This window comes from Castor canadensis, chromosome 1, assembly GCF_047511655.1.
Source record: "Castor canadensis chromosome 1, mCasCan1.hap1v2, whole genome shotgun sequence".
NCBI classification, from domain to species: Eukaryota; Metazoa; Chordata; class Mammalia; order Rodentia; family Castoridae; genus Castor; species Castor canadensis.
In genome coordinates, this window is record NC_133386.1 from 147,969,381 (window position 1) to 148,113,559 (window position 144,179).

At 39.4% G+C, this 144,179-nt stretch overlaps 2 protein-coding genes, 1 non-coding gene and 2 pseudogenes across 6 annotated transcripts; all 5 read right to left on the reverse strand.

Annotated features, from left to right (window-relative positions):
- Positions 1–229: 229 nt before the first annotated feature.
- Dennd5a (DENN domain containing 5A) lies at positions 230–96,301 on the reverse strand. 3 transcript variants are annotated; one of them, XM_074041107.1, is made up of 23 exons: positions 96,150–96,301; positions 56,266–56,337; positions 55,392–55,501; positions 52,858–53,515; positions 42,135–42,322; positions 35,052–35,369; positions 33,800–34,015; positions 33,021–33,255; positions 28,618–28,768; positions 27,863–27,956; positions 26,050–26,181; positions 20,819–20,971; positions 14,618–14,702; positions 12,967–13,051; positions 12,045–12,173; positions 7,226–7,347; positions 6,029–6,174; positions 5,389–5,507; positions 4,833–5,014; positions 4,191–4,273; positions 3,520–3,643; positions 2,772–2,906; positions 230–1,273 (listed from the first exon to the last, which is right to left on the reverse strand). In XM_074041107.1, the coding sequence occupies exons 1-23, from the start codon at positions 96,259–96,261 to the stop codon at positions 1,194–1,196; spliced, it is 3,729 nt and encodes a 1,242-aa protein (XP_073897208.1). In that variant the 5' UTR covers positions 96,262–96,301; the 3' UTR covers positions 230–1,193. The 3 variants fall into 3 exon arrangements, with proteins under 3 accessions (XP_073897208.1, XP_073897204.1, XP_073897206.1); XM_074041103.1 differs by having other exon boundaries at positions 2,738–2,906; XM_074041105.1 differs by lacking the exon at positions 56,266–56,337 and having other exon boundaries at positions 2,738–2,906; positions 96,150–96,291.
- On the reverse strand, positions 85,735–85,806 carry LOC141415830 (small nucleolar RNA U3; annotated as a pseudogene).
- A 5,742-nt stretch (positions 96,302–102,043) lies between the features above and the next one.
- On the reverse strand, positions 102,044–111,494 carry LOC109701410 (programmed cell death protein 10 pseudogene; annotated as a pseudogene).
- Positions 111,495–113,729: 2,235 nt separating this feature from the next.
- Positions 113,730–113,892, reverse strand: LOC141415746 (U1 spliceosomal RNA). The gene has a single exon (XR_012440701.1). It is a non-coding gene; the product is annotated as a U1 spliceosomal RNA (small nuclear RNA).
- Positions 113,893–115,439: 1,547 nt separating this feature from the next.
- Positions 115,440–139,451, reverse strand: Tmem41b (transmembrane protein 41B). Of its 2 annotated transcripts, none has more exons than XM_074041112.1 (7): positions 139,396–139,451; positions 130,986–131,103; positions 127,089–127,217; positions 122,934–123,027; positions 122,235–122,339; positions 120,198–120,336; positions 115,440–118,577 (listed from the first exon to the last, which is right to left on the reverse strand). In XM_074041112.1, exons 1-7 carry the CDS (start codon positions 139,430–139,432, stop codon positions 118,408–118,410), a joined length of 792 nt encoding a protein of 263 aa, XP_073897213.1. In that variant the 5' UTR covers positions 139,433–139,451; the 3' UTR covers positions 115,440–118,407. The 2 variants fall into 2 exon arrangements, with proteins under 2 accessions (XP_073897213.1, XP_020042528.1); XM_020186939.2 differs by lacking the exon at positions 139,396–139,451 and adding an exon at positions 139,148–139,389.
- Between the last annotated feature and the right edge of the window lie 4,728 nt (positions 139,452–144,179).

Below are 144,179 nucleotides of genomic sequence, written 5' to 3' on the forward strand. Positions count from 1 at the left end.
GGAAAAATAACCCTTGTCCACATCCCTCTCCATTAGCCACTTGAATTCACTATGAAAGCTCTTGGCACTGCAGAGGGAATATCCCTGGAGACGCCAGGCTTTCTGGGGCATCCTGAGCACTGGGGCAGTCTGCAACCCCAAGCATAGTGGGGAAAGGCAATGCACAGTCTGGTCCTCTCAGGCATGCCAACTGTTCACAAACCCCCACAAAAGTCAGTGACTCGTGCAGTTTTGTTTCAGTTGTTTTATTAAGTGGGCCATACTGTAGCTGGTTTCTAAGTTGCAAAACAACATAAATTTAACAGTAATAACATAGCCAGTTAGATTGTGACAAGCTTTTCCTTTTCTTAAAAAGAGAAAAAAGAAAAAGAAATACTTAAAACATACAATGTAGGGTTAAATAAATATAAGAAAAAAAAAAAAGAAAAACCTATTAAAACATGCTTATGTTTACTTCTGTGCAATGGTGTGCCAACAGGAAATGTGATTTTTCACACGATGACAATACAATGACACATCCCAGAATGACTCCTTCCCAAATAATACTGACCAAAAAAAAAAAAAAAAAAAGATGTTGGGCTGACTCCTCAGTGCTTGCTTAGATGCACTACTAAAAAATCCCCTTGACTGGAGCATGGGGCTTCCCTCTCAGCACACCTATGTGTGGCCTGTGAAAGCCAAATATCCATAATAATGTTAACGTAGAAAACATTAGTTAAAAACCATGTGGAATGGCCTTATTAACGCGACGCAGCAGGACAAGGAACAGCCCTGCATATGCACGCAGGCTCAGTCCGGGAGGCCGCAGGCTCCCAGTGCATGGCCACACGAGGGAGGGCACCAGCTTCAAAATAAGCGGCACCAACCTCGCTCCCTCTCCCTATCACTCTTTCACATGAAAGTGTGTAAAAAGCAAATCAGCAAATAAACTCTAAAATAGATTATTTTTTCCAAAAATCCTCTAGTTTTCTTTTTACAGTGTGTGTACATCTCTGCATTCCCTGTACAACTCGCATAGGTCCCTTTGGGAAGAAGGGGCAGAGCTGCAGGGAGTCTTTCTGGGTGCTGCTGCTGGCTGATGCTGGGAGGTCAAATGTCGATGCCCTTGACGAGGGATGTCTCCAGAGTGATGTTGAACTCCTGCAGTGTCTGCAGCACTCGGATCAAAGAATTGACAAGTGTGTGGTCTTTGATCAGCGCCACATCCTCATACATGTGTGCAGTGATGGGACAGTCGGCCAGCAGGGCAATCCAGTGGTGCAGGAGGTGATCTCTGGCAGGGCAGGAGTAGGAGTGGGTCCAGGCAGGTCAGAGACAAGGGAAAAGGAAGAGAGACAGGGCAAGGCCAAGAGGGAAACAGTTCTTGAACTAAGTCTAAAGTTGGAGAAGTTGGCAGCTTCCCATAGCCCTCTTTCCCTTCCTAACAAGGCTTACCTCCCTTTGGGAGCTGCCCAGCCCTAGAGACATCAAGTCAACCTGACCCAAATTAGCCCTGTCATTTGCCCCTCCTCTTCCATCTTCCCCCTTCTCCTAGACAGCTCCACCACCACCATAACCAGGTTGCAATTGGCACTATCCTTCCATCTAACAGCAATTGCTCCAGAGCATCTTTCCTCCCCATGGCTATCACCAGTGATAATAAGCACTAACTGCATGTTTTAAGAGATTTAGCCTCATAACAACCCTACAATATCACCGTCCCCACTTCATAGAGGAAGAAACTGAGACAGCTGTCCAAGGTTACACAGCTAGAATGACCTGGGAAGTGAACCTGGCAACTCTGATTCTAGAGTCTCTTTTTTGCTTTTTTACTGTTGTTTTTAAGACAGGGTCTCACTATGTTGCCTAGTTTAGCCTTACATTCCTGGGCTCAAGCAATCTTCCTGCCTCAGCCTCCCACATAGCTGGGTCTATAGGCATGTACTACCATGCCCAGTTTATAGACTATTTTTAACCATTATGCCAACTCACTCATTTATGTGGCCCAAATAAACTACTGCCTTAGGTTTAATGTGGGATTCATACTCTCTCACCTGACCTACTGGAACAGCCCCATCACAATCCTGTTCACTATGACCACCCATGATATAGGTTTATGTTATTTCTGTTCCCTGATTAAACAATGTTGTCCTACTATGTGGGGAATCTTTCTCTGTTCCAGGTCCTCAAAGGCCTAGCCTCCTTTTTAACTGTATTTCCTATTATTGCCCTTCCCACAATCTACCTGTTATTTCCTCTACTAAAAGCTCACCTCAAATACCTACTCCCTGAAACCTTCTTTGATCTCTTTCCTGTACATTTTCGGCACACCTTATGAGTGGGTACTTCTTTTTTGGATTCTCATAACTTTCTGCTTTTTAAAATTAGGACAAGTGAATTTCAAAATGGAAGGAACCACGTTTTATTCAGCTCTCTTCCCACCACTTTCACAAGACCTAGCACATTCAAATGTTTAGTGCAGGAATGACTACGTATACTCTGCTTCAAATTTCCTTAGTGGGGTGGTATGAACCTTCCCACCAAAATGTGGTCCCCACCTCTGCAGTTTCACACACCATCTCCCACACAGATCCCCACATACACAGGCTACACAAAGGAAATTAATGGCCTGTAGAAAGCCCTCCAAGGTGTCCCTTTCAAGGGCACCTGGGCACTCATCTATGCCCACCCTGTAACACACTAAGCCTCCATCCCCACCTCCAAGGCTGGCTGCTACTGGGCCATGGGGCTCGTGTACCTGGCTCCCAAGCACACCAGCATCTGAAACTTGCCGTCCTTGCCGATGTTCCGGGGAGTATTGTTGATCGCAGTGACAAATCGACAGAAGTTCTGGGCCCTTGTATGCCAGTTTTCCTCAGGGACTACTTCACTCTGCTCCAGTGTCTCATAATAGGTTTGTGCTTTTTCTGTGAAAAGTAGAAAAGCTTGCCATTAACAACTGCTCTCAAAGCCTACCTGTCTGACTGCTCTGTAGGCCACTTGCTGTGGGCCTCTAAAAGTCCACGAAGGTAATTAATGAGAATAACATGGGTGTTAAGTCATTCATCAAATTTAAAAATGATCTTTATTTTAAAATTTTATTCATGTGGCCTCAATATAAAGATGATCTTTTCCCTTGTCTGAAGATATAAAAAATCTCTGAAGATTCAAGAAAACTCTGAGAATCGTTTTTTGCATGAAAATTCTCCAAGTGTGCACCACATAGACTTGGGCTCCAATACCCTTGAATTGGCCATTTGGATCTACAAGGAAAAGCTGTGAGGACTCAGGACTAAGCCCACAGTAGAGAAAAAATATCTAGAAGAATGTTCTCTGTCCAGTTCTCAGAAGGAGAGGGTTCATGGGGGGCGGGAAGGGGGAGGTGGGCGGGAACCAGGGCAAACAAACAAAAGATCTAATTTGAGAGTTGCTCGACTGGATTCTACACTCAGACCCCAGGGATCAGCACTCATGCTATGGTGGTGAGTGCCCCATGACTCTGCATGCCTTTTCCCACTCTCATACCCTAGCCCAACTTACCCAGGAAATCCCAAATGAAGACATTTTTGAAGAGCCGGGGTGATTTAAATCCATGCTGGAAAGCCTGTTCAAGGGCTGAAACAAGGCCACACTCTCCACAAAGCAACAGCGTCAGACTGCCTCTCTAGGTGAGAAAACAGAGACAAATGATAGGCTGGCCACAGCTGAACTGCCCTCCCACCACTGCACTCCCAAACCCACAATCAGAACCAAGAGGGAGCAAAACACTTCAAGGACCCTGACTGTTCCCCCAGCATCTGGCATAGTGCCTAGCTCAAAGCAGCTCTCAGTGAAGAGTGCTGAAGGAATGGATGAAGGAATACATGACGGATCTGCATCACATACAAGGAGATTTCCCACCAGCAAAAAAGCCAGTACAGAAATTTTTTTTAAGGAGACCCAGACAAATTCAGAAATGGACAGGAATAAGCACCATTTACTAGGGAATCCCAGAAAACACTGAGTCATTAATGTAGAGGGAAAAGAGAGAAACCAAGTCAAAGGCCCCCAGAGACAGGAGTCTGCTCCATCCCAAACTAGCTGAGGCATACACTACACAAGACTCTGGGCTGGCCACAGCACATGGACCTAGAAGAGCACAATGAGGTAATTGTAAAATCACGATGACTCCCTTAACTTAAAGCCCTAGGTTGGAGGGCGGGAAGGCTCACCTCTTTCTCAGGCTTATGGAAGTGCTTCACAATGCCATTGACTGCCTCCCCAATGGACTCCTGGATCTGCCCAGTGTTCAGCTCTGACAAAAATCAAGCAGACATCCATAACCAATCTCAGAGGCTAATAGTGCTTAGCTAGCTGAGCAGGAGAGTGAGGTCATAGGGAGGAGGGCCCATGGGAGAGACTGGGCAGCTGGACCCTGGGAAGCAGTGACTCTTGCCCACCCAACTTTGCTGACCTAGGGGAAAAGTCAAAGTTAATTTGTCTCTAAGGGTCCTGTCTCTAAGAGAAGCTGGTAACATTCACTTTTCATTTTACCCTGGAATTTTTCATTACCAAAAGAGGGCAAAGACATGGCTATAAGGCTGAGGCACCAGGAAGGACAGAAAGTACAGCACTCTCCTCTATAGGATCATGTATAAACAGTGCAGCACACCAGACTGCCCTGACTCTTCTCTCCTTCCGGGCCTCCAAGGAGAGGGCCACCTACCTCACTGATCATGAGAGGAGGTGTCAACTCTCATCTCTGAGGTAGATTTGCCAGCCAAAGTAGCTCCTGAGAGCTGTCCAGGCTGGGCTCAGGGTTCTAGAGAGACCTCCCTTCCTGGGTGGCATGAAGGTGGGCCTCCTCCACTTACTGGGCTTGTTGTTAGGTGAGATGGTTACAAGCCTCCGGATGACACTGGGGGACTGCTGCAATGGCGGGGTCCGGCATGGCCTCTCGTCCACCTCAGGCAGGGATGTGAGCAGCTCCCCAACGAGGACCCGCTCCAGGCTTCCATCGTCCATGCCCTTCCCCAACCACCGGCCACATGGGAACCTGGAGGTCAGCCAATGACCTGTCAGAGCTGCCACCTACTCCAATGTCCTCTTTTTGCTACTCAGCAAAAGCTACCAACAAAGCTGATCCCTGCGATAGGCTATAAAACCAGGCTGGGGACTCTCCTGAGGCCCTGTTCATCCCACCATATGTCATCAGAGAACTACCTGAGTGGCATGGTAGCCTAGGACCTGTGTACAGCAATACCATACATCTTTACTTGGAAACCCTTCTGCTGTTTCTTTTCAAGTGCATGAGGCAGAGCCAACAGGAAGTTGTCTTGGCCTATCAAACTTCAAGAGGCTCCTTGAAGACATACATATCCAAGCATCAAAGACAGCCCCTGGGGGGTACACAGCTGAGGGATCACTCACTTGTAGGTATGTCCTGTGATTTCATTCCTGACCATAACATACTCCACCAGCCACTTAGCATACAGTCCTGAGTTATCATGGCCTATCTGGACAGTAGTGAGCTTCCCCAAGTTCTGGTACTGTGAGAAAAGAGAAAAGATAGACCAGGTCAGGAGAATATGAGAACAAAGTGGCATTCCTTGGAAGCACAAACCTGAGTGTCTGCCTGTTACCTGGCTCTTCAGCATATGCAAGAGCAGAGCTCATGGCTATACTTACTGCTAAACCTGGCAGTACAGCACTATCTCCCATATGGCCCATGGCTGAAAAAAAAGATGCTACTACTTAGAAGAATAGGATCTTGGTGCAAAAGGCTGTGAAAGTGTGGGTCCTGAGGTCTCTGGGAACACTTGGGCTCAAACACCCCCGACACTGAGAGGTATACAATTTCCCACAAGTAAATGCCTTCCAGCCAGCAGATGTGTGGGCGGGACAGGCTCTCCTACCTCAGAGTCAACCCTTGGCTCTAGCCTCAGATCATTTCAGGACAGACACATTTAACACGGTACAGGGCAAGGCTTCTATAAAATCCTGGAGAAAACTCCCAAAGCAGCTGTTGCAAACTCAGAGCCTTGGGTTGTGGCCCCCAGACAACACGTACCTCGAAGGTCATCTCTAGCATATTCCTGGGAATCTGCAGGATATGGGTCTCACCCAGTTCTCCTGATATACAGATCCATGGGTTGGCGGTGAACATGGAGCCCCCCAGCTTCTTGCTTGGTACGATCAGAATATGGTATGGAATCACTGTTTAGGGGAAGCCATAAAGACATTGAGGGGGTGGTCAGGAATTCCTCCCAGGCATAGTGCCATGACTGTAGCCCTGGCTTTACCAGCTCCAGTGGAGTCCTAGAGCAGCTACCCTTCAATTTCACTCCTCCCAGGATTACCACCCAAATATTAAAAATCCAAGCTCATCTGCAGGTTTGGCTAAGTGAACCTGTTCTTTAAATAGTATGACCAACTCCTGACATTGCACTGAACTGCATTTCAGAGCACTTTTCAATCTCTCATCTCATTAACTCTATTAAAAACCATAACTATTTTACCAGAGTCCACACAAATAGCACATCTCTTTTCCAAGGCACATAAAGTCTGCCTCAGGTATTCTAAATTCTAATCCAAAGTTACTTCTACTAAGCCCATAGCCCTAGTCTCTGAGAAAGAAGATTTGGTGTCAGATAGAAACAAGAGTGTATACTGCTGAGGCAGTAGAATGACTGGAAAAAGAACTAGCCATGGAGCAAATTCTGAGACTTCCCAATAAAGAATCCTGGTATCAGAGAAAGAAGAGGCTCAAAGGGCCTTAGAACATACTGGCCCCTCTTCCTCACTCTGAAAATAGGAAGAGTGAGGCCCACAGCAAGGGTGGACTGCTCACAGACATATTATGAGTTAGGGAGCAAAGCCAGCCAGGACTCAAACCTCCTACTACCTCTGGAGTTTTTTCTGCTTCTGCAGGAAGAGATCTTTCTCCTCTGGGCCTGCTCTAATTCTGTAATGCTGAGTAACCTCTCTGGCCAAGATAAAAGAGGAACTCTTTACAGGTATGCAGAGTGGGAAGAAAACTTCTCACCTCCCCTCCCCGCCCCACTCCACTTTCATTGCCTTAGGCTCCTGGAACAGTACCTAGACAATACCAACATGGCCATCAAAAGGTCTATAGTCCTTGGTTCAGAATAGAACAAGAAGCTTAACAAGGGAAAATCTCTCCTTAAAAAGGTGACAGTAAGTGAGCCTGGGATAGGTTCACAAAGACTGCCTTTAGCAAGTGAGTGGGAGACACAGGACTACTCACAGATTGTTGTGAAGACATTGGTGAAACAGAAGTAATCAACGGCATTGAAAGAGAGCAGGTGATAGAGGAACTGCTCCTTTTCATCATCACAACGTAGGAAGGCATAGCGCTTGTACAACTTTCTGTTGGAGAGAAAGCAACACATCAGTCCCCAAACAAAAGGAGGGGAAAGAAGCTAGAATTATTCAGTTCCAAAAGCAGACAGTTAAGGGAAGCATAAAACGTCAAGCCTCAAGTTCCTCAGGGTCACAATATAAAGGAATAAAGCTGGCTACTCTGTGTAACTGAGGCTAGAGGGAAAGCAGCTTAAGCCATAGCAAAACCAACAAAAATCCAATACTATCCCGTCTAAGGGCTGGTGTTACCATACTGTTAAGTGTTGACAGGTCACGGAATCTCCTTTCCTAAACTAAGGGCTGGACTTTCAGTCCCCCATGAGAGATGATATTGGTCCTCTCAGGCTTCTAGTTCAGCTATCACCACAGTGTATGATTTGTGAGAAACAATGACAAGAGGTCTGTGGTAACCATTCATTACCCGGCCAAGTCTCAACCCCTCAGCAGACCTGAGATCATGAATCAGAACACTGCTTCAGTGGTGACACAGGGTTCTGGTCCTGCTTCTCTCTCACCCAGCTCACAGGCAAGAAAGAGTTGTGCAGATTCTGTCCCCTCCCCCCACCCCTTTATGAACTTTCTCTCTTCAGCCGTGCTGCCAACTTATCAAAGGCCAACTCCTTTGACATTCCAGGCCCTGGGTGGCTACCCAACAATAGTATCTTTCCCAAATAAAGGGAACACTGACAGTAGGCTCTGTCAAAGAGAAATTCAGAGAACAAAAGAAGACAACTGTCCTAGTTTTCTAGAATGCAATTGCCATGGCCAGATAGGTCCGAGGTTCAATTTATCTGTGTGGGTCTACCCTCACAGGTTGATAAGGCACCTTCAACAGGTAATTCATTACATATAGGTGGTAGACAGGGAAGAACCTGCCCTCAAATATAGTCTAAGTGAATAAATTCGGTAAAAGCCATGGTATAAGACTACCCATAATGAGTTGTCAAATGAAATGTTCTTTCTGGGAATTTAAAGAATCATGAGCTTAAATAGTCCTGGAAGGCCTTCTAGAACAAGAGAGGCCTGAAGGGCAAGCACGAATTTAGACAGGTTCTATTCAGGACAACGGATAGTGTGGAAACCAGTTTGGCTTGAGTTGAGAGTTCAGGGAAATGATCACCTAGCAACAGGGCTGAAAAGTTACGTAGAGTCAAATAAAGGAAGGCCTTAAATTTTCAGGCTAAAGATATTTCAATTTGCTCTGTTAGGTAATAGGTTTCTGCAATTTTCCCTAGAAGTAAAGGGAGAGCCATGGTGAATTTCAGGAAATTTAAAGTTAGGCAAGTAAGGGGTGAAAGGAGAATGGAGATTCAAATAAGGCAGTGCAGTAAAAAAAAGTCAGGAGCCAGGTGAGGCAGAGGTTAAGGACTGGAAATCTGTACATGGGAGGTAAAAGAAAACAAGGGGTCAAAGCTGATTCCAAATTTGGAAAACAGGTAGGGTGGAGTGGAGGAAGGATGCTCAGTGATGACATTACGAAAACTGGAGAGTTATGCCGAAGACACTGTGAAGCTTGGTTTTGTTTTCTCTGAGCTATAACTAGGATATCTGAATGAAAATAAGTGCAAGACTGAAGTTCAGAAGAATCATCAGAGCTAGAAGCTTCTGAGGTGGGAGTCACCTGCTTAGAGGTGATAGAAGTTATGAGAACAGGTGAGATCATCAAGTGAGAGAGACAGTAAGTGAGACAGTAACAAACATGGGGTATGCACACAAAGGCTGGAGAACTGGGAAGCCAACATCCTGGAAGGAGCAGGGAAAAAAGGAACAAAAGGGTATAGGGTCGGGGCAGCCATATAATGCTTATAAAGTAAAGGGAACACTACACAGTATTCGTCACTACAGAGAGGTCAAGGAGAAAGAGTTTGTGCTGCTGAGGGCTGAGGAAGTGGCTCAAGTGGTAGAATGCCTGCCCAGCAAGCATAAGGCCCTGAGTTCAAGCCACAGTACCACCAAAAAACAAAAACAAAACAAAAAAATAGTTTGTGCTCTCTATGAAGAATTAACTAATTTGTTTCATTATAATTTATAGTTCACTTATCTCCCTTACCCTGCCTCCACCTTACCCTAATCTCCAAGCTGCACACAGTCATTTGAGCTAGCTAGAAATCCCAGGGACTTGGGAACACTTTAAAAAGATAACGCTCTTCCAAGGCTGGTCTCCTCCTCCTGCTTGGGCAGCTATGAATACTTACTAAATGCTAGGCAGCATGCTCAGCACATGGTTGGTGCCCTCAATATAAATGAATTTCAGTAAGCAACAGCAAATGGGCAATACTAGTACAGCTTATCGGTGGTAAAGCAGGGATGACCAAATAATGTAACAAAATGTCACCCATGACTGGAGGAGGAATGGACTGGGTTCTCCAGGCAGTCTAGGAAAACTCTGGCAATAAAGTCTCACCAGGCCCTGGGAGTTGACCAGGTGGAGAAGACAGGGACTAGAGTCAAACAGAAGTACAGAAAAGACATGGGTGAAGATATCCTAAAAAGGATGAACAGCATGATATGGCTGGAGCTTTAAGCAAACTGGGGAGAAAGATGAGAGAATACAGGACAGAGCATGCTATGGTTTGGATATGGTTTGAGTGTGTTCCCTAATGGTTCATGTATTACAAGTTTGGTCCCCACTGTGGTGATGCTGAGGTGGTGGACTCTTTTAAGAGGTAGGGCCTGATGGAATGTAATCAGGTCATGGGCTATTACCCTCAGAAGAGATTAATGCCAGTTTCATGGAGTTAGTTCTCATGAAAAAAGGTTGTTATAAAGCAAGGTCACCTCATGTGCTGTGTTCCTTCTGCAGGGGGATATTTTCTTTTCTGATTCTCCACCACATTGTACTATAGCCAGAGAGGCCCTCACGAGAGGCTGAACAGATAGACTCACCTGATTTTCGGCTTTCAGCTCCTCAAACTGTGAGCTAAATAAAACTCTTTTCTTTATAAAGTAGCCAGCATCAGGCATTCTGTTATAACAACACAAAATGTACTAAGACAGACAGACTAATACTTTATGAGGCACCCCTTTCTCTCTCCTTATTCCTCATTCACAGTGCAATCTGCAGACATGAAACTCTCTTAATTTTCCACTCACTATAGTAACACAGGAGTCAGAACACCAGGTGAGAAGGTACTATGTACTGAGTAAATTCTGAGCTTATCTCCCCCAAATAGCTACAGTTTAAAAAAACAACAAAACAAAACAAAACAAAAAATAAGATGAGCTTCCTTCCTAAGATCTGTGCCCCATTTGCTGTGTGGAGGCCCTCGGTTTCAAACATCCTAGACTCATCATGTTCTGGCTTTCATAAAGCTCACACTTAATCCCCTCCTGCTACTGCAGCCTCTCCTGCTCTGTCAGGCCCTGATGCCCACACAGCTCTAGTGGTAGATTTTCCCAGGACAATCTCACAAGTGTCCTCAGAATCTGGTGTACAAATGCTTTCCCCTTCCAAACTCAGGGCTTACATGTTCAAGCATTTTCTTTTGGCTGTCCTCCCAATCTCCAAATTTTGTTTCTCAACTTCTTTTGTTTCTTTAGGGAATCAAATTTCAACACTTTAAGAAGTGCTATTTCAGCCAGGCACCATTGGCTCACACCTGTAATCCTAGCTACTCGGGAAGTAACAATCAGGAGGATCGCAGTTTGAAGCAAGCTCAGGCAAACAGTTTATGAGACACCATCTCAAAAATACCCAACACAAAACAATGCAAGTGGAGTGGCTCAAGTAGTACAGCACCTGCCTAGCAAATGTGAGGCCCTGAGATCAAACCCCAGTACCTAACTTCTCAGTTAGCTCTGGTTAGGTGAGCTCTCTAACCAATTAAGGTTTTACACCTGGTTTCTTGCTGTTTTTCACAGACACAATAAACAGTATTTTAAAAAAATCACATTTCACCTTGAGTAAAATCAGATACTCAGATTTAATCAATTGGCTTACACAAAAATTTCCCAAAGTCCACTCCTTTGTTTTATCAACCACAGGAAAGTCACATAATAAAGGATTCCTTGAAAGGATGCCTAAGAAAATCTTTTTTAAAAATGCCCAACAGGCTTGCCAAAGATGTTATATCTGAAAAGACACTGAGGTGGGTTAGCTGAGAGGTAGAAAACAGGGACAACCCCCCCACCCCCTCACCACCACTACTAATAGCCAGGGTACAGAAAGAATGTCAGGAGAGAAATAACTGTAAGTTTTTCATATGCCTGGGAGTGTGAAACCCTCTCTCTCTCTGTCTGGGTGTGGAGGGAGAGGCCCCAGAGGTGCTATCTGAAAACTTTTCTATATTGCAGGGAGGCTCACACCTGGGCCAGTGGAGAAGAGCCAGAAAGTGGTTACTTAGAGTTGGTCTTGAGTTTAGGAGAGAAGAAAAAGAGATAAAGGGATAATTCCGAAGTTTTCTCTTAATTCAACAATTCTCTGCTTCTCAGGACAGGAATGGACTAGAGAAAATGCCGTATGCCCAGGAGGTATACATGTTACCTGAGTGAAGAAAGCACCTCTCTAAGAAAGTTAGTTTTAGGGATATACATTAAGAAAGGGAAAACAGAGCAGAAGTACTGTCCAGATAAAGAAGAAGGAGAAATACTGCAAAACTTTCCTATGCAATCTGAGTTTAGCTCATGCCATACTGAATGCTCCCCTTCCCAATGTCCTCCACCAACCCTGGAGCCTAGTTCTACTCCAGGGGGAGTGGTCTTACTTGGTGAGCTCGTGGTCTGAGAGAAGCTGCTTCAGATGTCTAGAGAGTAACTTTTTTTCCATGGACAGTCGCACCCAGGCTCTGGCCTTTCCCACATCAGTCTTGATTTCCCCGATGTTCTGGATGTGCCTGAAGGGGAAACGAAAAAGGAGAGTGGAGGGAGGAGTGGGAGACAAACTTACTGCCACCACCTCACCTATATAGCCAAAAGAGCCTGGTGAGGAAGCTACCCTACCCTTCAAGAGTCCATCTCTCTTGTTCTTCAAATTCTGGGTTTCTGCATGGTAATGACACAATTTTGGGAGGAAAAAGACATATATAAACATCAAAAAAAAAACAAAGCTAACATTGAGCTCTGACTTAAGATACTCTCCTATGCTCCTTCACCTGGTATGGTTTTCCAAAACCACCAGGAAACGCAACCATCTGCACAACTTTATGACTTTACGGGTGTCACAAAGCACAAGACCAAGAAGGAGGGTTTCCTGGTTAGCGGCATACTGTGACAGCCACTGATATCCTGTCATCTAACCTGGACACAGAGGTCAGGTGTGGTGTCACACCTGCAATCCCAGCTACATGAGAGGCAGAGATAAGAGGACTGTGGTTTTGAGACCACTCAGGCAGAAAGTTATTGAGACTCTATCTCAAAAAACAAGCTGGGCATGATAATTGACAGCTATAATCCCAGCCACCTGAGAAGTGAATGTAGGAGAATTGCATGGGTAAAAGTGCAAGATCCTATCTGAAAAATAAATCAAAACAGGGCTAGGACCGTAGCTCAAGAGGCAGAGCACTTGCTAGTAGTGCAAGGCCCTGAGTTCAATCTCCAGCCCCACCAAAAATAAAAAATAAAGTGGACACCTAAGCAACTACTGCAGACAGGATTTTAGTGGTTTCTTACATGTAAGCCCAGACTGACCTCATATCCTGAATGAGAGAGACCCTCAGGGGAGACATGACTGCAGTGGCATCAGACTTCCTCCGTTCTGAATCAAGAAGTATTCCTGTAATAGCAAGGTTGGTCATGTCCAAAGAGACTGGAATATCCAACTAGCTAACTACTCCTTAATCTCAAATTATGAATGTCTACAGGAAACAGTGAAGACACTGGTAACATCTAAAGCAATCATTTCATAAGTATTTATAAGTTCCCACTAGAGATCAGATTTTTAAATATTTTATGCATAATATTTCATTTAATTCTCTAAGGATTTATAAGACAGCCATGGATGGTTATCATCATTTGCCCACTTAGCAGAGGAGGACACTGAAGCTCTGAAGGTTAAGATGCTTTGGGTAGGTCACCAAGTGGCAAGTCAGGACTGGAACACAGATCTCATGGCTCCTAATTCATATGATGAATTCCATGGAAGCAGTGTTTCCACTTGAAGTTGCTCATGTCCTGTTCTGACTTTAAAATGAGCTACAAAAGAGTCAGGAGAATGTATAAAGAACCTACTCCAGAATGCTTAGGCTGTCTACGAGAAGAGAAGCTACAACACCTCTATATCCTCATGTCTTGTTCAACGTTTGAAACTTTTCTCATAGCCAACCTGTTGTGAATTTCTGGCTACAGGTTATACCTTAGCAGCAACTTCTACAACCTTCCTAAGAAGATTCTCTCTCACACCCAGAGAGTAGACAAAAAAAAAATGCTCATAAAGCTCCTAGAGAATTCCTATCCCTGGTTTTCAGCTAATGTTCTGCCCATGTTCAGTGCTGGTTCAAGGGCAAAGAGTTCATGCCCATCTTTTTATCCCATTTGACTTACCTTTACCATTAGGATAAGAACACCCAAGAAAGTTAAACTCATTCTATGGCAAAGAGAAGGAAACAAAGGATAGGATAAAGGGGAGACACAGTCAAGAAGTAAAAGAGGGAAGGGACACTGTAAGATGGTATAAAGAACACTGAACCAGAAGATAAGAGCCCTGGTTCCTAATCTAGATTCTTCTACTAATTTACTACATAATCTTAAGTAAATTCAGTTCATATCTGGACCCCAGATTCTTCTCATAAGATGAAACTAGATGACCCAGAGTTCCTACAAATGTTGATATTTTTTATTTGTGGCTTGTTGTTGTTGTTGTTGTCATTGTTTTGCAGTGCTGGAGAATGAACCAGCTGAGCTACATCCTCAGCAGATATTTTTATTAAATTAGAAGCAAAAAAGAAAGAATAAAGGGTCATTCACACTGGGCACTTGACTTCAAAGTTGTAAGGAAGGACACTGACTTACTAGGAAAATAATCTCCATGCCATGTCAGAGAAATAAAGGTTCTAAAAACAGCTTCCTCCAAATACAGGACATCAGCACCATAGTAAAACACAAATTCATTCTCAGACTGAACTCTTGCAGCATATTTTTTCTATCGCACTGATAAAAAGGGTATAGAAACACATAATGAAAGCAAACCCCATGGCTTTGCTGTGCTCTGTGTTTGAGAGTCTGGTGGCTCCACATTTTAAACAAAACATCCCAGAGCAAAGGCTTCACTGGCCTGGAATAGTTTGCTATAGATGAGAGATGATAAATGGAGCTCTGTGCAGTGGTGCAGAGACCATCTTACCTGAGGTATTGAGGCTCCCTGATGTGAGTTTTCTCTGTCGGTTTTCCTGATAATGTAACAGGTGAGACCACAAGGCTGATTTCCCCTAGAACCAATGTTGAGGGAGAAATATCTATCAGCTTAGATCTTGAAGATCACTGCTTTCAACATATAGATATATGTTTTAGCCTTGTGTGGTAGCCCACACCTATAATCCCAACACTTGGGAGGCTAAGGCAGGAGGATCACAAGTTTGAGGCCACTATGGGTTACATAATAATAAATAAATAAAAATGTAAATACATATTTAAATAAAAATAAAACACTTAGGCTTTTGCTAAAAAGTAATTGTATTGTTTCTTATTTCAATTCTCCCCCTACCTACAAATATACTCCCTACTAAAATCCAGAAAAAAACATAAAGAGTGGCAGGGAGGGAAAAAAAACCTGGGACTATCAAGAGGTCCTAGATAAGGATAAGAAAAAGGCAACCTCTAAATGGTGTGGTGGTTGAAAGTAGTCTGGACAAAGCACGATGGCTTTTGCACAGAGACGCATCTATCCATCCAAGCCTATGAGATTCCATGACAGCTTCCAAATTTCCTAAAATATTTAAAGGTATCCTCACCCTTAGCCATAGGCTGGTGAGAATAAATCATTATTAGAATGAGGATTTACTATTGAAGGTATAGCTGAAGAAACCCGCACAAAGTTAAACTGGTACTTTAACTGAAAAAGATAAGGTACAAGCAATATAAAAGAATCTTGGCATGTGGAAATGTAAGAGTTGCAGTTTAAACCATTTGAGACATGTAGTCATTTGTCATTTTACCAAGGCTCAAATCTGAACAGCATTTATAGGCGTGATGTAAGGAAGCAATTAGCCCCTTAGTAACTGCTTTGGCTCTTTCTTATCATCCTTCCAGTACACCATGACTCTTGTTAAATGATAAAAATTTTATTTCAGATTCATGATGAATGCTACTATGTGGTTGATATATGGTGTGTTTCTTTAGTAGAATTTATAATAATCTTATAAATTATTTTAGTTCCACATTTAATAAAAATGATAGATGCTACCATGTTTCAAGACTTGCTAAAAATGAAGCCCTAAGTTAAATGTTAAAAAATATAGTCTTTTAATTAATGCTCCCAACAATCCTACAAGGTTCATTTCCTTTAAGGAAGAGCAAATTGAGGATAAGAAAGGTTAAATACCTTATAAAAGATCACACCACTAATAAGTAGAATGTTGTTATTCAAACTTAAATCCAACTAGTTGTCAGACCATCTTAATAACTATGCTGTATCGACTGCTTCTGAAAAGATCACGTAACTTTTGTTGTTTATTTTTCATTTTTATTAGCATATATTCACTGTACAGGGGGGATTCATTGTGCCAATTTCGAATAGCCTTTCACTGTACATTGGTTAGATTTCCCCATTACCTCCCGCCTACCACTTTTAAAGTTAATTTTCTGAAGAAAAATTTGTGCTCTGAAATGAATGTGTAGATTTAAGGTCTTAAGAATTATCCCATGAGGGCCAGGTGCCGGGGGCTCACACCAGAAATCCTAGCTACTCAGGAGGAAGAGATCAGAAGGATCGCAGTTCAGAGCCAGCCTGGGAAAACAGTTTACGAAGCCCTATCTCGAAAATACCCAACACACAAAGAAAAGGGCTGATGGAGTGGCTCAAGGTGCAGGCCCTGAGTTCAAGTCCCAGCACCACACACAAAAAAAATTATCCCATAAGACTATCAAAAGGATCTACTTTGTTTCTATTCACCAACATAATCTATTTTGGAAAAAGAAAATCAAACACTTGACTTGAAACCTTCATGTATAGATCAGTAAGCTGTCAAAATAAACTTGCTGCTGGGCATCAGTGGCTTACACCTAACTACTTGGGAGGCTGATGGACTGGAGGCATAGCTCAAGCTGTAGAGTGCCTGCTTTGTAAGCATGAAGTCCTGAGTTCAAACCCCAGTCCCCAAAAAATAAAAAATAAACTTGATATATGTTTGATTTTCCTACAAGATTTATGCAACTTAAAACCTAAAAACCTCAATGGCAAAATAAACACAAATTAAAATTAGAAAATACAGTTTTTTACTCATCAGTATTACCCAATATTTGAAAAAACAAATGTTCAATAGCATTAATGAGGCTTGCAATTCCCATAAAATTCTCATATAGTAATATATGGAGAAGACAATTCAAGAGCTTAAAATATTCACGCTTTTGGACTTAGTAGTTAAAATTGTAAAAACCCATCCATCCATGCCTTTCCTGGAACCATCAGAAAGTAGGCTCCTGAAAGGGAAGGGACTTTGTTTTACTCACCACTGTATCCCCAGCATCTAGGCAGCCCAGGAAGGGAACCTGCTATAACTATCTGGATATGACACATGCTAACACAGGGATCACCAGAGAGCCCTCATGTGTGAAGATGCTAAAGAGCAAAACTAAGCCAGCATGCCAGAAGGAAGCCCCTGGCTCACAGTGATCACAGTGGGAAGAAGAAAGCAAGAACAAGGGAGAGCAGCAGCTGGGCTACTGCCCAGGCTTCATCTTTTGCAAAGGAGCTGCTGGGGATGGTAAAGGTTCAATACAGCCTGACTAAACATTTAGGAGAATGATGCCACACAATATATAGCACCAAATTCTCCAAGAATGTCATATGAAAAGATGAGAAGCAACCCCTTTTCACATGCCAGTCCCCAAGTGACAGCAGCTATAAAACCAGTATGAAAACCCTAACCTCACCTCTAATTGCCAGAAAAACATACTAGAGATGAAAGTTCACCTTCTTCATTGAAAGCCAGAGGGCAGTGAGGACAACAAAGGTTCTTGTGAAGACCTGTTGCAGGCAGGCCTACATACAAGCAGTCAAGGCCAGAAACAAAATTTAGGAGGTTAACAGCAAAAATAGTTATTTGGGTTCTCTACTTTCTAAGCAGATAGTATGGGTAGTTGCTCAGGAGGTGCCCCCAGACAGGGTCAGTAAGAGCATCCTTTGAAAGTGGATTTCATCACAACTTAGAGGAGGTAAGCAGGTGTGACTTCTGGACTGGAACATAACAGAAAAATGCTTGAGAAGGAGAAAGGTGGTCTGCATACAGGCTAGCACAATGAAAGCCTAAAGAGACCTTGCTAGTGGGAACCCAACATAGTCAGGGTCAACCTCTAGGTGAACATGTATCCACTTTCCTCTGGCACAGTGTCACTGCTTCACATTTGGAGTGCCAAAAGTTAGGACTCAGAAAAAAATGGAACCTCAACTAAAAAGCCCCATTATTTTGCACTATTGTCTGACCACATAAGCTGCCTATCTGTCCAAAATGAGAGAGGGATAAGATGGGCTCCCAAAGAAGTCCCCAGAATATTGTTGCAAAGCCTAAGAGAACAGGTTTAGAAAGGTAATTACATGATACTATTTTTCAAAGTGCAGGAAAAAGTTTCATGAACTCCCTAGAGTTAATGGTAAATATTAGTGGTAACTATTTAAAAGCTTTTGGATTATGTTTTAATCAAAAACCTGGAAGAGTTCAGGCTGACAGAGTGACTCATGTGGTAGAGCACCTGCCTAGCAAGCATGAAGCCCTGAGTTCAAACCCCAGTACTGCAAAAAACAAAACAAAACAAAAAAAAAAAACCTGAAAGACTTCAACTACAGTGCCAAGCTTGCCAAATTTCAGGGAAAATGGTAAAAAGATTATGGACATTCTACTTACTTGTTACAGAGAAAAGAAACTCTTCATATAGCACAGACAGAGCTGCCATATGTTGTATACTCATCACATGCCAGGTTATTTTTATTACATCTAATTGCCACGACAACCCTGAAAGGTAGATTTTATTAACTACCCACCTTTTACAGATTTGGAAGATGAGGCTCAGAAATGCAAGTCACTTATTTAAAGTCATCCAGTTGAGCAAGGATTTAAACAAATTCTTTCTGGCTCATTGCTCAAAGCACCACTACTATACTACAGGACTCAAAATTTCAGGGATTCAATATACAATTTTTAACATTTTTAAAACTCCACAATCATAATATTGATTATAATACTGAAAAATCAGAAATAACTTAAATGAACAAGATAAGGAACTGACTAAAGTATGGCACATTGGAACAATGAATATAGTAATTAAGAGTGAGATTTTAAGCAAGGTGTGGTGGTATATGCCTATAACCCCAGTACATGGGAGGCTGAGGCAGGAGGATTTCAAGTTTGAGGCCAACATGGGTTACATAGTGAGTCTGAGGTCAGACTGGGCTACACAGTAAGATCCTATCTGAAAAAGGTTTTTTTTTAATAAAATAAAAAAGACTGAGATTTTAGAATAACCACAAACATTTACAGAGAACCATCTAGATATTAGACTCTGAGCTTACTGCTTTATGTCAATTACCACGTCCTCATCAGAACACCCTATACAGGTGGGTATTTTTTTTTTAATTCTATTCTGCACATGAGGAAATGGGCTTAGAGAAGCTAGGTACCTTGCTCAGTTTCATAAAATTATTAAGTGGGAACAAATACTTCAAACATAGGTCTATGAGATTTATAGTCTGGGCTCTTAAACAAGTATATATTATCACTTAAAATTTGGTTAGAATGTGGAAGCATGGGAAAGATGCGAGGTGAAAAGTTACAAAACAATAAGTATACTATGAACCCATTTGGATTTTGTTTTGAAAGGCAGTTTTACTGAGGCATAATTTGTATTACCCTAAAACTCATAATTTAAAAATGTATTATTTTCTATACCTCCTTCCTCCCCAAATGTGGCTGTTAGTATATTTACAGTTGTGCAACCATTATCACTAACTTTAGGATGTTTTCATCACCCCCAAAAGAAACCCATACACATTAGGAATCACTCTCCAATTCTTCCCTTCTTCTAAGCCTCTCACAACACTTAATCTATTTTCTATCATGGATTTGCCTGTTCTGAACAATGAGAAAATAAAATAGTAAGAAGATAAAATATGTGGTCTTTTGTGTCTAACTTATCACTTAACATGTTTTCAAAGTTTATCCATGTTGTACCATTTATCTGTACTCAATTCTCTTTACAACCCAATTGTAGGGATATATCTCATTTAGTTTATTCACTTATCAGCTAATAAACTTAGGCTTATTTCTACTTTTTGGCTATGATGAATAATTCTGCTATTAGCATTCATAATTAAGTATGTGCCATTAATATATGAGTATAAGTATACATTTGTATATAAGGTATGTTTCTACTTCTCTTGAGTACCTATTTGGAAGTGGACTTGCTGGGTCAGACGATAACTATATAACATTTTGAGGTGCTACCAGACTATTTTGCAAAGTGGCCACACCATTTTACATTCCCATCAGCAATGTATGAAGGTTCCAATTTCACATCTTTGATAATACTTGTTACGGTCTTTTTTATTTTAGTTATCACAGTAGGTGTGAAACTATGGACCACTGGATAAAAATACAGCTGTGTATGGGTGGGCATATGTGTACAGGAAAATATTCTGAAAAAGCAGATGGAACAGATTGTTGCCATACTGATTAGAATGGAAACTCCAGGAAGGCAGAGAGCTTGGTCTGTTTTGTTCACTGAGGTATTGCAAGTGCTACAACAGTGCCTAGCATATTGTAGGTCCTCTATAAATATCTGCTGGATACTACAGGTGTTTTCTAATTTTCCCATGATAAAAGTGCTTTTCAAAAATTTTCAAGTTCCTTTCAAACTTAAAAATACATAAAAATAAAAGATGTCTTTTGGGCTGGAGGCATGATCAGGTGGTAGAGCATCTGCCTAACAAGCATGAAGTCCTGAGTTCAAACCCCAGTACTGCCAGAACTAGTGGGAATCTATAATTGGTGAAGGATCCTTACACTATATTTAATGCTTCCTGAGCTCAAATTCTCTTTCTCTTTTTGTTCTATCTCCAGACAAAGGCTAACTGACAAATATTATCTATCAGGTCAACCTTCAACTTGCCCCCAAGAATAAGGATATTGTTTTTAAAAGTCTAACAAACACACAAAGCTTATTTTAAGAAAATAAGTAGTTTGAACAACATTTGTTTGTTTAGCCTTTCTACATTTCATTCTAAAAGCACTGTGCACCACTTTTCAAAGTGAGCCAGCTGGATAGAGTGTAGGGAGGCTAAGTAAGTGAAACCTGGAAGACAGTTTGCTCAACAGAGAGGCTAGACATCCATTACCTGTTTTACTTGTAGCCCATGACTCCAGATCCTTTCCAGTAGATCACAGAGGCTCGCAATCAATGTGTTCTCTTCCACCCCGGTGATGTTCACCTCCCCATGTCCTAATTCCACAGCCTCACGACCCATCTTCTCCACCAGCATTCTCTTGGTCTAGGAATCAGTAAGGAGGACAGAAAACCACATGTGAGCAGGACCATATACAAATGGAGAGGGCTGTCCCAACCCAGTACAACACAAGTGCTGAGCTGGGAAGGACAAGACGCATAAGACCCAAGGTCACAAAATATTTATAGTCATATAGGTCAGGTTATGGGGAGTACATGCTTTGAAAGTTTAGTGGCTCACGCCTATAATTCCAGCTATTCGGGAGGCAGAAATCAGGAGGATTGTAATCAAAGACCAGCCCTGCAAAAAAGTTAGTGAGATCCTCATCTCAACAAAACAAGCCAGTCATGGTAGTGCACGTGTGTCATCCCAGCTACTCAGGAGGCCATAGAGACAAGCATAGCCTTGGACAAAAAAACAAGACCCTATCTGAAAAATAGCTTAGTGTGAAAAGGGCTGGAGGTGCGGCTCAAGTGGCATAGCACTTGTGCAAGGCCCTGAGCTCAAACCTTAGTACTGGGGAAAAGAATTAGTTAATGTCAAAATATCCCTATTTGCAGACGATATGATCCTATATCTTAAAGACCCAAAAAACTCTACTCAAAAGCTCCTAGACACCATCAATAGCTACAGCAAGGCAGTAGGATATAAAATCAACATAGAAAAATCATTAGCGTTTCTATACACTAATAATGAATAAACTGAGAAAGAATATATGAAAACAATTCCATTTACAATAGCCTCAAAAAAAAATCAAATACCCAGGTGTAAACTTAACAAAGGATGTGAACGACTTCTACAAGGAAAACTATAAACCTCTGAAGAAAGAGACTGAAGAAGACTATAGAAAGTGGAGAGATCTCCCATGCTCATGGATTGGTAGAATAAACATAGTAAAAATGTCTATACTCCCAAAAGTAATCTACATGTTTAATGCAATTCCCATCGAAATCCCAATGACACTCATCAAAGAGGCTGAAAAATCTACCGTTAAATTTATTTGGAAACACAAGAGACCACGAATAGCCAAGGCAATACTCAGTCAAAAGAACAATGCTGGAGGTATCACAATACCCTACTTCAAACTATATTACAAAGCAATAGCAATAAAAACATCATGGTACTGGCACAAAAACAGACATGAAGACCAGTGGAACAGAATACAGGACCCAGATAAGAAGCCACACAACTATAACCAACTTATCTTTGACAAAGGCGCTAAAAATATACGATGGAGAAAAGACAGCCTCTTCAACAAAAACTGCTGGGAAAACTGGTTAGCAGTCTGCAAAAAACTGAAACTAGATCCATGTTTATCACCCTATACCAATATTAACTCAAAATGGATCAAGGACCTTAATATCAGACCATAAACTCTAAAGCTGGTACAGGAAAGAGTAGGAAATACCTTGGAATTAATAGGTATAGGCAAGAACTTTCTCAATGGAATCCCAGCAGCTCAGCAACTAAGAGATAGCATAGACAAATGGGACTTCATAAAACTAAAAAGCTTCTGCTCATTAAAAGAAATGGTCTCTAAACTGAAGAGAACACTCACAGAGTGGGAGAAAATATTTTCCAGCTACACATCAGACAAAGGACTGAGAACCAGAATATATAGGGAACTCAAGAAATTAAATTCTCCCAAAATTAATGAACCAATAAAGAAATGCGCAAGTGAACTAAACAGAACTTTCTCAAAAGAAGAAACTCAAATGGCCAAAAAACACATGAAAAAATGTTCACCATCTCTAGCCATAAAGGAAATGCTAGTTAAAACCACACTAAGATTCCACCTCACCCCTGTTAGAATAGCCATCATTAGCAACACCACTAACAACAGGTGTTGGCGAGGATGTGGGGAAAAAGGAACCCTCTTACACTGCTGGTAGGAATGTAAACTAGTACAACCACTCTGGAAAAAAATTTGGAGCCTTCTTCAAAATCTAAACATTGATCTACCATATGATCCAGCAATACCACTCTTGGGGATATACCCAAAAGAATGTTACTCAGGTTACTCCAGAGGCACCTGCATACCCATGTTTATTGCAGTACTATTCACAATAGCCAAGTCATGGAAACAGCCAAGATGCCCCACTACTGACGAATGGATTAAGAAAATGTGGTATTTATACACAATGGAATTTTATGTAGCCATGAAGAAGAATGAAATGTTATCATCCCCAGGTAAATGGATGGAACTGGAGAACATCATTCTGAGTGGGGTTAGCCTGGCCCAAAAGACCAAAAATCATATGTTCTCCCTCATATGCGGACATTAGATCAAGGGCAAACACAAGGAAAATGGACTTTAACCACATGATAAAGCGAGAACACACAAGGAAGGTATGAGGATAGGTAAAACACCCAAAAAACTAGATAGCATTTGTTGCCCTCAACGCAGAGAAACTAAAGCAGATACTTTAAAGTAACAGAGACCAGTAGGAGAAGGGGACCAGGAACTAGAGAAAAGCTTAGTTCGAGAAGAATTAACTTAGAAGGTAACATACATGTACAGGAAAGCAATGCGAGTCAACTCCCTGTATAGCTATCCTTACCTCAACTAGCAAAAACCCTTGGTCCTTCCTATTATTGCTTATACTTTCTCTTCAACAAAACTAGAGATAAGGGCAAAATACTTTCTGCCTGGTAGCCAGGGGTTGGGAGGGGAAGGGGGGGGAAGGGAGGGGAAGGGGGGAGAAATGACCCAAACATTGTATGCACATATGAATATAATAAAAAGTAAAAAAAAGAATTAGTTAAAAAGGAGACGTGAACACAGCAATCATCATGTGACACTCAGCAAGTGATTGCATCACTCTCAATTCAATTTTTGAATTTTTGATGAAAAGAGTTGAATAGAATCCTTCAGTCATATTTACCACTGACATCTTCTAAGTCTCACTGCTTAAATAACCTTACTAAACAAACCCTCAAGCATACACATAACCTAGAAATACATCTGAAATAACTCTCGGGGGGATAAAAAGCTGAGGAGGATAACTTAAGGTAAAAACCTTGAAATGCTTATTGTAAAACTGTACCCAAAAAGACACAAGCTATATAATGACAATATGTGTCAGACAGTGTACTAAATGTTGTATTACTTCATCTAAACCTCCTATCATCTTCAACTTACTGATGAGAAAATTGAAAACATGCCCAAAATCACCCAGCAAAAGAGTAGCAGACCTGGCTCTGAACCCAAATCTGCCTCAATCTTGAGTCCAGGTTCTCAAGTAATATTCAATTATGCTACAAATTTGTGACTATAAAAATCACTCCTGATATCATTACTTGAAGAAGCCACTCTTAATATTTGGACATATTTCTTTCTAGAGTTACCATTTTTTTTATTATAAAACATACTACATATATGTATACAGCATCCAGGTTAAGAAATAAGACTGTGTCCATCTATAAACCATGAAGCACCCCATGTGCCCTCTTCCAATTACTTCCCCACTAGAAGTAATTTACACAATGAAATTACAGAAAAGCAAAGAAATGATTACCACCTATATTTGTATTCCTAAATAATATCACTTTTCCTGTATATTTGCTTTTGTGGCTTTGTTTTTTCATTCAATTTTGTGTTTGTGAAATATACCCAAATTGACAGGATAACCACTGTCTAGTTCCACTGCTGTATAGCATTCTACTGGATGAATAAACCACAACTTATTAATTCTACTGATTGTCCCTTGGCTTTTTTCCAGTTTGGGACTATTACAACAAATGTAACTCTAAACTTCTTGTATAAATCTCCTGGGATATATTGCAGAAGTTTCTCCCGGGAATACACATAGAAGAATTACTAGATAATGCTATGCTATTTCCAAAGTGATCATACCAATTTCTACTTCTAACACATGATAACTCTTGTTGTTCTACATGTGAGCCAATACTTTGTGGGGTTAGACTACTTATAGTATTTCTTCAATCCTGAAGATGCACATTTCCCCACACAAGAGCATGTTGCAAATGGTGTGTCTTTCACAGTCATCATTTAGCCAGGCACTAAACATAGGAAGCTGGGAATACATTTTGAGACTTAAGAATGCATATCAAAGACAATAGAGGAGTACTCTTCCAAATAATTAGCATCAAGAATATTCTTGATGGCAGGAAAGACAACATTGTTTGGAAAATCACAGCTATTAATGATTTAGAGCGGACCGACAAGTTTAAAAAAACCTGAATTTAAAATATCAGTTCTGATATAATAATCTAACTTTTTAAAACAGCAATTTCTGGACTGTCGGAGTGGCTCAAGTGGTAAAGTGCTTGCTTAGCTAGCGTGAGGCTCTGAGTTCAAACCCCAATACCACCACCAAAAAAAAAAAAGGCAGTAATTTCTTCTACAAGAAAAAGCGTATTTTATTTCCTACTAGAAATAAGTACCATTTAGAAACTGAAAATACAGGCACGTTTTTATTTCATCAAGAAAAGGATACAATAGAGACCAAGTTAGCTGAACTGCCCTAAAAATTACAATATGCTGACTTCTTTGAAAGACTCTTTATTAAAAAAGAAATTAAATTTATAACTAAAACATGACAAATGAATCTGTCTTTTTAAAATAGAGAAAGACACCCAAACAATCTAAGCTTAAACTATATGTAAACTAATCTGTGGAAGTCAGTGGACACTACTCTATTGAAGTAAGTTAAAGTGAACCCTACTCTGATTTTAATACAATATGTCTAATATTAAAAATTATATCTATCTGTTTTAAAGAATATATATTGCTTATATCAGGCAAAGCATACTTGCTTTCAATTAATGGTATTTTCTATTTAAAACAAACACAAAAGTTGAGTATGATGGTACACAATTGTAATCCCAGAATTTGGGAAGCTAAGGCAAAAAGGATGCTGAGTTTGAGTCCAACCAGAGCTATGCAGTGATTTCCAGGCCAGCCTGGAATATACAAGCATGACCCTGTTTCAAAAAAGAAAACAAAACCAAAAAATAACCCAAATGCAAATATAAGTAATTCCAAGTAAACAGGAACTTAAAATTAGTACTATCCCATTATATCAGCAGTATTTTTTAAATCAAGAAGGAGTGGTCAGAGTCAAGAACATAGCATACACACAGAGGCGTCCATAGCTTACCTTGTTGCGGCATTCCTTCAGCAGGCCTTCTACAAACTTCCAATTGGTTTGGGCAATGACTGAGGGAGAAAGGTTGGACAGTTTGGGCTGGCGAATGGTGCTGCCCATATTTCTGGCTTCCTGGATGTATTTCTACAACAAACAGAAAATCAAAGACCCTTTGTGTCCACTCATACAAACCACAGGCGCCCAGTACTGATGGGTACCTGAAGAGGGCACTATCACCTCACACTGTTTTGCCTGCCTCTCCCTTGGCTCAGATAAAATTGGAAGCAGGAAATTTAAAATGTAGTTCTTGTATCAAAGGGAAAAACTGAGATAATATGATTTCTGGTTCTGCTAATGTAGAGCACTTCATGAGTACAATAATTACCTTTGATTTAAAAAGATACAAGAGTTTAAAAAAAACAAAACAAAACATGGCAACATCATGCATAGCTGTGTATAAACCCCATCAAATCTCAGCGTACCATTGAGAAAATCATTTTCTCCAAGTTGAGAGGAATTTAATTTGTCTGTACATATCAAAGATATTTTTTTTCTTTCTAACCTTGGTAATTTAGGGACTGAGAAACTAAGACTGCACACTCAAAACTACATTTTCTGCTTTTCTACAATATGCTAGTGATTTTCCATATTGTTTGTCTGTTTTTACATAAAGCCCACATCAGTGCAGTAAACTGCACCTGGACATCTTAGAATCTCATGTTCATGACCTACATTATTACGCTATACTTTTCCTTTCCCATATTTACTCTGGAAGCACAACTCTGTCCATTCTATTTTGCCCCCTTAATCTGCCCCTCCTATGAACTTGCAAAGTCAGGGTTCAATTCCTATCATTTGGACCACTGCTACCTACGTCCTAACTTGCTAGCTATCTCTATACCTCTCTCCTTCAAAATATTCTGCCTATAACCTATTTACACAACATATACAACTATTCATTTCCTCTACTTGAAAAGCTCTTCATTCTCTCTATAAATCCTATCATCCTCCAAGGCTTAAACAGATGCTAACTTCTCCTTCAATTACTTTTTCTTTGTTGATTACCCCAAGTAAAATTGATCTCTGCTTTCATCCGTGATCATATGAGGGTTTTCCCTTGGAAAGATTCTTCTACTGAAGTTGAATACCTAACTTTGCTCCCTTAACAAACCGGTACTCCCTACAACTATGTAAGGCAGGGTCTCCAACCTGAAGTCTAGAACTAGAAACTTTATATTGGAAACAAGTTATAGTAGAGCTGAGAAACTCATCTTATAAGCAATAAGGATTTAGGTGGTAAATTCAGTAATCTTCAGTCCCCAAGCATCCCTTTCTCTTTATTCCTCTAAGAAAAAAAAATTCAAGATGACTTGTTTTAACAGGAGAAAAGTACCCTGTCCTCAGACACAGAGATTCATTGCATTAACCCCAGTTCACTTTTTATTCTTTACACATTAACAAAATTAAGTTCTTTCCTATCATATCTTATAAACAAAATGCCTCACCAATTTTAAAACAATTTCTCCCAAGTTTCAGACTCTAATCTTCTATGGTTTTTAATTGCACAATCCAGGGAGTGTGCATCATGCATGAGTTGAGTATAACTCTACATGGTTAGTTAGTGGCTATCTGCACTTGAGAATCATCCCACATCCTGAATTGTCATAACCAATGAGCAAGAACTAGACCTGCTATCAACCCTTCTTTATGGGAGAGGTCTTGGCTTGGACACATAAATAAGACCAGAGACTGAGGAAGAGATAAATAAGAAGACATGTGGAGCATAATAATAGGATCATTCCTTGTCATTCTTAAGGTATCTTACCTCTCTCTGGTCATTATCTAAACGCAGGTGTTCTGTGTGCTGTTTCTGCCGGTCTTTTCGCCTCCACTGGGCAGGGGCGTTCCTTTTTGTCCACCTGACAATATCAAAGCAGGAAATTAAGAACATCCTAAGGTCAACCTACAGGAGAAAATGTGAGTCTAGGGGACCAATGGTGGGCACAACAAACTAACAGGAAATCACAGGAGGAAGTGCAGCATAAAAAGCAGTAACTGAACAAGAGATATTTAAGTCCCCAGGGAGTATAAACACATCTGTATTGAAACATCTACAAAGACATAACATGCATATTTAAAACTATAGTCATTCAACTCTGTCTAGGCTTTCATACACTCGCCTCCAAAAGTAAGTCAAGAAAAGCAAACATGCTAAGTTATCTACTTTCAGCCCAGACTCCAATTATTTCAACCACCACTTACTGAAGACATAATGCTAGGTAGCTACTATTTGGGATCCAGGCATGAGATGATTTTAACCCATCTGCAACCTTTTTGCAGCTCTTAAGCACCTACAGTTATCTCAATTTGCACAGTAGAAACAGGAGTTGAGACATGTTCTGTCAACTATTTGTTGTTGTTTTTTAAATATGTGAACAACCTATAGACTCTGGATATTCTCCATATTTGCTTTTCAAAATTCTGAGGTTTTGGAGGGTAACAGCTCCAGTTCAGATATTGGATGACCCTGACAACTACTGTTTGGAAACTGGCCCAAGGGGGTCTACAGAGTTGACTTACTTGTTGCTGGCTGGCCCGGTAGAAAGTACATCAGACTGCAGCTTAGGGAAAAAGCCCGGTTCATACTTTCCTTGTCCGATCTTCATGTCAAGTAAATGTGGGTGAACTGCAGTATGGTCAATTTTTGCCAGACGCAGTTCAATTGCTTTCTCTGGATGAGAATTTTTTGAAAAAAATTATGTCAAACATTGTTAAAGAAGTGACTATGCTTTTATTTCCAGTCAAGACAGAGTAAAAGAGACTGGTTTTTATCCTCTTTCCTGAAATAACAGGGGAAAAAAAAGATGCAAAATATATGAAGCAATGAATTTCCAAACACTGGACATAAGGCAATGAAGGGCAGTGGTCCCTGAGAGACAGGAAACACAGGAGGTACCTTCTACCAATGCCTCAGAGTTAACTGTGTAGAAAGCTACCAGGCTGTAGCAAAGAGAAGGGATGAGAAATCTAGGTAAAATTGAGGAGACTCCTTGATTTACAGAGAACCAAGCAGGGGCTGAGGAATGTAGCTTAGAGGTACAGCACTTACTTACCTAGCATGAGCAAAGTCCTGAGGGTGGGGTGGTGTGGGGTGGGGGAGAGGAGAGAGAGAGACAAAGAGAGATGGAGACACTCAAGTAAAAGATCAATGCGGCAAGGTGTCAGAGTTAACAAGACATAGTACCAGAGAGGAAAGAGAATTCAGAGATCTGTAGAGGGTCCTGCCCTGAGTATTCAGCAGGGTAAATGATCACATCATGCAAGTAAAGCACCTACTCAAGACTAAAGAAAGAATTGTCTGAAAGGTTTAAAAGGAACAGTACACCATCCTTACCTAGGGCTGGGAACCTGCCAAACTAGAAAATGTCATCATTCATGCCGCCTTGAGTATTCACTAGAGTCTTGCCTCAGTAGTGGAGAATGATTAGCCATAGACTAAAGGATTCTCTGGTCTTGCCAAACAAATCTCAAAAGGAAAGCCCAGCCAGATGCCAGTGGCTCATGCCTATAATCCTAGCTACTCAAGAGGCAGAGATCAGGAGGATCACTGTTTGAAGTCAGCCCCAGGCAAATAGTTCACAAGACCATATCTCAAAAAAACCCATCACAAAAAGGGCTGGTGGAGTGGCTCAAGGTATAGGCCCTGAGTTCAAACCCCAGTACTCCAAAAGAAAAGAAAGCTCAAAAGAAGAATCAAACTATTTCCAAGCAGCTTAACTATAACCCAGAACAAAAATCAAGAATATTTACAGCAATGCAAAAGTATCCAGGACTAAAAATGTAAAATCCATCTAATCAAAGATTACCAGATATGCAAAGAAAATAATATATAACACATGATATAGAGGAAAAAAAAGGGGAAAAATCAATCGTGACTGAAACCAACCAGGAATGGACACAAATGTCGTTAATTAGCAGATGAGGATATTAACAGTTACTATATTTAGCTGTACCATCTCATCTGTTTAAAAATTAACAATTACAAAGTGACACGAGAAAACTTTTGAGCGTAATGGTTAGGTATGCCAGTTCTTGATGGGACTGTAAGCACATACCAACATTTTAAATACCATAGTTCAAGTGGTAAAGCATTTACTTAGCATGTGCAAGGCCTGCGTTCAATCCCCAGTACTGTAATAAACAAACAAATGCAGCTTATTATATGCCAATTACTCCTCAAAATTTTGGGGGGCTGAGGGTGTGGCTCAGTGGCATATAGTAGTACCTGCATAGCACACACAAGGCCCAGAGTTCGATCACTACCAAAGGGAAGAAAAATTTTAAAGTAAAAAATTTTAAAGCTGGTAATTCTCCTGGTATTTTCTAGAGTAATGCAAAAACATCTCAACTTTTGGATCTTGCAATGTGTTGTAGATGAAGTCACCTTCTCTTTGGGCCTTCCTCACTTCTCCCTATCACTACTATCATTCAACAAAACTTAATAAACATCCAACATGTTCAAAGCACTATTTGAGACCCTGTGGATACAATGATGAACCAAAGGAACTCTTTATGTATAAAATTATTCAGTGAGTGGAGTTAACTGCTACCAGGATCCCTTTCTAATCGTGACATTTTAAAGGATCTCCAATAAGATGCTCTTAGTTATGTTGTTATCATTTTCTAATGGGACTGGCTTCAAAAGCTGAAGTATCCATGTGGAATGGATGAGAGATGGAGGAATTATTCCTCCAGACTAGGGATATGAGATGAAGGCAAGAACCCTGCTCTAGTATTTATAGTATGTATTTCTGGCATACCTAAGGGAATATATCTGTGGTAAGCATATCCCATGGTTCCTGAGAATGAAGCATGAATCTGTCTGAAGTATCTCTGTGACTCCCATTTTTCTAAAATAAGCCTTACAAATAAGGGTTAGTTAACTCTTCATTCCAAACCCCAAGTCTAACAGGCCCATGGAACTACATGCTCTGGCTCTAACTAAGACCAGAGTAATTCAAATCAGCATGTTGAAGTGGTCAGTGTTCATGGATTACAGGTGGGCTAAGAACTGACTGTCTTGCCCTTGTGGTAGATAGGTAGAGCTTCCAGTGACTAGTGCCTCTGGCTTTACAGCCTCTAACTATAAGCAGACACTTCCCTTTATTTCAATGTACCATAGACAAGTATTGCCACTTTCAAGTGTAACACAACATGAAAAGTGTTGGTAATCCTGATTTGAACAATGATTTGTGAGGTGGTTCTCTAAACCCACAGTCCCACAGAAATTTTCATCAAGCTGCCCAGGTCCAAAGATTAAACCAGGGTTCAGGAATCTGAAGCCTACTGCATGGCAAGAGGCAAGGATGACTGTGTTGGACTATTTCACTTGTGTGGATGGGCAATATGCAAGCCTTGGTCAAGAGAACTGTCATCTTTTTTATTTATTTTTTTGGTGGTGGTACTGGGGTTTGAACTCAGCGGCTCATGAATGCTAGGCAAGAGCTTTACCACTTGAACCATACCCCCAGCCCAAGTTATTCATATTTAAAGTATTAGCATATATTTACATTCATACCACAAACTGGTAAGCAGACTCATGGGACCTGTTTGCTTTAGTGGGTTTTGTTATTGTTGTATTTTGTTTTAGATAGGGTTTTGCACTTTTGCCTGGACTGGCTTCAGTCTGCATTCTTCCTACCTCTGCTTCCTGAGTAGCTGGGATTATATATGTCCATCACCACACCTGGCCTAAACTGTTATTTTAATGGAAAGTCTGGAGGAGCTAAAAGGTAAAGACAGAAGGCTAGAGAATGTAAGGTTGATGGAGATAGCACTTTATTCAAGCTGTCAACAGTTTCTAATCTTCAAACCCTTAAAAAAAAACAAGCCTGGCGTGTTCACTCATTTGGCAAATATTTGATGAATACTTACCATATGTTCATCATACAGTAAGTAGCCATAATATACAGTAAATAAATGAACAAAATATACAAAAAGCTACAATAAGGACACTAAACATCCTCTAAGAAAGTGAACACACTACTCAATCTAACATTTCAAACTGAGACTATCCTCTAGCTAAGCTGAACTAGCTGTGGGCTCAGTGAACAAAAAGGCATGTTCAATCACTTGTAGACCACAACTCTAGGAATAAATACAGACTCTGAACAAGCTGTTCCCTGATAATGACAGCTCAAAAGAATAGAGATTATAGAGTGGAGGTAAGAAGAAAGTAACACAGGTGCACAGGGGAAGAATCAACAGATTCAGCCTGGGGCATAAGAAAAGACTTCACAGAGTAGAGGACAAACTTCAAACATTACTCATAGTTCATCATTCCTTCTTTCTTGATTACAGAACTCCAATATTGCTAAGGGTAGCAGTGTACCCAGTTCAGTGTTCAGTTTCACAGACTGTCTGGCACTTAAAGTCAGTCACATAACATAATTCTGGCCAATTAAGAATGGAACTGGTTGGGAATCTGAGGAAACTTTTGCATTCTGATAAAGGGTGGGGGGCGAAAAGGCTAGTATGTCCCTTCTTTTTGGCTTGAATGTGAATATAAAAAGCCCCTTGAAACCAAGAAGCAACAGCGTGAACATAAAAGCCAACAGGGTAAGAAGAACTAAAAAAGAGACTATCGTGGTTTCCTGATTATACTGTTGATTTGCTGAGCAAATACCAGCAACCACTGATTCTGTACTTGCTGCTAATTTAAAAAAATAACCCTTATTTATTTAGCCCACTACTGATTAGGTTCCCTATTACTTACAGCAGGACCCATTCCTAACTGACATGGTGTTAAAGGATGAAAAGAAGGTTGCCAGGCCCCCCACAAATAAAATTCCCAACAAGGAAGAGCACTGCAGGCAAGGTACAGGCAAAGGCAGAACTGGAGAAAGAGGCTGGTATGTTTAGCAACAGGGATGCTAGTGACAAAGCCCAAGAGGCTAAAATGTACAGCTTCAAGGAGGCCTTACCTGCTTCATCCACGGTGGTACACTTCTGGTACATGGATGTGCGAAGAGTAGGTGTTCGAACATTCAGTAGCCTGATCTTATCTACCCGAGAATCAAATACACGGAGTACAGGGTCTTTATCATCATCATCATGACACATGATTTTGTTGTCAATGAAAGAAGCAAACATCTGTGTCTCCAGGAATCTTGAAAGGAAGGGCAGGTAAGGCTCAGGCTGGTCTGACAGAAAAGATGCCTGGAGGGATCAAAAGGACATAGTCATTGACAGAGAAGTGAACATGTCAGCCTTGACCAGCTAAGTCAGCATGACGAGAGATGCAGTAGCTTAATTCTTTCTGGAGCTTCCTAGATTTTTATGAAAAATAAACTGCAAAATCCCTCATCCTTTAAAAAAAAAAAAAAACTCATAGAAGTTCAGCTATCCTGAAATTTGACTATATTGCAAACTTACTCAGGTAACCTACTGAGGCACCCAAACTTGAACTGATGCTCAATCAATATGCACACATTTGCCTTAAGACAGTCCTTTCCCCAAGCACCAAGCCAAAAAAGAAGAACAAGAACAAGAAAAAAAGAAGGAATAGGAAGACTCTGGCTAGAGGTAAATCAACTGATAGTAATTATTAACACATCTGTTCTACCTTACCAACATCAGAAGACCATGAAACTTGTTCTAATAATATTATGAAAAAAAAAAAAAAAACACTTCATTTTCAGTTATTTCAAGATGTAACTGAAGTTCCCGTACCTTACCACCTCCCCAGCAGGATTATACTCACTTTATCAAAGTTTTGCATCTGCTCCCTATTGGTAAACCAGGATTCCTTATCCTGGCTGGGCTGAATGACAAACACTTCATAATCTGCAAACATCTGAGTAAAACGATTTGCAAAAACTTCCCGGATTTGAATGTTTAGCTGGTAAATCCTGAGTTCCTCTTCATCACACTGAACTTTGAGATCCTTATTGCTGCTGGGGTCTTCACGTACTTCCAGCTACAAAAAAAGAAATGACAGTTAAGAAATACAGACACTTGTCCTTTTATACCAAAGAAATGCAACTTGTCTAATTTTTTTCCCAATGGTCTTTTACTTAACAGCAAATGCTGAGAAGTAGAGAATAGAAGATGAAAAGGAAAAATGAGAAGAAAACTAAAAGAAATGAATTCTGAGAGTTGGGAATTTAGCATAGTAGTAGAGCACCTGCCTAACAGGATCAAGGAGGGAGGAAGAGCGACAGTGAGAGAGGCAGGAAGTCAAAGGAGGGAGGAAAAAAAAAAAGGATTTTAATGTGGAGGAAAAGATAAAGAGTTCCATCTGAAGGTATCCGGCAACTCAATATAAGTGAAGATGAGGTCATTACAAGCAGAAAAATTCAGCCTTGAAAGAAAAGATGGAAATATCTTAAGGGATGGGAATTTAGGAAGTCAATGAGAAAACAAAAATGCAAAGCAACAGGGTCATACTCTGACTATCTCTTTGATTTTCTTCCCCTTATTACTTTTCCTTTTTCTTATCTTTCTCCCTAAAGATAACATGCCTAACATTCCTTAAGAAATACCTTTTTTTTTTTTTGGCAGTTACTGGGGTTTGAACTCAGGGCCTCAGCTCAGCTCCTTATAAGTACTAAAGCTTAGGCAAAAATCCTTAGGCTCTCTAAGCCTCAGTTTCTTCAGGTATAAAAGTTAGTAATACCTGCTCTACTGGGTTCACAGGACAATGGATCTGAAATAAGTCTGAGCACAAGGATTAACACAATCATTCCTCCAAGTCACTCTGCCATAGTGTTCACAAAGAATGAAGGCAAGCTCTCCTTGAGCTGCACATGAGAAGGCACCCACATGTAAATTCAAGCAGGATTTGCTAGGAAAACATTTGCTACAGCTGAATCAGTCTCCCATACAGAGCATTCTTCCACTGCACACAAATATGTCCTGTCCTGAATTGGGTACATTCTTAACAACACCCACATCACTAGGACAGCACTCTAACACGTATCAAATTTGTCATAAACTCATTTACAGCATCTTACTTTTTCCAAGCTTACTCCAGTCCTCTTGACCAAGGCTTGCAGCCGGGCAATAGTTTCATTCTCCTTGAGGAGCTCGTAGGAATGCAAAGGGGAACCAGCAATATTCCCATTCCTCTTGTCAGAGACAAGCTCAGAGGCCCGGAGCCTCTTAAGCTTGGATGTACTCTCACTGCAATGAAGGTTTCCTTCAGGAGGAATGCCAAATGCCATGAGAATCTTAGAGACTTCCTGAACAAACTCCAATTTGTTGGGAAACTGAGGCAAGTCCTCTGGCAGTTCAATGAACTGGTTGTCAACGTCCACAAAGCAGAGATTAGCCTGGAAATCAAAACAGGATAAGGAGCATGAACAACTCCAGAGTACCAAGGAAGAAGATTTAGAGAAAGGATGATGAAAAAGAGAAGGAAAATACCTGAAATTAGTCATGTAAGACATGGTATAAGAAGATGAGACTCAGAAAGAAGATAGACCTGGGTTCTAATCTTCCCCTGCCATTTTCTAATTGTGCAACTTTAGGACAGTTACTTAATCTGACTTCTTTTCTTTAGGTGTAAAATGGATATAAAAAGATTAAAAACCCTTATCTTAAAGAGTGGTAAGGATTCTATGATGTTAAATACCTAACACAAAACTCTGACATATAGGTAAACGGTCCTAAAGTTTGACAAGTTCATGAATTCTATAGTCAATGAAAAGAACATTAGGAATGAATTAGAAAGTCTAGGTTCCAGTCTTGACTCTGCCACTATCCTCCTATATGACCCTGAGAGTACTAAATTAATTATTCCTTTCTGAGCCTCAATCCTGATTTGTTATTATCCAAATAATCCTTATGCTTCTTTCTGGCTCAAAGATAGCCTCTGAGAGGATGTAGACATATTGCACTCTCAAAAAATGCTGATGGGGTAGGTAGTCTGGATTAACAAAGAAGAACTTGGCACTATCTAGCTATCCCTGTTTTATAGACAAGACAGACATACAAAGGTTATATAACATGTCTAAAGTCACACAGCTAGTGAGTAATACAGTTGGGTTTTGAACTCAGCTAGCCTGACTTCAGTCATATCCTTATACTCAATTATCCACTCTACAGCTTGTCAGAGGTCTTGTTTATTCTTATTCAGTTTTACTTAATACTTTATAATTCCTGTTCCTGTTAGAATTTTGTTGCAGCTATAAACCAGAAAAGCCATTTATTTTCATGTTTATCTTATAAACATTAACCTGTTCTAGTCAAGACAACAGTCACAGCCTTTATTCCAATGCATTATTACATGACTAAGTGTATCTGTTTCATTTTTATAACAAGGATAATATCACCTATGTTATATTTGTATTGAGGATTATAATAAATGCCAAGGATCTGCATAATGCCAGGCAGAGAGTACACAATAAATGTTAATTAACATTATTACCACTGTTGATGTAAAACACGAATAAATGTGTATATATGTAAATATATATGTGCAATATTGCTAGAAAGGAAAATTTCATAATGAAAAAATGCTAATAATCTGCAAATTTATCTGTAAGTTTACTATAATATTTCCAAAATCCCAACAATAGCTTTTTTTAGAAGTATAACTGATTTTGATTCCAAATCTTGCCTAGAATAAGAGAAAAAAGTCAAGGAAATTTATAGAGACTACACTCTTGCATAGACTCATGTATTGTAGGTGAATTATTTAATAAACGTTTGAGGGACAAATTAAATGATGACCCTTGTGAAATGTTAATATAATATTATATGCAAAAATAAATTTGAGCTAGATTGAAATATCTTTTCTTTCTTTCTTTTTTTCCAGTACTAGGGGTTGAACTCAGGGCCTTGGACTTGCTAGGCAGGTGCTCTACCACTTAAGCCATGCCTCTAGCCCTTTTTGCTTAGTTATTTTTGAGATAGGGTTCTTGTGTTTTTGTCCAAGCTGGCCTGGACTGCAATTCTCTTATTTATGTTTCCCACATAGCTGGGGTGTCACCACATCCACATATTGGTTGAGAAGGAGTCTCACTAACTTTTTGCCCTCGAACTGTCATCTTCCTGATCTCTGCTGCTCAAGTAGCTGGGATTACAGCTGTAAGCCACTGTACCCAGCTTTATTGTTTTCTTTGAGACAGGGTCTTGCTCTATATCCCAAGATGACCCCAAAATCACAGTATAGTCCAGACTGGCTTCAAACTAACAATCAATCCTCCTGCCTCAGCCTCCCAAGTACTGGTATTACAAGTGTGCACCACAACACACAGCTAACCTTTAACTTTTCAATCCATCTGAAATTAATTTTGTTAAGGCATGAGATACAGATTTTTTTTTTTACCTTTTTTCCCCATGGATAAGCAATTTTTCTAGCTCTATTACTAAACAGTCCTTCCTTTGGCATGGTACCTCTATTGTTTATCAAATGGTATTCCATTGATGTGTTTATCCCTGAGTCAGTAAGTCTTATATTCTGAAAGAAGAGGCAGAAGGATAACATGGTCCAGCTAATGTAGCTATTCCATAAACTCTGGATCTCTTAAAACTTCACATTTTATAAGCATATGTTGAGTGCATGAATTATTCTGTCTACCTATAACTAAAAGAGAAAGATTTCTCATCTCACTAACTGAAAGGCTAGAAGAATCACTTTAATTTTCACTTCCTAGAGTTCTTTTACTAGTTAACAACTTTCAGCCCTGCCTAGTTAAGGGGCCAATAAATGTTCAGCACATAAAAATGGGCTATGTTATGCTTATTCCATTAAAAAGTATGCTGTCAGGCCATGACATCAAAAAGGACACTAAAACCAGGATTAACTCATCTAGTCATGAGGAGCACCTTCCTTATAGGCACTGTGACCAGAGGCACACAGTGCAATCATATTCCCCTTGGTTCTCCATTCTTTAGAGGAAAAAAAGCAGTTTCTCCAATAGAAAACATAGAGGCAGCTAAAAATAACTAAATCCACTCAACAATGCTTGGTTGGCTTTTCTCCCACTGCTGTAAGCCAAATACAGAGTGTCTGTAAAGAATTTAATAAACTCTAAATTCTGTGTTTACATTGTATATACCCTTGACCAGAGGTAGCTAAGGAGAGAAAGCAGCTCAGGCACTTCTCAGAGTTGGGCTAGATTAAGATAAAATATGAACTTGGGAATAGACTCCACTAGTCATTTTTTGCAAAACTGGGCTAAAGTAGGGAGTAGTAAGAAGGCAAAGTGAAAAAGAAGGTCATTCAGTTTTTAGGCTCATAGAACAGCCTCATGCTGTTTCCTCCCAGCTTACAGAGAGAGGAATCTGGCAAATAGAAGCAATTTATAAATCTACCACCAACTCCTCAGGCTCCATCTTCCTTAGCTGAAAAGAGGCCAACTCCTGGACAACAGGTTTGGGGAGAAGTAATAGCCTGGAAGAGGTACTAAACCCCAAGTGATCAGTTTTCCTCTGTTAACCTCCTCTCTGTTGGAAGGGGCCATGGAGGACCTAGCTACTCTAGGGTAGTAGCCATATTGATCCCCAAATCCCCCCAAAAAATCTCCCAAATCCCTTCCTGGAGGGAGTCACAATGCCCTTTCCCAAACTGAGTTCCTAATATCAAATCACAGCCCACTTCCTCCCCTAGTACATCCTCATGTCATTCATTGAAGGGGAACTCAACATACAGATTTAATGGGGAAACCTATTAGAAGAGTGTTCCTGAGAAAGAAGAAAGAAGGAGGGAGGAGGAAGAAGAAGGAGTAGGAAAGAAGGGAGGGAGGAGGGGAAGAAACAGCATCCAAGACAGAGAGAAAGTAACACCCATTTCTTTGCTTCCTTCCTGGACATGGTGTGAATTCAGACAATGAAGCCCCAAAGAGAAGCACAGAACAAAGGCAGCCTCACAAAGGCAGCTCAGCACTCTCATTTACTCAGGGCCAGCTGAGCTCATGTGTTGGTATAATGAAAGAACAAAGAGCTTTTCACAGGGTAGCAACTGTGCCCCAAAACATGGTAGCAACTGATGAATTATGATTTGGGCATAGGGGAGCTAGGAAATATACACTTTCTGTCCCTCTGAAGAAAGTCCCTTTTATAAACCAAATTTTCCCTACCTTGCTATCCTGATTATGTTCCCTTATGCAGGCCCAGGTAAATGACCCTAGTCCTGCCTCAAGCTTTCTTCTAACAGCAGAGTTTAAAGACGTCCACCAAAATATAAAATTAGTTACCCTAGTCCTGCCTCAAGCTTTCTTCTAACAGCAGAGTTTAAAGACATCCACCAAAATATAAAATTAGTTATCTTTTGGCAATAAAATCTGAGGTAATTTTTACTTTATTATTAGACTTTTTAAACTATAAACATGTATCATTTCTGAGACACCACAAAATTGTTTCAAAAGTACTATTACTCTCCTTTCCTTATGTGTACCCTTCCTGGTGCTTCACTCCTTTAGAAAGCCAGCTCTTTTATCCCCGGTCTAGATTTTCCAGAGACTACAACAGATCCAGACATCCCAGAAGTTACCTGCTAAAAGTCAAGGTAGAAAGTATCCAGCTAAGTAACTGCCCTTGAAAATGGGTGACCTTCAGAAGGCAAGTATAGGTGAAATGGACTCTGAGACTCAAAGACTGCTTGAGAAGCATATACTGGTATTCTACACTCCCACTGTCACCACTCCTTCCAAAGCAGACCACAGGGAGAGGCCAGAAGCTCAGGTGCAAAGGCTGTATCAATGATGGAGAATGCTACAGAAGTGGAGGCTCTACTACCCCAGATCAGAGGAGACTTTGGAGTCTTTTAAATGAACTAGTTTCTCAAACAATCCCATTAAGAAAACTGCTGGTCTCCCAGCAACCTCTTCATGTACCCACATACATGATACACACAGAGAATGATGCTGTAAGAACCTAGAAGGAACAGAACTTGCCTCAAGTATACAACAAGCTGATGCCAAAGATGAAAATAAAATCAAGAAATGTAGCTTCCTGCTCAATGACCTATTTATTATATTAGGCATATAGTATACATGCCTCTTTGGACTTCTACCTTCAATTGTATTATTATTTGCATTTTTAAAAGAGTTTTTTTGATTATTTGCATATTGATTTTGGAAAATTATAATTACAATGACTAGAATTAGATGTCAGTATCAAATATACATTTGTTTACAGCAAAAACCAAAAAGCTCCTTAGCTACTCAGGAGGAAGAGATCAGGAGGATGGGGTTGGAAACAGCCCCAGGCAAATAAAATCCATCACAGCCCTATCTCAAAAAAATCCATCACAAAAAAGTGGTAAGAGCACCTACATTGCAAATGTGAGGCTCTGAGTTCAAACCCCAATGCCGCAAAAAAAAAAAAAACACTCCTCTTTCTTCAGTCTTTAATATCTGCTCTTCCATGATGTTTATGGATACAGTAGACAGGTACACAAAAAAAAATCCAGTATCTCAACTCAGTGGTTTCCTCCATTATTTAGATCTTAATTAATTTTGTCCCACCCCAGAAAGCACAAAGCTCTGTAGAGTCAAGGGAGAAAAAGGGATGGAAATGGATGAAGTTACAAGGAAGGCATTTGATCCTAAAACCAAAGGAGAGGGGGAGAAAAGAGCAGAGATATAGTTACTGTAAGTATCACAGACATGGTCTAATTATCAGGGGCATTCATCAAGGATTCTGCCCAGACATGCTCAATAGTACAGTGTTGCCCAGATCCAATTCCATGAGAACACTCTCTTCTTTGGAGGCCCCCATTCATACTCCCCAATTATATACAAAAATCTCCCCCTGAAAAAGAATTTTTTTTAAGTGGGCTAGGGATAGAGCCTAGCATACGCAAGGCCCTGGGTTTGCTCCCTAGCTTTAGGGACAGAAAAACAAGTGGAGGGAGAAAACGAGTCATGTTGACATCAGCATATGTATACTCCAAAGTCTTTCCAGGCCTTTCTAATGTGTAATGAATTCTGAGTAGTAAAGCTCTTTCCTCCATGTCAGTTTAGTTTTTTTATTAACTACAAAATAGTATAAAATGTAGATCAGTTGTATTGGTAATTCTAAGAAAATGAAAAATAAAATTCTTTTTTTTTTTTTTTTCTGGTGCTGGGGATTGAATCCAGGTCCTCACACATGCTGGGCAAGTGGTCCCCCACTGAGCCATACCCACAGCCCCAAAACAATTTTATTTCTAATATGTTTTCAATAAATACTTATTTTTAACCAATTTTTTGATATTTGAAACAATAGAAAAGAAGAGCAGGCCACATGCAGAGCAGGAAGGAAAGTGCACTCTTTCAAGGCTTTCTTTATCTTGAACCAGGAACTTTTCAAAAGTGGCTCAAGACCACAAGAATCACTATGATCAGGTCAATTCCTCTAGATCAACTGTGGCCTATGAAAGAAAACCACTAACTTATTAATGTATGCCTGACTACTATGTTATTAAAATTATATTAAGTTGGATTTGTTTAAAATAACAGGAGGTAAGTGGTAGAGCACCTGCTTTGCAAGTATGAGTTCAAACTCCAGTCCCCCCAACAAAATAAAAATAAATAACAGGCAGTGAAAGGTATAGAAATAAAATACAACTTAACATGTGATAACAACTAATACTGGGTATTGAGAACACAGGGATTCATTACACTATCCTTTTGTGTATTTCACTTAAAGTTTTACATAATAAAAAACTTGTAATAAATGTCCTTAAGAGTATGTAAAATACCATGTTTGAAAAAATGTATATAAAATGGCAATTCAGCTGGGCATGGTGGTGCATATCTCTAATCCCAACACTTTAGGAAGTTGAAGCAGAAGGGTCACAATTTGAGGCCAATATGGATTACATAGCAAGATGATCTCAAAAACAAACAAACAAAACAGAAAGTAACTATAAAAACAAAATAAAACCCAGAATTATAATGTTATGTATGTCAGGTGATAAAGATTATAAATGTCTCTGAAATGATATAAATTGAGCTAAATGTTCATTGTTTATACTTTTTCCCTGAAAAGCTATTCATGTGTCCCAAAAGAAAATAAACTTGGTGACACAATGCAAGGCTCATCCCAAAGCCCTTGTGTCCCCAATTCTGGATGGGGGCCAGAGGCACAAACACTCAGGTTCTCACCTCTTGAGGCAGCTCCAGCTTTGACCGGTCATCCAGGCCATTAGAATGCAAGCCCATCAGGTAGGGAACAGGAGCATCTAAGAAATGCAGGAGAGAAGCCGGGAGAATAGGGACATAGACATGCTGCCACTGGAAAGGAAACATGAGGGCTGTAATCGTCTCCGCCACAGTCATTAGTCTCTGGTAATCTAGGTCAAAAAAAGAAGCACACACACACACAAACCAAACAGTCAAAAATGAGGCACTTGCTTCTCAAATAAGAAGTTATACCTTCAAGGAAATTTCACATTTAGAAAGGATCAGGATAAGCTGCAGCAAGAATAACCTCAATGTGACTCCCTTGTGGGTACAAACAGACAACTCAGAGACCCAGGTGGACCACAAGCTGAAATATCACCGCCCAACCCCAAAACACAGGTTAAGTTAGCAATAAAATGTAATTTATTAATACAACAGAAATAATAAAGAGCACCTGTTCCAGATATAACTCCAGAATACATTAAGTAGATTCTCTTAATTAGAAAGGGGAGGGGGCTATTACAAAAATAGAAGGAACAGGGTATAGGTCTCTGCTCAACATGGAAGCCAAAACAGGCTGTCAGACACTTCTGCAAAGTAATTAAATTTTGAGAGTTGCCTATCATCTTGCTCCTAGCTAAATAACTTTTTTTAGTGCAATAAATATATATTTGATTTTCATCCCCAGTTCCTAAAACCCCTGGAATACTAAAACCCCTGTATACTAAAGGTAGTTGGGGATCCCTGGATAGCTTCAGATGAGTTGGTCACCAGAAAGGCTAAGGCATGATTTGAGGGTTGGGACCTTCAGCCCAACCCTCACACCTGGGGACAGCAGAGAGCAGCTAGAGACTAAAGTAATCACCAAAGTGCAAAGATTTCATCAGTCAGGCCTGCATAGTAATGAATCCTCCACAAGGAAAAAAAAAAAAAGAAGATTCAAAGAGCTTCTTGGTTGGTGAATCCGTTGAAGTGCTGGACAGTGGCACACCCAGAGAAGACATGGAGGCTCCATACTCCTCCCTTATACTTTGCCCTATGCATCGCTCTATTTGGCTGTTCCTGATTAGTATCTGTTATAAAAAATGGATAACAGTAAGTAAAGTACTTTCCTGGGTTCTTTGAGCCATTCTGACAAGTTATCAAATATGAAGAGGAGACTGTAGGAACCTCTCAAATATACAACCTACTGTTCAGAAGTACAAGTGGACCAGACTTGCCATGAGCATCTGAAGTGGGATTGAGCATTTTCTAAAAGGTCTGAGTTATCTCCAAGTAGTTTGTATCTGAATTAAATTATAGAACACCATGTGGTATATGCAAAATTGGAGTATTGGTTGGTGTACGGAAACAATTCACACAATTTGGTGTCAGAAGTGTTGTGAGTAGAAATAAATCAGAATTAATAATTCAAATAAATAGAAGTTAATGACTTAAATTTTTTTTTTTTTGGACAGCACTGGGGAATGACTTAAGATTGTTTAAAGCATTTTGACTACACTACAGGAAACTGCCTATATGATTCTTTGGTCAGTAATGTGACCAATTAATGGATAAAACTCAGCTCAGAGATTCTGGTGGTACATGCCTATAGCCCGAGTTAACTCAAGAAGATGATGCAGGAGGACTGCAACACCCCCAACACACACCCCGCCCAAATAAGGGAAGGGAAAAAACCTCCCAAATTATAAAAACTACTCATGCAAGAATCAAATTAGAAATCAACATATCACTTCAGGAAGAGTATTTAGTCCTGCATGAAAGTAAGGAACAAATAAGTAATAAAATTTAGAACTTTGCAAGTTCTATTGCTATCTCTTCTATGATGCCTAAATTCCATGGGATCACCTGAATGACTTTGTTGTTTACCTGCCTTCTGTTGAAATCCTCCTTACTCTATTACTAACAATTATTACTAAGAAAAATTCTAATGATTCTCCAGATGAGACCTCAATTCTTATTTTTTCAGATTTTTTTCTAGATGTGAATACCTATCAATAATCCACTAGAACAAAAATCTTACAAGTCTCAGACTTTATAAAAATTTGTTTTAATATAGGATGGAATATTTAGATATTAAAAATTATACTAGCTTTTTAGATAAGGAAAACTACTTGTAATAAATACACAAAATGGGAAAAAAAAGAATTTATTTTAAAATTCAAAAGCTGAATCAAAAGAATGTAAAAGAAGAATACCTTCAACTGATATTTACATCTAGTCCTACTGTGCCCAACACTGGCTTTTTTTTTTTTTTTTTTTTTGCAGCACTGGGGCTTGAAGTCAGGCCCTACATCTTGAGCCACTACCCCAGCCAGACTGGCTTCGAATCGTGATCCTCCTGATGTCTGCCTCCTGGATAGCTAGGATTACAGGCATGAGCCACCGGCACCTGGCTTTAAACACATATTCTGAATAAATATTCATAATAATTCCCCTCCTTTTCAGTATATATACACACACACCATTTCCAGATTAAAAAGAAAGTCAGCATGTACCAGAGGGCTTTTTAATCACAAGAAAACAAAAAGTTTCCTTCTTCCCTTGGCCAAAGTCAATAAAGCAGGTGATGTTGTCTTCTGTGGCTGGCATTTCTGTCAAGTCTACTCAGGGACACTAACATCTCACAGTGTGCCAACATACCATCTGATCAAGGCAGTCTCTGAAATGCCATTGTCATGAGGCTCTCTGGTCCTGCATACTCTATTCAGTACATAGCTGCAGTATGTGGAAACATCTATTCTATAACCATAAATGAAGGCATGATACAGTTCAAAGAAATGGGCTTTCTCTGTTCCATAAAAGCAAATTTTTCAACATACTAGTTCTAGTTTTTTGCCTACCTTTCAGGATGACTCAAATCTAGTACCTGAAACTCAGACTACTTATTTCTGGTAGTTTGGATAATTTTATTTGCCTCAAATTGAAATCTGTGAAGAATTCCTGTGATGCACTTGAAATTGTGGCAGTCTTAGAAATAAAACTTTTTTGTTTTCAGTACTGGAGTTTGAACTCAGGATCTCAAGCACTCAAACACTTGAGCCAGGCTTCTAGTCCCAAGAAATAAAACTTGGGAATAAGAGACAACTCCCTCTTTCAAGACTATCCTCTTTCTATTTATGTGACCTGGTATAACATATGCAAGAAACTTTGAATTTTCTGGCCTTTCTGGTCTGTATGAGTTTTGAGTTTTCTTCCTCTATCTTTAATAATATAACATTCTACTTCAGGCATCCAGAAATCTGTGGTAGCTACACTAACCTCTAAGAGCTATAAGCAAAAGCACAAAATCCATTTCTATATACCAGTTCAAACAATAAAACCAGTATTTCCTTTGCCACAATCCAAGCTGCATCCAAAGGGTTCCAGCTACTCAAAATCAACTCTAGACACTTGAACTCCAGGCAATAGTCTGTGTTCTCCCACAGCTCCCATCAGTTCCTAATGAGCAATTACTTTTAACACAGCAATTATAAACACAAAAGGAGAAAACAGAACATTTTTGTGATTTGTGTGTGTGTGTGTGCAGAGAATGACACATAAATAGAAACAAACTACAGGGTAGCTCCTCCATATTAAAATGTCCTTGCATACTTGCACTTCTAGGAAAACTGTAAACAAAGATGTTTTTCACAATATACTGTGTTCTTAGGAAACAGCTTATTGGGTACGTCCTTAAATCTCCAACATACATAAGTAAATGAAATAATCAGGGTGCAAAATGATAATTAATAATACTCCCATTTGCATTGCTTTTAAAAAGTATGCATGTTGTATATGCATGACAATGTGGAAGGAAATAGTAGTATCCTCCCTGAAGGAGAATCAGAGGCCAGAGGTAGAAATTTAAGGCTTTACTTTACACCCTTAAATAAAGTTTTAAATTACTACCGCATGATTGAAATGTTTTTTCATTTCATTTTAATATTCCATACATATATCATAATGTATATATAAAGGAATTAACATTAATACAGGTGTACTCAACATCTAACATAAAAAACAGTGCTTTGTTTAAAAATATTTGGGTGGAGAGAATTTTTAAAAATTAAATTTCTTTTTGTGGCTAGGATTCTAAGAAAAAAGAGAGGAAAACAAAACTTTCTCTGTATCATATGTTCATATGTAACTTTTTTTTTTTTTGGTGGTACTAGGGTTTAAACTCAGGGTCTCACGCTTGCTAGGCAGGTGCTCTACTGCTTGAGCCACTCTACCAGTTCTTTCTTGTGAGGGGTTTTTTCAATATGGTCTCCAGAACTATTTGCCCAGCTGGCCTCAAACCACAATCCTCCTGATCTCTGCCTCCCAAGTAGCTAGAATTACAAGCATGAGCCACTAGTGCCCGGCTTAATTTATTTATTTTTAAAAAGTATTGTTTTCACTAGGGATACCCGAGAAAGTTGATCTCTGGCACCACACAAGGGAGAAGAGGAAACGGATTTCATTTTATCCCACTTGGAATTGTTATTATATGCCTCCTGAGTGCTGAGATTACAAGTGTGTACCACCACTCAGGGCTTCCACCTGAGTTCCTTTGCAAAGTTTCTATTATGTCCTCACTCCACTTAAAACATTTTTTTAATTGACTAGAATTGTAGACAATAGGTTTGGCTTATGCAAAAAAAATAACATAGATGTCTAATTTGTGGACTCCCCTTTTCCTCAAAAGATTAGTGACTATTCCAGTTATGTCTTAAGTTAAAATGTTTAGTGAATATATATATCATATTTAGGGTTCCCAGACTAACCAATTATCTAACCTGATTATTACTGAACCTTACTAGACAACATCAGGTTAAAGAGCTTCTGCCATCTATATTACTTTAAAACAACCACTAAAAAATAACATTATTTTTAAAAACCTCTATATGCACTAAATTCAAATACAGCAGTAAAATGACCTATAAAAATAAAGAAAACACTACATAAAACTGCCAGGTCAACCACCCATAAGGTTACACAGTTAGAGTCTTACAATGTAGTCTGAGTCATTTCTGAATAATACTTCTTCTCTATGTAGAAGGCAGATATTCAATAGGCAACACAAGTGGCAGTGGTGATGGCATGTTTTGGGGCCAGAAAATTTTCATAAATAAAAGGATGATGCCTTTGAATCAAAAATAAAAATTACTTCAAGAAAACCAAGCTGAACTGTTTAAAGCACCCTATTAATAACAGACAGCATAAACTACATTCAATAAAAGGAAATTCACTTTAAATCAGTTTAAATCCACTTTAAACTGAGTCACGCTCAGGAATGCCCCAGAAGAGTTTCTGGAAAAAAGCTTTCACTTGTCCACGCCAAGCCTGACTTTAGATACTGAGTGCAATTCCACACACAAACCTTCTCCACTGCATTCAAACCTCTTAAAATTCTTATTATGGATACAAAGAGACATATTCTGGAAACTATAGAGGCTCAGATGGAAGACTTATTTTTTTCCATCATATTCATCATATTATTTCAATCTTCTTTCCCTGCCTCTGAACATTATCACTGCATTTCAAGTACCTAAATACCAGCTGTATCTTCTAAAACCCTGACTATCCAGTTTGGTTTCCTCTTCTCTGTTGTGTTCTAAACCAGACAACCAAATCTCTGTTTCAAGGTATTTTTATCAAGCTCCAGCCAAGAAACAGTAGTTAAGAGAGCAACAGGACTTGTCTAAACTATGAAGTCTGTAACGTCATATATTACAGTCACATGATGCTTAATGACAAGGATTGTTCTGAGAAATGCATCCTTAGGCAACTTTGTACTTATGCAAGCATCATGGAGTGTACTTACACAAAATAAGACATCTATTATTAGGTGATATAATCTTATGGGAGGCACCACTGGACCACCAGATGCAGTTTGTCATTGGTCAAAAGGTCAATGTGGCTACAAGACTGTACTTTAAACCAGAAGTTACAAAGTGAAGCCTCAGGGACTACATTCATCCAACAGATGCTTCTTCTCTGGCCTGCAGGGTTTAGCAGGAACACTGCTGCCAACATTTAAAATTCACAGATTTCATGTTAAAAAGAAAAGTCTGGGTCCTTATGATAAACTGAAAGATTTAGTAACATTAGGTCAGCATGCCCGCAACAAATTAACTGGAATTAATTAGTGACTGTCCACATTAGATAGAGTATGTGCTCTTCAATTCAACATACCCTTCAAACTACATGTAAAACCCTAACCATTTCATACCACATTAGTACTGGCAATCATAATCTCTCACCTGGATTATTATAATGGCCTACTAACTACACTGTTTGCTTTCCTCCATTCTCCTTTGGGCATACTCTCTTACGATAGTAGCTAGAGTTATCCTATTAAAAGCCTAAGTTACTGATTTATTTAATAAACATTTATTGAGCATCTTTATATACCTGTTATTGTTCTAATGCTTAGAATACATCAAAGAACAAAAGGCAAAAACCTTGCTGTTGTGCAGGTTAAATGTCATTTCCTTTACCTATGAACCAACTCTGAGACAATGTGAACATCAAAAAAAAAGAGCCAGGCGCTGGTGGCTCACACCTGTAATCCTAGCTGCTTAGAAGGCAGAGATCGGGAAGACCACAGTTGGAAGCCAGCCCGGGCAAATAGTTTGCAAGACACTATCTCGAAAAACCCTATCATAAAAAAATTGGGCTGGTGAAGTAGCTCAAGGTGAAGGCCCTGAGTTCAAGCCCTAGTACCACAAAAATATATATACGTATTTATATATATATATATAGTATATAAATTATTTTATATATGTTTATATATATATACACATACATATACATAATATACATATAAAATAGTAAAGAATTATACCTACTAAATAAAAAAACAACTATGAATCCATACAATAAAGGAGCAAGCAAACAAAGGAGAATGGAATGTTCTTCCTTATGGCTCTGACTATCAATAAGTACAGATGGACTTGGGGATATACCCAAAAGACTGTGACACAGGTTACTCCAAAGGCACCTGCACACCTATGTTTATTGCAGCACTATTCACAATAGCCAAGTTATGGAAACAGCCAAGATGCCCCACCACTGACGAATGGATTAAGAAAATGTGGTATCTATACACGATGGAATTCTATGCAGCCATGAAGAAGAACGAAATGTTATCATTCGCTGGTAAATGGATGGAATTGGAGAACATCATTCTGAGTGAGGTTAGCCTGGCCCAAAAGACCAAAAATCGTATGTTCTCCCTCATATGTGGACATTAGATCAAGGGCAAACACAACAATGGGATTGGACTATGAGCACATGATAAAAGCGAGAGCACACAAGTAAGGGGTAAGGATAGGTAAGACACCTAAAAAACTAGCTAGCATTTGTTGCCCTTAACGCAGAGAAACTAAAGCAGATACCTTAAAGCAACTGAGGCCAATAGGAAAAGGGGAACAGGTACTAGAGAAAAGGTTAGATCCAAAAGAATTAACCTAGAAGGTAACACCCACGCACAGGAAATTAATGTGAGTCAATGCCCTGTATAGCTATCCTTATCTCAACCAGCAAAAACCCTTGTTCCTTCCTATTATTGCTTATACTCTCTCTACAACAAAATTAGAAATAAGGGCAAAATAGTTTCTGCTGGGTATTGGGGGGGGAGAGGGAGGGGGGGGCGGAGTGGGTGGTAAGGGAGGGGGTGGGGGCAGGGGGGAGAAATGAACCAAGCCTTGTATGCACATATGAATAATAAAAGAAAAATGAAAAAAAAAAAAGTACAGATGGAGTTAGAAAATCACCATCTTTCAGTCATCACAGAAATAACTGATTCAGATCAGAACCATCAGTAAAATGCTAGAACAATTAGGCAACACTTTGAAAAGGAACTATATGCAAAGTATCTCCCCACAAATTACTTTTTAATTACAAAAGGAAAATTTTAACTTTCCAGCTAAGAAACCTAGCAGAAACAATCTTAAATGAATTGATGTGATCAAATTACATTGCTAAAAACAGGACAACCTGACAATATGTGCCTCTTGTAATGATAAAAAATCAACATTATGTGAGAAAACCACAACATCACTTCTGTGATATTCCTGCAGAAGTTTACAACCTGAATCTAATCATGAAAAAGTATCAGACAAAAACTGAGGGATATCTCACAAAATAACTTGCATGTACTCATTAAAAATGTCAATGTCATGAAAGACAAATAAAAAAAGCTGGGAAACTGACAACTAAAAGCAAAGCATGCTACTGACCTTGACCCTAAATAAGGAATAAAATAATTATTATAGCCAGGCACTGGTGGCTCATGCCTGTAATCTTAGCTATTCAGGAGGCAGAGATCAGGAGGATCATGGTTTGAAGCCAGTCGGGCAAATAGATCATGAGACCCTTTCTTGAAAAAAAAAACCACAAAAAAAGGCTTGGTGGACAACAACAAGTGTTGGTGAGGATGCGGGGAAAAAGGAACCCTCTTACACTGCTGGTGGGAATGTAAACTAGTACAACCACTCTGGAAAAAAATTTGGAGGCTACTTAAAAAGCTAAATATTGATCTACCATATGATCCAGCAATACCACTCTTGGGGATATACCCAAAAGAATGTGACACAGGTTACTCCAGAGGCACCTGCACACCCATGTTTATTGCAGCACTATTCACAATAGCCAAGTTTTGGAAACAACCAAGATGCCCCACTACTGACGAATGGATCAAAAAATGTGGTATCTATACACAATGTAATTTTATGCAGCCATGAAGAAGAATGAAATGTTATCATTCTCTGGTAAATGGATGGAATTGGAGAACATCATTCTGAGTGAGGTTAGCCTGGCCCAAAAGACCAAAAATCGTATGTTCTCCCTCATATGTGGACATTAGATCAAGGGCAAACACAACAAGGGGATTAAACTTTGATCACAAGATAAAAGAGAGAGCACACAAGGGAGATATGAGCATTTGTTGCTCTCAACACAGAGAAACTAAAGCAGATACCTTAAAAGCAACTGAGGCCAATAGGAGAAGGGGACCAGGAACTAGAGAAAAGGTTAGATCAAAAAGAATTAACCTAGAAGGTAACACACATGCACAGGAAATCAATGCGAGTCAACTCCCTGTATAGCTATCCTTATCTCAACTAGCAAAAACCCTTGTTCCTTCCTATTATTGCTTATACTCTCTCTTCAACAAAATTAGAGATAAGGGCAAAATAGTTTCTGCCGGGTATCGAGGGGGTGGGGGGAGAGGGAGGGGACGGAGTGGGTGGTAAGAGAGGGGGTGGGGGCAGGGGTGAGAAATGACCCATTGTATGCACATATGAATAATAAATAAATAAATAAATAAATAAAAAGCTTTTAAATATTAAAAAAAAAAGGCTTGGAGTGGCTCAAGGAGTAGACCCTGACTTCAAACTCTAATACCACAAAAAAAAAAAAAATTACTAAAACAAACATTACTGGCAATAGTGAAACTTGAATATAGTATTATATTAATGCTAAATTTCCTAAATTTGGTAATTATGCAATAATTATATTCTTTAAAATGCCCTATTCTTAGGATATTAGGAGTCAAGGGACATAATGTCTGCATACTCAATGGTTCAATTATGTTCACGCACATGCAGAGTGATAAAGCAAATGTGGCAAAATGTTAACAAGCAGTTTGTGAGAGGATATACAAGAGTTCTTCCAACATTCTTTGCAACTCTTCTGTAATTTGGAAATTATTTCTAAATGTCAAAAAAAAAAAAGCCTCTGATGGCTGTGTGTCTCTGAGTAAAAGACAAAGTCCTTACAACAGCCTATAAGACTACAATCTGTACTCCTATTAAGCCTCTACCCCCATCTCCTACTACACTCCTGCTCATTCACTCCATTCCTTTCACTGTTCTTGAACACAAGTCATCTTCTTCTTGTCTTAGATCCCTTATACTTTCCATCCTTCTCCTAAAATACTTTTCCTACAGATACTAACAGGTCACTCAGAGAGGCCTAACCTAATCACCCTATTAAAAACTGGAACTTCTAAATCACAAATATTATCCCTTCTTTATTAACTACGTTTTATACTGTATATTTTACTTACTTAATTACTCCTCTTGTCACACTAAAATATAAGTTCCACTACAGAAAGAATTTTTCTCTATTTTGTCCATCCCTGTATCTCCAACCCTTGAAACAAAGCTTAGCACACAGTGTACCCATTAAATATGTACTGAATTAATGGATTATATGTTCCTTGTCTGACTTATTTAATAAATATCTGTTTCCTTCTGTCCTACCTTATTGGTTTGTCCAAATCTGCTGTTCATGTTTAATTTCTCATTTAAAAAAAATTCAGTTAAACAAACAACAGAAAGAAACAATACAAGTTATCTTTTGTGAATCCTTGATTTTACTGTCAGGCTGAGAAAGAGTCAGAAATAACTGAGAATGATTCAACAGAATTGGTGGAACATTACTTCTGGTGACCATTACCTCCCATCTCTCTTTTCAGCTTTAATCAGAAGGACTTTGGGAAGCAGGGTTCCCCTTCCAAACTGGAGTGCCTACCAAAAGGCCATGATGATTGCCAATCAGAAATGTTAGCCCTCTTCTGTTCCATCAATTTGCCACCTACCACCTATTTGTCAAAAATCTGGGGTTTGCTCAAATTCTAACAGCCCTTGACCTTTACAGTCAGCCCCACTGTATGTGAATATGCAAAGTAAGGAGAGCCTACACGGCCAGAGAGCTCTAATAAGCATTGACTTACGCTGTGAGTAGAGCAGGATTTGAAACTCCAGAAGAGCACAAGTAAAAAGCTGAAACACATTCTCCACCCCAAGCAGTTCAAAGACCTCTTTGACAGGAAAGTCAAATAGGGGAAGCTCATTGGTACTTGGTCTCTGGCAGATTATTGGCCCATAGACCCCCGAAAACTTCAAGGACCGGCCAGGCGGAGGGAGCGGCACCTCATAGAGTACATTGTATATGTAGCTCTCAAGGGGCAGAGGAGGCGGCTGAGGTGAAGTGACTGCCTGGTGGAGCTGCTCCAGCACACTCCGGCATGCCTTCATAAAGGACATGGGTGTGATGAGGCAAATGCACTTAGAGACGTAGAGTGTGTCCCGGCTAATGTCATAGGAGTTGAAGCGCTGCAGCTTGGTCCCAGGAGTGCCTTCACCATCTTCTGTGCCACTCTGGTCTCCACCATCAGCAAGGGGAGCATGTAGAACATCATACTCAGCATTGTGCATGTGGTAGAGGGTCTGCATCGCACTGCAGATCTGCTTGCTCGTCACTTCTTCATAAAATGTGAGGGCAAACCCAAATGTTCGAGAGCCATCCTCCCTTGTGATAATAAAGGCATGGAATTGAGGCTCCCTGGGATCAGCCTGGGTCTTGAATGCCAGCCCTTTGGGCATGCATAGCTGCAAAAGACAACAAGCAATGAGAAAACTCACTGCTAGACCTCTATAGAACACATTATCTATCTTTCTTTCTATCTATCTATCTATCTGTCTATGTAACACCTACTGTACTTGATGTTTATCTATCTTCCCTAAAGCTCTCCCATTCTAATACAATATGCACAAGTAAATAAAATTATAATACAGTCATGAGAGCTACACCAGAGTATATACAAAGCACTAGAGCAACATTGAACAGACAGAGCAGCCTGGAAACATCAGAAAAAGCTTCAGAAATGAGGTTATACTAGAATTCATCAGGTAGGCAAGGGAAATAAGGGCATTTCAGGGAAGAAAATGTACAAGACACAGAAGTAAAAGAAAGCCTGGAGAATTCAGAAAATGGTTGGTGGCTAAGCATGACAGAGACCAAGACACATATTAGGAGATCATGATAGAAATACATCTGAAAACCAAGCAGATGCAACTTCATACCTAAAAATAAAATAAACTTGTAAATAATATTAGACTCTATCAGCTCACAGAATTCTGTCATCAATAAAATCTTCTCTTTTCATATCAAAAAGGTTCTCATTTCATATAAACCAAGAATATGACATAATCAGGATAAAGATGTACTTTTTTCATATTGACTCAGATGGGTTATATAAAGAAACTTAGTCAATCAAACTGACCTAAATCAATCAGTCCCCATTTTCCGATTTTACATAAACCTAGCTATACAAATGAAACATCAACAGTCTGGGTTAATAAATACAAGGATCTACATTATGTTTTATCTAGTAGCCTTGGCTTAATTTACCAAAGCTTATGTGTTCTAAAATATATCATGTAAAAGTGAAATAAGCAATGGACTAGAAGTCAAAAAACCTTGAGGTTCTCTAAGGCTCAGTTTCTTCATCTGTGAAATGATAATATAGTTTACTCTGCTTACTTCACAAGGTTATTGTTGGCACCAAACAATATATCATACTCTTAAAAACTACAGAATGCTATTAAAAAGGTAATAGAGATGGACTGGGTCATGGCTCAGGTGATAGAGCACCTGCATGGCAAGCATGAGGTGCTGAGTTCAAACTCCCAGTATCAACAACAACAACAAAACTAACAGAGGCAATACAAAATTGTCATTAAAAGCTGGGACCTGGAACCAGACTATTTAAACTCCAGCTTGACTACTTATTAACCATGTGAACTGGAACACATTTCTTAACCTTTCCGTATTTTAACTTCCTTGTCTATAAATGTGTATGTGTGTTTGTATGTTTATTTAACATTACCTATGTAAGGGGTATTGTGAGGATTAGGTGAGTTAATCCATATAAAATGCTTATTAGAGTACCTAGCAAAGATGAATATTCAATAAAGGAAAGCTTACTTAGAATAGCATCCTACACAAGATTTAAAATGCTGTCCTAGGGCAGGCAGAGTGGCTTAAGTGGTAGAGGGCCTGTCTAGCAAGTGTCAGGCCCTGATTTCAAAAAAAAAAAGTATAAAAATAAAATAAAATGCTGTCCTATCTAAAATTATGATGAGAGAAGACCCATTTCTGCCATATAATTCAAATATATACAATGCAGAATAAGAAAAAAACTACTTTAAACTTCATTCATTGTGTAATATCAATACAAGAAGCAATCAATAGCCCAGTTCACTGACTCAATACTATTTATTTGCCTGACACAATAGAAACATATGACTTTTAGTGTATTTGAGATACTGACCAAAATACAGAATCATGAACAATATATATTACAATCCTTTCTTCAAAAGTTATTGGTACCTGGTAAGGGCACTACTACCACAGCCTAGACTCATAATCCTACTATAGATTACTCTATAAATTATCTCATACCTGTAGCTAACAAATACTAACCATTCCCACTGCATCTTGGTCAAAGGGATTCCATTCTACATTCTCAGGATACCGGGCAAGGACCTTAGACTTGAATGTTCGTCTCAATGGTGTCTGCTCAAAATTTTCTCCTGTAAGAAAAAGAATGAAGCAAATCATCTCCACAAAGTTCCTTTAAGTGACAGAGTTCTGAATTTCTGAGCTTGGTAGTCCAGCAAAGCACAGAAATTAATGCAAAGGGGTTAGTATGCCAACCATCCAAGAATAGGAAAGGCATTAAAAGTTATCAGTAAATAAGCTGAAAAAGTGTAGCATGGTTAATAGTGAACACCACTAGCTGTCTTTGCTTCTCTTTGAAATGAAACTATTACTACAAATCCAGTGGTTAATTATCTTGGAAAAGAAGGGAGAAAGCACAAGTAATGATAAAGGATTGTCCACCTTTTTTATCCCCTAAAAGCCACGTTTGATTTGCTCAAAGTCAACTGGAAACATCATATAAACGTAACATTTTAAATTTAGAGTAAACTATATAGATCTGTGACAACAAAAAAAAATACAAAGAGACTAAGATATAAGAACATCAAGAAAGCAGATTTCAGGGTAAATCTAATGAGCTACTTCATTAGTTCTGAATCATTTGCAATTCCTAGGATTCTCCTTTCTTTCTTTCTAGTCCCTCCCTAAAACAACAGAGTATACACTGAAATATGATCATTAAAGAGAGGAGTGAAAGAACCAAAGAACCCACCACCTAGAGGAATACAAATCTGAAAAATCTACTGCTCCAAAAGGCATAAGGTTGGCAGGTCAAAAAGTACAAAGTGCCACTGGAAAGACATAAATAAGCACCACCAGAAAGCTTTTAGTGTTCTCAATTTTGTTTTGTCTTTACCTTCAGTCGTACTTGAAATGAAAGGGCTGGCACCATCCCTGGCTTTAGAAGCCTGAATGTACTGGCATAATGCTATATGATAAATGAAATAACAGAGTATTACAATAAAGCAGTGTTATTCAAATTTTTTTGACCATGACTTGAGTACAAAACACATTTTTACATCATGAAGCAATAAACACATGCATGCATGTGTATACATGTTTACCTAAAACTAAAATATCACAAAACAATACTTACCCTTACTATGTGATGCCCTCTCATATTTTCCCCTCTGTATCATTAAAACAAAAAATGCTGATTGTAGACCTACATTCACATTCACAATTCATGGTTTGTTAAACATTATAATAATGTATAATAAAGACCTGATTGCTATCAAGTTACTATAAAGTCATTAGGGGTTTACCTAAAAGTAAACTACCCAATACTGCTTTTCCTTGGAGGTTAGGGAGTAAGGGACAAATTAAATACACCTGAATAGCTCAAACAAATAAGTTTAGTTCGTATCATGGGAAAATAAACAGAAAACATGATCATGAACAATTGGATTGAATTCTGTACTTATTTACTGAATAATCATGTTTAACTAAGGGAATTTGGTACTGTAGGGGATAGAGGTGAACCAAAGCACCTACAGTCAAGAGTCTTACTGTCAAATGTACAGGGAAAAGAACATACAAAACTATCCATTTCACAGACAGGTTATTAGCTAGGAGGCTCCATATCTTCAGCCATGCATGCAGTGTAAACATCAGAGCGCACTTGCACAGATTGTGTATTCTAGCTGACAGAATTCTGCTCCAACTATAGTTTTTCTAGAGTGATTTTTGGAGTTCAAAAGGGCTGGTGATTATTAAGGGAGATGAATTCTTCATCATCACAAGATGAGATGAGCCTAAAATCAGAAAGTCTCTCATCCTAAATCATCCCAGTGGCACTACACAGGTTTCTTTTTCAAAAGACAACTTTATAACAATTCTAAGGCACCTGCTCCAAAAACTAATAATAGTTCTAGTCAGAGTTGTTGCTTTTATAATTAAAATTTCTCCTTAGTTTACTCTGAACTTTTGTCCATCCTCAGAAGTAGAAACCCATTTATTCATAATTTTCAACTTCTGACAAAACCCAACCTTCTTTCTGTTAGTAAAGCAAGTATCAAAATTCCAATTCCTTTAATTTCCTTATCCCTTCTTCAAACTGATTGTTCTGAAGCTTTCTTTTTGAGCATATTTCATCTCTCAAAATACATCTGGTAATCTTCAGTCAGGAAGTCTGGCAAAATCAGCAGGCAGCTGGCAATAGCTACAGCAACAAAGCCCTCTGGCTTATGTAGAACTGGTCTCAGTGTTTCAGCAGCATCTGCTAAGAGCCATCCATGGCAAGCCTGCACCTACTGTGCTAAGTAATTAAGCATCAAGCAGCTGACATAATGATCTTGTCTACAATCTGAAATTCTCAGAATGTATTTTTAAACTGCCTCCAGTCCTGAGAGAAGATAGCTATTTCTTCCTCCTAAGCTTCTTCACTTTTAGTTGTCACTTTGCTCATTTCTTCCTAATTTGCCTAGCAAATCCCCTCAGTAAAAGCCACAAAATATCTATACATACACAGGAATTAGGGCAACTGCCATGGTCATATCTGAAAGGTCCTGAAGAAACATATTTTCCTAAAATGGTTATGAGGTGCCCCTAAGACACGAGCATTCAGATGACACCCTCAGGGGACTGAGCAAAATGAGAACACTGTAGCCCATGAGATATGAGGTGAGCATGAGAGTTGATCTAAAGTATGGCTGAGCCAAACACTGGTGGCTCACGCTAGTAATCCTAGCTACTTGGGAGGCTGAGATCAGAAGGATTATGGTTTGAGGCCAGCCAGGGCAAAATAGTTCACAAGACCCCATCTCCAAAATAAGCAGAGCAAAATGGACTGGAGGTACAGCTCAAGCAACAGGGTGCCTGCTTTGCAAGTGAGAAGCCCTGATTTCAAACCCCAGTTCAACAACAACAAAACAAAGTGTGGCTTAAGAGGAGGGAGAAGCTATGAATCACAGGGAGAAGTGGCCATTATGTGCCTCTGTCCCCTCCACCACCTCTCCACCTCCTGCCCCTTCTTTCAACAGGCTGAGGGAAGAAAATCTTGTAAAAGAGGCTCTGAATAAAGGTACCACTCAGGGTGCCCATTTTAGACAAAAGTCCTGTGAATTAGGACGGACAAGCAGCAGGAGCATGGTACTATCACTGTAAAGAGAACAGCAGTATATAAAGAACGAGGGCCCTGACGACAAATCTTATTCATTTGGCCACCCAAAAAGTGTCAGAAAGGTAAGACAAGAAAGGGATTCACAAACCTAAGGTCTTTTTTTATTGAAACAACTCAACTGTTCATCATTTACTGAGAACTGAGTTGTAAAAATAAGCAGTAAGGAAACAATGCCTCAAAAAAAAACCTTCATAGATCCACTTCCTGAAACCTGTGTGTCACAGATATCTTAACATAGATACCTTAATTCCTCAATTATGTACATCTTTGGAAATTCAAACAGTTATTATGAATACGGCATCACAGGTATCCTATTGTTCTAGAAACAACAAATAATCCTTTGCCTAACATACATGAACAACAGGTCTGGATATAAGAACTGAAGCCCATTTCTAACAGCATCTTACAAATTAGGTGTTGGTCTTTATAAATTAGTCTTTGGGGAAGTACAGTACAGAGAAATCTTAACAGATTTTTTTTTAAAGCCTGTGTGCCTGATAAGGAGTTCTAGTGGGTTCTGTTTATTTGTACTACTTTGACCAAGCCAGAACTGACATTTGTACTGCTATCAGTCTGTTGGTACCAACTTGATGTGGATAACCATAAATGAGGAGTCCTTATGCTAGAAAGTTTCAAAGGAACCTTTGAATTCTCTGAAATGGTTTTACAAAGACTTTGCATAAAGATATGCATCTTTCTGGGGAAAGAATCATGACTCAAAAAAGTTAGAAACTACAGCTCCAAAACTTTTCCCTAATTTGGGCAGAAAACATTTGACCATTTACAGACTAAGCTAAGTAGGCAGGCTAAAACACATGTACTACTAAACAACTACTTTCAGCTTGATGCTGACCCAAATTAGGACAACATTATTTTCTCATGGGAAGCCTATGTTGATTGAATACAAAATTCTCTCCTTTAAACATACACACATGTAAACAAGTTTTTTTAAAAAGTTAAGATTCTTAGGCTGGCAGAGCAGCTCAAGTAGTACAGCACCTGCCTAGCAAGTGTGAGGCTGAGTTCAAGCCCCAGTAGCACCAAAAAAAAAAAAAGTACAAAAAAAAAAGAAAGTTAAGATTCTCAAAACTTCTGCCTAAAGTGATCTAAGAGGTCATTAGGAAATTTTCAACAAAAGCTCAAAGCTGCACATTTATGTTAAATGTATTATATCTCTGGGAGATAATGATAGTTTTTGAAATAGTGAGAGAGGATATAAAAAGGTATATCCTGAACAGTTGCCTGAGAGACTCATGCGGTAAAACCTCAACCTGGTTTATGTTGTACTACAAAAGCCACTCCAGGATGTAGCTTAGTGCTATGTTTTGAGTATGCCTCTAAAGTTAGAACCTTGATTCTTCGAGAGGTGAGGCCTAGTAGGAGGTGCTGGGGTCGAATGGATTAATGCCTTTCTCAAAGAATGGCTACTTATCACAGGAATTCAACCCCTTTTCCTCCCTCCTGCACGAGCCCAATTTCCCTTCAGTTTTCTGCCATAAGAGGAAGCAGTTCAAGACCCTCACGAAATGTGGTCACTCGATCTTGGACTTCCCATCCTCCAAAACCACAAGCCAAAATAAACCTCTTTTTTTTTTTAACATATTATCCAGTCTTAGGTATTCTGTTATAGTAAGAGAAAACAGACTAAAACACTTAGATTCAAGCAAAAGGATCATCATTTCCTACGAAACCATTTATGGGACACATTTGTTACATCTACATCTTGGATTATATGTAACAAATAAAAGGGGTATTTCAATTTCTAAATTTATCAATAATCATAGCTGAGATACACAAACAGTTGGGTTATATAGCAAGAACCTGTCGCAAACAAAGAAGCGTTACATAAAATTTTAAAATCCCAAGTCAGGCACCTGTGGCTCACACCTGTAATCCTAGCTACTCAGGAGGCAGAGAGATCAGGAGGATAGTAGTCCGAAGCCAGCCTGGGCAAATAGTTCGTGACAGCCTATCTCAAAAAAAAAATCCATCACAAAAAAAGGCTGGTGGAGTGGCTCAAGATGTAGGCCCTGAGTACAAACCTCAATACAACCAAGAAAAAAAAAATTCAAACCCCAGCACCACAAAAAAGAAAAACTTTTTTGGTATGGGGGCAGGGCAGAACTGGCATTTGAACTCAGGACCTTGCATTTGTGAGGCAGGTGCTCTACCACTTCAGCCATGGCCCAGTCTGCAAAATAAAAACATTTTAGAATGAAAAGCAACAACAACAACAAAAAAGTAAGAAAATTCATTGCCAGTAAACCTACACTGCAAGAGAGAGAAACCCAATCCCAGTAAGTTTTATACTGTATGACTCCACTTATACAATACTCTTGAAATGACAAAATTATAGAATGAAGAAGAAATTAGAGCCAGGTGCTGGAGGATCCTGCCTACAATCCTAGCTACTCAGGAGGCAGAGATCAGGAGGATCACAATTTGAAGTCAGCCTTCACAAATAGTTCTCCAGACCCTATCTTGAAATATACCCAATACAAAAAAGGGATGGCAGATTGGCTCAAGTGGTAGAGCACCTGCCCAGCAAGTGTGAGGCCCTGAGTTCAAACTCAAGAAAGAAAAGAAATTAGCAGTTGCTAGAGGAAAGAGACAGTGGGGGGTTTTGCAAGCATGGGGAAGACTTACAGGGAGAAGAGAAGTAGATGTAACTATAAAAGAGCCATCCCAAGAATCCTTATGGTGAAAGAACTCTTCTGGATCTTGCCTATACTAATATAATATAGTTCTGATAATATAATTTTGCAAAATGTAACTAGGCATAGTGGTGCGTGCATATAATCCCAGGACTCAGGAGGCTGAGACAAGAGGATCAGAAGTTTGAGGCCAGCAAAGACTACATAGTGAGACCCTGTCTCAAAAAAATTAAAATAAACAATAAAATTTCACAAAATGTTACCACTCAGGGAAACTGGGTAAGTACACAGGAGATCTCTCTGTGATATTTTTTACTATTGAAAATGAATCTACAATTATCTCAAATAGAAAGTTTAATTTTTTTAGTCTAGGCAAATAGCACATGCTCTCAGGAAGCTGAGCAGGAGGATAAAATGTTCAAGGCCTGACTAGACTACACAGTGAGACCTTAGCCCCCACCCAAAAAAAGTGAGGGGGCAGGGAAAAGGCTGGCAGTGTGGCTCAAGTGGTAGAGTGCCTGCCTCACAAACACAAGGCCTTGAGTTCAACTTCCAGTATCATTTTTAAAAGATGCATTAAAAAATATATATAACTTAACTTTTAAATGTTTTCAACAACCTGTTAGGGCTTTAAAACAAAAAGCTTTAGACAATATAGTCCGGCATTCAAAGCTATACTGTGGACAGAATTCTTTGAAAGCCGCTGAACATTGCTCTCCCTAGGCCCAAGTCACATGGCTTCCTCCAGTCATCATATCAACACAATTCTAGGTCTGTTTCACATTATTTGCAGCAAAAGTGATGGCACTGTTGTCTTCTGGGAGTGGGTATGACCAGGTTACTATATTACCCTTTGCATATTGGCATTCTCCAATGTCCTAGAATTGATCCTTGGGGCACCAATTCAGTGCTTCCTGCACTAAAAGATGTCACTGCATCTTCCCCTACTCACACTTCTATTTTTGTCACATATTAAAGGACCAGCTTGTTTTGTCTTCATTTGCTACCCCTGCATTTCAATTCCAGCTAATCTCTGAACCCCTGTACAAATCAGAGAGTACTTCCTGTCACCACTGACTCAAGGGACACAGTGTAGGAAGAGAAGGGAATACAAGTTTCTAGTTAAATGAGAATTAGCCTTGATATTACTTTTATATGACTACTTCATTACTATCGGCACTTTTAAGTAAACCTTAAAACACATATACACAATAAAGGTCACAGAGTTTTAGAAGCAATCACTCTCCCTTATTTCTTCTTCATGTGAAATTGAGGTAAATTTACAATGCCTGCAACATGAAGGAAGGAAGGAAACTGTTCCTTGGAGAGACAGCCTGTACCTTGGCCCACACCATCAGCTGGTGGTGCTCAGGAGTCAGACATTCACAAATACCCAGAAGAGGGCACTGCCCCCAACTCTACACAGGCCAGAGGCCTCTTCTAAGGTGCTAACCCAGGAAAGCAGCTCACAAACTCTTCAATGGAGAATCAAGAGAAGCCATCTGCTGCTGTGTTTCTGGAGGTAAATTTGCTCACTTTCTTTCTCAAAATGTTTTCTTTGTCAGATAGCTTTAGGTTTATATATATAATGTACAGTTGTTACTTTTATTAAGACTTTGCCTCCTTTTTTTTTTCTTTCATCCATATGTGCATACAATGTTTGGGACATTTCTCCCCCCTTCCCCCTGCCCCCAAGACTTTGCCTCCTTTTTAACATCTTCCAGGCACTGCATCTAAGTTAACTCACTTACCTAGTATTTGACCAGTTTCAACAAAGAGACTGGGGTCTGAGGACCTATACAAAGAGGACTATTCCCAACCACTGCTAGGACAAAACTTTAATAGCAAGGACTACCACTTGCCTTCCTTTTAGCCCAGCTGAATATCCTACAGGGAATATTCATCTATTGAGGTAACATCCCAGATTGGGATAATTTTCTCTGTTTAGTGGGAGATGTTTGTCTCCCACTAAAGTTGTCAAAATCATGATGTTTTAGAAGTCTAAGGAACCAAATCTCATGTTCTGCTCTAATTAAACTCAGGGGCCCATACATGTAAGCCAAGAGCTCCCCAGGCGGTAGGGAGAGGGACATGGCCTCACTATGTGCCTTTGAGGCCTCAAACTCCTGGACTCAAGTGATACCCCTGCCTCAGTCTCCTGAGTAGCTCTGACTATAGGCATGTATCATAATACCTGCCAGGTGCCTTATTCTTAAATGTAAATAGACAATCAGATATCATGACATATTTGGGAATAGACTAAAATGGTTAAAAAAAAAAGTCTGTTGTGCCATTAATATAATGTTTTTTCCACAATGTCAGAATCTGTTAAATATTAATATATTCACAAGCTATGTCAGCATCATCAGCTTTACTCTTGGTAAGTACTTCTGCTTTCACTTGGTAGTCATGACTATGGCAACTGCAAGTTCTTTATTCCATTTCAATTTTAATTACTAAATGTCTATAACACTCAAATCACATATCACATTTCAAAAAATTATATTAGGTTTCAGAAACTTGGAAAAGAGTAAAGAGGCCAAAGCATTAAAGAGGCAATGCAAGAGGTCAAAGCAAACATCAACATAAATGGGAAGAGTCACTGCAGGTGGTCAGGTACGAGGTTAGAAACCAATCTCAGAGATGCTAAAGTATCTTGATGTCTGGAGGGCATCAAGAGCCGGGACCATCCTGCTGAGCTGAATCCAGAGACAGCTGGAAGTTCAGCACCTGGCAGTCTCCTGGGAAGAGCCTTGATGTGTATGCTGGAGAGGATCATGAGACAGGAACTGGCAAGTGTGTGATGCTGCAGTCTTAGTTATCTCTCCTTTTGTGAATCTTAGGTGAGAGGACTGCATCATTCATTGGTCTGGTGTGTTTGATAAACTTATATGCCTGCTGTCTCCAATATGGTCTTTAAGTCCATGTGTCTATGTGTCCCTGATTTAATTCGTTAAGTTCACAGGTGGTGATTTTTTTATTAGCAAGAATTGGTCACTTATCAGTCTGTGTCTCACAATTTACTTGCACTAACAAGATGCCAAGTCATTCTACCTTAGCTCTAGTGCTCAAAAAGTAGTAGCTCAGGGCAAGTTGCTGCTCTATACAAAATGGAGTACCAGGGCAAATCACAGCTGGAAAGCTGCTGCCCCACACAAACTAGAGTAACTCGGGCAGGGCACAGCCTCCTCTATACAATACCTCTTGCCAAATTACTTAGCTAAAAAAATAAATAGAGCTAGAGGTATAGCTCAGTAGTAGAGCATTTGCCTAGCATGCATGAGGTTCTGGGCTGAAACCCCAGCATGCATGCATGGATACATACATACATAAAATGTGCAACCTTGAGGAAATAAAAATTATGCAGAAAAAAAAGAAAATGCTCAGTTGGGTATAGTGGCTCATAACTTTAATATTAGCTACTCAGGAAGCAAGAGATTAGGAAGATCATGCTTTGAGGCGAGCTCAGGCAAAAAGTGAGCAAGACCCCCATCTCAACCAACAAACCAGGTGTGATGGTACAATTCTATAACCCAGCTACTTGGGAGGCATAGGTAGAAGGATCACAAAAAGCATAGACCCTATATAAAAAAGTATAACAAAAAGAGTTAGGGGCATGGCTCAAGTGGTAGAGGGCTTGCCTAGCAAGCCAAAGCCCTGAGTTCAAATCCCAGTACCATCAGAAGAAGAAGAAAGGAAAAAAGAAACTACCTCAAAAATACAACCACAGGACCTAGAAATAAACATCACCCTGGCAATGACAGGCACAATTAGCACAGATCTTAGTTTCTAATACCATACTTCAATTAGTAGGACCAAGGTTCCTTGGCTAGTTCTACAATTGGAGAAGACATACAAGTTGATCTTGAAGCATCTTGTAGTGCCAGAAAGGAAATGCTAAAAATACAAACACACACAATTACTTGGGTATAGATGCCAAATAAAAGACTTCACGGTGGCCAAGGCTAGAACAATTTGAATAACAAAACAAAGTTGTTGGCTCATAACCCAGAAAATAAAATAAAAAGCCATGATCCATACTAAAATAAATATTAGGCAGATAAATAAGCCGATACAGAGGGGAAGACAGGGAAATTTCTCATGCAGAATTTCAAATAATTTTTGTAGACACTCTGTTCTCCAAGAGGGGGATCATAACTCTCTACTTCGTAAGTATAGTCTGTGCACAGTGACTTCCTTCCAAAGAGTAAAATATAGAAAGGAAGAAAAACAGAGTTAACACTACATTGGAGAGGGGGTGGGGGCAGGGGGGAGAAATGAACCAAGCCTTGTATGCACATATGAATAATAAAAGAAAAATGGAAAAAAAAAAAAAACATTACATTGGAGAAACATCACACACACACACTACCAGATTAGCAAGGTTAACATCAACACTGAGAAGTCACATGGATTCTATGTAACCCTTATGAGAATGGCACTTAATCTCATGATCTTCCTCCCCAAAACACCATAATCACAATCATGAGAAAAACACCTCTGTACTTCCCAACTAAGGGATAGTTTATCAAATAGCTAACCTGCCAATATAAAAAACTGCCAAAGTCAACGAAAACAAGGAACATCTGAGGAACTGTCACAGGGAGAGGAGCTTCAGAAGACATGGAAAAAAAAAATGTAATGGATCTGAATGGGCTTCTGGAAGAGAAAAAGAATACTAGGCAAAAACTAAGAAATTTGAATAAAGTACTGACTTTAGTTAATATTACCAATGTATCGATATTAGTTCACTATGACAAATGTAACATATTAATATAAAATGCTATTATCAGGTGAACTGGTATGAAGTGTATAGAGACTACATTATTTTTGCAATTTTCTGTAAATCTGAGTTTATTCTAAAATAAAACATTTATTAAGAAGAGCTTAAAAACTCATATTCTATTTAAATAAAACATCCAGAATAGGCAAACCTATAAGAAACAGAAACTAAACTTGTGGCTGCCTAGAATGACCACTGATGGTACCAGGTTTCTTCTCAAAGTGATGAAAATGTTCTAAAATTAGACTATGGTGATGATTGCACTATTCTGTAATTATAATAAAAAACACTTAATTGTATACTTTAAACAGGTGAGCTTTATTATATGTAAATTATATCTCAATAAATAAATTTTAAAAAGACAACAAAAGAAATTTGGCATGCTAGTAAAATATATCCTGCCTCTGACACAGCATGTTTCATTTCCCACAAAGTCTTTTTCCACACACAAAAAAATTACTATCATAAATATCTTCAAAAAGCTGGGCACCAGTGGCTCACACCTATAATCTAGCTACGTAGGAGGCAGAAAGTGGCAGAATAGTGATTTGAGGCCAGCCCTGGTTAAAAAAAAAACAAAAAACTTTGCAAGACACCATGTCAACAATAGGTGGACACTGTTTGCTTGCCTACCATTCCAGTGACTGCAGGAAGCATAAATAGGAGGATCCCAGCCCAGGCAAAAAAGCAAGACCCTATCTCAAAAATAACCAGAGCAGGGTCATGAACCTGGTTCAAGTGATGGTAAAGCACCTGTCTAGAAAGTATGTAGCTCTGAGTTCAACCCCTAGTACTGACAAAATGAAAAATGAGTTCAACCCCTAGTACTGACAAAATGAAAAATAAATTAAATAAAAGAAGAACAGAATGTTTTAAAAGAACATTGAGACCCAAACATTGAATGCACATATGAATAAAAGAAATAAAAAAAAAAACATTGAGAAAAGAAAAACAAAAAGCCTACAGCAATTAAAACAGTGTTAGAAAAACTGAAAACTCAATAGAAAAGTTGGAAAAACAGATTTGAGGGAATATTCCTAGAGGTAAAGCAAAAATAAAGAAAATTAGAGAAAAAAAAAATAAGAAAACTACAGTCAGTCCAGGAGGACTAAATGCAAACAACAGTATTCCATAAAGGGTGAAGGGAGAAAATTTTAAAATAAAAGAAATCACCAGTAATTAGACAAGTCCAGAAACAAAAGGCATGAATTTCCAAATTAAAATTTCTCTCCAGGGATCTAGCACAATTGATGAAAACAGACCCATACCAAAATACATCATGTTGAAATGTCAAAATGCCAGGAACAAAGAGAAATTCTAGACATTTCCAGAAAGCAAGAAGTAATTACAAAGGACAGAGAATCTGAATAGACTGGGTTTCTCAATAGCAACACTGGAAGCTGGCAAACAATGGAGCAATGTCTTAAAAATTCTGAGGGAAAACTATTTCCAACTAGAATTCTATACTCAGCCAAATTATCAACAAAGTGAAAGAATAAAAGAAAGATATTTGCAGACATCTAATCTAAAAAATGTATTTTCCACTCATACTTTCTCAGTAATGATATATTCTGCTAAAACTTAAAAAACAAAAATTAACTAAGAAAGTCCTCTGAGAGAAAGAAGAAAGAAAAAGAGAGAAAGAGAGAAATAAAGAGAGGAAGAAAGAAAAAGAAAGACTAAGGAAGGAAGGGAGGGGTGAAGAGGGAGGGAGGGAGGGAGGGAAGGGAAGGGAGAGAGAGAGAAAGAAAAGAGAAAGATGTATATATGAAATACAGGAAGCATCCACCATAAGAGTGACAAAAATAAAAGCAAAAGAACATTCCAAGATTTTAGTGCAGTAGGCCTGGCAGGCCATGCATCAAATAATCCAGACTGATGATGCTAGAGCAGGATCCAGTTTTCATCAGATTTTCAAAGGGGAATCCAAACTACTTGAAACCACTGCTTTAAGGTATCCGTTATCGGTCTCACACAAAGGATGAGCCACAATAGACTTCTAGAAAAAATACAAAATCTTGCAGATGCTGCAAATCTCAGAGAGAAAAAAAAGTGTAGTAATTAAATTAAATCTTTTTTCTTTTCTTTTAGAAATAAAAGAAACAAAGGAGCAGTTAAAGTATTTTAGAAACCTAGTGAATGTTTCTTCAGATGAAGCTTGATATCCATGTAACTGAAGACATCTTGAAGACAGAGTGGTTTTATTTTTAAATTGTGATTTATGTTTCTATCTGATTCCAAATAAAGTGGCATATGAAAAAAAATACAAACAAAATTTAAAACAGGACAAAAAGCATTAAGAGAACTATATGTGCTTAAGCATCTCTAGAATAACTTTTACAAGAGTAGGAAAATGTGATACCTTTTTCCTCATCCATTTAAGAGTTGTGAATGATACTCCTCTAACAAAAGACAGGTTAACAAGGAAAAGCATAACAAATTTATTTAATCAAATTTTATGCAACACGGAACCTTCAGAAATGAACAGCCAAAACCCAGGGAAAACTGTCTATATATCTTTAAGCTTTGGCTCAATTAAGAATGGATGGCCAGGGAATTCCAGCTGGTGGAATGGCTCAAGTGGTAGAGTACCTGCCTAGTAAGTGTGAAGCCCTGAGTTCAAATCCCAGTGCTGCATTTAGAAAAAAAGAAAGAAGGAAAGAACTGACACTGGGAGGATTGCAGTTCCAGGCCACACAGAAGAAATAGTTCAAGAGACTCCATCTCCAAAAAACCAGAGCAAAACAGACTGGAGGAGTGGCTCAAGTGGTGGAGCAAGGATGAAGCCCTGAGTTCAAACCCCAGTCCCACAAAAATAAAGAAAGGGGGAAAAAAAAGAATAGACAACCATGCAAAAATGTGAAGGGATAAAAGGGTATGAGCTAATGATTGAGGTGGGGAATCTAGCAAAGCCATTCAGATTGCTCTTGAGCTCTGTGCAGCACTCCTTCCTCTGAAATATAGGACTGGAGGAGAAAGGAAAGAGTGTTCTTTCTAGGTTTTATGGCTTACTTTGAGAGGGGGAAAAAAGCTCTAGTTTTTATGACTCAGAAGAACTTTGGATTTCTTTTTTTGGCAGTACTGGGATTTGAACTTAGGGCTTTGCATTTGGTGAGGCAGGTGCTCTACCACTGAAGCCACACTTCTAGCCATTTTTGTTCTGGTTATTTTGAAGACAGGGTCTCACTTTTTGCCCAGGTTGGCCTGAACCACAATCCTATTACTGAAGCTGAGACTACAGGCTTGAACACCACACCCAGCTATTTGTTGAGATGGGAGTCTCATGAACTTTTTGCCCAGGCCTGACTCATACTGCAATCCTCATGATCTCCTCACAATCTCTGCTACTCAAGTAGCTAGGATGACAAGCTTAAGTGACATGCCCAGCTCCCCCAGCCCTTTTTTGCTCTAGTTATTAATTGGATAGGGTCTCAAATTTTTGATAGTGGCCAGCCTCCGACAATGTCTCCCAAGTAGCTGGGATTATAGGCATGCACCTGGCCAGGAATTTTGATTTCTAACACTCACATCGGGTAAGAACTGTGGGGAGAGACAGGAAAACAGGAGGAAGTTAGGAAATTTTGCTTCTGAGGCCTTCAATCTCCTTTATATCAACAAGTCATACTTTAGGGTACTGTTTTCTGATCCCCTAATATTTTCTAAACAATTATAAAAAAGATAGTTTATTCGTATATTGAAAATGTATGATATGTTTAAATAATTCAACACAAAAATTATGGGTGGAAATACACATTTTGGGGGGGAATGCATGGTCTTGAACATGCTAGGCAAGCACTCTGCCACTGGGCTACACTACCAACTCTGAAACACACCAACTACTACATACTGTTATATTATTTCTGGAAGATGAGAGTATAGGTGATTACTTATTTTCTTTATACTTTTCTATACTTCCTGAATTTCTATACTAAGTATAATTAATCTCTAAAATTGAGATTATTATAATATGAATAATACTGTTTCTCTTAATCTGTAAAGAGATTTTTTTTAAAAGCTAGGATTTAGTATTAAAGTTAATTCCTAATTTCTACTGTAACACTTACGTCAGGGCTAAAGACAACCACCCCCAAATATGATTTTGTGAGACCATACTTGCTGCCCCAAAATACATGCAGCTGATACATGTAAGGCTAGTTATTTGGAGAAAGTGCAGATATAGGAGAAGAAATTTGAGAAGTTGTCCCTATATAAAAGAAATTTACACCTGTAGGGACATCTCCATTAGTAACAGTATCTGTATCAGAAAAAAGGGCTGTTTCTAGACAAATTGCCTCAGAGACTTTTAGCTGCGTAATAAGACAACCTCCCTCTCATAACTTGGCCCCAGCCATCCTAAAGAAGCTCAAAGCCCCAATTCCTTTCTGTAGCTCTGGATGTTACATAAGCTTCAATCATCTGTCATTCTTCAAGTCTAATGTTTCATGGAACTCCCATGCATACGCATATAAAATGGTTTTTCTCTTTTTAATCTCTCAGTCAATTTAATTCCTATCCCGGAAAAAAAAAAATCTAGGAGGGTAGAAAGAAGCCATTTTTTCCTTTCCCTGCAAGTCCAAGAATGTAAACTACAAAAAATAACACTTCCTATTTATTTGAAACTAATTAAGAGATGAACTGGAGGATTGTACATTATGTAGTCCATAAAACCACAGAAACATGTAACTGACATGCTTACACAATATTAACAGAATATCTGAAGAAACAAATGAGTAAAACTTTAAATTCAACTCAAAGCCAAAACAACTGTAGGAGTCCTGACTCATCACCTGCAAAGGGATATATATATAGCAAATTATTCACTGAGACTAACAGAAGAATATCCATCATTCCCTGTTTTGTCACTAAAAAATCTCTCCTGGAAAGAGAAAGAACATAGAATTCGTAGCCCAATACTTCATAGTAGAAAGTCTACCAAGAATGGATTTAGGTGCTTAATGAGTCAGCATTGGTTTCCCTTCCCAGACTACCAAAATAAAGAGAGCACAAATCTCTCATGAATAAAATTTCAAGATTACAATTACTTCCTATCCAGATTTCTCCAAACCAATGCCCACTTTCTCTGCTTTGCTAAGATTCCCAAAAGGAAAATACAAATCTTTACCTGATCCTCACAGTCTTCACTGTCAGAACCTTCTGTATATCTAATTTTAACATTTTAGAAATTTAAAAGTATTCCTCTTCAAGCCAGGTGTCAGTGGCTCACGCCTGTAATCCTAGCTACCTACTCAGGAAGCAGAGATCAGGAGCATCACGGTTCAAAGTCAGACTGGGCAAATAGTTTGCAAGGCCCTATCTCAAAAAAATCCATCACAAAAAAAAAAGGGGAGGGGAGTTGGTGGAGTAGCTCAACAAGTAGCACCTGAGTTCAAACCCTAGCACTGCAAAAAAAAAAAGGTTAGAAACCCTTTTCCAAATACCTGGTCTAGTGTTCTTTTTATCTCAGAACTTTAAAACAGTCAATAAGTATAATTTTGGTGTAAGGAAAACTCTAAGAGTAAGTCATCTTCATCAAAAGACCAAAGAGTCATAAAGACCCAAGTTGTATCCTATGATGGAAAGCAAAACCTCCTGGGTCCTTTCAATGCATGAAGCATCATTAGTCTCCAAGATGTATTACTGTCTGGCAGTTAGCAGGCCAAAAATGACCTCTCAGAGGTTTCTCATGCAACTGGAATGGTGAAAATCTGAGGAACAGTCAATAAATGAGGTCAATATGGAATCCCAATCTGCTAATAAGTGAGTTTAGTAAGAAGAACAAATAGACATGAGAATAGCTTTCTACCAATTCTTGGAAGAAAACCAAAACTTGAGCCACCAAATGTTGCCAAAACTAAGTGAAAAGCTACAGGTTCTTAAAAAGAACCCAAAAGAACAAATACTACGTCAATTCTTTCTCTCACCTTCTCAATGTATATGTCTCATGCTATCGTGTCTGAACAAACTTTGAAAATGAATCCATTTACATCAACAACTCCACATAAACATTATACTCCTTTTTCTTTTGCTAGGTCTATTAAATGCTAAACTGGGGATCCCTGCTGAAGGAATAACAGGGTAGTAATTTTCCCTACAACTGAGTTATTTATAGCAGCAATAGTGACAATTACTATTCTCTAAGCTACTACAGTCAAATACTTTCTCTTCCCCACCCCCACACTATTCTTTTTATCATACAATCTATCTAGTATATCTAGTATACCTGGTATAACTCTTTAATCTTTTCCCCCAATTGGTATCCTCTGAACATCATTCTTCCATCCAAATAGGATGCTTCAACATATGTAGGATGCAAAACATGACCTATGTTCCCTGCTCACCCGTCTTCCAACCATCTGTCTGAGCCCTCCCTCTTTCAAGATCTTGTTCAAATGACACCTGTACTATGCACTTTCCCTTATCACTGCCAATATATATGATAGTTCCTCTATCATATCGAGTTTCACAGATAGATAGTTCCTCTATCGAGTATTATATACTCTCTAACAGAGCCAAGTGGCAGTATCATACTAAACTGTGACTTCACTGATTTATATTTGATCAGTTTCAGTCCTACCTCTGTTTCCAATGAAAGCTTAATTCTCTTCCTTTTTTTTTTTTTTTTCCAGATGGTACTCAGGGCCTGACGCTTGCTAGGCAGGCACTATACCACTTGAGCCACTCCACCAGCCCACTCTATTAATAGAACTAAATTCATCACTTTTCTCCTAACATGCCTTAAAATTCTGGTATGAAAATCAAAGAATTAAACATTGAAAAGGTACCAACCCACAAAGTGACACCTTTGAAAGAAGTTCAACCAATCTAGAACAACATTTTAAAACCTGTAAAAAAAAAAATTCATACCCTTTGGTATTCTAAGCACACTTTAAATTCTACCCAAAAGGTACCAGGAAAAAAAAAAACAAAACACCACTCAAATAGCACCAAATATTTAGAAAAGGCACTTCTCATACAACTATTTACAACTACAAGAAAAAGAAAAGGTTGAGAGAATGCCTAAAGACAAGAGGAAAGTATGGCACATCAATGTAATGGAATACAATCTAACCATTAAAGCCACACAACACAGGGAAAGAAAGAGGATTAAAAGTATTTATTAATTACAATACAACTTCTGGGTTAAGAAATTTAGGCACAAACAAACTTGTTACATTTTTAACACCAATGGCTTCCAGCTAGGGATCCATAAAAGACAGTAGTGATAGCAGCATCATATTTAATATTTCTAAAAGGTATGGGGAAAGGATGTAAAAATATTACATAAACTAAATGGTCAGATTTCTTTGCCTTTGGTTGGAAGTGTACTAACCCCATGTGTACTTCTAATTAATGCAAGGCAATCAGAAGTTACAAATGTCAGGATGAGTTGGGTGCTGGTGGTTCATGCCTGTAATCCTAACTTCTCAGGAGACAGAGATCAGGAAGATCTTGATTTGAGACCAGCCCAGCCAAATAGTTCTCGAGATCCTATCTCGAAACACCCATCACAAAAAAAAAGGGCTGGTGGATTGGCTCAAGGTACAGGCCCTGAGTTCAAGCCCCAGTACCACAAAAAAAAAAAAAAAAGGTCAGTCTGGGAATACAGCTCAGTGGGAGAATGCTTGCCTAGCAGATGTGAAGCCCCGGGTTCAGTATCCAGTAATCCAAAAAAAGAAAGAAGTTATAAATGCCAAAAAAAAAGTCTGACTAAGGATTTTTTCAAATCAATTACAATTTTATAAATATAAGGCTTTTTAAGAGGACATAAGCTTTTTCTAATTTCTTATTATGAAAAGTACAGTGAATGAGGGGTGGGGATGTAGTTCAGTGGTAGGTAGATACTTAGCATGTGCAAGGACAGGGAAGAATAGACGGGAAAAGAAAAGAATCACCTGCTTTAACAATTATCAATGCATGTCCAATCTTGCTTTCTCTGTTCATTCTCATGCCAGATTATTTTAAGGCAAATCCAGACATATTTTATTCATAAATATTTTACTTAGCATGTCTGACTTTTTAAAAACATAACCACAATATTATTATACCTAGAAAAATTTGACCAAAACAATCCTTAATGCCAAATATCTAGTAATTATTCAAATTTCCTTAGTGTCTCACTATGTGGACTTCAAGGAAAAATACTATATATATATATATATATATATATATATATATAGCCTTTAATAGCTTAAAAAATTAAATTTCTGGAAATTTTTTTTGGGGGGGAGTGGAACTAGAGTTTGAACTCAGGGCTTCAAACTTACAAAGCAGGCACTCTACCAATTAAGCTATACCTCCAGTCCTCAGGGAAATTTTTTAAATATAAAGTTGTTTAAGAGCATAAGAGGGGAAAAAGGGCAAATGTTTAATATAAACAAACAACAGACAAATAGAAAAACTTCAGGTCTGATGTAAGAGGAGAGGGATGAATAGAACCAGATATGATTTTCAAAAACTTCACCAATGTAGTGTGAGCAGCAATCAATTAGAACAAAAGCTATAAACATATGACATTTAGGCTAAATTTAAACCCTAGGTATAGAGAACTAAGTAAGGGACAGAGAAGCCTCCAGAAGCTGCTTCCCATACTGAATTAAATCCCACCGTCCTGCAGGAATAAGCTACAACCACATCAGTTACAAGCAAAGCTACCACAAGGTCTTGATAAACTTTATCTTCTACTTATCACAGATACCAAGTGCTCCATCATTATGCTGCAACGAATCATCTTAACATCTATCACTTGATAGGCAAAAGATAATCCTTTAAACAAATAACACGGTAGAGAGAATTCTTGATTGTGGAAAGACCTGGAAAATAGGCTGTCTCTAAAAGTTAAACCCAGATCATCTGGCATTGATAACTAGAGATGTTAATCTCCTTCAAACTACAGCTTTTCTGATAAGTTCTTTAAAAGATTAATGGAGATGTGACACAAGTAGCAGTGCACTTTCCTAGCAAGTAGGAGGTCCTGAGTTCAAAACCCTGTACTTAAAAAGAAAAAAAAATAATGCAAAAGATAGCCCTATGAGATTTTTTATAGATTATAAGAACTTCCAGTTCAGTGCCAGTGGCTTGCACCTGCAATCCTAGCTACTCAGGAGGCAGAGATTAGGAGAATCGAAGTTCAGAATCAGCCCCAGGCAAATAGTTCATGAGGCCCTACCTCAGAAAAACTCATCACAAAAAAGGGCTGGCGAGTAACAGTGCCTGCCTTACAAACAGGAAGTCCTGAATTCAAACCCTAGTACTGTCAAAAAGAAAAAGATAGCCCTCTGAGACTGTTAACTTAGAATCCATTCATAAACAGAGAAACAGCCCTGATCATTAAAAAAAAAAAACAAAACAAAAACTAAACAACATACTTAACAGAAGGGAAGGAGAAAAGGGAAATGAGAAAAGTTGGGACCCTAGTCTGGTTCAATAATAAATGAGCCTTATGAAAAATCACTTTTCATTTTCCTGGGCTCCAGTTTCTCTGCCTGCCAACTTCTCCAGTCTCACCTCCATCACTCCCTCTCTCCTTCTATAAGTATCATGTACATTGACTGACTATAGCTTTAATACCCTTCTTTGTCTGATTGGCTAATCTACATTTATTTAAGTGAGTGCTATCAAAATCCACCATATTCCAACAATGTTGCCAATTCCCCAGTCCCAAATTCTTCTGGAACTCTTCTGCAGGAGCTACTGTCAGAGCCATTTACTGGATATAACATAAAACAAATCTTTTTTTTTTTTATTTTGGCAGTACTGGGAATTGAACTCAAGGCCTTGGACACACTAAGCAAGTGCTCTACCACTTGAGTCACAACCCCAGAAAATCTGGTCCTTTGAATGTAGTTCATAAGATATGATTTTCAGTTCCCTCAGCTCCCTAGTTCATAGAACTAAAATCTACTCTAAGTGTAGTTGTAGTATGTCTAACACTACAACTAAACAGGATACCCTCAACTGAGTCATACTTTTGTACATTACTATGTCTAACATTTTTTAAAGAAGTGCTACTATCATGCCTCCTTATACCTCTATTTTTATTTATTTATTTGTTGGTTTTTTGGGGGCAGTACTGGGATGTGAACTCAGGGACTTGCATTTGCCTAGCAACCATTTTAGCCACACCTCCAGTCCCCTGTAACCCTACTTCTACATCACCTGATCTTCATACAGCTCAAATTTCTCTGTTCCCCAAGTATATCCTAATAATTCTCATCAAAACATTCATGAGGGATGGAGGATAGGCTCAAGTGGTAGAGCACCTGCCTAGCAAGTGTGAAGCCCTGAGTTCAAACCCCAGTACCAACAAAAAATTCCTGAATCCAAAAATAGAGGCTGACAATATAGTCCTGTTCTACCAGTAGTCTACCTTAAGGAAAAAAAAGTGGTTGCTGGGCACCAGTGGTTTATACCTGTAATCCTAGCTACTCAGGAGGCAGAGATCAGGCAAATACTCTGTCTTGAAAATACCTAACACACACACACACACACACACACACACACACACACACACACACACAAAAGTCTGATGGAGTGGCTCAAGGTGTAGGTCCTGAATGCAAGCCCTGGTACAGACAAAAAAAAAAAAGTAATTAGTCACACCTCACAAGTTCTTTGTGGGCCATGTTGGCTCTTAATAATGTTTCTTTTTGCAAGCTTTCATACAATATCCCTATTAAGCCATTCTTAATATTATTTTGCAATTTTATAACCTTGACAATCAGTGGTTAGTTCTCATTTTCCCCGACAGGAGATTTTTGTGCCTATCAGGCACATCGGTAATCAAAGCATATTGTTTTTTGATGAGTCTCTATCCTTATTATATTTGCTAGACAACCACATGCTAACATATATGGGACATTCCTTACTCCTTCAGCCCAAGTAGTTTTATTAGGCTGAGTGTTAATATATATATCTGGAGTCCCCCTGTCCTTCATGTCAAATTTCCTGATCTCTGAGTGTCAAGGGGCAGGCACACTTCTTAAAGACAACTCAGTGGATGCACTTTGGGAATACTGATGATACCTTGATGGCAGAATGGTTCTTCTTACCATGCTTCTTTGTGGGAACCATTATGCAAAGCCCAAGTTGGACAGGAAGAGAAGAAGGAATGTCATTCTAAATTTTGACTAAGAATATGTCAGGTTCTTCCCTTCTTCCCGGTCTTGAAAATATGGCTTTTTATGGTAATTCTATGATTTCTTAAAAATTACTAACAGTTACTGGATGATCTCATCCCAAAATTGTTTGGAACTCTAAGGTGTAATTTGTCTGGACCAAGAGACTGTAATTCACTCAGAGCAATTAAATGCTTCTATATAAATGATCTCACCTTCAGTCTCTTCTTTCCAATTCAGTTCTCTCCTTTACAATCTATACATGTTATCTTGACAAGGAGAGAAAAAAAGCTTGTGGGGCTATTTCAGCCTTCTATTTACTTTTTTTGAAATGTGGTTACTTGAGATTTCACATTTAGATTATCACCCAACATAAATACATATCTAAGTGACAAGAGTGTCTTTTGTATACTAATGAGATGACTGGTGACTAGGACCAGTAGGATAACCACAGGACCACTGTTGACCAGGATGCCAGTAGTGACCAGAAAGACCAAGGAAGACTAAAGGACTAAAACTTTCAGTCCCCCACTACCACCTTTAGAGGGGGCTGGAGGTCCCCTCTAGCTTCTTGCTAGAGACTGAGTTAGTCACCAATGACCAAAGATTTCATCCCATCAATCAGGCCTATGTAGTAATGAAACCTCCATTAAAAAAAACCCACATGAGGTCAGGTGTGGTGGTACACTTCCATAATCCCAGCACTCAAGAGGATGAGGGAGAATTGCAAATTTGAGGCCAGTATGAGCTATGTAGTGAGACCCTGTCTAAAAAACCAAAACAACTAAATAGCAAAAAAAAAAAAAAAAGATTCGAAGAGCTTTTGGGCTAGTGAACACATTGAGGTGATGGACACTATACTCTTTATAATAAATGAATAAGTAAAGGGCTTGTGGGAGCTCCTATCATAGCCAGTTTGCCAGAAGTACACATGGCAACATGGGACTTTTGATGACAAACGAAGTAGAAGAAAATCTTGTGAGACTAAGCTACTAACCTGTGGATCTACACAAACTCGAAGTAGTACTGAGGCAGGCTAGAAGCAGGAAAAGTTTGGGGCTCATGTTTGTTGCCTGGGGATGGGCCAGACCACCCTCACCTGGCTGGGAATGGCCCATGCCCCTCCCCACTCATTCATTACTGGGTGGGAACTTCCTGGGCCTGCCCTCCCATGGGGAAGTGTAGGTTCTAAAGGCACCTGAAAAAGAAAAGCTCTCCCTCTGCCTGCAGACTCCACCTGTGCCCACGGGGCCCTCTTCTTCTTCCCTTTCATCACCTGGCAGAATGGTGACTCCCCATTTCTCAATAAAGCTATCTTACCTGGATAGGGGTGATCCCCATCTCCATGCTCTGCTTAGATTTTTCCATTTGAAGCATACAAAAACAGGATTTTCTGATCACAGACTGCACCAGCCCCATTAACAGTATTAGAAGTGAATTAAATTGTGGGACACCCAGATGATATCCAAAGAGTTAGGGAACTGGTTGATACAGGAACACACACACACACACACACACACACACACACACACACATTTGATGTCAGAAGTGTCTTAAGAGTCTCTTTTTTTTTTCCTTTTTTGGCAGTAATGGGGTTTGCACTCAATCTTTTTGCTTGCTAAGCAGGTGCTTAGCCACACCTCTAGCCCAAGTCTTAGCCACACCTCTAGCCCAAGTCTCTCTTTTCTATAAACCTGCTTCCTTCTCTGTACTGTGGAGATAACAATACCTACCTTATCTGGCATGCTGAGAGGAATGAATGACTTGATATTAAGTAAAGCACATGAAACATATTTGTAATGGAGCACAGGAGATATATTTTTTTTAATGTTTTTCTGCCTTGTTTTTAGAAGGGAAGCCAGGACTTTGTTTTCTGAATCCTGACCTCCCTTTTCTTTTTTTTTTATTCATATGTGTATACAATGTTTGGGTCATTTCTCCCCCCTCCCCCAACCCCCTCCCTTACTACCCACCCTGTCCCCTCCCTCTCCCCTCCACCCCCTCAATACCCAGCAGAAACTATTTTGCCCTTATCTCTAATTTTGTTGAAGAGAGAGTATAAGCAATAATAGGAAGGAACAAGGGTTTTTGCTAGTTGAGATAAGGATAGCTATACAGAGGGCACAAGAGATATTTAACAATTATTAACTATTTTCTTCCCAAGCATCAACTTCAAATCTTAAGCCCTGAAAAAATGAGACACAGAAATGTCCTGGAAATTCCCAAATACTTTCCAAGAAAGAATCCTGTACTGCATGAAAGTGGCAACATATTGCCACTTCACAGAATGTATACCAAGGCAGCAAATACGGCTAGCCCAAGAACACTGATTATGTCTTGAGTCCAAACTTCAAGCCACAGCTTATAGGAGAACACCTAGCAACCTCGTCTTTCCTATAGCGCACAAGGAGAATTAAGAATCTAGGTGCCACCAGGAGCCAGTAACTCATGCCTATAATCCTAGCTACTCAGGAAGCAGAGATCAGGAGGGTCATGGTTCTAAGGCAGCCCAGGCAAATAGTTCATGAGACCATATCTCAGAAAAACCCAACACACAAAAAGGGCTGATGTAGTGGCTCAAATGGTAGAGCACCTGCCTAGCAAGCATGAGACCCTGAGTTCAAACCCTAGTGCTGTAAAAATAATAAATAAAAGAATCCGGGTGCCTAGTGTTCATTTCCCTCAGTAACACAAAGAGAAAGTTTCCTTTACCCTTAAGACCTTCTACAATAATAAATTCTTTTCTTTTAAAGTTTTCTAACCACTAAAGTTTTACAAATTGGTACTGTATCAAAGCACAAAGACTAGCATTTGTTGTACAAAATGCGCATTAAAAAGCACTGTATTGGTTATATCAAGGCCTTGTTGTACTTTAGACCCAGCTGTGAGCAATGGAAATGTTTGTCTTTCATTCTGTAGAATACTGAAAAAAAGCCAACAAAAAATGTGAGGGAGCATTTTTTTTCAGCAAATACAGAGTAGTGTCACAGCACAGTAGTTAAGAGTTTGCTCTGGGATATACATCTAAATGTGAAAGGTAAAACAATAAAGCCTTTAGAAGAAAACACAGAACATCTTCATGATCTTCAATAGCAAAGATACTAGACATACTACCCATAAAGACAAAAAACTGATAAATATTAGAATTTAAAATATTTATTCCTTGAAAGTCACCATTAAGAGAATGAAAAGGGAATACAGATTACAAGAGGTATCTGCAATACCTCTAACAATAGATTCATATCTAGAACATATAAAAAAATCCCATTAAATCAATAAGGAAAAATTTAAGGCCACCCGAAAGAAAAATTGCAAAAGCACCTGCATAATTCACAAAAGAGGATACATACAAATGTCTGATAAACTTTTGAGAGGCGCACAACTTCATTCACTGTGCAGAACATGCAAATCAAGTAATGCAAAACCACCAAGTGCTGGCAAGGATAGGAAGCAACCAACACTCTCATGCACTGCAAGTAGGAATGTAAACTGGTACAACTGCTATGGAAAACTGTAACTCTATATAAAAGATCTATGGCCCACCAATTCCACTCCTAAGTACACTCCCAACAGTTCAAAAGGCACAGTCACAAAAAGGTACACATGTGAATGCTCACAACTTACCAATATTACAATACTCAAAATCCTGAAACCACTCAGATGTTTATCAACTGTAGAATTAAAAAATAAACTATGGTAGTCACACAATGGAAAACAATACACCAGTGAGAATGAACAATCTAAAACTACATACAAAGATGAATAATTCTCTCAAACATAATATTGTGCAAATGTTTGGGAATCCAATCCCAAAGTTGGGCATGGTTGTGCAAACCTGCAATCCCAACACTCAGGTGGTTAAGGCAAAAGGATCATGAGTTAGAGATCAACCTATGCTACATAGTGAGACACTGTCTCAAAAAAAAAAAAAAAAGAAACTACACAAAAGAGTACATAGGATATGATTACACTTATACAAAGTACAAAGAGGCTATGAAGTCAAAACAGTGGTTATCAATGGGGCAGATAACAACTATAAGAGGTTCAGAAAGAATTCTAGGGTGCTGGCAACACAGGTGTACTCACTTCGAAAAATTATTATTACGGTATACCCTCTGATATGTGCACTTTATTGTCTGTATAACTATTTCACTTTTTTTAATTTAAAAAAAAAGAATAAAATCTGATTTTTTTTTTTTTTTGGTGTTACTAGAGTTCATATTTCACACTTGCTAGGCAGGCGCTCTACCACTTGAGACACTCCACCAGACCTTGTGTTGAGTATTTTCAAGACTGAGTCTCAGAACTATTTGCCCAGGCCTCAAACCTCAATCTTCTTGATCTCTGCCTCCTGAGTAGAAAATCTGATTTCTGACATCTGAATTTGAATCCCTGTCTTTCCTCATATTAGCTGTATAACCTCAGGAAAGTTACTTTACTGTACATACCTCAAATGTCCTCATCAATAAAGTGGAGTAGTAATAAAATTTCCCTCAAGTGGCTCCTAATAAGTCCAAATTTGATAATGTACGTAGTACTATTATTCTATCACTACTTCCTATTGATACCAAAATTATACAGAAAGGTAAGTGATAGAAATAAAAAGATTAGGGGCTGGCAGACTGGCTGAAGTGGTAGAGTGCCTGCCTTACAATTATAAGACCCTGAGTTCAAACCCCAGTGCTGCTAAAAAAAATTAGTGTTAGCAATAGTGAACACGTAACAGATACTTACCATGTGCCAGGCATTGTTCCAAGTCATTTAGTATATTAATTCATTTTACTATTTGTAACTCTATGAGATAGGTTCTATCTCCACATCAAAGATTAAGAAACTGAAACAGAGGGTGGGGCATTGTTACTCACATCTGTAATCCCAGCTACTCAGGAGGCAAAGATTGGGATCATGGTTCTAGGCTAGCCCATGCAAAAAGTTAACAAAGACCCCATCTGAAAACTAACTAAAGCAAAAAGGGTTGGGGGCTGGCTCAAGTTGTAGAGTGCTTGCCTAGCAAATGCAAGGTGCTGAGTGCAAACCCCAGTACTACAAAAATAAATAATCCTTATAAAGATAGACACATAGAGAAAATACATTCAAAGGTGAAGGAACTGATGTGAAGGCAGAGATTGGAATGATGTGGCCAGAGGCTAGAATGGCAAAAGCTACCAGAAGAGAGAAGCAGCAAGAAACTGCCCACTGACACCTTCATTTTGGATTTTTGGACTCCAGAACTAAATTACTGTATTAAGCCATGCAGTCTGTGATAATCTGATGTGGCAACCCACAGGAAACTAATATGCCCTTGAAACCACATTCCTTTACCCTACCTACTTGTTAATAAACTTACCAGCTTTCCCAAGCAAGAGAGATCCATAGTTACCTTCCAAAAGTACCCTAACTCAATCTTCCCAATTGCCCTCCCCCCACAAAAAATGAGCAAGTAGTGAAACTGTAACAAGCATATTCATATAGTCCACAATGAAAACACCAAGGATTCATTTTCTTTTAAGCTAGAATCTCACTGTGTTTCCCTGACTGGACTCAAGAGCTCCATCTTCCTGCTTAAGCCTCCAGAATAACTAGGATTAAACCCAGCTAATCCTAACTTCTTAAAATTTACCTTAAACTGGGCATAGTATCACATACCTATAATCCCAGCACTCTGGAGGCAGAGACAGGAGGTCAAGACCAGCCTGGGCTACACAGTGAAGCCCAGTCTTGAAAAAAAAAAAAAACCTTACTAATAGTCAGAAATACAGAGTAAAACACAATGGCATGAAAAACATGAAAAATAACAAATATTATCAAGGATTTGCAGAAAGTAAAAATGTAAAGTGATAAGGCTGCCATGGAAAACTGTTTAGCGGTTCCTTAAAAGTTTGAACCCAGAGTTACCATACGATACACCAATTCCTTTCCTTGTTATATAACCACATATGTGTTCAAACAACAAATTGCATAGCACTATTCACAACAGCCAGAAAGTAGAAGCAACTCGAATGTCCATGAACAGATGAATGGATAAACAAAATATGGTATATTTATACAATGAAATAAAGTAATATTCAGTCATAAAAAAGGAATGAATTACTTACACATGCTACATGGATGACCCCTAAGAACATACTATGTGAAGAAGCCAGACACAAAAGCTAGCCATCGGAGGCTACATCTTGCATGATTTTATTTATATGCAATATCGAGAATGGATACATTTATAGACAGAAAGCAGACTAGTAATTGCCACAGGCCTAGGAAAGGAGGCAATAGGAAGTCACTTTTAGTCACATATCCTTTGTGGTGATAAAAATGTTCTGAAACTAGAAAATAGTGATGACTACACAATATTGTGAACATACTAAATGTCACTGAACTATACATTTTAAAATAATTTACATGGCAAATTGTACGTGTGTTTTACCACCCAAAAACAAACAAACAAACAAAAAGGCATGTGTATTTGTATATGTGAATGCGTTTGTATAAATAAATTATGACAAGGTAAGAATATAAATTCATAAATTGGTAGAGCAATTCCAAAAAAGAAATTTATCATTACAGAGATGTAGCTTAGTGTTAAGTGCTTGCTTAGCATGTGCAAGGCTCTGGATTCAATCCCTAGCACCACAAAAAAAAGAAATTTATCACTATATATAAAATACGTTTACAGGTCTATTTTATTTGACTTACTAATTATAGTATTTATTTAAACCAAAGCAACAGTCAGATACACAAAGATCTGTGTGAAGTACATTTACTGTAAAGTTATTTATTAAAAAAAGTATAAACCAATTAAAATCATATTTATGAATAATGGCATAAGAAAATATTCAAAATACATTTAAGAACATGGAATTATAAATTTAAAAGAATGCAAAACTGTATTCCTCTGATAATCACAATCTTATAAATATTATGTATATGTACATTATTTTTCACCACAAGTATTTTTGGAATTTTGATGTTTCCTAATCATTTGTTTTTAATATGTAAAAATATATTTGAAACATATGGAACAAAATTTTCCTAACAAAGAATTTTCATAAATTGATCAGAAAAAGAAATATGAATTTAAAAAAACACCTGGATAAGCAATTCATAGAAGAAATATAGCAATATATTTGAAATATATGAAAAGATGCTCAGCCTCACTAATAATTAAATTCAGACTAAAACAATATATTTTCCTTCTCAAAGACTGTAAATGTTTTTAAAAACAGTAACATCTTTTTTTGTTGGTTTTGTTGTTTACTTGTTTTTTGGCAGCACTAGGGTTTAAAATCAGGGCCTCACGCTTGCTAGGCAGGCACTGTACCGCTTGAACCACTCAGCCAGCCCTAAAAAGCAGTAACATGTTATTATGGGTATAGAGACCCTGAAATCTCAAACACTGTTAAAACTTAAAACGTGGAGCTGGGGGCATACCTGAAGTGATAGAACGCCTACCTAGCATGTTCAAAGCCCTGTGTCCAAATCCCAGTACCCAAAAAAAGTATATTTCTTAGACTCAGCTAAGTCCAGTTTTAGCAATTAATGCTGCAGAAAGACTCTGACAACTGTGTAAAAATAAATGTACAAAGGAAAAATTTTAAATATTCCAGAAAGATTTTTTTTTTTTTTTTTTTTTTTTGCCGTACTAAGGCTTCAACTCAGGGCCTACACCTTGTGCCACTCCACCAGCCCTTTTTTGTGACGGTTTTTTCAAGATAGGGTCTCACAAACTATTTGCCCAGGCTGGCTTTGAACCTCAATCCTCCTGATCTCTGCCTCCTGAGTAGCTAGGATTACAGGCATGAGCCACTGGCCCCCAGCTCAGAAAGATCTTTTTATTGATTTGGGATAGTCTTTTAAGTTGTTACCTGTAAATATGTAACATTACAATTTGAAATAAACTCCCTATAGGTTGTTTGAGTGGGTTTCTGCTCCTTATAACTGAATAACTCCCATCTATGACCAATGGAATTCCAGGAGACTATGGAATAATATTTAGAAACATCAATAATAGAACAAAAAGCAACAAAAGTCAAAACAAATTTTACATTTTACATTATCACTATGTAAAAATATATATACACATAGTAAAAACTGGAAAGAATTAATCTGAATAATGGTTACAAGCATATAAACATATAGAAAAATACATTAAGGATTAAGATTTGTGCACTTTACCATGCTTTAGTTACATTCCAATAACCCAGCGGCCAGTGGCTCACGCCTGTGATCCTAGCTACTCAGAAGGCAGAAATCAGGAAGATCAAGGTTCAAGGCCTATCCAGACAAATAGTTTGACAGCCCCTATCTCAAACATACCCCATACAAAAAGAGCTGGTGGAGTGCCTCAAGTGGTAGTGTACCTGCCTAGCAAGTGTGAGGCCCTGAGTTCAAATCCCAGTACCACCAAAAAATATTACACTGCAATAAAAAATTAAATACTGAAAGGAATGCCATAAAAACATCAAAATGCTTATGGAGCTTAATTCTGGCTGGAGGATTTACTAGTAACTTACTTCTGTAGCCTTCTATAAATTTTTTTAAAATTTTTTGGAAGTACTAGGGTTTGAACTCAGGGCCTTGCAGTTGCTAGGCAGGCGCTCTACCACTTGAGCCACACCCCAAACCATGTGTCCTATAATTTCTAAGTTCCCTATAAGAAACATGTATTTTAAAAGTCAATTTTATTTTTCTAGTAGCGAACTATAGAAATGATCCCTGAAAGTACAGTCTTTCAAAGTTTTATTTTTAAAGAAAGAAAAATTTTATTCCATACACAAAAAAATCTTTGTACTTTTTTTCCAACCCTCAGATTCTAATAATTTATGTGTAGGCCTCTGGGTGTTTTTGCACATATTGAATATTGTTTTAATAAATAAAGCAGAGAGACTGTTTTTGTTCAGGTTCACATCCAGAGCCATACCCGCTGTAGTAAATTTTGCAAGACATAAACTAAAAAGCTAGAGAACAATACTCTTTTGCCTTCTAGAACTCCAAGGATACACTATTAGCTGCTTCTCTTTCAAGGAATTGATTCTCCTCTACCTTGTTTCATAGAGTACCTTCCATTCTCTTCTCCATCACTCAACATAGACCTGATGAGCTAAGACTCATAGAAGAGGCTGCATGGAGGAAGGGAAGAAACAGGGCATTGAGTAATTCACCAGTCTCAAGCAGACACTGTCCAGTAGGGATACTGTCCCATAATGCTGCATGAGTGTATAAGTTCATGTGTTTCCCCCCCGTGTAATCCTCCAAAATTCTGTAGGACAAGCCAAAGTCCCACAGTTAGCAATTTTAAAGTCAAAGCTCTATAGTTATTCAGGTACTTCCCTTAAACTTACTTAGATCAAGCCTAAGAATTTGCAGGTGTATAGATGTGTTAGTTTAACATTCTTACTATCACCCAACCTGTGGTTCTCAAACCTTAGTATGCAGCAGGGATCAGTTGGCTTACTAACATACAGGTATCTAGGCCCCACTCTCATGATTTCAGATTCTAAAGGTAAAAAAATAGGGCATGGTAATATACATCTGTAATCCTAGCTACTCTAGGATTTCTCCTCCCCTGAGAAACATGAGATCCTATCTCAAAAAAGGGGGTGAGGGGACCTGAAACTTACATTCCTAACAAGTTCTCAGATGACGTTGTTACTACTGGTTCAGGGACCACACATGAAAACCACTGGCCTACAAGGCCCTATACTATCTTTCCCCGACACATCCTCTCTGCCTCTTTAATCTCATCTCCCAACTATTTCTCCCCTCGCTCCACTATCTCCAGTCTCACTACCTTTGTGAATACTTCTAACACATCAAGCATATTCCTAGCTTAAGGCCTTTGCACAGACTAGTCTCACTGTCTGAAACATTTTTCTCCACATAGACACATTACACACTATTCACTACTTTGATCTTAGATTTTTCCTTACATCATCACCTTCTCAATGAGACTTACTCTGATCATCCTATTTAAAGTACAACATCCACAAGCACTCCTCAAGGGCACAACTGTGTCCTACACATCTTTGCAAATAAGTGTACCAGCACTAAGTTGTTCTTTCAAGAACACAAAGGTATACGGTAGGGGATTTTTAGAGAGGAGGAAAACAAATTTCCAATTCATGCTATATGTTCTCAGTTTGTTATGTACATTCTGTGCACTTTAGTATCCTAATCTCAACACTGGGATAACACCATTTGGTACCTGGCATTGAGCTGTATTCAATAAACATAGCTGCTAATTATCATCTGTCAATAACAGGGATGGAATGTTACTCTAGTCTCACTTTCTTACCTATGACCACAGTATACTGTGAGCAAGATGGTGAACTGAGGCTAGCACAAAAGTATGTACAAAAAAAAGCTAATTTGTCCTTACAGACTTTATTAAATGCACCGCACTCATAACCAACAAAGCTAAGCAGCCTACAGAGGTAGATCAGCAGCCCAACAATCCTCTACAAAACACTAAACATTCTTCTAGTAGATAAAAAGCACAAATGGCCAGGTACCAGTGGCTCACACCTATAATACTAGCTACTAGGGAGGCAGAGATCAGGATCATGGTTAGAGGCTAGCACAGGCAAACAGTTTGTGAGACCCTCCCTCAAAAATAGCCAAAACAAAAAAGGACTGGCAGAATGGCTCAAGTGACAGAATGCCTGCCTAGCAAGCATGACGCCCTGAGTTAAACCCCAGCGCTGCCAAAATAAAATTTTAAAAATTTTAAAAAAAGGAAGAAGAAGAAAGAAAGAAAGAAAAAGGAAAACTCACAAATGGACTATTTTCCATACAATAGAAATGCAAGGGAAAGACTGTGCTCCATTCAGATCTGAGAAAATGGGAAAAGGTGGAGAGTATTACATTAAGTATTAGGAAAGAAAGGCATTAAACACTATTTGGACATATAGAACCTTAGAGTTCAGCAAAACAATGTCAGGTTAGCAGATGATACATCTCTAAATATTTGTTGTATTTCTGCCACAGTTTATTTAACTTTATCCCCTCCAACACTGGTTTTACCAAATTTATAGCATTAAGTGGTTGGGCCATTAAGAGGTGACTAGACCAGAAGGGCTGCTCTCTTAGTTCTGGGATTGAGGCTTCAATTAGCATTAGGGTTGCTTGCCCTTCTGCCTCCGTCATGTGGCTGTCCCCAAACCAAATGCTACATCCTTGATCTTAGACTTCCCAATCTACAGAACTGTGAAAAATAAATTTCTGTTCATTGTAAATTATGTGGGAAAGCAACACAAATGGAATAAGACAACTTACAAAGAATATTTTTGTCCAGTAAGAAACTGATTGGAGTTAGGGATCTAGTGCTTACCAACATGAACAAGGCCCTGGGTTCAGTCCCCAGCACTGGGGTGAGGGGAGAGGAGGACACACAAACACACATATACCACTATGATCAAGTTGATAGAACTGGTTAAAATACATTAGAGTCCCAGAGTCATTAAAAGCAAATACAAGTTCATTTAAGCTATTACAAAACTTAATGTATAAACTATGAAATAATCAATGCAAAACAAAATGTTCCTCCTAACACCATCTTAATTACAAGTTTGACTCTGGATTTGGGATTTTTGAGAATCTGGAGATTATAATCACAGTTCTTGTTATTCTCTCCTACAGGTCTCTCACCTTACTAACTTACTCAACACTTAGAAAAGTTTGGAAGTTTGGCTTATTAAATTCCAAAAATTTATTACATTTTACATCAGAAAAAAAAAACAGCTACATATAATTCTTTAAATCTGAAAGGCAGACTCTAGCTTTTCATAATTTAATATAACAAATCTTCAAGCACCAACTATATAAAGCACTGTCTTCTAGCAAAGCTAAGAAACTTGCTTCACTATCTGTGAGGCAAGAAGAGTTTATACTATAGTTCTGGAATGTTTAAGTTTTTATAATGACCTGTCACTTTTGTAACCAGGAAAAAAAAAATTTTTAATTAATGGTCCCTGTCAAATGAAGACTGGTGGAAGACTGGCCTAACTTACCCCAAATCAAATTTCTGGTTTTCTTCAACAATATATACCAAAATTAATCCCTATCTGCATAACTAGGCTAAAACACTGTCAGAGTGTCATCATTTAAAAGCTAAAAAACTAAGGAAAGAAAAAGGGATCAGAGATGATACCCAATCTTGAGTAACGAACCAAGACATTACTGAAAGGAAATTCTAATGTATTATGGCAAAAATGCCTGTAACTTGCTACAAATTGAGTTTACCTACGTACTGTCTTATAAATTGTGGCCTGTTATTTCCTCCTCTGTTCTTCATGACTAAAGAAATCCTAAGTTTCTAGGTTGCTTCCTTTTATTACAAGAATATGGTTAATCAGAAGTCACAACCAAACCCCAAACTACCAACACAAAAGATGCAAAGTATAGATTACACAGAGGGATTTCTGAGGTAAGCAGAAGCAAATCTTTTAGTTTTTCTTTCAAAGAAAACAGACCTCAGGCAAAAAAAAAAAAAAAAAAAGTAATAAATGTACTGAAAGTGGGGGCAGAGAAAGGGGCAGGAAGGGGACTGGAAGAGAGAGAAGGGAAGGGGGAGGGGAGGGAGCAAGCACACTCTTACAAGCTTCTTAGAAGCAAACACCTACTATTTGGTCTAAGAAAAAGATTTCCAGAAGTGATAAAGAGTGGGGAGAGAGGGAAAAAAAAAACCAAGAACCAGACTTAACTACAATTCAGGAAACAAGCTCCTCCTACTGCAATATGAGTTAGGGACTGAACCACAACGACAGTTCCAAGCCAGCCAGGGTAAATAGTTCCACAAGCCCCTATCTTGAAAAAACCCATCACAAAAAAGGGCTGCTGATGGAGTGGCTTGAGGTGTAGGCCTGGATTCAAACCCCAGTACCACACAAAAAAAAAAAGAGACAAAAACAGGAGGATACGGAGGTTGAGACAGTCCAGGCAAAGTTAGCAAGACCCTATATTAAAACCAAAAGGGCTGGGAATATGGCTCAAGTGTTAAGAGTGCTGCCTAGCATGTGCAAGGCTCTGAATCCAATCCCCAGTACAGGGAAAAAAAAAAGTATATATATATATATATATATATATATATGACAGTAGACAAAAGACTTGATTTCTAACAATTCTAAGTGTGTGTGTGGTGCTGGGGATTGAACCCAGGGCCTTGCCTTATGCATGCTAAGTAAGTGCTCACCACAGAGCTACATCCTTAGACCTTGTTTTTTTTTTTGTTTTTTTGAAACAGGTCTTGCTGTGTAGTCCAGACTGACCTTGAATTAGTGCTCTTCCTGCCTCAGCAAGTATAGGAATTGCAGGCATGTGCCACCACATCCAGCTGGTTTCTAACAATTCTGTTACAACTTGCTGAATAATACTGGACAGAAAATTTTATTTCAGATGGGCTGAAAAAATTTTAGATTTTTTAAAAGTACATTACAAAACTATAAGGTCATTTACAAATATTAATTATTACCATCTGTCAAAAGTGGTCACTGGACTATCTCTGATTATTCTATGACCAATATAAATATGCATAGTCACATTACATTTTGTCCACTAATATAAATATGCATAGTCACATTACATTTTGTCCACTAGGAATAGTTTGGAAATCATGAAGCTGAATGGGAGGAACCTCCATAGACTTTCTTACTGCTCATGCCGCTCAGCATCCCATGTGCTTTAGACTAAACCAGTTAGTTTGATCTACACAGTAAACCACACGAGGCCTAGTTACCTACCTTTCACAACTAATGAACGAACAACAACAAAATACATTTCACAGGAAGCTATGACAGAGCCCATGGATGACAAAGCAAATATGGTTAAGTATAATGCTTTAGAAATGCAATGGTCTAAACCATACCTGTTGCTATCTTATTTCCTGGAGCTACAGCTGATCACCTGGGAACATACTGAAAACAACTTACTATCTGGAACATAATCTCACTTTTCACCATGACAGGACCCTCCTGCTCATAGACTCAACCCAGTGGTTCTAAATACTCCAAGCTAAAATCAACAATCACAGAATATCTACAGCATGGCTCTTTGACTAATATCTGCCTCACCTAATAACTTTAAGAACTAAACCTAAAAATCTGGCAATGGTAGCCTGTATTTAATCACTGAATTCTGTAAGAAGTCACTAGCTTCTGAAAGGCAATCCTCTCTCTCTCACTGTTCCCTCTGTCATATTCAGCAGGAACCTAAAACAAAGTATAGGCCTCCTCATGTGAACCCAGCTTCTTCAGAGCCCTCTAAGACCATCTGATGGCAATTCCAATCCAGGAACAACAGGAATTGAGGAGCTAAACTAAATCAAGCCCAAGTACACCTTCCACCAGACTTAGACAAAAAAATAAATAAATAAGTTTATTTTTTTTAAGTTTTTTAAAATTATTATTATTATTACTTTTGGTCCACACTTGGTATTTCACATTATCTCAAGGTCTAGGGGCCCCAGCTGGGAGCTCACAAGCAGTACTTGGAGGGGAAAGTGTGGGTAGAGTAGTAGAGCTGGTCAGGCATAGGTTCTTTAAAATTCACTGAGCGCCCAAGGGAAGGGACAGATGTGGGGAGATGTATGTTTTGTTTTGTTTTTTTTTTCTTTCTTTCTTTCTTTGTTGGTACCGGGGTTTGAACTCAGGACTTCAAGCTTTATTAATCAGGGACTCCACAGTTTGAGCCATTCCACCAGCCCCAATAAATAAGCTTATGAAAGAGAGTAAGTCTCGAAAAGGATGTTGACAAAGGATGCCTTAGGCAAAGAAAACTTTATTTTTAACCTAGGAAGGAAGGGCTGAGCAGAGTATTAGAGAATTTGGTTTAAGCACCAAACACTGTTCTCAGGACTTCCTCCTAAGAAGAGCCCCAACATCATTAAAGTAAAATCCACTTATTTTCAATGTGATCCTTCCTACCTGAGAAAGTCAAGTGGGATTCTCATGTTCTGTGAATTTATTCCCCAAATAAATTCAGCATGTGTTTTAAATTGCCTTGGGCTACTCTGTAATTATTTCCTGTGTATTGCTTGCTCTGTTCTCTAGACTCCTTCCTTGTTCTACCTTTTGAAAGAAAGCACATTACTCAACTTAAGAAGTCTCCTTTTGCTATAGCAGGACACTTCAAGCAGTATCCACAGTCACCTAAGGTAAGTATCAGGATTTCGGTTTTTTGGCGATACTGGGGTTTCAACTCAGGGTGTTGTGCCTACCACTTGAGCCATGTCCCCAGCCCCCAATGTTTCTTTAACTATAAAATCATATCAAAAGACTAAACCAAGTTGGGTGTCAGGGGCTCACGCCTGTAATCCTAGCTACTCAGTAGGTCCTTGATCAGGAGGATCAAAGTTTGAAGCCTGCCCCAGAAAATAGTTCACAAGACCCAATATTGAAAAAACGCTGCACAAAAAAGGGCTGGTGGAGTGGCTCAAGGTGTAGGTCCTGAGTTCAAACCCCAGTACCTCCAAAAAAAAAAAAAAAAAACCTGTAATGATAACCACAGTATTATTTCTTAGCATGCAACAGAAACCTGGATTAGATTAAAAACTCCCATAATGTCTCCTCCTGCCCCATGAAACAAATAATTTACTCTCCCATCCCTATTAGATTACTGCTTAATCTATTCTTCTCTAAGAACAGTTTAAGAAAGAAGAAATTTAAGAAAAGAAGAATGAAATGTGGCAAAGGAGACAAATACACTCTAATCTTCGCAGGTCCTCAGTTTCCTCATCTATGAAGTCAGAAGGTAATATGATCTCCAAACATGCTTTTCTGTGTTTGACATTCCATGATTTTAAAGTTCTAATTACATTGTTCAGTACACATAGAAGTAGTATTATTCAACTAGTCTCTGGCTTTCCTAGACAGTCTCTTCAAAAAGTGACATTAGGAGATTATTTCAGTGTATTCTCAGTGTTTTAAATAAATTCATACAGGACACTGGTAAATCTCTCATCTATCCTTATCCCCAGCCTCTTTAATTCCTGCAAAGGTCCTCTGCCCAGAGCCTGGGAAAATTGAAATCATGGATGAAAGAATCTCAGGTACTTCCATCTCAATGCTGAGTGTGAGTTAGCTCAAATGAACTTACAGATTCAAGGTAAGAAACAATCACAAGCTCTCTGGAACGTAAGTCGCAGGCAGAGGTAGGGAAAGTAAACCCAGGAAAGGAATCCCACTTAGGATGCATCAATAATGAAAAATATAAATCTGAAGCATTCTTTCAGATTTGCTTATCTTAAAACCAAATAGCAGATACTATTTCCGAAAGTTTGCTAGATTTGCAATTCACCTACCTTCCTCTCCTTCCAACCCATAGTATTTCCTCAACTAGCCAGGAAACAAGATTATTTTCACACCTTTAAGTTCCTTGCACTTCAAAGAGCTATGTGACTTGTTTAAATGCTTGACACTGCAAAAGGTGACAACAAAAAATTGACACAAATCCAATGATCTGAGTCTATATTCAACACAGCAAGCTCCATGCTTGTTTTTATAAACAGATTAATGAATCTTAATCCTTCTCCACAAAACCAAAAGGAAGCACTGAGCATCTTTGATTTGCTTGTTCTAGGTATACTTTTTGAAGAGTTTAAGAGCTACTTGAGGAATATAACATAATTTGCTTGGAGAGAAGAACATAGACTCTTCAGTACCTCCCTAGAGAACCTGGGTGCAATTCACAACTTCCTGTAGTTTCATGGACTATAACATCATCAGTTTAGAAGCTACAAGGCACTCAGAAGACAGAAAATGCACCCTGGAGAGTCTCAGCATGGAATGCATAGCACTATTTGTATTCTGTTTTGTTTTATTCAAAGACTCCCTCTGGGTAGTCCAGATTCCCCTATCAATCCACCAGAAATGAAATGAAGGGGAAAAAAATCCTTCAATCAGTGTCTAGTCTAACAAAAGCCATCTATTGGATAAATGGCCTTGGTATTCCACTACTGCAGTCACATTTAAAAAGACAGAAAATACCTTCTTTACACATTTATGCAACTCATCTTCCTTTCTTTATTCTCCTAATAAGCTGGCATAGGGATATAACTTTAGCTTACTGAAAAGTGAGATAATTAACAAATATTCATTAAAAGAGAATCACATTTCTCTTTCAATGAAAATTTGCCTTTTTTTTTTTTTTTACAATCTCTTTTCCTTGGTAGGGTTACCTAAGTTGCCCTTAGTTACAGAGATAGTCAACAGCAGAGTAGGAATGCTTGACCCCAAAACTCACATCCTCACTTAATAATAAATTCCCAGCTTCATTCCTATTTTATCATTTGTAAGCCATTGGTTTTATTTTCTAAAATCCAGTGCCTAAACCTGGTGCCAATGGTTCTTGCCTGCAATCCTAGCTACTTGGGAGGATGAGATCAGAAGCAAAGCAGTTCAAGGCCAGCCTGGGCTACTGAGATCCATCTCCAAAATAACCAGAGCAAAATGAACTGGAGGTGTTTCGAAGCTCTGAGTTCAAACTCCAGACCTATCAAAAAAAAAAGTCTCTATACAATTTAACACTTAAAGTACAGCATAAAAATAATACTGGTTTATTCTGCCTTTATGCTTCTCTTACTGAGACTATGTGTTATTTTTTAACCTTACTGGACATGTTTCCTAACAATCTCTAGCCAGGTCAATGAAATGCAGTTTAGTGTCATGAGAGGAAGACTGGACCAAGTGTCAAACAATGAACCAGCAGGCTTGTAGACCCTACTGTGCTTCCTGGGCCTCATTTTCCTCTATGAGGTCCCTCTAGCACCAATACCTACAACTGAATACCAACTACATCATCATTCCAAAGTCTCAAACTTAATTCATATGAAACAGATGACAACTAACATCTGTATTGTAAAAACCCAAAAACCTAAAAAGTGAACTTGGAACAATAAAGCTACCCCACAAAAGGCCTAAGTAATATTAACTACATTACTGCTTCATGATTTTTTTTCTCCTCCTGCTGCTAATTGGAATAGCAGATTTTTGACCTTGATAAAGTATCTATTTGTCATATTTTTAAAGGCAATCCATTTTGTCATTTGAAGCTGTGCACCTAATTTTTTTCCGTAAGAAACATTTTTCTAGTGACAACAACAAAAAACATTGTCCTGTCATCTCTAAAGCGAAGTAAAATTAGTCAACAGGATGATCACTCTCGAAAGAGGAACTTTTCAGTGAACAGTGACCACATCACGATCGAAAAGTGGTAAGGAGTTTCCCTCATCAAATCAGGATGAAATAACTTGAAAGTGTTAACACAACAAACCTTCACCCACTGAAACCCCCTAACTGGACACTCCAGACAAAAACTTTTCAAGACTTCGATGATGCGATAGTGGAATGCACGGTGATTTTATGATTCTGAAACCCTCCCCCCATGAGTGCCAAATCTGGCCAGGGCCATCGTCACTCCCCCCTGCCCCCCACCACTTCCCCTTTGAAAGAGAACTTGAGAACCATCACAGCACAACCCAGCCTCTCCATGGAGGATGCTGGCCTTTTATTCACAAATGACCCTGGCCTCATAAAGAACATAAATTACTTTCCATAAAAAGGCATGGTCCTAGGATGTCAGGGGAGTTCCCATTCTTCTTGGTATCGCCTCAGTTCACCCCATTACCTCAGGTCCCATCCAGATGGGCAGCGCTACCATCTGCAGGACAACCCAGGGGGCCCTGCCCGGGGCTGGGTTATAACGGTTTTGAGGAACTGGTCTTCACAGACTTCTTGGGAAGAGGCCAGATAAACTCAGCAAGTTTTTGTTTTGCTTTTTTCAAAAGTCTGGGTGGAACTTACTTTCCCCAGGACGCGGGACATCTTCTTCCCTCCGAAATGGTGCTTGGGGGAGGGGGGGACACTCAACCTACCCGGGCCGGGGCTCGCTCGACCCTCTCCTCCTCCCTTGTCACCCACAGCGGGGAAAACAGGGGCCTTTCGGATCCTCACAGCGCAGAGTTCCTCAGCCGTCCCCTCCTCCACCCCGACTGCCCGCGTCCCCCCGACCGACCCTCGCCCGACTCCCGGGACAAAGAGGGGGTTGGGGGGGGCTTCCTCTGGGGACTCGGCGCGCACTCACCCGACAGCTCGTCTGGCTCCAGCCCTGTCTCGATGTCCAGCCCGCAGATGACAAAGTAGTCGGCGAAGCGACTGGGCGCCGAGCCCCCTCCGCCGCCGCCGCCGCCGCTCATGGCGCCCGGGCCCAGCCGGGCCGGCCGTGCGGAGCGGCGCGGAGCCCCAGCACCTGGACGCCCGCCCGCCCGCCTTCGGCCGCCTCTCCCGCCGCCGCCGCCGCTGCTACCGCGGCTCGGGCCGCCGCCCCCAGGCCTGGCCGAGTCCCCGCGGCCGCCGCTGCCGTGACAGGGCAGGGGGGCACCGGGCCGCCCCGTGCCGCATCCTGGACGCTTCTCTCCGCGCCGCCGCCAGCCGAGAGCGTCGCGGCCCGAGCGAGCCTGGGGAAGGGCGGAGAGCGCCCGAGAGCCCCCGCCGCTGCCCCCTCCCGCCGCGCCTGCGCAGGCGCAGTCGGGGAGGGGGCGGGCGCCTCGCGGAAGGGATGACGTGATGCTCTTCAGGCCCCGCGGGCCGCAGCTTTCCCTGCGGTCGCCGCCGCTGCGCTGCCCGCGGCTTCCCCGCGACCCGCAACCCCTGCCACAAGCACCACCCCCGGATTGCGACTCTCCTCGAGCAGGTGCGGGGAGAGTGGATGCCTTCCGCAGAACCGCGACCCTGGCCCACCCAGCCAGCCACTATAGAGGACCGCAGCGCTTAGCCCGGCACTGTCACCGGGACAGGGTAGCAGGACTGGGCTCCTACGCCCACCCAACTCTATCCCCAACCCTACACCTTCTCCTGGCCCCCGCTCCCTGGTGTCGGTGATTTCTCCCCAGTGGAGTTGAGAAAAACCCTTCTTATGGAGAGGATGGGTCAGCTCGTCTTATAATTTACAGATAGGGAAACTGAGGCTCGCAGAAAAGCAAGGACTTCCCCAAGGTTACACGGAGTTTAAGAGAAAAAGCCTGCATTGGGACCCTGTGACCGCTCGCAGTCAGCTCACTGCTCTCCACCCCGCAACCAAGGCTTTTCTCACACACCAAGCTCCCCCCTGTCTCCCTGGAAGCCTCCAGAGACTCCTGCCACTTGGAAGCCCCCCTTTCTCTTCACGCTGTGATAATTCTCCATCAGTCAGTCTTCCTGCGTGGGAGAAGAGGGTAGACGAGGCAGAGGGAAATTCACCTCCTGGTCCTTGTCTACTGGCTCAGGAATGGACCCTGTGATTCTCTTTCCCACAGAAGCTAGGCAGATGCCTTTTTATTGGAAATCAGAGGCCAAGAAGGCACTACAGATAGTCGTTATTACCAAGGACTCCAGAAACAATGCCTACATTTGAATCCTATGACCTTGGGCAAGTTATTTAATCTCTAGTTGCCAGCAGTCATAATTTTTGTGAAGATTACATAAGACAAATGCACGTACAGGTAGAGGGTCAAGAATCCTGCCTGGGACATAGAAGGCATGCTGTAAATATTATAGATTAGCATTTATTACTCCAGAAAGCAGGTGCTCAAGGTCTAATTGGGCATAGAAGGCAACTGGATTCCCCAGGGGCTGAGCCTGGGCTCTCTCCTGGGTTCTCACCTCCATACTTCTCTCAAGTACTGGTTCCCTTGGGGAGGATGGCCTGGAGGTCACAGTCAACATCACTGGAAACCATGATTGTTCAGTACCTGAGTGAACTGATGGGAGAAAAGTGGGGAGGTGGCTTTATGAAGCCCATTCAAGTGATTCTTGCTGGGGACACAGACAGTGGACAGGGATAAGAGAGCAAAAGAGTTAAAGTGCAGAAAGGGAGCATTCCTCAGAGTTGGGGCTTAGTAAGGGAATGCTTCCAGAAAGAGGTATCCTCTGACCTGAGATCAAGAGGACCAGCAGAAATTTTTCAAGGGAAAAAAGACATTTTAATGCAGCATGTGCAACAATAAAGAGTGACAGATAAAACAGTATGCTCTGGCAACAACAAGTAAGGTGTTACGATGGAAAAGCCAGGCATGGTGGTACACGCCTGTCATCCCAGCACTCAGGAGACTGAGGCAGGAGGATTTCCAGTTCTAGGGCAGCCTAGACTACATAGGGAGACCCTGTTTCAAAAAAAGGGGGGAGGAGTGCTGAGGTTGTGGCTCAAACAGTAGAGCACCTGCCTAGCAAGCAGGAGGCCCTGATTTCAAACCTCAATACTGTAAATAACAATTTAAAAAGAGAGAAGAGATGGAGAGTTAAAAGAGGTTGAAACCAGGGAGAGAGAAGAGGGATAGAACAAGAAAGGCTTCAAATGCCAGGCTAAAGAATTCATCATGTAAGGTGTGCAGATGAGGTAAATTGAAGCAATTTAAGCCAATGAATAACAAGATGTGACTCACATTTTAGAATGTTCACTCCAGCTGGGTGCTGGTGGCTCATGCCTGTAATCCTAGCTACTCAGGAGGCAGAGATAAGGAGGATCATGGTTCAAAGCCAGCCCGGGCAAATAGTTTGCAAGACCCTATCTCAAAAAACCCTTCACAAAAATAGGGCTGGTGGAGTGGCTCAAGATGAAGGCCCTGAGTTCAAGCACCAGTAGCACAAAAAAAAAAAAAAAAAGAATTCTCACTCTGGGGGTGATACAGAAGGGATTTGAAAAAAAGATGTCTAAAAGTCCAAGAATGTTTTATCCAGTATGTCCAGGGTAACCAACTGCTGGAAATCCTCTCGCACTAACTCAACTCATGTAAGACAAGTTAAAAACAAAATCAGGCCTATATTAATTTATCCTGGGAAATGTAGCTGCTCAAAGTCCCAGAATACTCAACTGTAAAGTGATCTCCTTCCCAGTAGGAAATGTTTGGCAGAGCAATTACTTCTCAGAGGAAATACAGGAATGGATGCTCTCAGAATTTAATGTTGAAATCCCCACTCTCAGGCTATGTAAATTGAGGCACACCGGTCATTCTTATCCCTCACTGGATTTAATTGGGAATTCTTAAATTATTTAAAAATTAATGAAGGAATTTTAAGTATCTAGGACATAATATACTTTTTGTTTGTTTGAGACAGTCTCACTCTGTAGCCCAGAATGATCTGATATTCACTATGTAGCCCTAGCTGACCTCCTACTCAAACTCCTCCTGCTTCAATCTCCCAAGTGCTGGGATTACAGATATGCACCTCCATGCCCAGCCATAATTTCCCGGTACTAAGTGGCAACTTGGAGCACGCATTTCAGTATGAAGGACATGAGAGAGCAAGTAGACACCTGGGGGCCAGGAAAGGTATGAGGCAGAGTGTACCTGGAGTATTCATGGAGCAATAAGGAGGCTAGAGAGATTGGAGAGGGTTAGGATTAGGAGGAGTGGTAGAAAATGATAGAAGGTATGGTGGAATTGACCTTCAGTTCACCAAAAAATCATGTTTCTTCTTTCATGTGGGTAGAACTGTCCAGAGAAGGCAGGTGTGTGCCTGGTCAGAGACAAAATTTCCAGTCCCACTTGCATCCAGGTGGCTATGTGACAAGTTCTCATGAATGGAATGTGTGTATATATATGGGGCTCCTAGGTCAGGGCATTTAAGAAGTGAGGACTTCAAAAAAGGCCTTCCTCCCCTCTCTTTTTTTTAACCTTCCCACTAGTTCTTTCCTTTCCTTTTCTTTTTCTTTCTTTTGTGGTACTGGGGTTTCAACTCAGAGCCTACACCTTGAGTCACTCTACCAGCCCTTTTTTGTGAAGGGTTTTATCAAGATAGGCTCTCACAAACCATTTGCTCAAGCTGGCTTCAAACAGTGATCCTCCTGATTGCTGCCTCCTCAGTAGCTAGGATTGCAGGCCTGAGCCACCAGCAACTGGCTTTTTTTTTTTGGAAGCACCATGATTTGAACTCAGGACCTCATGTTTGCAAGACAGGTGCTCTTAACCCTTGAGCCACTTTGCCAGCCCTCTGAAGTTCTAAATAATGGCAAAACAGAAGGGAAAGAGTCTCAATCTTTGACACAAGCAGCTAGCATCACCATCACCAAAGCAAAATGGGGGTGGAAGATAGATCATGGAGAGCCTGCAGGCACACTGCAAAGATATCACCTTTGTCTAGGAGTAAAAGGAAAAGTCATTGCAGAGTTTTGAACACAGGAGTGGCACATTCTGACTTGCTTTAAAAAGATACAAAAAAAAAACCAAAACACTGTTTTAAGCATTATATACATATATGTGTGTGTGGTGTATGTATGCATTTAATTCTTCCCATAATGCTGCCTTTTCCATATTCTTCAGACTTACCTTTTTTTTTTTCTTCCTTATTTCTTTTTAGTGGAACTGGGGATTAAACTCAGGGCTTGGCACTTGCAAAGCAGGAGCTCCACCACTTGAGCCACACCTCTAGTTCCAGACTTTTTTTTTTTTTTTTTTTTTTTTGGCAGTGCTGGGGTTTGAACTCAAGGCCTCATGATTGCCAGGCTTGCTAGGCAGGTAACCTACCACTTGAACCACTGCACCAGCCCTGGTCTCATTCATTCTCTCTCTCTCTCTCTCTCTCTCTCTCTCTCTCTCTCTCTCTCTCTCTCATTCTTGCTCTCTGTGCAGGCACGTGTGTGCAGGCATACACACACACACTCCACATCATATACATTAGAAAATTCTACTACTTCTAAAAATTTTAGATTAAAGTATGGCACAGTACTTTCTAACTTAACCCCTTTAAACTTGTCTGGTTCAAAAAGTTATAAACAGAACTGAAAACAGAACAAACTACTAAAAGTGTGAAACATTCTGATTACATGAAATCCAAAGTCACTAAGGATGTTTTGAAAAATACTTTGTAACTGTATTGTATAAGTTGCCTCTACCTTTAGTGCAAGTAGCTGGATAACGATATTAATAATGGGAAAACCAGAAAATAAAAAAATTCATCTAGGGCTGGGGATGTAGCTCAGTGGTAAAACACTTGCCTAGTATGCACAAGGCCCTGGGTTCAATTCCCAGCACCTCAAAAAACATTCGTCTTGGAAAAATACAATGATATATATAGTGCATTAATAAATCTCTTATTTTTAATGTAAAGGAAAAAGTATACAATTTCATTAGGAAACCAGTTCTTAGCTAGGTGTGGTGATACATGTCAGTAATTCCACTGGGAGGATGAGGCAGGAGGCTCTTGAGACTGAGAACATCCTGGGATTACATAGCAACACCCTGTCTCAAAAACGCAAGGGCTGGGATGCAGTTCAGTGATGGAGCCCTTATGTAGCAAGTATGAAGCCCTTGGCTCAATCACGGCCACAAAAAATGAAGGAAGGAAGGAATTTCTTTCCCTTTATTTAATATATTTGACAAATATTTTTAATGCTTAACAGATGTAAAATGTTTATTAAATATTTGCCACCAAATATTGTTAAATGCCTTATCTTGCAGCATATCTCTTTCAAGTTAAAACATCAGAAACAAACGCCAATATTTACAATTCTTTTAAGGATGTTATATAATGACATATTAACGCATAAATTGTTTTGGTTTATAATTCTTAAAAGATGATAATAGCAAAAGTGATGCAAAATCTTCAGTGTAAGTCAGGCACCAGTGGCTGTATTCCTATCTACTTAGGAGGCAGAGATCAGCAGCATCGGGATTCAAAGTCCGCCCAGGCTAACAGTTCCCGAGACCCTATCTCCAAAATACTCAACACAAAAAATGGCTGGCAGAATGGCTCAAGGTGTAAGCCCTGAGCTCAAACCCCAGTACCACAAAAAAAAAAAAGAAAAAGAAAATCTTTAGCGTGAGATTATAATTAAACTACATTTTACAAAAATGTGGTTTAAAATGACAATAATCCCATTCAGCATCCTGGATGAGATCCCTTCGGGGGGACTGATCAGTTATACAGTCTAACTTTAAAATTTACAGATAACGGCAGTGTAATACTGCCACTGAGAAGTACACCTCTTAACACATACAACTTTCAGGCCATAGTTTAGAAAGTCTGAAGTATCACGTTGGTTTGACAAATTGGTTGGCACCTAGAAAGACATTTATTGCCTTGCTATCTTTAAAATATGTTTTCAGAGTATCACTAAAGCTTTTGGAGTGCTTTCCAAATTCTTTCTTTTGGTATTGGAGTGCCCTGCAGTTCTGGTATTGGTATTTCTTGAAAACATAATTCGCTGTATCTCAAGTAATTCTTTTATTGCACTAGCTATAATCCTTGATTGTGGGAGAAACCTCACTCTGTCATAGATCTCACCTGGGATCTTATTGGGAATTTGTTTTTTAAGGCTTGTGCCTTTTCATTTAGGTCCTGGAATTCTGGCTCTTGTCCTTCAATCATATTCTCTTCTATATCATCAGCTGCCATAGGAAAAAGGGACTCCGTGAAGCTTCTACAGTTTTTTCCTCTAAAATTTTCATAATGATGTCTGTGAGACCTGAATTTTCTTTTTCAGCCTTAATGAAAGCAGCTCTCAGTGTCTGAGCTGCAGACAGATTTATTCATTCTAGCTCATGAAACATGGGGTGCCTGACTGCATAGAGGGGCATAAAAACTGTGGAAGTGGTCTCAACTTCATTCTTCATCGTTCATTTGTCATCCTCATTTAAACATCAATTTCAGTAGAAAATCAGTGCTAAAATGCAGAGGAATCTTCATTCACTGCAATATTTCTTCTCTTTTTTTGTGATAAAGAACGGGCACAAAACATACACTGCCCGGCAGCTGAGGATATTTTGTAAACATCAGCTTGAAAAGACACAAATCACTTGCCTTTGTATTACTCCCTCCAGTTTTGTTTCTGCTCTGGAGGCATATAAGTACAACTGGAATATACCCTACGAGAAATCAACACCTAAGTAGAGGAGGAAAATATAATCACCTCAGATCGAAGATCTCAGCAGCAGAATGAACACCCAAGAAAGGGCTGCATAGATATGCTCAGAGCCAAACCCTGCTTTGCAAGCCAAAAGGAGGCCACTGACACATCTTGGATCAAAGCTAACCACAAAATTATATGTATTTGCATTTCAATGTTTCTAAAAGCAAAAACTGGAAACAATCCAAACACCCAGGTATAGGGGACAGGTTAAAGAATCTGTAGGTTGTACAAACACTGCAATAGTGTACAGTCATAAAACAAAGGATGAAGAGAAAGGAAGGAGAGTCAATATATACTTTACAGGAAAATATCAAGAATATATGGTTGAAGCTGGGTGCCGGCGGCTCAGGCCTGTAATTCTAGCTATTCAGGAGGCAGAAATCAGCAGGATTGCAGTTTGAAGCTAGCCTGGACAAATAGTTGGTAAGACTCTATCTCAGGAAAAAAACAAAACAAAACAAAACTATCACAAAAAAGGCTGGTGGAATGGCTCAAGGTGTAGGCCTTGAGTTCAAACCTTAGTACCTAATAAATAAATAAATAAAAGGATAGGTCCCACTATGTAGCACAAATTGGCCTTGAACATGTGATCCCCTTCCTCTGCAGTACTCTGGGATTACAGGCATGAGCCACCACACCCAATTTTAAAAATGAGATTCTTTTTTTTTTCTTTTTGCCAGGGAAGATCTGGATGGGGTTTGAACTTAGGGCCTTCTGTTTGCTAGGTAAGTACTCTACCACTTGAACCACATCACCCCTACCCAGTCCCAAGATCATTTATTGAAGCACAATTTTGAAGAGAAATGAAAATTCTGTAATAAACTCAAAACAACTTTTGAGAAAACAAAAAAATTAAATAAGACTACTTTTCAGAAATGCATGCTGATCTTCTTTTCAGTTGCTAGAGGGATCAATTCTGAACCAGGCACTAGTGGCTCACTCCTGTAATCTTAGCTACTCAGGAGGCAGAGATCAGGAGGATTGCAGTTTGAAGTTAGCAAATAGTTCTCAAGACCCTATCTCAAAAACCCATCACAAAAAAGCGCTGGTGGTATGCCTCAAGATGTAGGTCCTGAGTTCAAACCTCAGTACCGCAAAAAACAAAAAAACTAAGGCTGGAAATATGGCTCAAGCATAGAGCACCTGCCTTGCAAGTGCAAAGCCCTGAATTCAAACCCCTCTAACCCCCAAAAATGAAACAAAACAAAAGGCAGAGTTGCTGGAATTACAGCAGTCATAGATTTTACTGTTGGGACATTGTATGACAATATTGGTATTATGATGTATAATAGTAGACCTATAATAGTGTAGGTCTCTGAAGTCAGATTCCCCAGGTTTAGATCTCAACTTATTCTTTACAAAGTTCGTAGTTTTAGGGAAATTCTTAACCTCTCTGTGCCTCAATTTCCTCATCTATAAAATGAAGATAATAATATTTTGCCTCAGCCAGGTGCCAGTAGCTCACACCTGTAATCCTAGCTACTCAGGAGGCAGAGATCAGGAGGATCATGGTTCCAAGCCAGCCCCGGACAATTAATTCTGTGAGACCCTATCTCGAAAATAACTAACACAAAAATGGGCTGGTGGAGTGGCTCAAGATGTAGGTCCTGAGTTCAACCCCAGTACCGCAAAAAGAAAAAACCCATCACAATTTGGACTGGTGAAGTGGCTCAAGGTGTAGGCCCTGAGTTCAAACCCCAGTACCACAACAACAACAAAAATATTAATAATATTTACTACCGTGTATGTTTGCTTATGAATTAAAAAGATGACATAAATAAAACAAGAACCTGTATTTGTTATCTACGTATAAAAAAGAACTATATATTTGTTTCTTACATATGCATAGACTTGGGAAGAATAAATAAAACATTGTTAAAATTGATTGTTGCTTGGAAAGGAAGCTAATGTCTGGGAAAAGAACTAGAAGGGAAATCCTTCATTGTTTTTCATTTGTACTTTCTGAGTTTTTAACTATAAGATTGTATTTTATACTTCTGTTAGTCAGCATTCTCCAAAGAAACAGAAGTGATAGGAGATATAGAGATACTCAGAAATTTAGCATGAGGGATTGGCTCATGAGGTAATGGAGGCTCAAAAGCTCCCCATCTGCCTCTGCAAGCTGGAGGTCCAGGAGGTCTAGAGGCATCACTCACTAAGACTGAAGGCCTCACAACCAGAAATGATAGCTTCCAAGAACAGGACATGATGGATGTCCTCGCTCAAGAAGAGAGAAGGAATTCACCTTCCTTTGACTTTTTGTTGGATTCAGGCCAATAGTGGATTGGATGATGCCCACTCACATAAGTGAGGGCAATCTCAAGTCTATCTAGACAATACTAATTTCTTCTGGAACTGCTTTCACAGGCACAATTCAGAAAAAATGTTTACCAGCTATCTGGGCATCACTTAGGCCCAGTCAAACCAACACATAAAATTAACTATCGCACTAATCAAAAAAATAAATAATATTGAAAGGTTTATTTTGGCTCATGATTTCAGAGATTTCAGTCCATGGCCACTTGACCCCATCATTGTGGGCTTGAGGTGAGGCCAAGCATCAAGGCAGTGGGAACACCTAGAAGAGCAAAGCTGCTCACGTATGACAGTGGGGAAGCACGTACACACATAGAGAAAGTCAGAAGAAAAGATCAGGGACAAGATCTAGCTCCCAGGAGCAGGCCCCCAAGGACTCATTTCCTTCAACTAGGTCCCATCTCCTAAGTTTCCATCACCTCCCAATAGCCCATTAAATTATGAACTCATCAAAGGATTACCCCATTGGTGAGGTCAGAGTGCTACAAGTGGCTAAGGGTTTTGCTCAATTTGGACAGAAACCAGGAAACAGCAAAGGACAGCTCCCCTAGGGTTAGCAGCTCTGAGCTTTGAATGCCAGCAGCACTCAGATCCTAGTGTTAGCAGCTCTTCTCTCAGTCAGAGTCAGCAGCTCTCAGCTACTCTGTCAACTCTAGGGCTGCTAGCTTTTTGTAACCACAGGGTTACCAGCACTAAAGTTTCCTAGCATGGGGTGGTAAGCTCAGCCTGCTTTGTGTGAGATACAAATCACAAATAGCATGGGGTGGTAAGCTCAGTCTGCTTTGTGTGAGATGTGAGATACAAATCACAAATCACAAATAGGACTTATGCTGCAATACACAGGTGAACAGTACTCTGACTGACATCATGATGAGGATGAGAGGAGTACTGCTTAAATAGGAAAAAAGACATGAAACTGGGCATGGTGGTACACATCTGTAATCCCAGCATTTGGGAGGCTGGGGCAGGATAATCAACAGTTTCAAGCCAGAAACAAACAAACAAACAAACAAAAAAACACCCAGAAAGGAAAAAAGGAACAGAACAGAAAAGAAATGGAAGGCAGGCTCACACATGCACACAATGTCCATGGGTGGGGAGGTGATCCTCATAGACCAGATGGGGACATCTGACACAGCTGCAGAGGGGCATTGTCATCTGAGGCTGAATCTATTGCAGCCAAAGCACAAGTCTCCCAGAGTGGTTGCCAGGCATTTGGAACAGCCAAGATTGAAAAAAAAAAAAAAGTACAAAGTATCCCTTGAGGAGCGTCCAGCCCTTCTATTCTTTATCAAAAGCCCTCAGATTCCAATTGCGGTACTGAGGCTTGAACTCAGGGCCTACACCTTGAGCCACTCCATCAGCCTTTTGTTGTGATTTTTTTTTCGAGATAGGGTCTCAAGAACTATTTGCCCAGGTTGACTTTGAACTTCAATCCTCCTGATTTCTGCCTCCTGAGTAGCTAGGATTACAGGCATCAGCCACCAGCACCCAGCTAGCACATGAGCCTTTGAGGAACATTTTAGATCCAAACAATAAGACTACTTATCTCCATGTAGTCACTCTGCTTGGGACCAAAGTGACCATGACTCATCCCCACTTTAGAATTTGTAGAGCTCAAAGTGAGTCAACTTATTCAGGGCTCCTCCCCTGCATCTCCCTTCCTAACTCATTTTCTCAAATTTGTATCAGTCAACATACAAAACCTCCCTTGCTCTATTTGATAATCTAGCAGTTCAGACCTTTGATTGGAGTTTGCTGTCCCAACTGAGACTTGCACCTCATAAAGAGAGAACTTTATGGATTCAAAATTTCTTAGGAAAAACAGTGGTGGAGAACTGTGTTAGGCAGATAAGAAAATCCTCCCTTTGCCTGGCATCATATAGGCAACAACATACATTCTTAGCTTAGCCCCAGGAAGCAGAAAGGTCAAGAAAGGATAGAGCCAAAGACGATGCCAGGCTAAAACCAGATTAGTTCCTGCCCTTCACCAGATTAGTTGTGGCCCAGGTCATGCCCCGCCTCTTCTAAGAGTCCTTCGCTGGAGACTCCCAGAACCTCTTCATGTCATTGCACAGGGCCCTGATCCCAGCTGCTCGGTTTCCTCCCCAAAAGCAATCAAGGTTAATGGATGCCTTGTTAATCCTCCCTGAGGTGTCTGCACTTCTGCTAACAGGTCAGGGTGCCTCCTCCATGGAGATCTGGGTTAGCCTGACTCCATCTAGACAGAACTTGCCTACTCTCCAGCTCACAGTACAGCATTCAAGAAAATTAGCCAAAGAACACACAGGTGCACAAACCCTTCCTCTCCATTGTTCACTATTGTTCAATGAAGTGTTCAGCTTGTGCAAACTGAAATGAATTCCACTGATCCTACAGAAAATGTAAGCTTCACAAATATGGGCTTTATAGGGCTGGTAGAGTGGCTCAAGTGGTAGAGTGCCTGCCTAGCAAGCATGAGGCCCTGAGCTCAAACCTAAGTACTGCCAAAAAAACTAACATTTTTTTAAAAAAGGGCTGGAGGAGTGCCTCAAGTGGTAACACCGCCTACCTAGCAAGCATGAGGCTAGCCTCTAACTTGAGATTCTCCTGCCTCACCCTCTAGAGTGCTAGGATTACAGGCATGCTCTACCATGCCCAGCATGCCGCAAGCACCTCTGATCCATCTTCCACAAAAGGAATTGCACACATTTCACTCTTCCATACCCTAGTGTCCCACTAGACCCCAACACTTTGCTTGTAACTAGCACCGGATTTTGTGTGTCTCTCAATGACACAAGTTTCCTAAATTGGTTGACAACCAGCCATTACCCTTCAGCCACCAAAACTGACAGCAACAAAAAAGCCCCAAAGAAAAGTCAGCCTTAGGCTACATATGACACCCCATGCATGAAGAAGTATGGAGTTGAGCAACAAGAATAGCAAATGCTAATTCCTGGGTTCAATCCCCAGCACACGCGCGCACACACACACACACACACACACACACACACAGTGATATACTAATTCCTGGGTTCAATCCCCAGCACGCGCGCGCGCACACACACACACACACACACACACACAGTGATATACATAAAGAATTTAGAAGAGCCAAGTGGAAGTGGCTCACACCTGTAAAGCCTAGCTACTAAGGAGGCAAAAATCAGGAGCATCAAGGTTCTAGGCCAGCCTGGCAAGTAGTTTTTGAGACCCTATCTTGAAAATACCCAACACAAAATAGGGCCAGTGAGTGGCTCTAGAGGTAAAGTGCCTGCCTAGCAAGTTTGAGACCCTGAGGTCAAGCCCCAGTACAGCCAAAAAAAAAAAAGAATTTGGAAGAGTTCCAGGCAGAAAGTGTAACTGCATAAGTATTTTTTGTTTTGTTTTGTTGGTACTGGGGTCTACACTCAGGGCCTCAAGCTTGCTAGGCAAGTGTACCACTTGCCATGTCTCCAGCCCTAGAATTATAATCTTTCTTTCCCAATTATGTTGTGTGCTTTGTTATGTATCGTGCTGTTACATGTTATATATCATCCTATTATATATATATAAAAATAGCAAATGCTGACAATAATGTCCCCAGTGATGCAACTTGCCCAGAAGTAGTGTGAGAGCATGTGGATGTGTATCCGCGTATGTCTACTCGAGTTTATTTCTATGAGTCAGCATCTGTGTATAGGGGTGATCATGTATGTATATACACATACATAAACATGTATGCTTACACATAGCAGGCGTATGTTTGTGTATTTGCATGTGTAAATAATTGCATGTGTGTGCATGTATCTGAGGCAGATGTAGGACACAACAGCCAGACCCTGGAAGCATAGGAATATTTTTGGCTCTTCAAACCCAGGAATGACTGTCTCAATGGGTACTTCCTTCAGCCCCTCTCCCCTCCTCCCACTGTCCCTCTGGATTAAAAGCCTTTTTAGAGTCTGAGTGGGTAGCCTTATATGTGCTGCACCCAACTCTCTTCCTTAGACTGTGAACACAGCAGCCTTGTTATTCCCATCAGCTTGGGCCAAGAGCTTCCTGGGAAAGGCCAGATGATCTAGTGAGGGAGACGTGAAAGGCCCTTGGACCAAATCCCAAAGGGAAGATATATTTATCTGTAGCTGAGCTCTCTAGGATATGAGGGACTGATAGAACTGTTAAATATCTTGATTTTATGGTTGTCAGTCATCAGAGAAAGGAAAGGGATGAAGAGGACCCCTGACAAGAGAGAAGGGGTAATCCTGGCTAGGTTTCTCAATTTCCACACAAATCACAGGATCCTGAAGTCCACAGTCAAAAGTATTTTGAGGGGTTTCTCAAAAAAAAGAGGAAACTCCAAAGTTTAGCAAGTATTTATTTAGCAAAGCAGGAGTTAAATAGAAAAGGGGAAGAGGAGCACCTCCTGTCTGACATGCAAGTGGTGGGGGCTGAGAGGCTCAAAATAACACTCCTTGTTCTGGGTATATTTATACCTTCTGAATTAGGATATTTTAGCTTGAACTCTTTTTTGGGGGCAGGGGTGGAGTTGCACTCAGCCTCAGTGCTTGCTAGATAGGCACTCTTACAGCTTGAGCCATTCCATCAGCCGTTTTTTTGTGACAGTTTTTTTTCCTGACAGGTCTTGGGAACTATTTGCCCAGGGGGTTGGCTTTGAACTGCGATTCCTGATCAGAGTGGATTGCAGAGTTAGGATTCTTACTTGGGTTTCCTGTCTCCTAAATCAGGCTTTTTTTTTTTTTTTTTTTTCAGTACTAGGGCTTGAACTCAGGCCTACACCTTGAGCCACTCCACCAGCCCTTTTTGTGTTAGGTATTTTTGAGATAGGGTCTTGTGAAGTGTTTGCTCGGGCTGGCTTTAAACCAAGATCCTTCTGATCTCTGCCTCCTCAGTAGCTAGGATTACAGGCATGAGCCACTAGCACCCAGCTGAGCCAGGCCTTTTTAAACCCCAAGAGTGAGCGAGCTGTTACTTTCTTCTTCCTCCTTCTCTTCTTGAAATTTTGTGATTCTTTATTCAGGCTCAAAAGAGAAAAAAAGTTTTAACTTTTGCCAAAAGATGACTGGATAATGTCAATATATTGGATTTAACAACAATTATTCTTGGGCTGGAGGCATAACTCAGTTGGTAGAGCACTTGCCTAGCATGCATGGATTTAATTCCCAGTACTGCCCCCAAAATGACTTAAAACAATTATTAGTTTTTTCATAAATGCTATCATCTTAGGTGACCCAATGACATCTCTTCTTTTTCTATAAAGTGTGTTAAGCAGAGGTCAACTCAGCCCCTCCCCCCAAAAAAAAGTTCAATTGGAAATATCCTAATTCAGAAGGTATAAATATACCCAGCACACTCTTAAAAAGTAAAGCCAACCAGGTGTGGTGGTAAGCACCTGTAATCCCAGTCCTCCCATGCTGAGGCAGGGCAATCACGAGTTTGAGGCCAGCCTGAGCTACCTAGTGAGACCCTGTCCCAAAAAGAAAACAACAAAAAAAGCAGAACATCTCCTTATTATGAATATAGACAAAGTGGTCCTCCAGTACAATTGAGGATATAATAGCTTAAACTTTAGAAATTCAGTTTAATTACAGTTGATTCTTGGCATGTTTAAAATCTTGTGCTGAGTTTTTTTTTTTTTTTTTTCATTGTTTTTCTTTTGTCGGTACTGGTGTTTGAACTTAGGGCCTCATACTTGCTAGGCAGTCACTCTTACTGCTTGAACCACTCCTCCAGCTCTTGTGCTGAGTTTTTGCCCTAAATATTTTGGGAAGTAACAAGCCCACCCTAAAGTACCTGTCTCCATGTTTTGAATCATAATCAGATCCATCTGAGACACATGTTCTCTGTGTTTAAGTAATAGCAAAAATAGAAGTTAGAAAAATGGTTAATGGTTGCTAGGAGATATGACTTCACTAGGTAAGAGTTCAAGCTGAGCTGGGGCCTCACGCTTGGTAGGCAGGCACTCTACCACTTGAGCCACTCTGCCGGTCCTTTTTTGTGTTGGGCATTTTCAAGATAGGGTCTCTCAAACTATTTGCCCAGCTGCCATTGAACCGCGATTCTCCAGATCTCTGCCTGTAACTATGATTACAGGTGTGAGCAACCTCCCACAACTACTGCTCAGACTTTTTAGTTAGCATGAGTTAATATGCTAATGATGTAATTTTAGTCAAAAGCAAAAATAAATTTTTTTGTTGGTGGTGGTCTATTTAGGAGGAACTGACCAAAGGCTCCCAGAGCAACAATCTTCATGGGCTGCCAGGGACAGGACAATATAAAATGAGGAACTACTAGTTCTAATGCTCAACTGACCACCTCTGAGGCTGGAAGTCAGGGTGTGGCTGGACCACCCTTGGCCTGCCACCTCAACTCCTGCTTGCCACCCACTAAGTTTGCTAAGCTCAGGTTGTGAGTTAACAGCATTGTGTCACCTAAAAACTCTGTGGGTGACAGGCAGGGCTGCGACTCATGTGTACAGACTGTTATCATGAGACATGGCTCATTGTAGTCATCATTAACCTACATAGTTATGATGACAGTTTTCCAATAGATGGCGGTAAAGTATCTGAAGAAGCGGGTATCTTTTTCTAGTCCACTTAAAGTCACCATATGAGCTAGCAATGGGGCTGCACACTATCTGCATTGCCCAGTGTGGGGGTGGTAAACAGGACACAGGACTTGCAGAACTAGAAAGTCAACATCTTTTGTGCTCTTTCATCGCATCACATAGCTTCCTCTGTACCTTTGCTCCATTCTTCTCTCTCATCTCACCTCCCAGCCTCACTCATCTGCAATTTACCTTTTTTTTTTTTTTTTTTTGGTGGCAGTACTTGAGTTTGAACTCAGGGTTGCTTGTTCACAGGACAGACACTCTAGCATTTGAGCCACACCTCCAGCCCTTCACTCATCTGCTTATAAGCACTCTATACTGGTTATGGTCATTTGGAGTCAACATCAGTTCTTACCTGTACTGTCTCTATGCCTAGGGCCACCTTCATTGTCATTCCACTTATGCAGTGGCACTGTTTAGGACAACACACTTGGCTTAATGCTCTGCATTTGTCATCTTAAAATTTTTATTTTTGAATTTGTGTTTTGTAAGTGATGTCTGATGGGAAAAGGAGCATGTTCTGAAAGCTGTGTATCTGTTGTTCCTTGCTGCCTTCATTCCCCTATAATGTGTGCAATACTCCATAAGCAGAGAATCCCAGTGCATGTGTGGTGATGATGCATGGGCATTCAGGCAGTCAGTCAGTACAAGATAAGCAGCTATGTCTACAACTGCATAAACAGGCATGCTGACAATATGATAAGGAATGCTGCTTTCCATTCAGGAACTTGGGACATAGCTCAGTGGTAGAGGATATTGGGAGAAAGTGTGCATGCCAAGAAGTGAAATAGAGAGCTGGAAGTGTGGCTCACGTGGTAGAGTGCCTGCCTACCAAGTGTTAAGGCCGGGAGTTCAAATTCCACCAAAAAAAAAAAAAAAGTGAAATAAAGGCCAGCAGAGTGGCACATAGCTATAGTTAATAGTTCCACTTACTTGGGAGACTAAAGTGGGAGAATTACTTGAGCCCAGGAACTTGAGCAGTCTAGGCAACATAGTAAGAACCTGTCTCAAGGGAAAAAAAAGTAAAGTAAAAGCAGTTGAGTACTTTTTGTAGCATGTCCTCTGTTCTGATAGGAGCAAAATATATATGCCTGTGAAAGCTACAAAAACACGTAATTTCAGTGACTCTACAATGTAAGTTGTGTTTTTGTTGGGACTGGCATTTGAACTCAGGACTTCACACTTGCAAACCAGGCACTCTACCTCTGGAGCACATCTTCAGTCCCTACAAAGTAAATTTTGTACTTTATTTGCATTTAAAACTGGCATTGCACAATGTAAAGATGAAGGTAAATTATAATTTTAATTTTTCTTGCCTTAGAACATTAAGTAAAAAATAAAAAACACCATGACAAGAGGGAGACTGTGGAAAAAGGAAAAATCATCCTTTAGTACTTTTTTTTTTGTGGTACTAGAGTTTGAACTCAGGGCCTCACACTTGCTAGGTAGGAACTGTACAGCTTGAGCTACTACTCCAGCCCAAGGGCTCTGCACTTTCATTTTGCACTGTGCCCTGAATGTTATATATCTGACTTTGATTATTCTTTTCTGTTTAGAGACTAGAAAGCGACCTCTCCTAAAACTAGTTGTGTATGCAAAACAGGTTCCACAAATTGGAAGTACTTGCAAGAGATTTTGGTAAGAAAAGAAATGGAGGCGACTTTGTTGCTTCTGGCAGTGATCCATGAGCAGGTAGGGTGTAGAGACACCAGTATCTCTCCCCAGCCTTGTGGATGATGTGACAAAGTTGCAGTGGAGCAGGCTGTCTCTTCTGGGCTCAAGCAGCAACCAGGGCTGCTGGGGTAAGCTTAGAGCCTATCCCTCTGAGCACTGGATCACAGCCAGTGGTGAGTTCTCAAACACAACTACTTTTTTTTTAGGGGAAATCACAAATGCAGTCCCCACGACCACAAATTATGCAGTCGAGTTTCCCACATTTGGGGAAATCGCAGGGGTCAACACATCCAGAGTGCAGCGGATAAGCCTTGCCCTGGGAAAACCACCTTCATGATCATGGTATCTCCCCTGCCAGGTAAGTATACTACTGATAGGTATAGTTTTCTATGAGTCATTTCAGATCTTCATCCTAAAGCCTGCTCCTCCAAATTTTCTAGTATTTTGTTTTGTTTTGAGACAGGGTCTCATTATGTAGCCCAGGCTGGTTTGAGCTCTTCATCCTGACCTTTCTGTCTCAACAGGGTGCTGGGATTACAGGCATGCACCATCAGATTCAGCTTCTAAATGATTTTTTCAAACACCTGAAGTCCTAAACACCTAAAGTATATTAAGTCCTTTTTTGTTGAATATACCTGGAATACAGTTGCTCAAAACCAACTCCAAAATGTCACACATAATAATGGATTGTCCCTCTAACTATACATTACTAATGATGAAACTAAGCTAAAATGGTCAATTTAATAATCATAACACACAACTTATATTAATTCACACAATCTTTACTTAAAATAAGGCAAATCTGAGTTTTGACTACTCTCATCCTGGCCATAACTGTCCCAACTCAGATCTCTGGGCTTCATGCTCAGAACATTTTCAACAGCACTTCCATCAGCATAAAACTGAAAACAGGCTTCACTCTGCTCAGAATCCATATCCTTTTTTTTTTTTTTTTTTTGTGGTACTGGGGCTTGAACTCAGGGCCTACACATCGAGCCACTCCACCAGCCCTTTTTTTGTGATAGGTGTTTCTGAGATAAAATCTTGCGAACTATTTGCCTGGGCTGGCTTTGAACCACGAACTTCCTGATCTCTACCTCCTGAGTCACTAGGATTACAGGCAGACACTTGACACACATCCAGCTTTTTACCACTAAATAGAAAAGCTGTAAGCCCAACTTCTCCCTGAGGTTACTAGGTACATAATTGAGCAGCCTACCCTTCTACCCTCCAACTTACCCCCACCCAATCCCTTTACTCTTCCTTTTCTTCAAGCAAAACCAGTTGGTGAGGATCTCACCAGCCTTACCTTTCATCAAAGCTCCTGTCCTCAAAAAGCTCATGGTTACTTAAGACATCAAGGAGCAAATGAAATGTATTGAAACTGAGAGCTTTTTATTCTTTCAGCAGCTGTAAAAAGGGGAGAAGTCACTTTGAAGTGTGTAAGATTCCAAAGATTGTCTTTATTCATTGATTGATTGATTGAGTATGGGGGCTTGAATTCAGGGCTTCATGTCTGTTAGGCAGGTGCTCTACCACTTGAGCCACTTTATACTCGGGATGGCCTCAAAACTGTGATCTTCCCAATCTCTATCTCCTGAACAGGCAGGATTACAGATGTGAGTTACTGGCACCAGGTTTGCATTAGAACTTTTGCATCAATGTTCATGTGTGAAATAAGTCATATATATATATTTTTTTATTGTATAATTTGCATTAGATTTTGGAAACAAAATTACACTGGCCTCATACAAATGAGCCGAATGGCTTACTTTATCTTTTCACTCTGGAAAAACTTGTACAAGCAGGCTACATAGGGAGACTCTGTCTCAAAACAAAACACAAACAAAAAGCCCTACAGCAATCATATACTCTCAGGAATTAGAGAAATGAAGACTATGTTCACACAAAAACCCATTTATGAACTTTAATAAATTTTAATATATAGCATATTATTATTCAATTTCAAGATTTTACATCTTTCACAGTTTAGATGTTGTGTTTACTAGACAAATTTGGTTTTTTGCTATTAATTTCTCACTATAATACCATAATATAAATCAGTGAGCACAGACTAGGCTACACATTGAGTTTCAGTCCAGTTTTGGCTACATAGTAAGGCCCTGTCTCAAAATAAATAAATAAAATAAAACACAGTAACAGCGCCTGCCTAGCAAGTGTGAGGCCCTGCGTTCAAACCCCAGCACCGCCAAAAATAAATAAATAAATAAAAGGAAACAGTATTTTAAAAAATTGAAGGTTGGTTGGGCTGGTGGAGGTGCAGCTTGGTGATAGTGTTTACCTAGTATGTGCAAGGCACTGGTTCAATCTTTAGCAACACAAAAATCAATTAATTAAAGACTTTTTTTTTTTTTTGGTACTGGGGTGAACTCAGGGCCTCACACTTGCTAGGCAGGACTCTACCACTTGAGCCACTCCACAAGTTCTTTTTCTTTGTTCTTAATGGTAAAAATGTACATCAGAATTTCAAGACATAAGAAAAGAATTTCAAGAGATAGATACTTTTATTCAATGAGGGTTTTTCAATGTAACTACTTCCATGAAATAAATCCTAAAATATCCAAGTCTTTCAAGGATGACTTATCACATTGTAGTTTCACTTATTAAGTTCCTTGGTTATATTACATTCAAAGTAATAGAGCTCCAGAGAAAGGCCAGAACAGTATTACTTTTTTCCTGTCAACTTCCTGGTTAGCCTGTTTGCCTCTCTACTACAGATGCTTGCTCTCTCCTGGAAGGGTGATTTATTACTAAGCACCTGTCTTCGAGATGTGGCTGAAGGGGCTGGGAGTGTAGCTCAGTGGTAGAGTGCACGCTCAACATGGGCAAACCCCTGGGTCAATCCTAAGTACCAAAAAAGGGGAGGAGAAAAAAAAAAGGGACTGGCACTTGAATTTACATTTGGCCAAGCCTGTGGCACTGTAAATATAGGCCACCATCTGTATTCAGAGTACAACCTGCTGAAGACTTCTTTCTTGAATGTCAATATTGAAATCTGGAAAGACTGGTTATTATCTTGGGAGAAACTAATAGCCTAAAGTGGAAGCTACAGTCTTCTAACAGGAAAAAAAAAAGATTAGCAGAAGGAAAGAACGTATAGTAAGAAAAGAGAAAACACTGAGAATAGAAAGGTACCCACCAGAGTAAATAGTGAGGTTTCTCCTGAATTCGAGCTCTTTTATTTTTAAAAGTCTGAAAAAATTGACTCATACATTTTACACAGTAATATTTAGTAAATTTTGTCCCCAAAGGCTGTTTTAAATTTATTTGTAAAAATAACAAAAGCTTTATTATTCAGTCTCTGGTCAATAACAAAGAAAACCTTACTAGACATAACAATAAATAATTTTGCATAAACAAAAGGCCAGGTGACATGACTACTATATTAATCAATATATTTTCTTTGTATTTACAATACATCCATTTGTTAATACTGTGACAGAAAAAAATGAATCTGTCCATATTATGCAGTAAAACAGGCTTTGAGGAGGATCACTCCTCTCAGAATGAAAACATATCAGGATTTCTCATACAGCTAAAGCACTTCTTCAACGTAACGACATTCTTGGGGTGAAGGTAAAACTGAGGGAGTACTTTAGACTGGCTCTATCCTAGAATCAAGCACTAAGTGCATACCAAGCAGCAAAAAGAAGTCACTTTTTCCAGAACCATTCAAATATAATAGTTACCATGTCAAAAGTTAATTCACTTTGCGAGTTAGAAAAGTAAAAAAACTCTGTTGGGAAACTGCATTAGTCTAAAGCAGTCCCAAATAAAAAGCCACCAATAGAAACAAAACAAGGCATTCTTACAGATGTATCATGCATTAAAAGGATGATTATATAATACATCATTTAATGACCAGACTAATAAATAAATGAGGTAAATTTTACAGTCATTTGGAATCAATAAACTGTATTAACCACTAGTGCAGTGCTGCCACTGTTTGTTTCAAATTAAATAATTATTATAATGTCTAAAAGACCATAATCTTTGAGTGTTTGTTTTTAGGTCCTTTTGAGATACTAAGGAGGCACCATAACAAAATATCTGAATGTACATTATCAACACCAATATGATACAGTTATGCAATCTTCAATTTGCACAGCAGAAATACTGTAAAACCTAGAAAAAAGGATGGAAACAGACTGGCCAGAATTTAAATTACTAGACTAATCCATGATAAAGATCTAGAGCAGAAAAAAATAAAATTCACAAAATAGGTAACGTGATGTTCTTTCTATATTCATTAGTCTATGAGGATACGCTCTCTATAAAGAAATTCATTCCCTCAAAGGTAAAAAGAGAAAGGAAATATAAATCTCTTTCAAGCTTTAGTCATCCAGTTTATGCTCTGAAAGAAGGCTAACATTATCAAGAACTGTGACTCTTATTTTATGAAAGGGTCTGGCTAAGTTGCCTAGGCTGGCCCCAAACTCACAATCCCCTGCTAGCCTCAGCCTCCAGAGCAACTGGAATTACAGGTGCACACCAAGCTCTACTAGCTATTTTATTATTATTTAGACATAAAAGAGAAAAACATTAAAAATTGAATGGATTATTTAGATCAAGAATTTCCTACTAAACCACTACTAATTATCTATAACTACTCTTGATACAGTAATTTATGTCTATCATAACTATTGATGACAGTGCTTTTCATAGTATGCTAATTCCCATTTTACTCTGCTCCTTTTTCAACTTAAATGTATTATTTTAAATGTCTCGCATGGGAAATTTTATTTTACAGATTCTATTAATGAAGAGATTTTAAAACATAAATGGATGCACCTGCTAATCCTGAGATGATGACGACAACGATGGTGATGGTGATAGTAAAACTAAAACCTAGATGATTTTTCACTCAAATTTCTGCTTTAGTTTTTTTTGGAAAATGGCTGGCAAAATAGAAAGAACAGCCAAAATCATCAGAATAAATACTGAGTTCCAGGAAACAGCTTCCCCGGCTGTTGTAAGCTGGTACAGTGTTGTTCCTGCCTTAATTGCTACAAAAGAGGGAGGTGCGACACCTAAAATAAAAAATAAAAAACATACAGTAAAAACCATCAATTGTGTTTAAAACTTACATTTCTGTGTGCAAAAAATTTCTTATAGGAACACAGTTATTTCCTTTTTTCTTTTTTTTTGTAGTACTAGGTTTTGAACTCAGGGCTTACACCTTTAGCCACTCCAGCAGCCCTTTTCTGTGATGGGATTTTGAGATAGGGTCTTGCGAACTATTTGCCTGATCTGGCTCCGAACCTTGATCCTCTTGATCTCTGCCTCCAGGTTCAGTTATTTGAAAAAGGCTACTCAAGTTTATTCCCACAAACTTCACAACTACCTCACAAATAATGAATTAAAAAATCCAAGAAAAGGGTCCAGAGAATAGTATCACAACACTTATAAACTCTCAAAAAAGAAAAGAAAAAGAACATGCTCTGATCCAGCAATTTCAACTGCAGGAAATAAGGTACAAAAGCAAAAATCTAATTTGAAAGATGTTTATCAGTGCATTATAATAAAAATCTGGAAACAATCTAAGCATTCAAAAATAAGGTGGAGGTGTAGTTCAGTGGTAGAGCACTTACTTAGCATGAGCAAGGCCCTGAATTCCATCCCAGCACCACAAAAATAAATAAAATGCAAGCTAGGTTTTGGTGGCTCACATTTATAACTCTAGCCTTGACTGCATGCTCTGTGCAAACTTGCCACTTCCACATGGGAGGAGTGGGAGGATTAAGGTTTGAGGCCAGCCCGGGTAAAAACTTAATGAGATCCCATATGAACCAATAGCTGGGCACAGTGGTACATATCTATCATCCCAAACTGAGATGAGAGGATTATGTTCCAGGCCAGCCAAGCAAAAAAAGTTTGCAAGACATCATGTCGACTGAAAAAAGGTGGGCATGGTGGTAAGCATCTATCATCCTAGCAAAAAGCCTGGGGCAGGGCTAGGGTTGTGACTCAAGTGATAGAGAGCCTGCCTGGTAAGAGCAAGGCCCTGAATTCAAACTACTTACTGCCAAAAAAAACAAAAAAAAGAAAAACAAAAAACCTACCTAGGTCACAAACTGAGACCCTAGCTTCAGAATAACCACAGCAAAAAGGGTTGAAGGCATAGTTAAACAGGAAGAGCACCTGCCTAGCAAGCACAAACCCTGAGTTCAAACCTAGTGCTGACAATACATAAATAAAAATACACAAAAAGTAGCAATAAACAGTTTTGACAATCTCAGCACCAAAAATACCAATTTTGATTATTTTTTTCTAAAAGTGTTTGCCAGATACACTTTTTTTCTAAAAGTATTTTCTCAATACATGAGAAATCTTGAACACTGTATCTAAATAATTGAAACTAGAAAGAAAAGCTCAGCACTCTTTCTAAAGAATCACAGAATTCACAAAATACACAAATGCTTCATCTTATATTATAAAAATATTATTCAGTAGGAAGTATTCTTCTTCAAAGAGGAAACACAAAAAAATAAAGTAATGAAGAAACATTCCTCAGTATCTATTTGAACAGATCAGGCTTTATGCCCAAGGATGATATGTGGGAGTGGCAAGTCTGCACAGAGCATGCAATCAACGCCACATGGACACTGTCAGATATGTACACAATGAACTTAATACAACATAGGCCTTACCTAAAAAAGTGCCAATAAAAAAAACTTTCAATGGCACATTTATCACTGGAGACGTAATATTAATAAACCAATTAGGCAGAAATGGTGTTATTCTCAAAAATATGATGTAATTAATAAGATGTTCTCGATGACGTTCCACCTGTCATAAGAAAGAAGAGACTTAGCATCAGATAAGGTCAATCTTGAAAATAAGCTGTTGAATATAAATGCCTTATTTCAATTTTTCATCCCTGATACTTCAGAATTCATTCAATAGAAATTAATTAAGTTTGAAAGCAACCATGAACTATTTATCAAATGCTCATTGCCAGAGTTAAATGACAATGTTTTTTTTTTTAATTTTGATTTACAGGTCAATGTTATATTATTAAAAATGCTTCTTCATCAACTTGGTGGTGGCTCAGTGTTGAAATTTTATATCAAAAAATGCCAAAATTGGGCTGGTGGAGTGGCTCAAGTGATACAGCACCTGCCTAGCAAGTGTGAGGCCCTGAGTTCAAACCCCAGTACCACAAAAAAGAAAAAAAAAAAAAAAAGAGAAAAAAAAATGCCAAACTTAGGCTTATATGAAAATCAGATATGATACACATCAACTGGCCAGCTTTTTCTTTTTTTTTATTTTTTTTTCTTATCTTAGAAGTACGTAACTTGTTTTATAAAGTGGCCAACTTTTTAGAGCCTTTTTTGTTTTGTTTTTTGAAACAGTCTCACTATGTACCTCAAACTGGCCTTGAATGCGAGAATCTCTTGCCAGCGTTGGCATTACAGGTATGCACCACCACCCCTGGCTTTAATGCCTTTAACTTTTTACAATGTAAATGGGCTAGCACATCACATTAACAAATCTAGCTCCCAAGTTTTTCCCCTTGTGGTACTGGGGATTGAACCCAGGACCTCATGATGTTGTTAGGCAAGTGCTATACCACTCAACTATATCCCCAGCCCTCATTTTAAAAAATTTCAGAAAATCTTTATTCTAGGCTATTAAAATATACATCATGAATAAATTCATTCGCTGTTGATAAATGAGGTAAAACAGACATATAGAAATATTTGACTGATTAAATATAAACCATGATTGGTTTATATTCCTTTGTATAATAAGTTTGCTTACACAAACTAGCTACTACAAAGAAAAACACATGTAAAACTATTTTAATATTCAGTACATATGTGGTAAAATGAAAAGACCACTAGACTAGAATTCTAGAGATCTGACAATGACTTAAAGGTAAATAATCACTATTTGTGGCAAAATACTAAATTTCTCCTAATTTTCTTTTTTTTTTTGGCCGTACTGGAGGTTGAACTCAGGGTCACAAGTTTGCTAAGCAGGCACTCCCACCATTTGAGCCACACCACCTGCCATGTCACCAGCCAGAATTACTCCATTCTCTAAGTTGTATAAAAAGGGGTAGGCAGGATGATCGCTAAAACTCCTGTGAACCTGTAACAGTCTGTTTCTTCTGAGTCTTTGTAAAAATAGGATTCTCCTACTGTTAGGGATTTAATATGAAATATCCTATAGGCCAGACATGGTGGCATTGCCTGTAATCCCAGTTACTCGGGAGATAGAAGCAGGCCAGGACAAGCAAAAAGCTAGTGCAACCCCCCATTTCAGTCAATAAACTGGGCATATTGGCAAGCATCTAAAGTTTCAGCACATGTATAGGGTTGGAAGCTGAGGCAAGTGAACTTCAAGTCCAGAAGTTCAATGCCACTTTGTACAACATAACAAGACCCTGAATCAAAAAACATACAAACAGCCAGGCCCAGTGCCTCAAGTCTGTGAGACTCCATCTCAAACAATGGCTAGGCACAGTAGTGTGTGCATGTCATTCCAGCTACACTGGGAAGAATAAGTAAGAAGATCATAGTCCTGACCAGCCCGGGGAATGAAGTGAGACCCTCCCCATTCAAAAAATAACAAAAGCAAAAAAGGGCTGGGGGCATGGCTCAAGTGGTAGAGTGCCTGCTTAGCAAATACAAAGCCCTTAAAAAAAACAAACACAAACACCAAGAAAAACACATGTTTACCTGCTGTGACCATTTTACTGCTTTCTCTGTTAGGTATTTGTATACAACTGGTCTTCCAACTAAATAGGAGAGCATATAGCAGAATGAGGCACCAAGTCCAGAACACTGGAAAATAACAAAAAGCCATTAAGTATTTTGTATTTTCCTGTCTCATTCACATGGATACATTTACCTGAGGAAAAGCTCAACTAGTTTATTCCTTTTAGGGCTGGGGAGGACACTCTGCTCTATGCAGAGAAGAACTACCATTTGATTTAGTCCTTTCTCAGACTAAATTGTAACTCAAATGAGACCAGTTAAAACAAACTGGCACCTGTGATTAAACTTATGACTATTTCCAAATAACAAATGTTAGCCAAAGGATAGTATTTTTTAAATCAATTTTTCCCCCAACTGCTATGCTTGAAAACACTACCCCCAGTCTGGGACTCATTGAGCCCACCAACACTCCTCAGACTATCTGAGATACAAAGCACAATAGGAAAGAAAGGCTGTAACAGAGCTTATAAACGCAATTAAGAATACTAACCCTTGTTCTAGAAAAAACAAACTCTAACACCTTCTTATTGAGGTTTTAAGGCTTCTAAAACTAATGAATTTATGTTTACATAGACTAGTGGGACTAGAATGCCATTATCACCCTCAACATTTTGATTAAACCTATTTTTTCCAGTCTCCCAATCCCTTTAATATACTTACCAAACAAACAAGAAATAAGGCTAGTGGAAAGGGATAAAGAAACCCTGAGAGTATACTGAGAAAAATAGAGCCTGGAATAGCAAATGTTTGCAAGCTGTTAACTTCTAAGTTAAGGATTAAAACATAATTAAATGGAATTTTAAAAAGATAAATTCAACATTTCAGAAAAAAAAGAGACAAATACAGAAATCATCATGCTAATGAGATTATACCCATATTTCAATACAGGTTAAGTATGCTTCATCCAAAATGCCAGGGACCAGAAGTGTTTTGGATTTTTTCAGATTGTGGAATACTTGCACTTGTGATTAAACTTAGTGACTATATGCAAATAGCAATGTTAGCTTTTAACCCAACAGTAAAATTTCAGGAGCCACATGATATGTCTTAAGGCTGGGAGCAAAGTTTAATGATGCAATTCAATTATGTTTCACATATACCTTATACACATAAACGGAAGGTAATTTTTACAGTATTGTTAGCATCTATGTTTGACTAAAACCTGCCACATGAGGTCAAGTGGGGAGTTTTCAAATGTGATGTCATGTTGACAATCAAAGTTTCAGATTAGGAGCATTTTGCATTGTTGGATTAGGAATGCTCAACTTATATTAAAAGATAACATAAAATTACATACAAAAATATAAAAACTATATGACTACCCAGTTATAATGCCTCCAGCTTTAAGGTGACCTCTGACTAAACAGTAATAAAAAAATATTAATAAATACCACGCTATTAAAATTGTGCTACTTAAAGAAAAACCAACACACATATCTAGCGTGTACAGGATAGAGAGGAACTGGGCAATTTGAAGGGAAAAAAGTCTTCAGCCATCTTCTTTTTTGGTTGGGACTAGGGTTTGAACTCAGGGTTTGCACTGCAAGGCAGACACTCTAACACTTGAGCCATACTTTCAGTCCATTTTGTTCTGGTTATTTTGGAGATGGGGGGGTCTATTTGCCTGGGCTGGCCTTAAGCCAAGATCCTCCTGATTTCAACCTCCCAAGTAGCTAGGATTATAAGGTGAACCCTGGAGCTTGGCAGTCAGTAATCTTTCAAACAACATGTTTTTCTAATGCATTTGATTTACTGTAAAATGTTTTTGGGAAACTTGCTTTCTGTGCAAATCTAGGTCCATATAAGGTGTAGTAACTATTTCTAATACAACTATGAAACTTACCTCAATTAACTACTCATTTAAAAAGATAGGTACTACTAAATACAGTAAAAATCACAAATTTCATTTTTAAAATATAATTATACTTTCCTACCTTCTTCTGATTCCCAGTTTTGACATGGACCCCCTTTTCTTTTTCTTTTTCTTACAGTACTGGGGTTTGAACTTAGGGCTTACACCTTGAGCCACTCCACCAGCCCTTTTCTGTGATGGGTTTTCGTAAGGCAGGGTCTCATAAACTATTTGCCCAGGCTGGTTTCAAACCTTGATCCTTCTGATCTCTGCCTCCTGAGTAGCTAGGATTATAGGCGTGAGTCACTGGCTTTTTTTTCAAAGACATACTTTATTTAAAAAAATTGCTATGTATATGTGTATACTTATATCATCACCTTCCTTAGATGAAGTATAGCATAATTGTGCACTATTCTGCACTGAGCTTTTTCCACTGAGTTATCCTAAGTTAACGTCGTAAGAGTACATGGAGATGTTTCTTGTTCTTTTCAACAACTACATAGTATGGCAGTGTTTGAATTCACTGGTTTTTTAGTTTTTATATACTAGTTCATTAACATTTGGGTGTGGATAATTCCATTTGAACATTTAAAACTCAGTCCTAAATCAAAGTAAATGTTATTCCCTTTTCTCAACTCCAAACTTTAGGCACTACCTAATCCTTTTTTCTCAAAAAGGTCAAAAAAACAAATCACCACAAGATTGGGCTCTGGGTGTATGGCTCAGTGGTAGAGTGCCTATCTAGCACGAAGCCAGGGTTCAATCCAGCAAGGGGCCTGGGTGGGGGGGAATTGGTGTAATATTAATAATAAGATAAATTTACTTTTAAAATTAGCCTAGGGAAACAAAAAAAAAGTATTAATTTTATGTTATCCTCTGCTTAAAAGTCTTCAATAACTACCCAACAACAAAATGACTATTCTAAATATTTTAGTCTGGTATTCAAAGTCCTCTACAATCTGAGCACTGACTTATTTCTCAGCCTTCCTACACCCTAAAATGGACTTCCAAACTATGCCATTAATGGGAAAAACCAACAGTTATGGATTTTTTTTGTTTTTTAGTCCAGGCTGGGCTCAAACTTGTGATCTTCTTACGTTAGTCTACCAAGTGCTGGGATTACAGGTGGTGTTCGCAGTTATGAATTTCTTAAAATAGTGTATGTTCAATTAAATAACTTCACAAATAACTGTCCAAAATAACCTGTCAAAAAATACGTGCATAATATTTATTCTCCAAATTTCCCCAAGTTAAATTTTTCTAATAATAAGGAGGTTAATGATAAAAAACCTACATAAAGCACACTACCTAAATATAAAAGCATATTTACCATGTGGGTAGAAGATTAATGTTTGTGTTAGTAGTAAAAGTTTTCCTAAATATACTTGTCAACAAGTCACTTATGTTGGAGTAATTTCTCTAACTTGTTTACATATATATTCAAAACATTTGCATAAGGTTAACTTATATAATATTTAACCCAATATAAATCCAAAAGAAAACACTATTAAATTTTATAGAAAAGGTTTTGGTTGCAAACTCTAACAAACCAAAAGAAATTCGGGAAATAAAAAAGGAAGGAAGAATGTAAATATACTCTGAAGGAATTAAGTAGCTAAATTGCCTTTCAAAGGTTTAAAAAAGATATGCTAAGTACCAGTGGGTCACATCCGTAATCCTGGCTACTAGGGAGGCTGAGATCGGGAGGTTTTGAGGCCAGCTCAGGCAAATAATGAGATCCCAACTCTAAAACAACTAGAGCAAAATGGACTGGAAAGTATGACTCAAGTGGTATAATGTCTGCTTTGTAAGTGCAAAGCCCTGAGTTCAAACCCCAGTCCTAACAAAAAGAAAAAAAAAAATAGGTAATGACTGAGCTGGAGGTATGGCTCAAATTAGAGCATCTGCCTAGCAAGCCTGAAGCCCTGGGTTTTTTGTTTTGTTTTTGCAGTACTAGGGTTTGAACTCAAGGCCTATACCTTGAGCCACTCCACCAGCCTTTTTTGTGGTGGGTATTCTCAAGATAGGGAGGGTCTCATGAACTATTTTCCTGGAGTGGCTTCGAACCTCGATCCTTCTGATCTCTGTCTCTTGAGTTGCTATGATTATAGGCATGAGTCACTGGTGTCCAGCAAACCCTGAGTTTAAACCATAGTACTTAAAAGAAAAAAAAGATAATGATTAGTTTTGTTAACCAAGAAGATTTGAAAGTAGGCTAGACAAGAATAAAAGATAAAAAAATCAGTAATGACAGTTAAAGTGCACAAATTGAGAAGGTGTGGCTTAAGTACAGAGAGGACTGCTTTGCAAGTGATTTTAAACCCTAGTGCTGCCAAAAGAAAAACTTACAAAGTCCACAAATTGGAAGATTAATCCTCAGTAGTTTGAAGCTATTCTTCTGACTAGTTAAACTATTTATTTCTGTGAAACAAAGAAAGATATACCAAGAACTATAAAATAAATTAATTCTTTTGAATGGCTATCTTCTTAGGAATTTTTATAAAAGAAATAATTGAAGAAAAAAATAATGAGCAAAGGATTAAAATTTTAACAAAAGCAAAAATTTAAAAACAAATTATACTCTAAACCTAAGGGAATATTTTTTAAAATGTTACTAATAATTCAAAATAATTATTTAAAATTTAAAGATTTGCTAACAAAATAAATATCCCAGAGAACAGAGGAAAGGAAAATGTTGCCTGATAAGTAAAGTAAGCAGAAGACAAGAAAATTACAATAGACATTAATAAAAGTAACTGAGTTGAGGAGGTAAGAGTAAAGTGGGAAATTTTTTCCATTTTATTTTTTTTTTACATTTTTCCATTTTATTTTTTCAACATCTTATTTAATATTGTAACACTGCGTTAACAAGTTTTAAAAGAAAAAGTTATGTATAACTAAACAATAGATTTTAAACCTTTTCTTGAACAAAACTAGAGAACACTTTTCAGTTAAAAGGATACAAAATATATGTAGCAAAATAAGCTACAAGCACTTGTACATAAAAGGTGTCCTTATATTTGGATAAAACTTTTCCTAGAGCTTTGGCATCATCCATATCTCTGGGAACCTTCATATTCACTCTTTCTTCTCTAAAGAAATAAAATTAAAATGAAAATCTTTAAAACAGAATTTCACCATGATAAAACCAAACTCAAGTTCAAAACATGGAGTTTTATCCAAAATGATCTGATCCTTTGATCTGTAATATGTAAACACAGACCAAATTAGCAACTTTAAAGTTCGAAAGTCTATAAATTATTTTTAATGCTTTAATATAATTTATTACGCTATGTTATGTATTCATAAAAGTTCAGAATGACCAAAACTAAAGATTAAAAGCATATCCACCAATATTGGCTTAGATTTTAAATTAAACATTAATAAATCCACCTCTGATGTTAGTATATTAGCAATATAGTTAGCATCATTTTGGGTAACCTTCATGATAAGCTAATGTCAATAATCAATCATTGCTGGCAGAGTGGCTCAAGCAGTTGAGAGTGCCTGCTTAGCAAACATGAGGCCCTGAGTTCAAACCCCAGTGTTGCCAAAAAAAAAGTAATAAAAAATAATCATTTATAACAAAAACCAAGTAAAAATTTTAATGAATTCACATTTATTCCATTTCTGGAATATTATAGCAGAAAGGTCAGAAAAAAGGTTAAAACATTTTTCCCTTTTTGATTTTTGTTTCATTTTGAGACAGGTCTTCTTGTTATGTTGCCCAGGCTGATCCGAGCTCAAGATCCTCCTGCCTAAGCCTCACAAGTAGCAGGGATTACAGGTACAGGGCACCATGTCTGGCTTTTTACTTTTTCCTTTCTATTAATTTTACTATATATTTGGTACTTGTTTGGAACTGGAGGATTTCTTGCTTATGAAAGTTTCAAATAATCATCTTTGTGTTTAATGTATGTTCATTTATTTACATTTGTTTACTGCACAGAATACTGATAGTAGCAAGAATGCTGCTTTCTTATTTAATTTTACTTTATTTTTGCAGTACTGGGGTTTGAACTCAGGGCCTCATGTTTGCTAGGCAGGCACTCTAGTATTTGAGCCATACCCCTAGCCCTCTTATTTGACTCATTTCTTCTTTTGTTTGTTTGTGTTTTTGATGAGACAGGGTCTCACTATGTTGTTCAGGCTGATCTTCAACTCACTGGCTCAAGTGATCCTCCTGCTTCAGCCTCCTGCGTAGCTGGGATTGCAGATGTGCAATCCCAGCCTGGCTGAATGCTACCTTTCTTAAGTCATATAAAAATATCTGGTAAACTAAAATGGTTTCTCATTTATAAAGTTTTTTTTGAGGCACTGAGGTTTGCACTCAGGGCTTCATGCTAGCTAGGCAGACGCTCTTACCACATGAGCCACTCTGCCAGCCCTCTCATTTATAAAGTTTAAAAACTAAGACTCTCTATAGGCATGTGCATACATGAGTATGGTCATATGCATAGATAGACAGACAGATAGATAGATAAAAAGAAAGAATATAAAAGATTTGTAACAGGACATTATTTTACACAAGTAATAAATGTTATCATTCTTAAAATCGATTGGGAACAAAGACAACCTTAATCTAGAATCTATTCTTCCCTCCTTCAATCAGTTCTTTATTCCCTACTCCTTGATCAAAATTCAGAAAGGACCTAAAATTAAATCATATTTATATTAATTTAACAATACAATAGGCAACATTCCCAAAAGCATTAATACTGATAAAGAAACCAAAATAGTGGAGCTGAAAGTATAGCTCAGTGGTAGGGTACATGCTTAGCATTCTCAAGGCCAAAGTTAAAACTTCAACAGCATCAAATAAACAAGCAAATAAAAACTAAGTTTTTAAAATTTCAAACAAAAAGAATTGTGAAATAAAGGAATTTCGAGGAAAACACAAATTTTCTTTTTTTTTGGACCTAATACTTCCTAGGCAGGCACTCTACCACTTGAGCCATTCCACCAACCCAGCACAAACTTTGATACCCTGAAATCCCATTTCATAGTTATCTACTACCGTATCAAGCTACTCTTGATTCAAAGACTAACTATATTTTTAAAGTTCTTTATATAATCTATAATTACATAAGGGTGGTATTACTGTGGTGAAACAGCCCTGGGATATTTTGCTGTCCTAAAATTCTTTCCTAAGCTTAAAAATTTCTGAAAACTAAAGCCAAGCATGGTGGCTCATGCCTGTAATTCTACCTACTCAGAAGGCAGAGAGGGTGGACTGAGGTTTGAGGCCAGCCCAGGTAAAAAGTAAGTGAGACCTGCCCCCATCTCAACAAACAAGTCAGGCAATGGTGGCATGGTGCCTGTGGTCCCAGCTACTCAGGAGGATAGAGGTAGGAAACAGGAGACACTACCTGAAAAATAAAGCAAAAAAGGGCTTGGGGGTGTGGCTCCAATGGAAGAGTGCTTGCAAGCACAAGGCCCTGAGCGCAAACCCTAGTAACTGCCAAAAGTAAGTAATTCTGAAAACTGGAAGTTCTTTATAATTTGTCAGCAAAAATTTACCCATACTTATGTAAAGTTACTGTCACTATATAGGCTTCTCAATGTAGCTAGACAGATATTAATTATGGAATGCTTCTCTAGATACTGCTGGTAGTATTATATAACATAGTATACAGTCTGTGTTATCTTTCTAAAGTGGAAAAAAATTTTAAATTCTAAAACACATTTTACCAAGGTGTTGTTCTGTTTGTTTGTTTTTTGTGGTACTGGACTTTGAACTCAGGGCCTCGCACTTGCTGAGCAAGCGCTCTAACATTTGAGCCACACTGCCAGTCCTACCAAGGTTTATGATGAGGAAATGTGGATGTGTACTGTAGTCTTTTAGAAGGTCAACTTCACTATGAAAAGAATCTATTCAGACTAGATGATTTCCGTAAACGATAAAAAGAGCTAGAAAACTGATATGGTGGGAAGGAAATGAATGGACAGAACCAGGCAAAAATTGATCATAAAGAAAAGTAAGAAGGGAGAAATTTATGAAAAAATGTAAAAGGTTGGGCACTGGTGGCTCATGTCTGTACTGCTAGCTACTTGGGAGGCTAAGATCAGGAGGATCATGGTTGAGGCTAGCATAGACAAATAGTTTGTGAGACCCTATCTCCAAAAATAACCAGAGCAAAATTGTCTGAGGTATAACTCTAGCAGTAAAGCACCTGCTTTGCAAGCACAAAGCCCCAGTCCCACAAAAAGGAAAAGGAAAAAAAAAAAAAAAAAAAAAAGCACAAAAGTAGAGAAGAATATCAACTCTTATTCAAACTGCAGATCACTACCTACTGTGGACTAAAAAGTAAATTTACTTGGGCACTACCAACACTAAACAGTAAGAGGAAACAAATAGAAAATATCCAAAGACACCACTGCTTCATGAAATTTTAGCTTAGTTGTTTTTGTTTTTTGTGCTTGGGGACTGAACCCATGGTCTTTCAATGCTAAGCATGCACTCTACTACTGAGCTGTACTTCCTTCCAGCCTTACTTAAGTCTTAAATATGTAAGATTGTATGTGTGAGAGAAAGAGAGAGGGCACATGTGTGCAGGGTCATAATATAAAAATGACTTTCTTCCTATAATTACATTTCTAAAATTTTGTGAAAGCCATTAGTAAGATGAGTTCTTAATTAGAAAAACAATGCTAGGAAAAACTTGCATAGAAAAATCAAGAGGTAAATATGGAATAATAAGTTTGTCTGGTTTGGTTTTGTAGTGCAGATATGGCTTGCTACAATCCACATGAGTTAATTCACAATCATCATGATAGTTCTATAAAGTAAGTTTAGCCTTTATTTCACTTTCATCTCATAAATATCTAGACATTTTCAGTTTCTCTCTTGGTATACTTACTCACTAAGCTGAGGAAAATTTTTATATACCAAAAACATAATAAAAGCTGCAGATAAGAAAATGGACACCAATATAAGGAGTGACATTCTTGCTGATCCAGCTTCTGCCCAGGCTTTTTCTGAAAGAAAGGGGGGAAGGTATAATTAGATAAATACAAATATAAAGGAAGATCCTATCTTCCTTTATAATAATTTCCTTAAATGCTTTCCTCCCAGAAAACTGCTCACACTTTTGCCCAAACACTGACAGTAAATCAATTACTTCAAATGTCATAAGAACATATTCATTAATGCGACTGGAGAATGTATGATTTTTCTTTATACCAAAAGCTGCAGAATGTTAAGTTGAACCAGAAATGTTCTAAGTGGCTCTATGTGTGACTCCAAGAATGGGAGAATGCTTGCTTCCCCTCAAAGGTAATCTCAGTGTCATCATAAAAATTATATGCAGATAAAAGAATAGAATGAGATCCAGTAAGCCACAAGCAGAAAATGAGCAGAACTGCTTTCCCAGGAAGCAATCAATAGTTGTAAGGCCAAGAGTCTGGGCTGGCAGATGCCTCAAGTGGTAGAGCACCTGCCAAGTAAGCACTAAGTCCTGAGTTCAACACCCAGCAACACACACACACACACACACACACACACACACACACACACACGGAGCTTACATAGTGCTTATAAGTGGTAGATGTGGATGACTCAAGGCTGGGTGTGGTAGTGATAGTGCACAACTATAATCCCAGCTACTCAAGAGGCAAAGACTGAGAGAACTGCAGTTCGAGGCCACCTCAGGCAGAAAGTTAACAAGACCCCATCTCAACAACCTGATCATGGTGACCAAAGGAGGATTGTAGTCCAAGGACATCCTCCAGCAAAATACACTAGACCCTATAACTAAAGAGCAAGAAAAGGCTAGAGGTACGTCTCAAATAATAGAGCACCTACTTAGCAAGAATGTTGCTGGGCTGGAGGAATGGCTTAAATGGTAGCGTGCCTGCCTAGCAAGCAGTTGAGGCTATGAGTTTAAACCCCAAAACCACAAAAAAAAAAAAAAAAAAAAAAAGGTCCTGAGTTCAAAAACCAGTATTGTCAAAAAAAAAAAAAAGGGTGACTCAATTTTAATTACCAACATTTGCTATTATCCATGTATATACTGATTAACAAGGAATTTTAAAAATGCATACTATAATTAGGATTTATGATTTTTTTTGAGACAGGGTCTTGCCATGTTACCCAGTGAGGACTTAAAAGTCTAGATCCCCCAGCCTCAACCTAGAATTTATTTTTATTTCCCTGAAAATGGATCTATCACTCCACTCCTCCAACTACTGCTTATCTAGTTTTCAAACATGATTTTATGAAGTATCCTAAACAAAAGTATCAGGATACCTGTATTCTACTAATTTAGCAAATCACTATGTATAAAAGTTTATAAAGGTATATTATTAGACAGGTGCTACCCACTATCCCCTTCCCTAAGAACTAACAATCTTCCATTGTCCCCCAAAGGTGCTAATCTCAGTAGCTCTTTTTTTTTTTTTTTGGGCTTTGCACTTGGGGGCAGGGCAGGTACACTACTGCTTTCAGCCTTCAGTAGTCCCATTCTGATTCTAACACTTTCTCCTCCCAAACAAAGAAAGCTGACTGGCCCATAAGCAACTGATTCCAGAAGAAACAATTCATTATTGGTTCACCAGATTTTTGTCTTGAAAATGAGAGCTACAGCTAACCTACTTGCTGATCTCTAACTTTTTACTTCTCTTGAAGCCTGACTACATTTCGTTTCTTGTCCATGAATACCAATTATCTTGCATATTCTTGCAATAACTTCCTTTTCTTGTGTGTTGGTTTTTAAACTGTTTTGTTTCTACCAACCAAAAAGTCTTGACCACATAAAAGATAAACTGCATTGTATTCCTTGCCTTACTATGGTAGTTTCGTCTGTGTTATAACTGAATTAGTAAAATGTGGCTACATTCTATGCTAAACATAAAGCAACAGGAACCATGTGGCTCCTTGATGCTCAAAAAGTGAGTTCAAGGGTTGGTGGATGGCTCAAGTGGCAGAGCATCTGTCTAGCAAAAGTGAGGCCCTGAGTTCAAACCTCAGAACCACAACAACAACAAAAGGTGAGTTCTGTGGACAGCCATTAGCATCACCAGAGGGCTTGTTAGACATGCAGGTTTGCAGGCTCCTATCCAGACTATGGAGTCAAAATCTGCATTTTTGGGGGGGAGGGGCAGTACTGGGGTTTGAACTCAGGGCCTTGTGCTTGCTAGGCAGTTCCACTACCACTTGAGCCACACTTCCAACCTTTCTTATTTTTTAGCTTTATTTTTCATGTGTTAGGTTTTTTGCCCATATAACCTCCAACTGCAATCTTCCTACCTTTGCCTCCCAAGTAGCTGGAATGACAGGCATTTGCCACCACTGACTGGCTTGTTTGTTAAGATGAAATATCTCTAACTTTTTGCCTGGACTGGCTTCAAATCACAATTTTCCCAATCTCTTCCTCTCTGAGTTGCAGACAAAGAACGATTTATATGAACAAATGGTTGTTCTTTCTCCCTTTCTTAGAAACTGTGTACAAGCTACCCACTGAAACAGTTATCTTTTGTCTGCTGAGCATCTATTATGTTCAATCTCTGCTCTTAAGAGGCTGATGCCATCATTAGTAGACGACACCACCACCACCAAAGAATAAGAATTAAAAGAGGGTTGGAAGCAAGATTACTAGGGTGGAGTGATGAAGGCAAGTCATGAAGCAGTTAGAAATTTAGTTGAAGATTAAAAGATGGGAAACAGCTATCCTCTAATCTGTACTTTATGCACTTAAATATATTTTTAAAGATTTAAACAGTCCTCTTAAATTAAAAAAATTAAATAATGCATTTAATATATTACCTCTAAAATTAAACTATTTTTCTTCACATTATAAACTCAACTAATCTCAAATTAGGGGTCCACTGGGAGAAAGGTTCAGACAATGGTTAACCAAACTACAGAACATTAACCATCCTGAGTTTTGAGTACACATCTTTCTAATTGCTACTTGTTTTACAGTTGGATGATGAAATATATAGACATTTAAACAAAACTTCCAGGTTGAACTTGATACCTATTTTCTTCTCTCTCCAAAATTAGGCAGTTTTTCAACAGTAACACATGAACAAAGGAGGAATGTAAAAAGTCTGAGCACAGGGAACACTGGTGATTATGAATTAACTATTCTCCCATATAATCCTAATCAACCTAGAGATTAGCAAGTAATTTATTTAAACATAAGTTATAAATCATGTTTTTATAATTTACATCTAAATTTATAGTATATGCATTTAGAGTGTGTCTTTAGCATTTACAGCTACTCATACTGACACTTTACATTCACTAATTTCTGAATCTTCTATCACTCTACTTCCTAGTCTGAGTTACCCCATTATCTCCTTTGCAAGGTGTTGCTAAAGAAAGTCAGAATCATGTTCCTTCTTATGCTCTTCTAGCTTTAATCAGGGTAACCACTGGCAAACAGTAGCCTTCTATAGCACTCTACCCAAAGAATATTTCACGTCTCTTCAAGCCTTTAACCTGCAATCAATGGCAATGCCTCCTACTTAGGTGAGCTTCTCAATTCTACCTTAAGACTTGTTCATGAAATTAACGTCCCTTGTCCCTTTCCCCTTATCTTTTCCTTAAATGCTAACACTTCCTTCTAGATCTTGCTATCCCTTTCTATTCAACCAAAAGCTTCAATTTTTTCCTTCTAACCCATTCCTGAAAAGCCAAAAATTAACCATACTGCACACCTCTAGTAACTCATTAATTCTCTTATTATTTTCATTTTGAAACCTTTAAAGCTGGGCACTGGTGGTTCCTACCTGTAATCCTAGCTACTCTGGAGGCTTGAGATTAAGAGGATCACAGTTAAAGGTCAGTCCAAGCAAATAGCTTGAGACACCTCATTTCTAAAATAACCAGAGCAGAATGATGGAAGGGGTGAATTCAACTATAATGTATTTGATATATTGCAAGAACTCTTGTAAATGCCACAATGTACTGCCAGCACAACAATAATAATAATAAGCACAGCAAAATGGTCTGTACGTGTGGCTCAAGCAGTAGAGTGCCTGCTTTTTAAGTCCTTGCTCTGCATGTATGAAGCCCTGAGTTCAAATCCCAATACCACCAAAACACACAACAAAACCTTTAAGAATGCAAAATCTGGCCTGGAGTCGTGGATTGAGCAGTAAAGTGCCTGCCTTGCAAGCATGAAGCCTTGAGTTCAAACTCCAGTCCCACCAAAAACAAAAACAAAAAAAAAGAAGTAATTTGTTGAACTATAAATTAGCAAGGCAGCATCCAAAACAGGGATCTAAGAGAGACTTATCCAAATTTAAACATTATTGGCTTCTAAGCAATAAAATCAGGGTTGGCTGTGGTGGCACACACCTGTAATCCCAGCACTGGGGAGGCAGAGGCAGGAGGATTGTGAGTTTGAGTCCAGCCCAGGTTACACAGGGAGACTATCTCAATAAACAAACAAACAAACAATAAACTCAATAAAAACAACTTCATGACAGTACTTCTCAAAGTTTTTTTTTTTTTAATCACATTACACACACACAATTTATTTTACATTATGATCTGGTACATAAAAAAATCTCTGTAACTGAAAAAACGGATTTCTAGAAATAGTACTTGCTTTCTATATGCAAAGCACTCTAGTATTTTCTATTCCATTTTAAAATGCTAATTATCTACTAAAATAGTCTTCGCACATGCTGTAAGAGTAATGACCTGTATGGAGAAACATGGTCCTGGGAGTTCTCTTAAAGAATGTGCTTGTAAACAAATTAGGCAAACAACACAAAAGAGTAACAAGCCAGGACCTGGTTGCTCCACCCCTATAATCCTAGCTACTTAGAAGGAAGAGATCAGGAGGCCAAGACCAGGGAAATACATCTGAGAGACCTTATCTTAAAAAAAAACCCATCACAAAAAAGGGTAGTAGAATGGCTTAAATCATAAGAGTACCTGCTCAGCAAGCATGAGGTCTTGAGTTCAAACCCCAGTGCCACCTCAGAAAAAGAGAATAACATATTCTGGTCCTCAAACACACATTAGATTAAGACCCTCTTAACTGATTCCCAGTCTTCCTCCTCATATAAGAATTAGACTTTCAAGTTGGGTATGGTGATGCATGCCTGTAATCCCAGCTACAAGGGAGGTAGAGGCAAGAGGACCTCAAATTCAAAGCCAGTCTGGGCTACATGGCAAGACCCTGTCTTAAAAAAGAAAAAGAAATAGGAAAACAAGATACAAAACAATAAAATATCATGGAGTTTATAGAAAGAGTCTACTTACTACTATATATTTTTCAATAAAGGATTAGAGGCTTGCCTAGCACAAGGAGGCCCTGGGTTCAACCCCAGTACCACCAACAAACAAACTTTTGCCTACATAGAAAATTCTTAACATAATTAGAGAAATATAGGGAAAAAGAGAAGAAGAAAACTTCATAATCAATGAACAGGCTGCATCAAAAAAACTTCTTTAGCTGGGAGCCAGGGGCTCACCAACTATAAACCTAGCTACTTCAGAGGCTGAGATAGGGAGGATAATGGTTCCAGGTCAGTCAGACAAAATAGTTCTCAAGATCCCACCACCAAAATAACCATCGCAAAATGGACTGGAGGTGTGGCTCAAGTGGTAGAGCACCTGATTTGCAAGCATGAAGCCCTGAGTTCAAATCTCTCCCCCTGCAAAAAAAAAAAAAACCCTTCCTTGACTAACATAAGCTGACACCACTCAGAACAGGCCAACCTTAACTCCTACTACTACCCAAAAGAAATGATCTATTGGTAATAAATTGATCTCTTTGCTGACACACATAAAAGGTTCACACTAACCTTTCAGCCTACTGTTTCCTCCCTAGTCCAGCATCCCCTTCCCTTCTCTCCACCTGTGCAAACTCTACATCTGCATGAGTGCAAGCCTTTACATTTCTTTCCTGTGTCTTCTTAGAGATTTGTAGTCAGCAAAATCATTTGAAAGCATCATAAAATAAGGATGTTGAATGTGTTATTTTAGTGACAAAATAAGATAAACCATTACAAAGGCACTCTGGAAGTTTTAAGATTTTATTTTCTCAATTTTATTTATTTTGCAATACTGGGACTTGAACTCATGGCCTTCACCTTAAGCCACTCAAGACTTGAGCCACAAGTCTTGTGGAACTATTTGCCTGGGCTGGCACTGAACCAAGATTCTCCTGATCTCTACCTCTTGAGTAGCTAGGATTACAGGTGTGAGCTACCGGTGCCCGGCCTGCATAACTTTAGATTAAAAAAAAATAAAGCAACTTACCACTATCACAAACCAAATGACAATCATTAGGACTGCCCTACCTGGAAATACTTCTGCAGGAAACCCAGACCTAGGATTATTGTTACTTTCAGTATAGAGACTTTAAAACAGTGTTCCATTGCTGGGCGCTGGTAATCCTAGATACTCAGTTCAAACCTCAGTACCACAAAAAAACAAAAACAAACAAACAAACAAAAAAACCTGTTCCTTTAATTTGGAGCAGATTATTCTTTATCAACAATTCATGTGTAAGGTTTTGAATTTATAGGAAGTTATTTGGCTCCACTGTCTATAAACTGGAAAAATACCCAAATACATAAAGTTTAAAGAGCTGGGTGCTGGTGGCTCATGCCTGTAATCCTAGCTTCTCAGGAGGCAGAGATCAGGAGGATCGAGGTTTGAAGCCAACCCCAGGCAAACAGTTTGCAAACCCTTATCTAGGAAAAAAACCCACAACAAAAAAGGGCTGGTGGAGTAGCTCAAGGTGTAGGCCCTGAGTTCAAATCCCAGTAATGGAAAAAAATAAAGCTTAAAGAGCCAAATTAAGACTGTTACAGAAGTTTAAAATTATTTGAGAATGCTTAACATTTTTAAAAGACCTTCTCCTAAAATGGGCACTGTGATCCACAGCTGTAATCTCAGCATAGGGAGACGAGGGATCACCAGTTTGGGGCCATCCTGGACTACACAGGGAAACCTTCTTCACCTTCTCCATAACCATCATAAGTAGTGGAAGATACCAGTGTATGAGTGAGCTATAGACAACTTAATGGCCATTTGTCCTGGTCACTTCAAGTTTATGAGCTTTAAAAGTACTTTAAAAAGCTTGATTACTTCAACTGCTAAAAAGTAATGAACATTTCACTCCATGATGGAATCGAAGCATTTAATTTCTAGGTACACTTTTCTTCTTAAAACAATATTTAAAGGCATGGGAGTGTAGCTGAAGTGGTAGAGCGCTTGCCTAGCATGCACAAGGCACTGGGTTCAATTCCCAACACCGCAATTAATAAATAAAATTTAAAATATAAATTTTAAAGTCCTGAAAAGTTCGAGAGTGGTTTAATAGGAAAAAGAAGTTTTAGAATGAGTGCCCTTACCTATACCAGTGACTGTTAACATTTCTTTAGCTACCACCTCATAGCCAAGCATTTCATGAACTATTCTGTTTAATCCATGCATCAACCAATTAAACAGATACTATGACGTCCACTTTACAGAACAGACACTGAGCTTTTGAAAGTAAGCACATCCGACGTCTCAAGTAAACAATAAAGGAAACCCATGTGTTTTACAAGACCTTGATCTTAACTATTATCTTTTTTATCTGGCTTTGTGACTGTACAAGTCGTGTACCCTCCGTTTCTTTTTTTCTTACTTTCTCTCTTTTTTTTTTTTGCTGAAAGTGGGCTTTGAACTCAGGGCTTCGTCCTTGCAAAGCAGGCACTCTACCACTTGAGCCACACCTCCAGTCCACCCTCAGTTTTTCCATCTGTAAAAAACAACGCAACAAATGCTAAAGTCCCTTCCAGACCAGTCCCGCTTCGATATCAATCTTACAAACTCCCTGAACGTCAACAAGCCGGTGTCCTTTCTTCTTTTAACTGAATTCAACTTAAAAAGAACCTACGACGCACCCACCTGGCGTCTGGCCGTGCGGTGCGCGAGGACCCAAGCTAAGTACCCCACTCTCTAGCTCCCGCCCCCGAAGGCCCGCAGGTCCCCTTTTCCCCTCCGGGGCCTCTCCCGGCACATGACGCCACCGAGCAAGCTTCACTTCAGGACACCAGGTCTACTCACCCTTCAACTGGTCTCCGCCGCCCGGGGCCGCAGAACCCCGCGCCCCAGTGGCCTGGTCCCCCACTGGGGTTGGGTGGAGTGCCCCCGTCGGCGATCGTTCGGCGACTCTACCTTTCGCCATGGCGGCTTCAAAGCAAGGTGGAGAGAGCCGGGTGGTGCCGCGCCCCCTTAAAAACAAAACTCCGTACCAGGTGCCTCTCTAAACCCAGTCGCCACAGCCAGACCCACTTCCGGCGCGACCTCCTCACCTGAAGCGACCTCGACGCAGCGACGTTCTGCCGACATCAGCAAGAGCCAACCAGAACTAGATCCCGCCCCTCCTCTCCCCTCCCCCAAGCCTCACGCCCTCGCGCCGGCCCAATGATCGGTCAGGGGCCTCAGCCCCTCCCACAATACCTCGCTGCCTTGCACCCGCATAGAGCATGCGCAGTCTAACTACCAAGTATTGCGGCTGCGTCTGGTGGACCGGAACCTTCTGCGCAGCTTTCGTAAGCGGAAGTGCGATTCCAAGGACCAAAAACTCTTTGTCCCCGACACCCGGAAGTGCGGGTGAGTGATTAGTAGTCGATTTGCCGCTGAAGAGTCGGTCTTTTCCCTTGTAAACCAGTTCACAAGCGGCTGTTGAGTCAGGTGGGGCTGTAGCATGCTTGGTCTGAAACATAAAGCCTGAGCCAAACCCACATAAAAGTCAGAAAGCTAAGGCTCAGGGAGAAGCTAAATTTGGGAAGGTCACAGGGTGGTAGAAATGGTTTTAGAATCCACCCCTCACGAATAAACTCTGCTCAACTTATTACACTTAGCCTTTCCTTTTGCTGAACCCAAACATGCCTTATTATACTTTATATACTGCTACCTCTAGGAGCAACTATTCAGCTTGGTGTTATGGTAAGTGTATTGGAATTCCCGCTTTAAAATTTATTTATTTTTTTTTGTGTGTAAGAGTTATAGCCCAAAACACATGATTTACCATTTAGCTATCCTGCCAAGCCTTTAAAAAAATTTAAAACGTATCTAAAAACAACAATTGGGCTGGATGTGGAGGCACACAATTGTAATCCCTGCTAGGAGGAAGCATGGATAGGAGTAGGAGGATCACCACCAGATTTCCCAGGACAAAAACATGGCACCCTATCAAAAATAGCTGAAGAAAAACAGGGCTGGCAGTTGTAGCTCAAGTGGTAGAGCATCTGCCTAGCAAGCACAAAGACCCGAGTTCAAACACCAGTACCACCAAAAAGCAAATAAAACAAATTGTACCTCATAGTGGGGACTTCCCTCTGTACACAGCTAGGCAGTGTATTTAAAAATAATAAGATTAAGCTGAAACGGGAATTTTGGACCCAAGGCCCAAACTCCTGAGAGTCCATATGCCAGGTCCGGCCACCTTCCCCTAAAGAGGCATGGTGAAGGTAGAGAAAGGAGATTTATTACAGAGCTGAGGACATGCTGTGGGAAGAGACAGAGTAAGCACTCAACTCATCTTCAGCCATCTTCAGGGTACAGACATTGGCTATAGATTTAAGTAGATAAAAGAACTGGGGGCAGGGGACAAAGTTATGCATAGTTAAACAGTTCAGTCACAAGTGTGGCCTGGTTGGTCATTATCTCAGTCTTTGTTTTGGGAGAGGTTCTGGAGTTGTTAACTGGAGGCAGGCCATGCTGAGAAAGGTTTACTGTTGGGGGTTGTTTCAGTCCCTTGTCATAAAGATGTTATCGTCTGTCTTTCCTGGAATCCAAGGTGCCAAAAGAAGATACAGTGGTGTAACTAAGCTGAGGAGAGAGATTGACATTCAAGGTTACCAGTTTAAGTGAAATTTGCTGGGTTGGATCCTCAAAAGGAACAAAGAAGAAGCTTTTAAAAAGTGGAGTGTTTTTTTGTTTGTTTGTTTTTTTCAGCAACACTGGAGTTTGAACTCAAGGTCTCATGCTTGCTAGGCTGGTGCTTTTGCCACTTGAGCCACTCAACCAACCCTTTTTTGTGATGGATTTTTTTCAAGATAGGGTTTCATGAACTACTTGCTCCCACTGACTGAATCTCTATCCTCCTGAGCTCTGCCTCCTGAGTAGCTAGGATTACAGGCATGAGCCATAAGTGCCCACCCAAAACACTGAGTTTTCATCTGAGGAAAAAGCTAATCCTGGCAACAACGGACTTCCATTAAGCAAAACCACAGAATGGTTAATTGGTGTGTATCTTCAGAGAAAACTGTTCAGACAAGAGAAGTCTAAATCCAAAAAGAGTCACTTGTGCCAATTCTTCCAAAAGTAACTAAAGCCATGAGGTTGTAAAGAAAGGGCTTCTTATTGTTACGTGCTGGATTGAAGTGTTGCGGGCCAGTGTTGAGGGTCCTTGCCTTCACAGGCCAGAGAACTGACTTGTAAGGCAGCTGATCGATGTGTGAGCAAAAACCAGTATACGAAGTAGGATTTATTAAGCAAGAAAGGAAAGGTACAGCTAGAACAGTGCAACAGAACCCAGAAACTGGTAGCTCACTGTTCAGAAGTCTGGGGCTTTTATGGGGAGAGAGAGAGAGAGAGAGAGAGAGAGAGAGAGAGAGAGAACCAAAACCTGTCGGCGCCATTATTGCCAACATTCCTCCCTTTTTTTGTTTGTTAAGGAAGGGGGGCGTTGTGTTTGCTCCGGCTTCTTCGAGCTGGCAAGGGGTGGTGTAGGGGAAGGGAGGGTTAGTTGGCAAACAATGTTGGGGTGCTGAGCTTCATGATGGTGTACACCCAGGCTCCAAAAAGGAAGATTTCCTCTTCCCTGAAATTGATGAAGTCCCTTGTAGCCATAGGTCGTAAAGAGTCTCGAGCCAATCCTCCGACCTCTGCATGGTGGGTATCAGCCAACTATCCTCTCGATTTGGAGAGGTTGGTATCCCTGGAGGCACAACTGGTTAAATTTTTGATTAGCAATAGCAGACATGTAATATGATACAAGGGAGGAAGCTTAAGAATAGGAGAGCAAGAACATAGGCATTGGGATGGGCATTGGCCAGGAGAACCACTGTGAAATGTTGTTCCCTAGACAATTTCAAGAGTCCTCCAACTACAGAGAGAGAAATGGGTGGCCATACATTATCTAAGACCCAAATAGGAATATTAGGAGGAGCATAAAAAGGTGTCTGTTCAGGGATTGCCTACCTAGGGATCTAAATTCTGCAAAATCCTATAACTGCCAGGAAAGCTGTAAGCTGTTTTATGGTATGGGGGTTGGGAAACGGAAGATTGGGTTTATGCATTTATGACTCAGGGAGTGAGTCTGTCCCTTTAAGGCCACACCTAGGTAGGTGACCTGTGGGAGGCAGGGGCTGTCAGGATTTAAATGTAACACTTGGATAAAAGAGAGCTTTAGCTCATTATTTTATATAAATTGACACTTTTAACCTTTTAAATGTTTGTACCATATTTAGATAAAGTATACCATAACACTGTTACAAGGTGGTCATTTAAGACACATAGCAAATATATAAATGAACTCTGATTTAGTAGTACTTAAAAGCTTGACAAGATCAGCAGAAAACACAAATAATTTCTTTGATAAAATCTTTCTCTGTAATGGTTTTTTGTAGATGTTACTCAGAGCACAACAATATTAAGATAACCTTGTTATTTCATAGACATAGAGAATTTTATTTTAGTTTGACATGACCCTAAAAATCTTTTAGGCAACTCTTAGATTATATTCAACTTTAACTTTATCACACACTGAAGCTTTTATTATACACTTTTCAAACTTACTCAGACCTTCATACAACATACTAAATGCTTTATGATTTGTCCTTATCCTTCCTATTTGAAACAATCTTTAGGACAAACCCTTCTTTCCAAAATCCCTTCTCATCCAAAAAACCATTCCTTTTTCCTTTAACTTCTCAAAAATACATTTATTACCTATCTATATCCTTTCCAGTTGTTTACTTTGTAACCTGTATTTTAAAATTAACTTTTATAAGAATTTTAGATTTATTATAGGGGCTGGAGCAACTAATTAGTAGCCCTTGTTGTTTTAAGGAATTTATGATAAGCATAAGGCCTCATCGTCATATTGTTTTGGGTGTGGAAACTGTGAGGGATTTTTGAGTTTTATTTGAATAGGAAGGGCTGTCCTGGCTCACCCTACACTCATCTCATCAGTCCACACTGTGGGATCTCTTTGTTCCTGAAGGAGGGGGCAGCAGATTTAGCTGCCTGGGGGGAGGAGAATTTGAGCCTTTAATTGAGATAGTAAATCCTGTCCCAGCAGGGACACTGGAGTTTTTAGGTAATATGAGGAAAGAGTGACAGAAGAGGAGATCTCCCCAAGAGCAGGCCAGAGGCCAGGTAAACTAGCACTCTAGGGGCTAGCCATATTTGCCCCGAATGATAACTTTTGTCATGGACTGGGGACCAGGAGAAAAGGGTAAAACAGAGAAATGGGCTCCACTGTCTCGGAGGAAAATGACCTTTTGTTTTTCTGCCATTATGGCTCTTCAACATTGATGCCAAGAAGTGGAGTGTAGACAGGAGGCTTGGACCTGTCAATCCATAGAAGGTGGCACCTCGTCTTCCATCTGGTGACAGAGGGCGGGGAGGGTGCAGGGTGGGGGGCACTTAGACCTCCAGTGGTTACCCTTGCAGAGGGCAGGGTCCCGGTTGGGGGCGGGGCTGTCTCCCGGCTGTCCCCCCTTTAAGCATTCTCTGCAGAAGTGCCCCTCCTGTCCACCACGGTAGCAAGTTCAGGATACAGGCCCCAGTCAGGTGGGGCCCTCTCTGAGGGCAGCAATGAGGCCATGGTGTCTCTTATCTTTTTCTGTCCTGTTAGTAAGGTCCCGGACATACAGACATAGCCATAAATACAGACGTGGCTAGCTGTGTTACTTGGTTCCATGACTTTTCCCTTCAGCCACAGTCTGAGTTTTTACAAATATCTGGGGCTGACTGTTAGAAATTTATCTTTGAGGAGAACCTCTCTCACCTATGACTCTGAGTCCACCGTGGTATGCTTTCTGATAGCGTCCTTAAGATGCTGTAGAAAGGTAAGAGAGGGTTT

Bases quoted from the DNA above. Each gene is read 5' to 3' on its own strand.
- Dennd5a (XM_074041103.1), bottom strand. From the start codon at position 96,261: ATGAGCGGCGGCGGCGGCGGCGGAGGGGGCTCGGCGCCCAGTCGCTTC. The intron at 12,174-12,966 runs GTCAGTCTGGGC...TTTCCCCTTCAG, and splicing joins TCTCTCATTCAGGATATGAG to GCACATCCAGAACATCGGGG. The intron at 5,508-6,028 runs GTACGTGTTGTC...CTTTTCTCACAG, and splicing joins TGCTAGAGATGACCTTCGAG to TACCAGAACTTGGGGAAGCT.
- Tmem41b (XM_020186939.2), bottom strand. From the start codon at position 139,268: ATGGCGAAAGGTAGAGTCGCCGAACGATCGCCGACGGGGGCACTCCAC. The intron at 131,104-139,147 runs GTGAGTAGACCT...CCTTTCTTTCAG, and splicing joins CGGCGGAGACCAGTTGAAGG to AAAAAGCCTGGGCAGAAGCT. The intron at 122,340-122,933 runs GTAAGTATATTA...GTTATTTTCCAG, and splicing joins CCTTATTTCTTGTTTGTTTG to TGTTCTGGACTTGGTGCCTC.